At 53.0% G+C, this 139,578-nt stretch overlaps 1 protein-coding gene across 3 annotated transcripts; it reads left to right on the top strand.

Moving 5' to 3' along the window:
* The first annotated feature begins 31,450 nt into the window (after window positions 1–31,450).
* On the top strand, window positions 31,451–131,801 carry CACNA1E (calcium voltage-gated channel subunit alpha1 E). 3 transcript variants are annotated; one of them, XM_062004114.1, is made up of 48 exons: window positions 31,451–31,716; window positions 39,704–39,809; window positions 40,208–40,347; window positions 52,001–52,104; window positions 52,852–53,004; window positions 53,275–53,456; window positions 69,570–69,673; window positions 84,053–84,168; window positions 85,125–85,178; window positions 85,477–85,566; window positions 85,901–86,110; window positions 87,396–87,508; window positions 87,766–87,878; window positions 87,998–88,129; window positions 88,312–88,384; window positions 88,769–88,886; window positions 89,220–89,287; window positions 90,672–90,769; window positions 93,993–94,049; window positions 96,817–97,517; window positions 97,593–97,787; window positions 98,432–98,591; window positions 99,541–99,670; window positions 100,201–100,260; window positions 100,595–100,701; window positions 105,072–105,083; window positions 106,668–106,764; window positions 107,853–108,013; window positions 108,440–108,577; window positions 109,140–109,341; window positions 109,535–109,699; window positions 110,142–110,252; window positions 111,261–111,344; window positions 111,429–111,554; window positions 111,748–111,813; window positions 113,735–113,826; window positions 114,262–114,427; window positions 114,586–114,713; window positions 121,599–121,695; window positions 123,316–123,421; window positions 124,561–124,668; window positions 125,172–125,272; window positions 125,530–125,636; window positions 126,232–126,340; window positions 127,609–127,737; window positions 129,166–129,346; window positions 129,464–129,657; window positions 131,246–131,801. In XM_062004114.1, exons 1-48 carry the CDS (start codon window positions 31,451–31,453, stop codon window positions 131,783–131,785), a joined length of 6,870 nt encoding a protein of 2,289 aa, XP_061860098.1. In that variant the 3' UTR covers window positions 131,786–131,801. The 3 variants fall into 3 exon arrangements, with proteins under 3 accessions (XP_061860098.1, XP_061860099.1, XP_061860101.1); XM_062004115.1 differs by lacking the exon at window positions 127,609–127,737; XM_062004117.1 differs by lacking the exons at window positions 93,993–94,049; window positions 127,609–127,737.
* Window positions 131,802–139,578: the final 7,777 nt, after the last annotated feature.

Genomic DNA, 139,578 nt, shown 5'->3' with positions numbered 1-139,578 from the left:
ACTTCCCAGCTCCATTGCCTGTCTAAAGACACACTCCAGCACCTCAATGTCTTTCTTATAGTGAGAGGCACAAAATTGAACACAGTACTTGAGGTGCAGCCTCAGCAGCACTGAGTACAGGGGGACAATCACTGCCCTTGCTGCTTGGGTAGTGTGGGAGTCCCCCAGCTCTTGGCTGCAGGTTTGAGGTGTTTGGAAAAAGCATAAAAACTCTATAGACTGTTCTTTCCTCTGAAGAATTTTCTCTAGTGGGTGAACTTGGGTGCTGAGGCTGTGCTGAGTCTTGTGTGTATAAGTGCCTGGGTGGCTGCAGGTAACCTACAGCCAGCCTTGCCTCCTCTACGCCACGGGGATGCCGACTGCTAGGGAGGCTCCTCTTAGATGGCTTGACAGCTTCTTTGTGTTCTTGCTGGTATTAAGCTTCACTGCTGAGTTTCTCAGGCCTGATTTTCCATGTGAAATAAAAACAAGCACGATGGAAACCAGGAGTGTGAGTGGGGAGAGGTGTGGGTGTGAGTGGGTGTTCTGGCAGCCTGACTTGGTTGGTGTTGGGTGACATAGAATCATAGAATGGTTGGGACTGGAAGGGATTGTGTCTGAAAACAGGAAAAGAAAGAGGGAACAGCAAAGGGCTGGACACAAAGCCTTCTTCCTCTTGGTCTGCATGCCAGAGTTGTTTCACTTGAAGGCTTTGAGCAAGAAAAAGGACCAGGACAGACCAGATGATCTTACTTGTTTTCTTGGGCTCTGGTGCAGGTTGTGAGCCGAGCATCACTTGCAGAGAGGATTGGTGAGCTGAGCACTGCTTGTGGAGGGTGATAGTGCTGGGTAGCTGTGGGGCAGAGCCTGCAAGCAGCTCTTGGAGCAGAAAGAGGCCAGAAGTTTGGTCTTGGCAGCCATTGCTTTAGGGGAAGCCTTGGTTTTACTGGAGACTCCTGGTCCTGGCTGCAGTGCTGACACCTGTGGAGCCTCTGCTGGGTGCTCTCTGAGACTGATCCTATCTGTGTGCTCATAGGCTTTACAGCTGGGAACTGTAATAAATTGCTGTCCCTGCTTGTAGGGGCTGTCTGTTCCCCTGAAGTCAGAGGGAAGGGTGTAAAATCCAAGGAAGCACAACTGTATACCTGGGTGGTGATTCTGCAGTAGCGTGTAGTGTGATGGGGTTTTAATACAGATTGCAGGCAGTGGAGGAATGCTGGAGCCCTCACGAGCAGTTCTGTTGGTGGCTAACACACAAACAAGGGTTGGAACACAGAAAATGACCTGATTTAAACCCAAAATGTTATATGGGAGTCATGTATCAGCTCTAGCCTGGAAGGGTGGATGTGTCAGTGTGGTACCCTCCTGGGAAAGATGAATTTTGATTGCTGCCACTTGGAGGGATAGAGATAGGGGGCTGGGGACTGTGAAAAATGATTTCTTGGATCTCTCCAGCTTGCTCAAACATCTTGCTGGTGCTCTGAAGCCTGCCAGCAGCCAGTGGATGGCTGGCATGGGGAAATCAATGGCTTTAAACTATTTACGAAGGAGCGAGTGGGCAAGAGAAGGGGTGGGGGGAGTGACGCTGCCAGAAATAGCAGTGCCTGTTTCTGAGGTGCCAGGGCTCTGAAAGCAAATGCTCTCTGGTAGTGTCCAGTGTGAGCATGTACTGGGGGTGGTGGTGAGGTGAGGAGTGGTGGTGAGGTGAGGGGGCAGTGCCGGACAGCCACGTGGGGCTGTGCCGCAGGAGAACCCTCCAGGTGGCTGCGGGCTGAGTGCCATACGCTGGCAGTCTCGCGCTGCTGGGCCTCAGCCATCCTCGAGATGTCTAAAAATTACAGATGGCAGTTTCCGAGTGTAAAAAGAGCTGCCTGTCACCCGTGGAACAGCCTTGTCTGCCTGCCTGGAGATGGAGAAGGGATGGCTGGATGGATGGATGGGGGGAGGGCCACCGATCAGCAGCCGCTTACACGCCGGAATCGCTGGTGTTTGCAAATACAGTGAAGTCCAAGCTCTGAGCACACACAGTGCTGTAAAAGGGCCAATTAAATGATGGAGTTGTGAGCTAATTCAGCTGTTGGGCATCATTTCAGTTAGAGGGACGGGGCTGACATGTGAAGCAATTGGCTTGGATGAGAGCAAAGACGTGCTAGCTCCATGCCTGGTCTGCAGAGGATGCTACGTTAGACTGGTGCACGTCTTAAGAAATAGAAGGAATAGTGTAAGAAATAAGATGTCCATTGCTCTTTTTGCCTGCTGGATCTTTGCAGGCTCTGGCTATTGTCAGTGTAGCTAGGCTGTTATTGCTGGCTGTGCCTGCCCTCTCCTCCATGCATTCATCTCATCCTTATTTTGAGCTTGTTTGCACCGTGCATAAGTGTCCCATGAAGCAGCTATCTGGCAGGAAGTTTGCTTTGGTATAAATTATTCCAAGTAATTGTTCCAAGAGGTGAAACAGCAGAGATGAAATAATGCCACAAATAAAGAGGGAGCAGAAGGGAGGCAACCTTGACAGCTTGATGCCAGCAATTGTGGCAAATTGATAAAAGAAGGGAAAGTGGAGCTGGATGAGCTCATGTTGAAAGAAGAAACATTTTGAGAGAGCCTAATGATGAGTTGGTGGCTTTGATCTGAGAGGAGGGTCCAGGCATTGCGAAGCAAGGCAGAGAGAATGGGCAATAAGTACTGTTGTTGCTGGGGTTTGGAGGGGGAGTTGGTACCCGGAGTGGGGGGCAAAGATGCATTGCAGGAAGGGGGGAGGCCGCTGGTGCAGCCGCACAAGCGGCATCTTAAAAATGCCATGCTCTGTGCGCCTCCTCTTGCCTGGATGGTTCCCAGAAGCTCTAACCTTTCACTTGGCATCTCAGCAAGGTGGCTGGGCTCATGCCCAGGCTGCCTTAGCCCACAGCTCCCTGCCAAGTCCAGGAGTGTAACTGCATCTAGGAGCCATCAGGAAGCACCCAGACTTTCCTGAGGGATTTGGTGGCCTCTCCTGAGGAAGGGAGAGGCCCCTGGCTCTTTCTGGAGGTGTGTGCATTGGGTGGGAGGTGAAGACTGGGTGCTTCCTGAGGCCTAGTGGAAAAAGAAGGTTTGCGGAAATGTTCTTTTTAGCACATACTGTAGGAGACTGGGGAGAAATTACACTCATAGGATGAGCTCCAGGGATTTGTAGCAGCTTGGAGTAGTTGAGGGCAGGGACAGGTGAGAATGAGGAAAGGCAGGGGCTGGTCCAGACTTTCAGGACACTCAGCTTCTTAGAGGTGAGATGTGCTCTCCTACCTAGGATGGAAGCTGGTTGTTTGCTAAAGGGTCCCCAAGGCTAGATTTATGCATCTGTTATGCTGAGAGGCAAGAAGTACTTTTTTTATTGTCCACTTACGCCAACCCAGCTCAAGCCTGGATAAAGGTAAAATGCTCACATCTGTGTGGGCTGTGAGGTAAACAGGAAAGGGTTTTAGAACACCTGAGTGAAGGGAATAAAAGGAAAACCTGCCTTTCCTCCTTTGAGGCTGAATCAGGAAGATCTTGCTCTATTTACTCAGTGATTTGGGCTCTGCCCTGTCCATGTGGCTGGAGCTGCTGGTGAGGACCTTGCAGCGGAGGCTGCACAGCAAGCTTTCTGCTCCTAGTCTCAAGCATGGCAGGACAGGCTTATTCTCTATCCCTTCCCTTCCCCACCGTGCAATTTGTGCAAGAGGCTTATTTTTTTTTTGTCTTGCACAAACAATAAGACCTTTTCAGTGAGTCTTTCTGCATAATGAGAACAAAAGTCAAAGAATAAAGCCTGCCATCGCTCACCTTTAAAGCATCCCTTTGTTTTAACCTCTCAGGGGTGCTGTGACTCCTTGTGCCGGGAATCTGATGTTTGCATGATCCTATAATTGCCTTTGCAAGTCTATTAAGTAATGACACACATTGTGGTTTGTGAGTCACCTCAGCAGAGGCACTGTTGGAAAAGAGAACTTTTTCTCCCTGGCTTTGCCAGGCTCAACAAGAGTTGAGTTATTATTTGGAAGTTTCCTGGCTGGAGGGCAGAAGGACAGTCAAAGAGCTGCTGTGGAGCCTGGGGAGAGGGTTGAGAAGCCAGAAAGCTGCACTGGAAGATGGCTAGGGGATGCCATCCTCCTGTCCAAGCTGTGTGTGTGTCCTTCCTGCCCTATCCCAGCAGGCAGCTCCTGACTGAACCAGATGTTTTTGGAGAAGCTGTAAGCTGTAGCATGAAGCCAGAAGCAGGGCATGTGCTGGCAGTGCCCAGGCCGCCTCAGGTCTTCTTCACACCCATGACCAACCCTCTGGGAAGCCCAGACCGAGTGGGTATCATGCTCCATCTTGAGACCATGTGTGTCCAGCCTGCTTTGGCATGGGAAAGCAAACTTTTCCCAGGGGCACTGCTCAGGAGGTCTGGATGCTCTGTAGCGCCCTCTTATTCCTTCTGTATTTCTGTCAAATGCTCTGCATCCTGGGCTTCAAGCTGACCTGGCTTTCTGAGCTCCTACACCAAAGGCAATGCTCTGTTCTCAGCCCTTACACGTGTGCTGCCTCATGCCAGGTGCTAAAGAGCAAGGGCAGGGCTCCCTTCTGCCAGCAGTGTTTCCCAGAGACCAGTCTATTTATTTTTAAAAGCTTCTTTTCTTTCTCTGTTTGACAGCAACCTCTAACATACTCTGGCTTGTGCTGGCAGCTCTTGCTCCTCTCCATACCTTAGCAATTCTTGTAGCTGCTTTTGAGCTGAGGGTGATGAAGGTTGATACTGAACCCAAATGTTGTTTGGGGTCGTTTGTCCTCTTTGAAATGAGGCAGTGGGGCAGAGTTACTGCACTTGGGCAGCACTGCTTCCCACAGGCCCGGTGCAGAAGCAGCTCTGCTGCTGTGTGCTGATTAAAGCATAACTTCAGGCCATCCTTGGGGATGGGGATGCTCTGTCTGTACTACCTGCATGTGCTGGAACTTGGCTCACCCAATATCCAGGGAATCACAGAATAGTGGGGGTTAGAAGGGACCTCTAGAGATCATCCAGTCCAACCCCCTGCTAAAGCAGTTTCCCCTCCATCAAGGGGCATGGGAACAGAATCACAGAATAGCAGGAGTTGGAAGGGACCTTTAGAGATCATCTAGTCCAACTCCCCTGCTAGATCAGGTCTGATCACCTATATCGGGTCACACAGGAATGTATCCAGGTGGCTCTTGAAAACCTGCAGAGAAGGAGCCTCCACACCCTCCCTGGGCAGCCTGTGCCAGGGCTCCCTCACCTCAACACCAAAGGAGTTTTTCCTTTTTCTGCTCCAGCTTCTTTCCATTACCCCTTGTCCTGTCACTGGGCACTACAGGAAAAAAATGTTGCCCCATCCAGCTGACACCCTTTAGGTGTTTGTAAGTGTTGATGAGATCCCCCTCAGCCTTCTCTTCTCCAGGCCAAACAGTCCCAAGTCTCCCAGCCTTTTCCTCATAAGAAAGATACTCCAGTTCCCTCATGACCTTGGTAGCCCTGAGCTGGACTCTCTGCAGCAGTTCTCTGTTTATCATGAGCCAGGGAACTCAGAACTGGACATAGAACTCCAGATGAGGCCTTACCAGGGCAGAGTAGAAGGGGAGGAGAACCTCCATCTAGCTACTGGAGTGGTGGGCTGGGATATGGGGATGCTGCTCTCCCTGTGCCTGGATGAGGAGACAATATTGAGGCCCATGAACTTGGGCCACTTTCCATACGTGCCCTTTATGTTGGTGTTGGCCATGTGCCCCATGCTGCAGGAATGACAGGCAGCCTGGGAGGATTGTTATTCCTTTCTCAGAAAAACGTGGTGGGAGCCGGAGGGAGGAGGCAACATGGCCAGGAGGGGTGACAGCTCGTACTCTTGTGCAGAAGCAGTTGTATTCCTGGAGGGTGGCCCAGTGATTACAGCTGGAAATTATCTTAAGAAGTCTTGTCTCTGCCCTTCTTTGGAAAGCAAACTCTTAAGGGCACGCTCTCTGGCTGTGTGTACGGATGGCTCCAAGCACTGCTGGTTTCTAGACGCTGCTGTTGCACAAATCTCCGCTTGCTTTCCCGTCCCCCATCATTTCTTTGTCCAGGCTTGGTCCCATGCTCTTTGCAGAGCAGCAGTGCTGTGCCAGGCAAGCCTGAGTCCAGCACTTGCTTGCACACCAGAGCAATCCCTCTGCCCTTGTCCCATCTGGGAGGAAGAGCCTATACAAGGAAGGGAAGCACCGTCCTGCATTCCCCAGCTCCGCCCACAGCTGATGGCACGGACGCTCTCAGGTCTGCCCACCTGTGTTTTCTCTGCCTTCTGGGGTGGGGAACTGGGGTGCTGGTGGGGATGGGTGCTGGTATGGGGCTGCTATCAGGAGTGTGGATGTGATGAGTGTGTGATGAGGGATATCTTACCCTGAGATGCAGAAATCTCTGCCTGTCTGGCACAGAGGGGTGCAGGAAGAGCTGGAGAAGATGTGGTGGCCTCAAAGGTGATGCTGAAATAAACTTTGGCATTGGGTTGTTTGTCAGGATAAGTGTACCCGAACATCAGGACATGTTACTCTCTGTTTATGCCTGGTGCTACCCCATCACTGAAATGCCTTTGATAGGCCAGCCAGAGCCCTGTCTCTCCCTGTCAGCCCAGCAGCATTGTGCCTGTTCCTGGATATGCCCTGAAAGCATGTTGGGGGCTGGGGCTTGCTGCCTGCAGCCTTCACCAAAGCTGAGGGCAGTTTCTGCCTCTCTGTGCTGTAGATGGAGGCCTGATTTCTTTGATGTACTTTGATATAAATAATAGCGGGGTTGTTTAACTTTTGCTCTTAAAGTAGAGATAATTTCATGTTTTGATATTCTTAAAGCTGATTCGTCTGGGAGTGATGCTCTGCAGGAGAGCCTTCATACCCTGGGCTGTGCTACTCCACTGCTGGCATGGGCAGAGCCCTTGCTGGCCTTTGAGATGCCTTTTAGGTGGGATGAGGTCTGAGCAGCAGCCTGACCCCATTCAGGCTTTTCCAGGGAAGCAGAAGTGGTGCTCAGCCCCAGGGAGCAGGCTTTGCTGCTGGAGCATCACACTAGCTGTGAAAATCCTTTCTGCAGAAGCAAAACCCTTTCCCAGACAAAAGGTTGTTGGATGTCTGGTTGCAGAGCATCCCCTGGCCTGAAGCAGCCCCTTGGTATTCGGAGCTGCACTCTTTCCTCCACCTGATCTTTGTAGTTGTTCGAGGGATCTTTTTTTTTTAGTATCTTGGTGCTGTGATGTCCAAGAAAATGGTTTTATGCATGGATGAGTGATGAGAAATGAATGTTTCCTGAGAAACAAGCCAAGCAGCCCTGCTTTGATTGCACCATGTCCCTCTGCCCCAAACACGCTGGTGTGTGTGGTGCTGCCTTCCTCTGGCTCTCTGGTAATGGGACATTTGACTTGGCCCTTTCACCTGCACCTTTTGCTGAGCAAAGGAATAAATCTGTGCAGGGAGTCTTTGCCTGTAAATGTCTCTTCTTTCTTTCTTTTCCCACCTTGCTGAAGTCTCTCTGTTACTGGTGTCATACAAAGCTCCCAGGGATGCTGCACTGGCTGCCAGACACATACCAGGGATGCTTAAGAGCAACTCTTCCCAGTAGAGCCACAGCAAATCTGCCTTGTGGTGGGGGCTATGGGAGGGGAGTTTAATCCAACAAACTTCTTCCTTGGTAACAAATGACTTGACTGAAAATAGCTCACCCTTGCCAGCTGGCTCCCCAGCTACAGTGCCATGCAGCCCCAGCCACCTTGCTGGGTGCAAGACAGAGGGCCGGGGGGGGTCCAGAGCTGTTCTGAAGCAGGTGCTCGCCCACTATGGCATCCATGCTGCTGCGAGGGGAAGTACACGTGGCTGGAGAGATAAAGGCCATGAAGATGAATCAGTTGCTCTCACAGCCCATCTGTCTCTGTTTGGAGGGGCCCCACGCTGAATTTCTTCCCAATGCTGTGAGGTTTAGTGCTCAGCTTATCCGCGCTGCATGAGCTCTCCCTCTCCCCTTGAGCAGGGGAGTAATTGGCAGCTGGGGGTAAGCACAGCTCAGCAGAGAAAGGCTGGTGCCCTTTGATTTTCCTGAAAACCAAGTGGCCTCTATGGCCTAGGCGAGGCAAATTAGTGAGCTAGAGAGAAGGGGTGACAGGAAAATGATCTGGAGCCTCCCTGCTCTTTGGGAAGGATGGAGTGAGGCTTAAATATCTGAGCATGTGAGTTCCCAGGGAGACCAGCCAAGCTCATGGAAGAGAGATCTCCTGTGAATAGGTGAAGCAGAGAAACCCTCTGCCTGGGTTGGGGTGTCCCCAAGATACTTGGAGGCAGCATCCTAGACACTCATATACATTTATGCACACACACACACACACATCTTCTGGAAAAGGTTTGCTCTTGTCCCTTATGTGCGCTCTCCTTGCTCAGTCAGGAGAGAGGAGGGACACTTGCTCACATGGGGAAGCAGCAGCATCAGAACAGCTTCTTGCTCTGACACTGCTGTTGGACCATGATTGGAAGACTCTGGCAGCTTTGCTGCTTGTTTCGTACAACAAAGGTTTGTCTATCCTGGGCTGAGGCCTTGTGTCCTCTCCAGGAAGTTGTCTTTGCCTCCCTGCTTGCCTGAGACTGGTGGCGATGCTGGAGCTCAGCCATGAGTGCCAACCCCTTTGTGCTGCTGGGGAAGATCAGCCCCTGAGGGCCAGTACAGCATTAAGCCTTTCTGCTTTAACTCTGGGGGTGTTGGTGAAGGTTATTCTGATAATGGAAGCAAAAAGCTCACCCAGGGCCTTAAGTGCTGAGTGTAGTTATTATGGTAATACATAGTTACTTGGCTAAAGACTTGATTGCTGCCATTGTAACACAAACACATAACACAGAGAAAACCCCTAAAAGGAATTTCCTCAGCTGTGCTGCTGGGAACCTGCTTCTCACTGCAGCTCTTGATTAGTTAATCAGCTGCTAGAAGGAAAAAAACAGAGTATGATGTGGGAGTCCAGGGTGTCCTGCCTGCAGAGCCTGTGTTCCTTGACTGTGATGTGCAGTTTGGGCTGAAATAATGGGGTTGAGTCACTTGGCAGTGTGTGGCTGACTTCAGGATGCTGTAGAGGACCAGCATGAGTGTCTTTCATTTCATCACTTGTCCTCTGGTGCAGAGGTCTTGAAAAGGCTGTTCTTGGTGGCTTGTGGTGTGGGATGGTGCCCTGGGTCACGTCCCATGCTGATGTACAGGCCAAGGGGCAAGAGATGCTCACTGTGCTGTCCCTGTTTGGCAATGGCAGTCCCAGCATGGGAAGGAAGAGATGGATGATGGATGCTGGGTGTGATCTCTCTAATGAGATAATCATTAATGGGGTGAGCTCTGGCCATGCATCAGCACAGCTGGGTGGTGTGTGTCCTCAGATGTCCCCTGGGTTGTGCCGGGAGAATTGGATGCTCCCAGTGACTGTGCAGGTGAAAGCACAAGTGCCAATGCTTTCACAGCTGAATATCTACTCTGTAAGTCAGTTTTGCTGCTCTCAGTACTCTGTGGCTGTGGTTTCATCTAGATGACTTCTCTGCTACAGGAGCAAATGGTAAATTTCCTGCCTTTTATTACTTTTAGACTAGAATTTTGGAGATAAGAGCCTCTAGAAACTTCATTTTCTGTTATTGAAAGCCTGCTGTGTGTCACAATGGTAGCTATTCCTCATCTCACCTGTGTCACACACAGACAAGAGTGCTGTTGCTGTGCAGCCGTGTCCTCTGCTCCTGTGGCAGTGTGGTGAGTGGGGACTGCCTGGAGCCCTATGGGGGTCTGTGCCAGGCTCCTATGGCATCCCAGGCACACAGCCAGGGATACAGACAGAGAGCAGCAGCCTGAGCCACTCCTGGGAAAGCAGATGTGGTACCACAGAGAGGACAGACGGGTGCATATGCTACTTTCTTTTGTTTATTAATTGTCATTAACGGAGATGCAAAGCTACCTTCTGCCCAGCTGTTAACAGGGAGCTGCCTGGCAATCCTGAGTTTATTCCCATACAAAGGCTGATTTGCAGCTGGTTGGCTTTGAAGGCACTGATACGCACTCCAACCAGATGTTGTATTAACAAACCTGGGTTAGATGGTTGAGTCCAATGAGTTGTGGTCAATAGAGTTAAATCCAGTTGGCGGCCAGTCACGAGTGGTGTCCTGAGGGTTCAGTGCTGGGGCCACTCCTGGTTAACATCTTTATCATTGAGCTGGATGAGAGGATGGAGTGCACCCTTAGTAAATTGGCAGCTGACACCAAGCTGGGTGGAAGTGTTGATCTTCTTGAGGGTAGGGAAGATGTACAGAGAGATCTAGATAGGCTGGATGGCTGAGCCAAGGCCAACACCGTGAGTTTCAATAAGGCCAAGTGCCAGGTCCTGCACTTGGACCACAACAACTCCCAACAGTGCTACAGGCTTGGGGAGGAGTGGCTGGAAAGCTGCCAGGCAGAGAGGGACCTGGCAGTGTTGGTTGACTGTGCCTGAACATGAGCTGTGCCCCAGTGGCCAAGAAGGCCAATGGCATCCTGGCCTGTATCAGGAACAGTGTTGTCAGCAGGAGCAGGGAGGTGATCTTCCCCCTGTGCTTGGCTTTGGTGAGGCTGCACCTCCAATACTGTCTCCAGTTTTGGGCTCCTCTCTACAAGAAGGACACTGAGGTGCTGGAGAGGATCCAGAGGTGGGCTTCCAAGCTAGGGAAGGATTTGGAGCATGTCTCAGATGAGGAATGACTGAGGGATCTGGGGCTGTTTAGCCTGGAGAAAAGAAAGCTCAGGGGAGACCTTATCTCTCTCTACAACTACCTGAAAGGAAGCTGTAGTGAGGTGAAGTTGGTCTGTTCTCCCTATAACAAGCAATAGAACAAGAGGAAATGGCTTCAAGTTGTGCCAGCGGAGGTTCAGGATGGATGTGAGGAGGAATTTCTTTGCTAACAAGATTGTCAGGCATTGGAACAGGCTGCCCAGGGAGGTGCTGGAGTTACCGTCCCTGGAGGGGTTTCAGAGATGGGTGGATGTTGCACTTAGGGAAATGGTCTAGAGGTTGATAGGGCTGGGACAAAGGCTGGACTTGATCTTAAAGGTATCTTCCAGCTGAAACGATTCTATGAAACCTGGCATGGAGGTGGAGCTGCCAGCCAGCTCCATGATCCTGAGTCTGGCCATGGCCTGTGGCAGAGCTGTGGGTTTCCACCACCATGATCAGAGAATATCTCCGTGCCTTCAAACCAGCCATGTTCTTGGTTTGCCAGAGGTTTCCCTTTTGCAGGAGGCAGGGCTGGCGTTTAATTTGGCTTCTGCTGTTTACATGAACAAATGTGGTGTTTTTCCCACTAATTCAGATTTTGTGTAAAAATAAAGTGGGTTTGTTTTCAGTGTGGGGAGCAGGGAGGGGGGAACCAAAGGCTAGGAGGTGGGCAGATGCCCCGATGTCAGGCGCTTCGCACACGGCGTGTGACATCCTGCGAGCACCCTCGTTAGCACGTAACCTCATCAGCTTTCCTTAACAAAATGTTCTGGCATCCTCCCTTCCCTGCTTCTCGCTTCTCCAGAGGGAACGTGGCTCGTTGTGCTGGCAGCGTGAGCCCTGTTTGCTTAGGCGGAGGCAGAGCTAATTATTTCTATTTATTTCCTCAAACTTTCTCATTTGAGGGCTCTGCTTGAGGTTTTTTCACTTGTTTCCAAGCCAGGTGACCCTGGAGTAAGCGAGGTGGGAGATGCCTTGGTAGGCATCAGGAGAGCTGGTGTCTGTGTAGATGCTGGACCTGCCCTCAGGATGTGTCCTCATTTGTTCTTAGCTAATTAGCCCCATGGAAATCAGCCCCAAAGAAAATGTGATGTGGCTGGATGAGGAAATAAGCTTTAGCAGGAGAGGGTTGAAAAGGAGCAAAGAGATATGAGAAGGGAAGGCCTGCATTAGGAAAATGAGAAATTGTAAAGGTACCTGGGACTGGATTGAAAAAGAAGTAATTAATGCCTTTAAGAAAAAACCCCTAAGTCATGTGGGTAAGCAAAGTAGTGAAGTGGAGAATCTGTTTATAGCTTTCAGTGGGAGCCGCCAAACTCTTCTTATCAATGTGCTCATTAATTTCCCGAGGCTTTTACTGGCAGATGCCTTTTTCTTTCTGGGAGCTTGTCAAGGGATGTGAGTCTCCATTGGGCCAGGCAGGTTTAAATTTGAGAGTTACTCTACAAACTTTACCTCTGCAGTGCAGAACCACAGACCCAAAGGGGATGGGATGCTTCCCTGACCCTTCCCCTGTGGTGCAGGCATGTCAGGCTCATTTTGACATGCCTGGGGCCCGTACTCTCTTTTGTTCCCTCTGTTACACTTGTTTTGGTTTGTTTTTTACCCTGTGTTGAATTGCTTTTTGCTTCTGATGTGATGACTTCCCAGCTTTTCTCCTGACTCTCATTCTTGTCTCTGTTTGCTCTGGAGGAGGGGTTCAGGTGTCTCCAAGTAACACCATGGGGAAGGGATAAGATGATGGATGGGCTCAGGTTACAGCATCATTGCCATATTTTGGGAGAGTTAAATCCTCCTTTCCCTTACTGGACTGTTTCCTCCTTTGTCAAGGCTGTGGTTAGGAAGGGGGTGACAGCCCTGGTGTGAAGCACCTGCTGCCTTGCTCTTCTCCCCTCTTTCACCTCCATCATGGGCAAGCACTGTGGGGGGAGGAAATTTCAGGGGCTGCCTGAGCAAAGTGAAGGACTGCCTGCTGGGCTGGATGGAGAGAGCCATGTTGGGGGTTACAGGTTGTGTTCCCAGCTGAACTGTGCCATGCCAGCCCCTTTTATTCCTCTCAAACCACTGCAAAAGCAAAAACACAGAGGAGGGAAAAAATTAAAAGCTGTGCAGGGGTGATTTGATCCAGATCTCATCTCCTTTTCCGATCCTGGAGACGGTATGGAGGCTAATCTCTTTGTGGTCTGGCTGCAGGGAGCTGTGCTGCTCTGGGGAGCCCAGGGAGTGGGTGGCTGTGTGGTCAGAAAGCTGCAGATTGAAGAGGTACAGGGATGCCCAGATTGAGGAGGAAGAGAAAAACAGTAAGGCAGGAGGTGCTACTCCGTCCTTTATGTGTGGGAGTCCAGTCCTGTGAGGCCTTGTGCCTGGTTTGAGAGGGTCTAGCCCAGCATACCCAGGAGAAATGGGACTTTCAGTTGATGTGGGAGAGAGAGAATTGAGGGGCAAAACGAGCAAGGCCCTGAGCCTCCCTTTTCTGTCTTGTGCCCCTCCAGAGTGATGAGCTACAACAGCACCAAAGATGCTGGGATTCGGCACGTGCTCCGTTGGCGCCCCGGGCAGGGGGCCCGAGCTGGACTCTGCTTCCCCCCACTACGTCCTGGCCTTGCCTGAAGAGGAGACGTGGCGCAAGCATCGGCTCGGCCTGATGCAAACCACCCAGTCCTGCAACCTCTTGGAGCCCGAGAGCCTGGCCCAGGCCCTGGTCTCACGGGCCGCCAGCTTCGACGGCCTTTACGATCCCCAGTCCCAGGACGCCGATGCCGTCACGGAGATGGGCAGCACCTTCGACCTGGGGCTCGGCCAGTACGTCCCCGTGAGCCCGGACGTTATCAAGCGCCGGCGGGGTGGGCTGATCGAGCAGAGGGATATTATCAAGGCCCACGAGGCACACAAGATGCAGAGTACGCCGCAGGCACGGAGGAAGGAGTGGGAGTAAGTACCGGAGAGCCCCCAGCCCAGGTGGGCAGCCGAGGGGAGCGTGGGGTTGCTGGAGGGGGCTGGGGGGTTGTTATGGCGGCTTCTCATGTTAGTGTCAGCCCAGTGGAGTGGCCAACACAAGTCACGTTCAACCTCCTGGCACACCTCAGCTGGGCTGCTTTTCCTCATTGCTTTTGTTTTTCCAGGGAGGATTTTTTTCAAGGTAGGGAGTAACTTGAAACACAGGGAATTAGGTATCTTGTGGCTTTCTTTTTGTCCTTGCCCTGTTAAACCTCTTCTGGGTCCTTTCCTCTCCCTATGTGCTTAAAATTAATCGGATGAGCAGTCCTGCCTCCAACAGTTGGGACATTGTGTAGCAGCCAGGGCTCAAGCTGGTCTGGGCTGGCTGGACTGTGGTGGTTTTTGAATGGGGTGAGTTGAGTTTGTGGAATGTGTGCAAGAGATGCGGAAGAGTGGCTGGAAACTGTTTGGCAGAAAAAGACCTGGGGGTGTTGGTCAACAACTGACTGAACATGAGCCAGCAGTGTGTCCAGGTGGCCAAGAAGGCCAATGGCATCCTGGCTCATACCAGTGTGGCCAGCAGGACCAGGGCAATGATTGTGCCCCTGTGTTCAGCACTGGTGAGGCTGCATCTCAAATACTGTGTTCAGTTTTGGGCCTCTCACTCCAAGACGGATATTAAGGTGCTGGAGCATGTCCAGAGATGGGCAAAAAAGCTGGTGAACTACCTGACAGGAGGTTATAGTGAGGCGGGAGTCAGTCTCTTCTCTCCAGTAACAAGTGATAGGACAAGAGAAAATATCCTTAAATTGCCCCAGGGGAGGTTTAGATGGGAGATGAGGAAGAACTTTTTCCCTGAGAGGGTTGTCAGCCGCTGTCCCAGGCTGCCCAGGGAGCTGGCCGAGTCCCCATCCCTGAAGATATTGCAAAGCTGTGTAGCTGAGTTGCTGAGGGCCATGGGTTAGTGGTGGGCTTGGCAGTGTGTGGGGAGGGCTTGGCCTCAATGATCTTAAAGGTCTTTTCTAACCAAAACAAATTCCATGATTCTGTGATAGTGGTGGGCTGTGCGCGAGTGTTGGCAGAATTGGTCAGAGATGCCTCTCATCTCTGAGCTGGAGGATGGCATCTGATGGAAACGTTGCAAATGGGTCTCTGTGCATGAAGGCATTCCCCAAATTCTGGGGTGGTTAGGGGGATGTAGAAGAAACTTGGAAATTCTCTGTCTTGGAAGTCCTCAAGAGTGTGGCTTTTGCATGCATTTGAGGTCATTGCTGTTTGCATTTACTGTGGCTTGAGTCCTGATGCACGTAATCCGAAGAAGTGGCCAAGTGCCCTCTATCTGGAGCAAGCTGGAGATGTCAATGAACTTGGGAAAACACAAGTGCTTGGCAGAAATGGAACGCTCTCGTTTGACTTAGTATTCTCCTTTAACTTCTTCCCATAGTTTGCCTTGGTGCTGTAAGAAAACCCCAGCTCCATGACCTGGATTATTTCTCCCTCGCCCGGCATTCACTGAGCAACCAAGGCCGCAGCCTTCAATCCTGCATTGAAATTACAAGGTTCCCCCCCTGGTATCTACTCTGTAAAACTGCCTGGAATAAGCTGCTGCAGAACATCCTTCTCCAACCTGGCACTGATTTAGGGAATAATCAATGTATTGTGAAACACTTGAAGGAGGTGGGAGCCTCTGTGTTAATTAATGTGACATATTGATTTGGTGAGAACCAGGTCAGCACTCCACTTCTTTGAAGGTGGTGGGATTTCTTTGGGATGCTTTGCGTGCTGAGAAGAGGCTGCTCTTGCCTGTTTCTTTTGGAGAGCAGCCCATCAGTGAGGCAGGCTCTCCCTGGCCCTTTTGGCTCAGCCCTTGGCCCTCTGTGCCCAGGGAACCTCCTGGCCGCTGACTCAGGAAGCTCCACACAGGGGAAATAAATTGACATATGGGCTCGGCAAGAGCTTGGAGCCTTGTTATCTTTTGCGACCCACTGGGGATGCCAGATGAATAAATCATGGCTGGGCAGGAAGCAGAGGGACAGCCTCGTTAATTGTCAGCTGGCGGAGTGAGTTCCTACAAGGGCTGCTCGCTAATTAACTGCCTGGATGAGTACAGCTCTATTTTGTGGCCGGGAGATGAAGCTGGAGCCCTTCCTGCTCGTACCGTGCAGGATGTGCCTCTTTTGCCACCCTCAGCTGCTCCATTTAGCACAAACTCAGACACAAAGCCTAACACTTCTGTCTTTAATGCAGTGGGAATATGCAGACTGTCATCCCAGCCTGTTTAATCGGGTGTTTCCTCAGGCTGAGATGGTCCAACCTTTGTGTTTCCCAGCTCCCAGATGCTTGGTTTTGGCATCTCAGCCCGCTTTGTCATGCCTTTGTGGGTGCACATCCCTGAGCTGCCCCGTCTTTACCAGCCTGGGCTCATCGTTATCAGGGTCTGCCTCATGAGGCTCTCTCCTTGCAGATGGCCAAGCCTGCAGCCTAGTAGCCATGCTTGCAGAAGGTGGAGATGCTGGTGTTTTGCAGAAGCCCCTGGTGTGGAAAGATGTCAGGCTCTGGCACTTCTGGCAGCTCTTGGGCTTTGGAGACCTCATGTCCCATGTTGCCTGTCTCTGCTGGGCCCCTTTCTGGGGAGCCAGCGATCTTAACATGGCAAGCTGAGCCCCAGAGGGCTGCTTCTGTGCACCTCCCAGAGTTAGGTGCCCTGCTACCTCATCAGCCTGCAAAAAAACACATGCCAGAGGCTCCTACTTTAACATCAGACTCCCAAAACAGTGACATTTCTCAAAAACACTACCAAAACCCAGGCTGGTGAGCAGAGGTTACCTGGTATCGTGGATGCTCTCTGGGACTAGGCAGATAGCATGTGGGGGAGAAAAAGCAAATTAATTTCCTTACCTATAATTTTATTAGTAATAATGAGATTTCCCTGTGATTTAATTTTTGGAAGGGCTCATCTTGCAGGTGGGTGTGGGTTGAATCACCCGAGGGGCTTTTGTCTGGTGAGTCTGGTGCTGACTCTGAGGGTGAGCACTGCTGAGCTCAGCTGTTGGTAGGGGTGGGATTCTCCTGTGGCCCCAGTGTGGTCATAAGTGTTAGACAGAGCATGGCAAACCTGGAAAATGGCTTTTCTGCTCAGCTTTGAGCCGTGGCAGACCCAAAATAACTCTGTTTTTATCCCCTCCTTGTTGGCAAAACCTGCTGGGTTTGAGCCAGGGTGGTTCAGAGAGCTCTGCACTGCCTTCATGAGGCTTCGCGGGGGCGGGAGGGGGGTGGGTGTTTGGTTAAACATTGTGCTCTGAGTGCCATCTGTCTTGCACAAATTCATTCCGACACTCATTCCTGACGTGCTGCTGCTGAACATCCGTGATGCTGCTTGGCCAAGGCTCCAGGAGCGACTCGGTAGCTGCTGGAGAAGCCCTCGGGCTCCCGTTCTCCATCTGTGACTCTAGGGTCACGTGCCAGTGTGTTGTGGGGTGGGCATGGGCAGTGAGTGCTGTGTGTACCCCTCACCTGCTGCATGAGAGGCCTTTGCCTCCTTGGAGTAGCTCCGTCTCTGCAGATGCAGTATTCCTGGTGTGCAGTCAGATGTTGTGTGCAGCTGCTCTTTTGGCATGCAAAGAGGGAAGAGAAGACAAGTGAAGGCTTGTTTGTACTCATCAGTGTTAGCATCAGCAAGTCTGACCCCTACCAAGACTCCCTCTTTGTTTCCTTTTGCTGGTGAAATAAACCCCACAAGAGAAATGTGCTTACCCCTTAAAAAGAATAAGAACAGGAGGGAGAAAATGTTCTTTTTCCTGTTTCTTAATGGGGAAACTGAGGCAGGGAGCAAAAAGCACCATCTGCCACGTGCTTTTCAAGCATGCGTGGGGCAGTGGCTCTTTATGGTGAAGCCCACCTTGTTCTTCTGAAGGGATCTTAAGCCCCAGAGAGACACTAAACCCCCTTTTCCAGTGTCCCAGCCTTGTGCCCTGCCCTCCATTGCACTCTTCATGTGTTAGGGTTGGGGACTGAGATATCTGTTGTGCTTCAGCAAGGCTTGGCCTGCTGCTGCGTGGAGTGGTCATGGTTGAAGCACTGGCATCCTTGGTACGTACACATGGCAGCATCATTGGGACTATGTCTGGTTTAAAGAGAGCTCAAAAGAAAAGGTCCATATCAAAATCAGCAAATAGGGAACCTGCTGTGGCTTATGGAGGCTGAGTGGCTGCTCTCTCAGCTAGTGCTAAGGACAGGCAAAGCTGCCTGGGAAACCTCCCAGAAAAGCCTGGAGCTGAGTTTGCAGTAGACAGGACCCCAATCTTCCCTGCATAGCTTAAAACCACATGTGCATGGATTTGTTGAGCTTAGCTGCTGCAATTTGGGGAATGCAAGCTGTGCCCTTCGTATGGAATGCCAGCTGCAGCAAAGATGGATGGAAAAACTCAATTCCTGGATGCTGGGCAGGGAGTGCAAGAGCAGAGGAGACTGGGGGGAAGCAGGTGGGTCTTGGCCCACTGTGGAGGTGACAGTATGGAGATGGGATGCTGTAACTGGGCATTGGAACACCTGGGTGATAGGTGGCAGGTCTGTGTCCTGCAGGAAGTGATGAACTCTGCCCATGGTACAGGACAGTGCTCCTGAAGGATAGGGTCATTAAAAGTGATCTCCTGTCTTAGAGCTGACGGCTTTGATGCTACCTGAAAGGAGGTTGTAGTGAGGTGGGGGTTAGTCTCTTCTCTGAAGCAATGAGTGATAAGACAAAAGGAAATGGCCTCAAGTTGTGCCAGGAGAGGTTTAGATGGGAGATGAGGAAGAACTTTTTCCCTGAGAGGGTTGTTAGCCCCTGTCCCAGGCTGCCCAGGGAGGTGGGGGAGTCCCCGTCCCTGGAGATATTGCAAAGACTCATATCTGAGATGGTGGGGGCTGTGGGTTAGTGATGGGCTTGGCAGTGTGAGGGGAGTGGTCAGACTCAATGATCTTGAAGGTCTTTTCCAACTGAAATGGTTCTGTGATTCTATGATTCTCTTGTATGGAATGATCCATAGTGAGGTCCTTGTAGCCTGTCTGGGAGCCTGTGCTCTGTGGGGCAGTAGGGCTTTTTGCTGCTTGCTCAGGTCCATACCTGCAGCACAAACTGCAGGGAGCCTTTTGGGCTGGAGCATAATGTTACCGCAGCTCTGCCTTTGTGCAGTTTTATTGGAAGAAGCAAGAGAACAGAAGAAAGTGGGCAAAAAGCACAGAGTGTTACTAACGGATCTCAGGGGCTCTGTAGGATTTGGTAGTCTGGCTGGGCCTGTGCACACTCTGCATCCCAGATTACAAATGAAGCTGACTTTTTTTAACCCTTTTGTTTTTTTCCCTTGGTGCTGAATGAGACAAATCCCCCCCTTTGGCATGTGCTGGGCCGCCAGCTCCTTCACTGCTTCCCAGCATATTCCCCAGCGCCTCGCACCATCTGCCTTTAATTTGCTGCAGTGATGGAGAGAGCAGAAGCACAACTAGGGCAGCACTGCTGTTTGCTGCTCTGTGCTTGAGGAGGCTGCCTGGGCAGTGCCCCGGGGCTGGGGCTGCTTTGGCAGCATCATGGCCCTGGCTGGACTAGCACTTGTTGCCTCAGCACTGCTCAGATGTTCAGGGAAGGGCTGAAGCCCAGGATGGCTCTGAGTTGCTGTCACAGATGCTGGTAGCTCTGTGGCATGGTTTTGGGAGAGGTTTTGGATGCAGAGGGTGTTGCTGCTGTGCTGTAAGCAGCAGCCCTGCTCTGTGCAGCAGCTCCTGCCCACCCAGCTTGACTCTGTGGGGCATTGCTTGATGCTGTCCTGCCTTGGTGAGGGACTGGAGGAGTATGCTGGTTTTTGGCTGCAGTGTTGTGAGGGGACCTGTGAAAGAGCAGCCCTTGCTCCCTGCCAGGGAGGGAGAAACTGCCCTGGCATGCCCTCCTAGTCTTGGCTCTGGCACCAGTGTCCAGTGCCCGTCACGCTACCTCAAGCCTCCCTCCCTGACCCTGCCCTGGGAGGTAAGTGACTTTCCTTCTCTGGCAGTGCCAATCGCTGTCAGAGGCAGCTTAGCCATGTCCTTCACCATGGGCTCCTGTTGAGATGTCTGCTCTTGTGTGCCAGGGAACTCAGGGGAGCGGGCAGGAAGGTCAGAACAGGGCAGTCAATTGTCAGGAAGGGGCTCTATGGGTGAAAGCCCTAAGGTGTTGGTGACAGGCAAAGCCAGGCTCCTGTACCTGATAACACCCTTCATAGACATACACTCATGTTTCTTGTGCAAGTCCTCTGCAACCCAGGGCAAAGTAATTAATCTCTCCAAGAGCCTGATGAGTGAAGATGACTCTCCCTGCTTCTGTTTTACCCTGCAGGAGCAGCAATGCAGGTGGTGGAAAGGGCTGTGAATGTGATAAAACTGAGGTCTGTGAAATACGGCTTTTTTTGTGGTAACTTGGCAGTGGAGAAGTGTCTCTCCCAGAGGTATCTGCCTTGGACCTCCCTGTACTCTCTGCACTCCTCTTCAGTGCAGACCAAGGTTTGGATATATGGAGAGGAGATGTTGTTCTGGCCCAGGATGGTGAACTCTAGTCCCTCTGAACGTCCTGGCAACAGCATAGAAATAGCAGCATCTTTGCCTGATCTGCCTTGAAGTCTGGGTTTGTGGCACACCCTGGAGGAAGAATTCCCTTTCTGAGTTAATTCAGGAGACTTTGAAAAGCCTCCCAAGGGCTGCTGGGAGGGTGGGCAGTCACAGTGTATCTGAGGCACTCTTCCAGGGAGCTGGGCTTGTTAGGAGCCGGTTGCTGAATGTGAAGGATGATACGATTCCTGACAGATGTCTCCACTCAGGAGCTACTGCGTCTGGCTTTGTCCCCCCATGCTGTCACATCTCCTTCCTGCTTCCCTTGCTGTAGTCTCAGCTATGGGTGTTGGGAAGCTTCCTTGGTACGTATCAGGGCTGTGTAGCAGACTTGCAGTGTGCTGGCACTGGTTGCTTATCCCAGGAATCAGCCTTTGGAGAGAGAGCTTCCCTCTTGGCCTGGGGCTGGCCAGGTCTCAGAGCACAGAATGAGTGGAAGGCAGAGAGGTGCAAAAGAGCCTCAAGTGGGGTTGCCTAGAGCAGGCTGCCCAAGACTGCGGCCAGGTGGATTTTGAGTATCTTCAAGGATGGAGAGCCCACAACCTCTCTGTGCAGCCTGTCCCAAATCGTTTCCCTCAAAGTCAAAAAGTTTATTCCTATGTATAAACAAAGTTTCTTCTGTTATGGTTTGTACTTGTTGCCCCTTGCTTAGTCACTGGGTGCCACAGAGAAGAGCCTGGCTCTGCCTTTACTCCCCACTGTCCAGTGTTCATAGGCGTTGATAAGGTCTGCTCTGAGCCTTTTTCAACAGGCTGAGCAGCCCCAGCCTGTCTTTGTAGGGCAGATGCTCCACTCCTTAAGTCACTTTGCTGGAGTTGCTTCAGTAAGTCCATGTCTCTCCTGTCCTGGGGTGGGCCTGGGGCCCTGGATGTGTCTCACCAGTGCTGAGCAGAGGGGAAGGGGCAGCTCCTTGATCTGCTGGCAACGCTTTGCCTACTGCAGCCTGGAAGGCTGTCGGCCTCCTTTTGCTGCTGGAGCACGCTGCTGGCTCACAGTCAGCTTGGGGTCCACCAGCTTGGGGCTTCCTCTGCCCCAAGAGTGGGACTTGGCATTTCCAATGGAGCTGAACTTCATGCTGTTCCTTTGCTGCTTTCTCCAGGCTTTCAAAGTCCCTCTGGATGGCAGCACAACCCTCTGCTTTATCAGTTCTGCTTTTGTAGCCTCCCCCTGCACTGAGCTCTGCAAGCATGATTTGGTGCAGCACGCATGCAATGAGACTTCTGGTATTCATACCTTCATCCTTTCCCTCCTCTGGAATAATCTAACCTCTTCCCCTCTCCCAAGCAGCTGCTGACTATCCCTCTATGATTTTGATGGGAGGCTGTCTGCTGGCCAGGAGATGTTTGTGGGGAGAGGTCCTTTCCAGCCTCTCAGATATATATGGTTCAGGTTATTTTCTATTCACATGTTCTAAGATGCATTACTCACCCTGTTACTACTTGTATTTAGGAGATGACAAGGTAATAAGATAATTTAGGGTGGAAGGGACCTCAGGAGGTGTCTAGTAAAATCAAACTGTAACTTACTTTCCATTTATCTTGACACTTTTTAAAGCCTAGTTGATTTCTTGTTTCATGCTCTCAAAATGACACTTTCTTCATTCCAAACCACAATAGCTTTCCAACCGGGAAAAGGTTTTTTGGAGTTTGGTGAAAAGCCAGCTGTGAGGATTAGTGCACAACCTATTCCCAGAGATACTTGCTCCTTGCAGGCTTGCCTGTGCCGTGGAAATGGCACTTCCAGTTAACCAGACAAGAACCAATGCCATTGATGGGGAAGTTTCTAGTCTGTCTGTGTGTGGGGCATGATCTTGTTTCAGTCGTCTCTGAATGGTGATGACCTTTTTTCCTGCACTGACCAGTCAGTCCTGCCTACTTCAGAAAGTACTTGCTATGTTTGTGCATGACAAACATGAAACCCCTGCTCTGGGCTGTTGTTGCTATGCGTCAGCTGAAAAAAAACCCTATGTGAAAAGTTAGGAAGGTTTGTGAAGATGTACTAAAGCAGCTTTCAAATGTGGCTCTTGATTTCCCAAGGTGACCTTTGAAACATCAAGACACCTTGCTTACAAAAGTAGAGGAGAGTTGTGTTTCTTGTCTCTGCTTACCTTTTGCATGCTCAATGGGAAAGTCTGCTCTCATTCATAGGTACGGGGTTAGGGGTGTGTGGGTCACCCAAAACAGTTGCTGTTTCTTGTTGCTTGGCTGGTTTGTGGCCAAAAGACTCTTTAACTGGGGAAAAAAATATGCTGGAGCTTATCCCCAGCCATATCAGCAATAGTGTGACCAGAAGGACCACGGAAGTGATTGGTCCCTGGTACTCGGTGCTGGTGAGGCTGCATCTCAAATATTGTGTTCAGTCCTTCACTACAAGAAAGACATTGAGGTGCCGGAGTGTGTCCAGAGAAGGGCAACTGGGAAAGTGTCTGGAGCATATCTAATGAAGGGAACTGGGGTTATTTAGCCTGGAGAAGAGGAGGCTGAGGGGAGACAATCACTCTCTGCAACTACCTGACAGGAGGTTGTAGTGAGGTGGGAATCAGTCTCTTCTCTGCATTAGAGTGATAGGACAAGAGGAAATGGCCTCAAGTTGCCCCAGGGGAGGTTTAGATGGGAGATGAGGAAGAACTTTTTCCCTGAGAGGATTGTCAGCCCTTGTCCCAGGCTGCCCAGGGAGCTGATGGAGTCCCCATCCCTGGAGATACTGCAAAGCTGTGTAGCTGAGGTGCTAAAGGTCATGAGTTAGTGGTGGGCTTGGCAGGGTGAGGGGAGGGGTTGGCCTCAATGATCTTAAAGGTCTTTTCTAACTGAAATGATTCTGAGGAGTTCCACAGGGGTCACTTTTCTTCTCCTGTGGCTCACGAGACGGTAAAACAGTAGCTAACAGTGCTGTAGCTGTCCTTTCTGTGTGTTTACTCTGTTAGAAATAAAGCTAAACATTCTCAATGAACTTGTTCCCGTTGAGGCATGGTGCTGAGCCGTGCTTTCCTGGGGCTGGGTGAGGCTGTTTGGCTCCGCAGAGGCTGCCGAGCGCCTGGTGCTGCCGTGAGGGGGGTCGATTTTTTTCACACCTCCCAGCACTGAGGAGTTTTCAGAGAGAAGTTTTGCTCTTTGGCCTTTTTTTCTTTCACAGGTTTGGAAGATGGAAGCAGAGTCTCCTTCCTGACTGCGTGCCAGAGATGGAGCTTCTCTGATTGTCTTGAGCATCAGTTGCTCAACGCAAGTTCAGACTTGCCGGAAAAAAAATTGCAACAGCTCTATCTTCACCTGGCTCTTGTCCTGACCATGCAATTTTATTGAAGGCACTTCGTTTGCTAGCAGGTTGTTTTTGAGAAAGCTGAGCCTGTGAGCTTGGCTTCATGAGACTGGGGGTGGAGCTAGTGGGTTTCTGATCTGGCTTTCATTTGATTGTTGGGGTGTTTGTAGCCCAAAGGCAGGATGCTCCTCCATCATCCCACTTGCTGGTACCATGGTTGCTGTGTTGGTCTCACTCAAGCCTTTCAGGGCAGTCAGGGAAGCAGAGGAAGTGCAGGATGGTCCTCAAGCATAGACCTGGTTTTTATGGGAGTGAAGAAGAGATCTAAGGGAGGAGAAAATCTCCTGCTGGCTTTGGCAGGGCTGCTGTGCCAGAGGGGTCACGAGGATGCTGATGGAGGAGAAGGGAGGGATTTCTTCTGCAGAGATTGAAAATGTGCTTTTGAAAAAATCTCTCACCAATTCTTTGTCAGGCTAGAAATAAGCTTTCTCTTGTTGGCTGTCTATGACTGGCCCTAGGGATGTCTTTTCAGAGCTCAGTCTCCTTGTTCCAAAGCGTGTATAAAGCTCGGCAGCTTGGTGTTTGGCTGTGGCAGGGTCTGCCTCCTTGAGCCTGACACTTGCAGGGCTTTGATGCAAGAAGGGGAATATCATAGAATTGTTTTGTCTGGAAGAGACCTTTGAGATCGAGTGCAGCCTTTGTCCCAGCCCTATCAACCACTAGACCACTTCCCTAAGTACAACATCCACCCAGCTCTTAAACATCTCCAAGTCTGTGGTCCTTCCCTCCCTCCCTTTTTGGCAGAGTCATTCTCAAATATCTTTTTTTTTTCCCATTGGATTCTCTCAAGTTGATCTCTCTGGAAGTAGTGATGCTCAAAACTGGACACATCCAAGATGGAGGAGGATGGAGACATGATATCTCACCTCCTTCCAGCTCAGTTAGAACATGCCTGGGATGCTTCGTGGCTCAGCCAGGGAGAGAGGTGGTGCAGAGGGATTTGGGGGTTGGAAGGAGGCATGGAAACTCATTTCAACATGATGGAAAAGCAGAGGCAGCCCTGTTTTCTAGGTGCTGAGCTTGCTGCATGCCTGCCCAGAGCAGCTGGGATGTCTCTGTACATGCTAATTAGAGCCCAACTCACAAGGCTAAATAAAGCAGCAGGGCACTCAGGCAATTTATTAATGGGTGATTAGCTCAGGCCTCTTCAGCTAAGCTGCTGAAGCGTCCCCAGCCTAAGGCAGAGAGAGTTAGCCCAAGGAGCACTGTGATCATGGGAAACACTCAGTGTGGGGTGTTTTGGTGGGAAATAGGAAAGTGGATAGCAGCAGCAGCCTGGGGATGCTCCCCACCTGCATGGCATTGCTGTGGCCAGCACCTGGGAAAAGCCATGCTGTCCCCTGGCTGGGGTGCTTTAGAGGGGATGAGGTCTCACCCATCTCTGCCTGAGCTGTCAGCAGCCCCTTCAGGGTGGCTGTTGGTTTTCAGTTGGGCTTCCTAGAGAGTACAAAGAGCTGAGCAGCGTGTGGGTAGATGGGTAAGTGCAGGCACCAAGGTTTGTGGTGACAGAGTGAGACCAAACACCAAGACCAACTCCTGAGAGTGTTTTGCAGGCCTGGATGCACAGTTGTACTGCATCCCCAGAAATGCACAGCACTGCAGGCTTCTTGGCTGTCCTTTAAACTTCTTCCAGCCCTTTCAGCCTGCAGTCATCTGGGTGCAGAATCTCTCTTTGATTTGAGATGTGGCATCCTTCTATTTCATCAGTAACTCTGAGGGATGAGCTGCTCCAGTCTCACAGTCATGCAGTGTAGGGGAACATCCAACTTCAAGGCTCTGTGGTGCCTTTGGGCACTTTTGGTGTATCCAAGAGGAATGTGAGGAGTTTAGTTTGGGTTGCTTTTGATCCCAGGGCACTGTGGGCAGTGCTGAACCCTAGGGCTCAGGCCACCTGGGCAAGACCCAGTGTCGGCTTGTGGCACCAGCATCTCTGCACATCCACCCTGTGCTGAGGAGTGCTTGGGGGAGCACAAAAGCAGCAGATTATCCACACAATGCCTGAGCCCTGTTTTGACATCTCACCTGACTTATGGAGACACCTTTAGCATGTCTATCCTTTGCTCATATAGATGGATGTCACAACAGATCAGCCACTGGGAAGCATCTGCACACATGCAGGGAGGGGAGGAGGAAAAGGGATGGAGGCTCACGGGTTTTCCTCCAGGCTCTGCTTGGAGCTCCCTGAAAAAAAAGTGGCTAATGTGTGCAATCAGCTCCAGCATCTCACTCCTAGAGAAGCTGGGGACTGCTGGGTCCTACTGGGGTGTAACGGGTTTGAGTGGGACTGCCTGGGTAACGCACTCACATTCGTGTGGCACTTTGATGAGAATTGTCAGGTGTGTTTAAAAAACAATTGGGCTAAAGGTGCTCTGGGCTGGGTTCCCTTAGGCAAACACTTGCAGAGAGTTTAGGGAAAGGGACCTTGGGGTGGGAATGCAAGGTGTCCTGCATCTTGTGTCTTGGGAAAGAACTACAGGGAGGGTAGGCTGGCTGGGAGCAGCTACGGTGCTGCTCCTTCTGCATCTCCATTGCTTGCACTCCCACTTGCAAGAGCTTGTTGAGGGGAGATACAAAATATCTAAACATCTCTATTTGATATATAAAATGTAAATTCCCCACTTCCAGAGGATTATTCCTTCACCTCAGGGGGAAAAAAAAAGGCCTTTACAAAATTGATATCTGGTTGATTTTAAAGATGCCAGGACTGGGTGTTGGACTCGTGGGTCCTGGTAATTAAACCAGCAGCGCTTGTGAATATGGAGATGTTTTATGTCAGTGTGCAGCAAATTACTCTTTCAACTGAATGCAGCTTTTTTTTCCCTACTGCTGCTGTGTGACACCTGGTGTGGCTGCTTCAGCCCAGTGACCGGCAGGAGTTTGGTAGAGTGGTGACAGTTGCTTAAATCTGGATATATAGTTTATAGCTTGGTGTGAAATGTGCTGGCTTGCACTAGTCTCCTTGCTGTCTGATTTCTCCCTGAATAAATTACTGTGCTGACCCTGAGAAGTCAGCCTTTCAGGTCTCTGTTGGGGATGTGTCCAGGCAGTTTTGAAAGGTGATGCTGCTGCTGCTCCTCTCTGCTTTCAGTGCTGGGGAAGGCGTTTCCTGATGAGGCAGGCAGCTTGGGGTGAGCAGGCAGGGGGAGGGCTGAGTTGGGCAAGGCTGCTACCAAAAAAAAAGTGAGCAGATGGCAGAGAGGAAACACTTGCCCCGGAAGGCAGTGCGGAGTCTTTGCAGCATAGCCGAGCCGGTTGAGCCCTGCCCAGGGTTTTGGTGGCAGGAGAGATGCCAACAGGGCTGTCATGGCCTGTGCCACAGCTGCTAATATCTGTGCAGATGAACATCAGGTGTGACACCATCCCCAGGAGACTCCATCCTGGAGCTGTCTGTACCTTCTTCACCTGCATTCTGGGTGTCAGGCATGAGCTACAGCAGCCTTGGGGACTCAGTCTCCCTTGGCTGGGCAGGGCTTCCCCTTTGCAAACAGGGTCAACATCTCTTCCTAACTCAGCAGGTAATGAATTTGTTCCTGGAAAAAAAACACTTCAATTCCTGCATGGTTATAAACATGCTTCTGAGTCACAGCTACCCAGGCCCGGTTTGAAATTTGGCCAGAGCACCAGAGATGATTCTCATTTGATCCTAATTTTTCTTTTCCTCTCAGCACAGCTAAAGCCTTATTTAAAAATAAAATCAGGATGCCAAAAGCCACTTTTGAAGATGAGTGCAGCCCATCAGAACTCCTGGGAACATCAGTCATGGAAGGGAGAGGCTGTCCCCTCTCCCGAGGCTCTGCCTGCCTGGGACCCATCCCCTGCATGATGCTATCCCTGAGATATGCAGCACCTTCTGCCTTTCTGAGCAACCCTGGGGCTTTTAATAATATTGCCTGTACCCAGCAAGGCATAGAGGTGGATTTTTGTTTGCCTGGAGTGAGCTGGATGCAGCTGCAGCGCCAGGGAAGCCGGGTGAAGGGATGCAGTAAGGGCCGTGGGGGTGAGGGGGTGGGGACTTTGTGCATCTGTTTCAAAGCACCCCGAGGGAAGGGCAGGCAAAAAGAGGGGTGGGCAAAGGCGAGCCCCAGAATTGGTGGTGCCGGAGGAGGCTGCAGGGAGGCAGCGGCCGCTAGATGGCAATGGCGGAGCGGCGGCAGCGCGGAGGGCCCGGCCCTGCGGGGATGGGCGGGCGGAGCGGGGCTGGTCCTCTCCTGGTAAGGGGTTGTCCGGTGTTCACCATGGTTCCCGGCTGTGCATGGCTGGGAGAGGAGGGAAGAAAGGGCAAGGGGGAAGCTTGGACGGTGTGATGGTGTGAGGAGAAGGTGATTAGGCTTTCTCTAAAACCCTATGTGTCCCAAGAGCATTACTATCCTGGCACCTGGTGTTGCCTTGTCTTCTTGCATTTCCTTCATTCACAAAAAAACCAATCCAACCTAAACCCAAACAGCCCCATAAAGCTGGCTCTGGATCTCTGTGCCATGTTGAATCAGGTGTGCAGCAGCTTCTCCCTGACTCACCCATCCCAGGGTGAGGGTCAAGAGAGAACGGCAATAAACATCCTTGGAAGCTGAGCCTGCATCTCTTGGCATAGCAGGCAGTTTATTTTTTTTTTCCCCCTGCTTTCAATCTTCTCTTAAGGAGCTGCTTTCTCATAAATATCCCACCCTTTAGTACTGTCTGAGAGAGGCTCCTGGCGGGGTCATCCTGCGCTCTGCTCTGCAGCAGTGGATGTAGAGCAGAGACAACAGCCGAGCCCTGGGGGCAGGGAATGTAGCCTGATGCCTCCACAGACCTGTCCAGGTGAGATGTGCACTCCTTCTGCTTTGAGGGGGTGAGAGGAATGCTGATTTCCTCCTCCTCCTCAGCCGCTTGCACCCAGTGCTGAAGCAGGCACAGTGCTGCTGAGCAGAGGATGCCAGGGGAGAGCTGAGTCCAGCCTTCCTCATCCTCCTTGGCCTCCGGGTACCAGCCAGAGCCTGGGCATTTTGGCTGAGTGGAGCTCAGTGGGCTCAGGGGAGTGGGAGAGGGCTGGGAGGCAGGAGCTATGTGGAGCTGAGGATCTGCTCCTGGCAATCGGCCCAGCTTTGGGCTTAATTAACAGTGGCTTAAAGGGTTGGTAGGTAGGGAAAGTGGCATTGCCTCCAATGCTGCACTGGTGGTGGGGAGGAGGAGGCAAAGGGGATGAGCCACAAATCATAATTGATTTGTTTAGGGCAGTGTCTTGCCTGGAATGAATCGAAGGGACTGTAATTAGTCGGTAGCTGGTGTGGCCTCCTCACTGCTTGTTGTCAGTGAAATGAAAACCCAGGGTCAGCCTGGCTTGCACCAGGGCCAGTCAGTGGCCTGGGAAGGATTTTGGGAGGGACCTGCCTGCCTTTTCTCCACTCTGTGCTGCAGCGTGGTGGTGACACAGCCGGGGGGCTTACCGAAACCCAATTACACCCACCTCTGTCATCAGGCTAATTGGAGGAGCAAAGTCAAGCAGGGCTGCAGCAGATGGACATGATGGTGAGCTGGGAGGCTCTCAGTGTCTGACTGAGGTTGGGGAATGATCCCACAACCCTTTTCTTGTGAACACTCCTCTGTTATCTCGTGAAGAGGGCCTGAACCTTCCTTTTCCTCACCCAGCCAACCTAAAGGCTCCTGGTAATGCACCTGTGAGAGCCAGGACCAAAAAAACCATGAGCCCTGTGGCTGTTTGATGTCAGTAGTGCCTGTGAGGTGAGGAAGTCTGTGATGAGGTGCTGCCAGGCTGCACCAAGGGCCCAGCCCTTGCCCGAATGAGGTAATGGTCTATGTGATTAAGGGCTTGACTTTTAAAAACAAGTCTTTGGGTTTTTTTTTAACTACCCCAAGGGTTCTTGGCTACCCCACAGCAAATGTGGGGTACAGGACAGCAGATGTTGTGTTTGCAGGCCAGGCTTACTGGTGGTGGGGTGCATAAAAAGCAGCATGGGGACACAGTGTGTGTTTTGAAGCTGGCTAGAGCTGTGGGTGGTGGTAGCCCTTTAGTGAGTGCTGATGGCTCTGCGGAGCCCTTGGGATGTGGGGTTGGATGGGTTGGGGTGGGGAATACTGCATGTGAACAGCTTGCAGGGTGTGCGGGTGTGCTGAGTGGTGAGGCTGGTGCCCTGCCTGTTGGGTAGGGAGGACACTGGGGACATCCCTCAGGAGCCTTGAGTCCCTGTGTGTGCCAGGAAGGGCAGGGTGGGTTCCCCAAAGCTGGATGGGTGGGCAGGCACCCCCACACTGGGTCCTGGCCAGCCCAGAGGACCCTTGGCAGATGCAAGGGTGCAGCAATGTCCCCAGCCCTCTGCCCGCCGCGGCCTGTGGGATGGCTGGAGGCAGCAGGGACTGGAGGGAATAGGGTCGGGGCCCCGACTGGCCCCGGGGCCAGCCCCTCTGCCCCGTGGCAGCTGCTGCAGGGACACATCCAGACCCGGTTGTTTACGCCTCTGTGATGAGGAGCTGCTGCTTCTGGCCGATATCAAGTATCAAAAAGAAAATCGCGCGGCGGGGAGGGGATGCGAAGGAGGCTGATCTGTATGCGAGGGAGCGGGAGGGCTCTCCCCGGGCGGGCGCTGCCACCGGGGCAGCTCCGGCGGGCAGCCGCCAGCCCTGAAGTTTCCCAGGGGTGAGGGGTCGGTGTGTGTGGCTGCAGAGATGCTGAATGCGGGCTGAGCCTCTCGCCTCTCTTGCAAGTAGGGGGTCCACAGAGCCCCCCCGCCTTCCCCCCTCTCCCCAGCCCCCCATTTCAGCCACTCACCTAGGAGCACCCATGTGCTGGCCATGTCCCCGCACCGGGACCGGAGGGGTTCTTGAAAGCTGGGGAGGTGGGGGGGCTCCCCTATTGCCTTTGTTCCCTTCAGACCCTCCCCTCGCCTCTGAGTTTTTTTTTCCTTTGCGGCAGCTCCCGTGCTTGCCAAAAGAATGCACTGGATGGAGCGAGGGAGCGAGCCGGGCGTGCGTGCGTGTGTGTGTGCGCGCTCGTGTGCGCGTGTGTTGCCACTGACTTCATTAAAGCAGAGCTGTCCCCGGAGCTGCAGAGGCGCGGCAAGCCTTTAATTTGGTGGCCCCGGCTCCTGCGGGAAGCCGGTCCGCGCCTTGCGCCTCGGCTCCTGCCCTGGCAGCGAGGGGCTGAGCTGAGCGCAGCATCCCTGCGGCCGCAGGTGCCTGCCTGGGGGGGGTCCAGCCCTGCCCGCTGCCCCGGGAAGCCAGCCCACGGCTGGCCGGGCTCCCGCGGGCTGCTGAAGATGGAGTCAGGAGGAGGGAGTTGGACGCTTGGCTCCAACTAGACTGGACCACGCTGCAACCTGTTCCCCCGGCCTCCCCTCAGCCGCTGCGCCGGGTGCTGTACCAAACTGCGTCTTCCTTTGCGACGGGGGGTGGTGGATGGAAGGGCTTGGATGCCAGCCCTGGGCAGTCCCTGGGCTTGCTGTGCTGAGGGGGCGGTGGGGGGGGGTTAAAAGGGGCTGGTTTGGGCTTGCAGGATGTGGCTGGGTTTAACCCCTTGCTTCGTGGCCGCAGGTGCTTAGGGACCGAACCGCTGCGGCCTCTGCCGAGCAGGAAGAACGGCTCCCTGCCCTCCCTCCCTGCTTCCCGGGGGCTGTGCTGGGGGCACTGGGGGCAGCCGGCTGCCCACCATGCCGTGCTGGAGCTGCTGAGCAGCTGCCACGCGTTCTCGCCTCTCCTTCTCCACGCGAGTCCCTGCTTCCCAGGAGGGATGGAGAAACGGAGCTGAGCATCAGCCGGAGAGGAGGAGGGGGCTGTGGTTGGGACTGCGCCCCGCAACCCCCCTCCCTCTTCTCTCCCCCCCCCTTCCCCGCCACCCCACCGCCTCGGTGGTGCTGCTTCGGCTCACCTGTGTGTTTTCTTCCAGGATGGCTCGCTTTGGGGAGGCGGTGGCCGGCAGGCTGGGCTCCACAGACGGGGGCTCCGACCAGAACCGGAGCCGGCAAGGACCTCCTGCCCCTGCGGGAGGGACCCCGGGAGCCTTCAAGCAAACCAAAGCGCAGAGAGCCCGGACTATGGCTCTGTACAACCCCATCCCTGTCCGGCAGAACTGCTTCACCGTCAACAGATCGCTCTTCCTCTTTGGGGAAGAGAACATAGTGAGGAAATACGCCAAGAAGCTCATCGACTGGCCATATCCTTTCTGCATCCCCTGCGAGCCCCCCCTCGTGCTCCCTGGATTTGCCTCAGTGGCCGCCCAGGACACGTGCATGTGGCAGGAGCCCGCAGGTAAGCGCCTGCCTTCTGCTCTCCTTCGGCGTGCAGAGAGGGGTGCCCTGTCCCCCGGGGACACTCTCCTCACCCTGCTGCTGCTTCCCCTCCTGTGCTCTGCTCGGAGCCTGGCAGGGAGCTGAGCCCTTTCTCCCCACAGGGAGCCCCCCAGCCCCTCCTCAGGCTTGGGTTTGGAAGCCCCCTTTACTGGCAGGGATATGCCTTTGATCCAGTTTTAACTATGCATGCTTTAGGATGCTCTGTGCCCATCGAACTGGGAAAGGGGGATTTGGTCTTTCTTCTGTTCCTTGATGTCTTGCTGGAGTTTTACTACCCCACCCCACCCGGAGCCACCCATCCCGTTGGGGATGGATCTCCAAGAGCTGACGAACCTCCTGGGTGGTGGCTTTGTCCCCTCCTGTGCCTGTCTGTGTGTGCTCTCTTTGCTACTGCTCACACATGGCAGAGGCACAGCCTCCCTCGCCCTGCAGCCCCTGGCCCCCCATGGCGGCTCTGGGAACAGGCTGCCCCCTCTCTGCGGCAGAGGGAGGGGAGGATGCTGAAAACCTCTGACTTGTGCCCTGCAGGGGATCTCAGTTTATCCCATTGACTTCCCTCCTAGGGCTGTGCAGAGAGTGCAGAGTCCCCCTCCACTCCTTCCTCTGCTCCTCCGTCCTTTCAAACAGCCACCCGTGCTTCTCTCCCCTCCCACCCTCTCTGCGGGTGCTCTTGAGTGCCCTGGCCACTGCCCAGCACCGCAGCACACAGCTCCCCATCAGCCTGGCCTCAGCACCTTGCTCCCCCTCGACACCCCCTCTTGAGCTTTGCTTCTGCTGAGAAGCTGAGCCTGAAAACTTCAGCGTGGCCACGCTTTGGCTTTCGGACCCTCCCCGTGCTGTTTTCTGCAGTGGTGATTACATGCAGCTCTTGCTGCTGCTGCTTTCTCTCCCTGCAACTTGTTGGTTGAGTTGCTGGCTCTCCCAGCGGGCACAGGAGAGCTGGCCGCAGTGCCAAGCAGCGATGCCTTGGGCGGGTGCAACAGGTACCTGGGGGAAGCCCTCTGGGGAGGTGCAGGACGGGCCAACTGCATCACCAGGGAAATAGTCCCTTTGCAGTTCTGACATGTCAGGTCAAGCCTTTGCCAGGCAGGAGCTGATCGTGGCTGGGGAGAAGCGAAGTCTTCAAGCTTGTTGGAGTGACCTGGGGGTGAAGGGGCAGCTTGGAGGGGCTCAATTCCCTGTGCTATCCCTAAATCTGCTCCAGAGGGTGGGTGGCTGCAGGAGCAAGGATGGGGCCGCAGCAGCTGAGCTGGCAGTCCTGCAGGGCAGCGGCCCAGCCTGCCTGCCTGCCTGCTCTTCCAGAATACACCCAGTTACTCCTGTGTGGGAGGGCCCTCGCCCCTTCAGCTTTAAAGCCAGAAGGAGCTGGGGTTCTGCTGCTGGCCCAGCACTTCCCGTGTGGGCCGGGGTCCCGTGCCGGCGTGATGTCTCATCTCCAGGCAGCTGCTGTTTCCTAGAGACTAGAGCTTCACCACCGCGTGGTTAAAAACTCCCCAGCATTATTCTTCCCTGCAATTTGCAATGCATGAGGGAGATGGGCTCATTCTGTAGGTTTTTTTTTTCCCAGAAGTAAGTGACATATCCCCATGTGAGTGTTGGGAATGGGTGTGCTCCAGGCACGGGAGCTGAGCATCCCCAGCTGTCCCCCGCCTGCCTGCCATCTCTTTCTAAGAAACTCAGCCACCCTGAAGCTCCTCTGCATCACTTGAGCTCTCAAGGGTTTGGGGATGGACAAGACCTTTTTTGGTGATGGGATTGGTGAGGTTGCCCAGGCAAGTTGTTCCCATCCTTGTAGTTGTAGCCTGGCACACGTAGCCAGTGCCTTTTGGTAGGGCCAGGGAAAACACGAGAGCATCTCAGCTGCCTGGCCCACAGCCCTTGGCTCCTGGTGAAGGGTGGCTTGGGGAGGTGACTGTTGAATCCTGGCCACAGGCAATGAGAGCTGCTGGCCTTGGTAAGGTGGTGCCCAGTCCCAGCGCTGTGGTCCATACGGGCACGGCACTGAGGAAAGCCAAGAGGGCTGAGGTGGAGTGCGGGGAGGAGTGGAGGCTCTTCTTCATCCAGCTCCAGTTGACTAGGTAATGGGGCTAAAAATAACTGGTGATTCAGGCCTGTATATCTTCTGGGTAACTGTATAATTATAACCAACAGCCTCTGCAGTTTTGCTTCCCAGTGTAAATAGGGGATGATGCATGGAGGGAAAGAAGGAGAAACACGAGAAACTGGGATTGGGATACAGCTCCTTGAGGAGATGAGTTTTTGCTGAGTTCCTTGCTGAAAGCCCAGTGTGTTGCCTCCAGTGGAGCTGCTCTTTTTACTGGTCCTGCCCAAAATGGGAAGTAGCTGCTGTCTCGCCTGTAGGAACATCTACTTGTCTTCTCCTTCAGAAACACAGCCTCGTCCTGCCTGCTCTCCTCCTAATGATGACCAGGCCTTTAGCCCTGATTTCATTTGTTTGGCTGCCTGGAAAACTACAATTCAGTTAGCACATGAGATGGGCTGCAGCTCATCTATATCTGCTCCCTTCTTCATCTGCTTAATCACATTTGACCGGGATAAGGAGCCTCTCCCGCCTCAGAAAGGCCAGATGACATTGTGTGGCTCTGGCTGTGTCTCCAAGGACAGCCTCCAGCTGCAGGCCCGTGCTGGCCGCTGTACCTGTCCCCCTGGTTTGGCAGGGCAGAGATGTGTCTCAGTCCTCTGGAGACCTTGCTGTTCCCTACAGCAAGGATTGTCTTCTATCTCAGTCCCTTTGAGGACCAAACCTGGTGTTGGACTAGCCAAGAACGTCTGGAGTGTCTGCAAAGCTCCAGGGTGCATCCACGGTCCAGCACACATGTGGATTGTGCTCTATGGGATGCACACCCGTGTGTGCCTGAACCATTTTGCTCACAATGACTCCCACTTTCACTCAGGCATCTTCAATGCTGCATGAGCACTACACTTTGGAAACCCTGACAAAGTTACGTCCCATCTGGCCAAGCATGTTCTGCACCTTCACTTTTGCCCAGCCAAGGTTTCATCAGGCCTCACCTCCCCACAGGAAGAGCTGTGCCACGTCGTGCCATTCTCGGGCAGCTCCCTCCTTGCGCTACCCAACAACATCTCTTCTTTTTTTTCCCCCTCTAAGGCTGTTTTCTGTGCCCTTCATTCATCAGATTTAAAACAGTTTTGTTTTTGGGGAGGGGCAAGTAGGTGTAATGGCAGGTCCATCTTTTTGACAGCCAGGGAGAGCGAGGCTGCCTGTCAGATGGTGAATTTAAACAGAGGCAGCTGTTGTCATGGCGACGCCAAGTTGCATCCTGTTGCTGTGGCAACCAAAGTTAAAAAACTGATGTTAAGGCAGGAAAATCACATGATGTGGTTCTTTTTTGTTTAAAAAAAAAAAAGAAAGAGGAGAAAGATTTGATTTCCAGTTTTTGAAGCATAGAGTGAGGTGGGAGAGAAGGAGATGCTTCTCCACGGAGCTGCTTGCACGTGGCAGGCAGGCACCCTACATTCCCACCAGCAATGGCAGCAGTGTGGGCAACTCTGCCCTGGCACTGCCTTTGGTTTAGCCCCCAGTGGAAAACAGTCCACCACGTTTTGGAGTCATAAGCTGCAACATCTGTGGTTGTAGATAGCGAGTGGACTATCCCTGATGGAGGCATGTCTGTGCGGTGAGATTTGGGCAGGCTGAGCACCATGCCTGGGTGCTCCCTGCGAGCTGTACAGAGACACAAGCACAACCTCAAGCCCACGCTTGCTCTCCTGAGCTTGTTTTGCTGTGTGTAAAAGGCATGCAGGAGCTGGCTCATGTTGAAAGCACGGTGGGAGGGTTTGGGATCTGTTGATAGTTTGTTCCTCTGGACTTAGTTTTCTGTCAACCCCAGCGAAGCATGGCTGTGTTGGGAGTGCTGGGTGGTGGGGCAAAGGGATGGGGACAACTACGAGGGGTCACGGCTCTAGGGCTGCTTGAGGGCAGCCTTATCTGCTGGGGAAGGATCTCCTGTGTCCTTAGGGACAAGATAGGGAGGTGCTGTAGGGCTGGGGAACACCAGGGTTGGATCAAGACCACTCCTGGTCTTAGCTCCAGTTGTTATTTTGGGTTTCTCTTGGACAACAGTGTTGGAGAAGAGGTGCTTGCTTTCCTGCTGGGGTCTGGACCTGAGAGGAGTGGGGTGGGATGTCCTAGGGATGGCGTTGTTGGAGAGGTGAGTCTTTGCTCCCATCACACCATGTCTTTGTGGGAGCTCCCAGCCCTCACCCACATCCAGGGAGGGAATTGTTTTGTGCACAGCTTCTTGGGGAGGTTGCATTAGTGTGCTGTCAGCACCATAAATCCATCTTCAGGGCTTGGAGCTGGGCACACTCCCTGTGTTAGCAACATAGATGTTGCGGGTGAGCTGGTTTTGGCTTCTGCTTGGAGAGGGAGATGTGGAAGAGGTAGGTCTCAGCTGGAAGCAAGGATCTACTCGTGGCTGGACATCTCCTGGTTCTCCCTGCCAGCTCCTGCCAGAGCCACCAAGCAGCATCAGCTCCAAGCATGGGGTTAGCTTGCAGTGCCTGCTCCAGGTGGGCTGGGATTTAGGACTAGGGAGGGGGCCTGGGGGCACCTTCCCCACCTCAAAGCCAGTGGGAGGGAAGTATGGAGCTGCAGGTGTGGCGTGCACTGGGATTGGCCGAGTTGCTAAGGAAACAAGTCAACGGTGCAGGGGAGAGAGCGTTGGGTAAAGGAGATAAATCAATAAGAAAACCTATTTTTATCGGCTCCCTAATGATCCTCCAGGAGAAGCCAGACGAAGGAGGAGGAGAAGGCTGGAGGGAGATGGGCTTTCATTACCAGGCTCGGAGGGAGGCGAGTGCTACTCTGCATTTTGGGGAGCTGGAAGGTTGTGTAATTAGACATCTCATGAGAGGAGAAACAGGGGAGTGATAGATCACTGTCTGGTGGGCTCCAGCCCTGAGCTGGGAGGATGTTTGCTTAGCAGAGGGGTTTTGTGTGGATAGAATTTCCCCAGTTCAGACACATGTTCCTGCTGTCCCTTGGGGAGGGTTTTCTTACCCTTGGCCTCTCAAAATCTGTCCCAGCTGAAGCTACAGGAACTTGTTTCTGCAGAGGTGATGCCTTGCATCTCTCGTCCAATTCCAGGTGTGACAACCCAGGCTTGGGTCCTCAGAAAACCAGGCCAGTGAGGTTTGGAGTGTGCTTAGGTTGCTACTTAGGGCAGTGAATGCCCTATTTCCCTTAGACATGATACCTGCTCACTGGAGGGGGAGCGGGGATGTGGTCCTGTGCTGGGGCAGACATGTGCCCTGTCCTTTTGCTGTTGAGCCAGAAAGGAAATGTAGGGCTAAGCTGAACCAGAGAGAGTCCTGAGCCCCTCAGCCACTGCTGGGCCAGGCTCCCACACTGCTGACTGTGGAAAATGTGGGGTGTTCCCCACCTGGGTGTTTCCCTCATGGGAGATGGGGTCACAGAAGGAAGGAGATGGTGGCAGGTGCCTGCGAGGGAGGAGGGCAGGATGCTTGGTGGGTCAGCCACGCTGTTCCCACAGTTATCTAGGCAAATGTGCCTGGCACCTAGGGAGCTGGCTGCACTGCCCCACTAACATGCTGGTTGCTTCTAAGCCTGTGCTAATATTCTGGCAGACTTTCACGAAAATGAACCAAAAAGACCCCAAAGAGGCTTGGGGCCAAGCACTGTGTATCAGTCCGCAGATGAGCTGAAGTGTGAGGCCAGGGCTGGGAAGCAGGGAAAGTGTGAGGCTTTCACAGGAGCCATGCAGTGAAATCCTCTCTTGTATTAAGCCTTAGGGGAAAACTTTTGGGGTTTGGCCTCCCCCTGAGCCCAGGGAGCTGCTTGTAATTCATGCCTGGCTGGCACCGAGGTCTGAGCGTGCAGCAGTGAGCTCTGCAGCGGTCTCTCTTTTGGTTTGCCTTTAACTTAGCAACTATTAATTACAATGAGTGGCCTTTTAAATGCCTTTGGCTGAATCTTTCCTGGCTCTTCTCCTTAGCAGGGTAAATACCTCCCAGCTCCTGGCCAGCTCTCCAGGGACTCACTCCTGTGTACAGCCCTGCTCCCATCTTGCCCGTGTGTGCTGCAGTGTGCATGGGGTTATGGTTGCTGAGGTTCCTGTCCCTGTGGTCTGAACTTCATGGTTTCCAGTTCCTCATGCTTGTGGCCAGCATTGAGATGTCTGTTCTTGCCTGTGGGCTCAGGGCCACTGGGTTAAAGCATCTTGCTTGTAGTCAATGGCTTTGACAGCCAAGAGGCAAGGATGCAAACAGAAAATCGTCCCTTTTCCCTGGGGATTGTCCCCAGGTGTTTGGCACCTCCCAGCCTGAGAGGTGGGAACCTGAAGCTGCTGGGTGTGGAGTAGCCTGGTGTGCTGGGGAAAGGCTCAGCTGGGATGGCAGGAGCATGGGCAAATTCATCCCAGGTGGAATCACAGACATGAGCTTTGGGGAGGTGGCAGTCCCCTCCGGGGGTGGCCACTGATACCAGTGGTGACAGTGATATAGCTCTCGGTTTGGGCATGGAGACAGAGGAGAGGAGACATGCCGCCTCCTGATGAATCTTACCTGTTATTGAGGACAACAGGACTCTACCACATCTTTACAATAAAGAGGGATGAGAAATTGGAAAGATGTGGCTGTCTTGTCACTTGGAAATGCTTTTTGGGGAGGGGCTTGGCAGGAGACCAGGCAGGAGGAGGGAGCTCCATGTCCCTACCTTGCTCCTGGCAGCCCCTGTGAATCCAAAGGCAGAGAGGAGCTGAGTCTGGGATGCTTTCCTGGATGCCAGCCTGCCCTTTCCTTCACCTCCCCTCCCCACTCTCTTGAGTCCTCAGATGCCAGCAGTTGCTGCCACTTAGCGTGTGGTTGCTCCCAGAGAAGGATGTGTAAGCCCTCGACACAGTTGTGGGATTTAGGGTGCTCATAAAGGTCCAACCAGCTCTTGTTGATAAGATGCTTCTACCTGTTGGGGTCTGGCTGAAGTGTGGCTGAGCTGGAGTGTCTCTCTAGAGAGACATGAAGCTGAGACTCAGGCTCCCTCAGTGTCTTGAGTTGTGAATGCTCAGCCTGGTGCCCTGCAGCTCCCAGCACTGCCTGGGCTCACCACAGGGTGCTTGGCAAGGGACCTTTGGTTCCTGGGCACATCTGCCTTGCCAGCACTGGGCACAGCGTGGGCCAATCCAGATCAGATCCTCAGGACCTGCTACGAATGCCCCGTCCTTGTGCCACACAGATGGCCATTCTCCCATGGGGATGCTTCAGGACCATTGCTGCTGATAGTCTGTGACACCCCCATCAATCCCCATCTGCTGCTGCTTTATGATGGAAGAGAGAAGACAAGCAGCAGGGCCATGGCATGTAGGGATGTGCCAGCTCTGGCTACCAGTGTGCCATGCCAAGGAGGGCTTCTCTGACATGGCCAGGGACCATGCCAAATGCTTTCCCAGACAAAGTCCAGCCTGGTCAGATCCTGACTATCTTCATATTCATGTCTGTCGTATGAGCTCCCAACACAAGCAGCATCTCTCTCCCAAGAGAGTTTACAGCCTGACAAAAGCTGTTGGTTAATGTTCTGTGAGCTTGGGAAGGAGGTGATGAGGCTCAGCGTGTCTCCAGCGAGGAAGGTCTTGAAGGCTCTCAGTTCTCCTGTCACCCCACTCATTTCCAAACACCACCAAGGTGGGCTTCACCCGCCTGCCTGGGGAGCAGCAGGAGGTGAAAGCTGGTCTGTGTGTGTGCAAGTTCCTGTGGGGAAAGTGGTGGTGGCAGATGAAATGAAGGATGGGCAGGGGTGGGCTGGCGGCCTAGGGATGTCACCTACCTCTTCTCTGCTCCTTAACTCCCCTGCACTCCCTTTGAGTACATGATCCTGGCGACCATCATTGCCAACTGTATTGTGCTGGCCCTCGAGCAGCATCTCCCTGAGGATGACAAGACGCCCATGTCACGGAGATTAGTAAGTACCCCGCGTCCATCCCTCTCTGCCCAGTGCTGGGGGCTCTTGGTGGGGAGCAGGGACATCAGGCAAGGGGAGCCACCCCATGCTGCCAGGCAATTTCTTCTGGTTTCAAGGTGGTAGGGCAGGAGGTTTCCTCTGGGACTGGCTCCTCCAGCTTTCCCGGGGCTGCTGCCATGTACTCCTCCTCTGTGGAAAGGATTCAGGAGGGATAGGGATGGGGCACAGGGCAACATGAGTGGGTCATAGTCACCTTCTTTTTATTTCCAGGGTTGATGTTGGCTGAGGATGGGGCTGAGGAAGGCGGGCTGGGATGTGACTTGGGTCAATGTGAAATGATTGGCGCTGTGTTTGCCCAGTCTCCCCCTCTCACCGTGTCACTGCTTCCCCTCTGGCAGGAGAAGACGGAGCCCTATTTCATTGGGATTTTCTGCTTCGAGGCTGGCATTAAGATCGTGGCTCTGGGCTTTGTTTTCCACAAGGGCTCGTACCTGCGCAATGGCTGGAACGTCATGGACTTCATCGTGGTCCTCAGTGGGTGAGTGGGGCTGCGCAGGGCCCTCGGTGGGGTTGGGCACAGGGGCTCGTCCCAGTAGGGACACGAGCTCCAGGGTGTGGGGCAGGACCCTGGCCTCTGTTGTGGGTCGTGTTTCTTCATCCCAATGAGGGAAGTGAGGGTGGTTTCCTGCCCTTGGAGGTTCCTGTATTTGCTTTACTGTGGGCAGCTGATGGTGGGACAAGATTCCTCATTGGGCTGTGAGGGCATCACGTCCAGCTTCCCTCTGCTGCTGGTGGCCTATCATCTGTCACCCATCTGGGTATGGGGTGATGAGGGAGGAGCGTGCCGTGATAAGCAACTGGACATAGTCTGGGAGAGACTTTGGTGAAACCCTATATGAGAAGGGAGGAAATCTCTTGCCTTCCAAGCACTTTCCAGCCTTGGCCTGGTGCTGGGGGTTTGGGAATGAGGTCTGGATGAGGCTGTGTTCCCAGGTGATGCTCGCTCAGTGTCTCAGCGTGCATCAGTGATGCTGGGAGCGGTAACACACAGAACTTCACGGGTGCTGGTTGTGTCACTGGTGGTGTCACCTGCCAGGGACATGGCCTAGATTTGAGTCCTGTTTGTGATGTGACTGGCTGTGCTGGTGACATAAAAATAAGCACGGATATTTGGGGTTATGTTAGCCAGCACTGGCAATTGGCTTGAGCAGAAGCTCCTACAGGATGACACCTCGAGGACCCTTTGCTATGTGGAGGGCAAGTGGGTGGCTGCAGCCACCAAGAGGCCTCGAGGAAGGAGAGTGCCTGAATTGTGGCCTTTTCTTTTTGTATGCTGATGGAAACACCACATTCAGAGGATCTGGTTTGCATACAAACAGATGGTGCCTGTGGATCTCTGAGCACTTCATGAGCTCTGCTGGGTGCAGAGCAGCTGCAGGACTGGCTGGGAAACTGAGGCCCAGGAGTTAGGCAAGATGCCTGGGGTTTCTCCCAAGTTGGTTTTGGCATAGTCTGGTCTCTTGGCTTGTGGGCTGGTGGCAACCCGTAGGACATGACATCCATTTGCATGTTTGCAGGAGGAAGAGGGATGCTGAGCCTGGTGCTACCAGGGATGTGGTGATGAGTGTTGCATGTCTGTGCTGGAGAGGTGCAGGTTAGAACTGTACTTGAGAGAGGCTTGAGGAGAATATGACTGGGAATGTTTTGACTCCCTTGTTCCACTGTGGACCTGGGTGGCCTACCTGGAGATTGCCACTGTGAGCTTCTGAAGGCAGGTGTCTCAATGTGCTGGTGGTGGGATGATGCTTTTCAGTGGGCAGCAAACAGGCTGCCTGTGAGCAGTGCAGCCATCACAGAGGATGCTGCTGCTTCCTCTGCATCTGCAAAGTGACTCTCGGGCAGGGCTCTGTGGTCAGATGGACTCACTGCTGTGGAGAGAGCAGCCAGGTACAGCTCCTGAGTTGGGCAAAGGTGGTCACATCTCTGGGGACAGTGTTGGACACGTTTCACCCCTGGTAGCAATAAGAAGGAGATGTCTTGGCCTCACTGTGTGGCTGTGGGGCTGGGCTGAGTGTGCAGAAGGTGTCTGTGAGGCTGGGAAATGCCCATTGGCTGTCTCCTAGCCTGAGCATCCTTTGGGGCCTGAGCCAAGGGAAGTGCTGGACTGGGAGTGGGTTTCACCATGGACCTCTCCCTGCCCTCCCCACAGCTCTGGGTGAGCTGGCTGTAACGGAGCTGGGGCTGAGTCAGCGCTCAGCAATTACTCATGGGTGAAAGCCTCGGCAGCTCCTTTCGGTGCTGTGCCGTGCCAGGGAATCAATTGTCCATGAAGGACTGGTGATGCTATGCCAGCCACTTTGGCCGGGAGGTGCCCAGGTCTCTCTGACACTGCTGGTTATGGACTTCACCACCATCACCCCCCTGGCATCCTGGTATTTGCACTAGCAGGATGACATCTTCTCCAAGAGTGCTTGGTTACCTGCTGGCTTTGCCCCAGTAGCGCTGGTTACTGCTGTCCTGGGCTCACCAGACTTAAAGAGCAAATTCAGCTCTATGATGAGTGGAGGAATCAACCATAGACTTTGATCCTGGACCAGATTTGGGGAGGATGAAGTCACTGGGGGATCAGCTGGATGAGGTCATGGGCTCCTCTGGGCTGTTCAGCTCTTGGATTTGCTGTGTGGTGCTGACAAAGCTGCTGGTTTTTGGTGCCATGGTTGCACCTCCCTTGCAGTAAACTGTTGCCTCTTTGATCTGCTGAGTTATTGGTGAATTTCTTGGGCAAATAATCCTCGGCTGGCAAATGACTTGCAAACAGCTCGTGGGAGAGGGTTTGCACTCTGTGGTTCGCACCGTGTTGGTTGCGTAAGACGGGTGGTGAAGCCTGCACGGGGGATTGTGTGTGGGCGATGGGCAAGTTTGGGATCATCTCTGCAGCTGAAACTTTAGACTTGATTAATATGCGAGTGTCTGGACAGAGACTATCAGGCTTGGAAGAATTAACGGTTGCTGGGCTCTTGTTGAAGCTTAACAAGAGGGAGTGTCTATGGTGTCAGCAACAGAGGTGTAGACGGTAGTGCTCACCTCAGGATGTGCCAACTGATTTGATGCTGGACCAGATTGTGATCTCCACATGAGTAAGATCCCTCCTGCAGGATCCGTCCCTGATGGATGCAGAGGGACCTAGCATCATGCCTGGTGGCCCTTGTCCCTCCAAAGATGAAGTGGGGTATTGCTTTTCCTTTCTGGATGTACTTTTTGCTGCGTATCTGAAGGGAGAAGTGCTTAATGCAGGTGGCACCATGGCCCCAGACACTGCATTGGGATTTCCATGGGCAGTGGGATTTCCTGGGCACACTCTCCCTGGTGGGAATTACCCTACCGAGGGGCTCCTGCTCTGAGTGGCCTCTTGGGAGCCTGTGCAGGAATGGATACCACAGACTCGGGTTCAACTGATGTTTGGCTCTTGTGTCAATAAATCCAGATTTTCCATCTTGGTGGAAATCAACGCCCACCTAAAACTCCCTGATGCTAAAGCTTCCACTGGGGAACTAGTAGTCACATTTGTAAACCTGCTCTGTTTATAACCTGTAGTTTCCAAATCATCATCACTGCCTGAAAAAACCAGCCTGTTCTCCCCCAGCTAAAAATATTTTTATCTGAAAATGTGCATAAAATACCTTCACTTGTTCCGAGGCAGAGCCAAGGAGGGGAATGGCTGTGTTTCCCCTGGGGCCTGGGGGAGCTTGCCTTGCCTATGCATGAAGCAGAGCTGGCCAGACACTGAAGCTGGGCTTGTGACTTGCTCAATGTAGTGTGTCCTGGACGAAAAGAGGGGAAAATTGCTCAGAAATGGTCAGAAAGGTCAGCAGGAGCTTGATGACCTCTTAATTGGTGGTTCTGAGAGGGAGAGGTTGGAGGACCTTCAGCTGTCAGCAAATTGTGCATCAACTCAGCTCCCTGCTTCCCAGGTGCAGTTAGTGCAATGACTACAGACCAAGGATCCCAATCCTGCCCACCTTGCCCCACACTATATTTGAAGGAGTTTGTGAAACAGAAGGGTTAAATTCCCTCTGCCAATATCCAGGTGGGTGTGTGCTTCACACACTCCAGTGCCTCAGCATCACAGCACCGCGTTGGCTTGTTCTTGTAGCAGTTGCAGCAGTTAATACAATAACATGTTACATGAGAGGTGAAGGGATGTAGGGGGGAAAGCATCTAACAATGGGCAAAGGTAAAAATCAAAAGGTGTTTGTGAAGTTGTGCTGCTCAGGAGCTGGGGAAGCAGCCACGGTAAAACCAAGATAAACACACCCGGGTCACTAAAAGGAAGAGCTGGCATCAGGGGTTTTTGGAGGGCTTGATAACAGCCGCTACACCTGGATGCCTTTTGTGAAGCCCTTGGGCACTGTGGTTTTCATTAAGGGATTTTGTGGGGTGGAGCGTGGCCAAGGGAAGGCAGGAATGAGTGATTGCTGGCGGTGCCTGCTGTGCCCTCAGCAAACCTGGAGCCGACCTGACGGGCAGCAGCCTGTGTCGGCGGAGGAGAGACCGGCTCTCCAAGCCTGGGCAGCTGGCCTGAAAACCAGAGTCCTCTCCCTGCAAAGGCAAGTGGCAGGGGTGAGCACAGCCTCTCCCTCAGACCTTCTCTGTGCCCCGATTTTCAAGCTGTGTCTGGGAGGAAGCAGGACAGCACGGTTCCTAGGAGGCTGCTTGCCTCTTCGCTGGGCAACAGCAGGTTGTTGCTCGTTGTGGTACCACCTGGATTTTGGGATGATTGTCCTGGAAAGTGCCTGGTGCTTGTTTTGCAGTTCCCCTGAGCTCCCTTGTGGCAGAGGTGAGTCTCCTTTGCCCTCTGGTGTTTAGTGCACCTGAGTTCTGTGTGTCTTTTTCATCTTGGAGGTCCAGAGACTGAGGTGGGGTCCTGGCAGCAGCTCTGTGTGAGAATATTCATATGCTGCACCTTCTTGTGATTTAGAGGGCTGACCCCACACACGTACACGTGCACAGGGTCTTCCCCCAGTGCTGACACCTGCCTTTTCCTGACTGAGGGAGTACAGAGCACTTCCAGACAAGGAAGCTTGCAGGAGTGGATATGAGGCTTGGAGAACAAGTAGTAAATTGGAGCACAAGTGCAGCATCCTAATATCCTAACACAATTATTCTGCTGGAGCTTACACCATGGCAAGGAGTGGTGTCATAGGATAAACCAGTAAAGAGACAACCCTGAGTCCAAAAGCAGAGCAATGCTTTGATCACATCAGATAAGACTTTTTTCTCTTCTTTTCCTTCTATGAACCATCTCCAACCTGATGTCTGCCCCATCTCCCACCCCCTTCCCAGCTCTTTCCTTCCAGGACAATTAGTAAAGTTGTTTGGTCTTTTGTGTGGATGAATAATTAATTGCCCATCTTTGTGAATGATTCATGTGCCATATGCCATGGCGATGGGACGTGCCTGACATTGGCACCTCATACAAAGGGCAGCGCCGTTTCCCCAGCCTGGTGAAGCGATGGGGTTGGGCCATGAGAGAAAAGGCTTTGCACCATTGGAAATGACTGGTGGGGGAACTTGGGGTGACCCCTCCCAGGCAGGCAGGTACACCCATGGCTACGGCTTTTGGGCATGATGGGCATCCCACTTTCCCTCGGCGCAGGCTGCAGCCCATGTGCTGCTCAAGCACTTTGCCCCGTCCTTGCTGGTTGGTTTCTCTTCCTTGGGGGTTGGTTTTCCACAGCCACTGTACTGTGGACTGAGTCAGTCCCTCCCATGTGGCTGCTGATCCCTGGGGCCATTGCCTCTCTTCCCGGGCACCCCTTCACCCTGTGCTGTCCCCAGGGGCTCCTTCCACAGCCCTGACAGCCTTGCAGAGCTCCTGGGCTGGGATGAAGCCCTTGTCCTCCCGGGGGCAAAACAAGCTGAAAAGTCCTCATGTGCCATTTCTTATTCTGGGATAGGAGTTGCAAGGTAAAAGCCTGGCTCAAGGGAAGGGGGAAGGGGTTATTTTTCCACCACATCCTCAGAGGGGAAGGTGGTATGACCCAGTCTTGGCTGGGTATCCCTGAGGTCTTGGACTTCTCCTGTGGCATGAGTTCAGATATCTCCTTCTGTGTTACGTGGTGGCCTGTGCCATATTTCTCTTTGCAGGACTAGCTCTCCAGCCTCCTGGCAATGATTTGCCACCAGGTCCCATTTGTGCCAATAGTTTGACCAATATTTCCTTTCCCCTGCCAAATCCTGCACTCGCTGTATTACAGGGGCTTGCAGTAGGAGACAGATATGGGCTTTGGCCAGTTTGTGGAGTGCAGAGGAGATGTTCCTTCCTGCACCAAATCCTAGGGGCTTCTCCAGGAAGAGGTAGTCTTGGGGGATCATTTCATCCCCCAGATTTAAGGCTAGTGAAGGCAGATTTTGTTGTTTACCCTTCTCACACTGTGCAGGGAGTTGTTGGTGCCTAGCTCAGGGCTCTGGAAGCTATTGGGATCAGCAGCTTTGCAGCAGTACAATTCACTTGTGTCGTGGCCCCAAAACCCAGAAAGAGAAAGCAAAGGTGATGGAGGCTTTGAGGTTGCTCTGAACTGTGCTGAGGGCAGGGTTTGGTCCTGGTGTCTCTGTTCCTTGGTGTCCTCAAAGCAGGACCACTGCACTCTGCTTGCTGGGGCATCCTCGGAATGAGTGAACTGATCCTGCTGGCTCTGCCCCGAGTGAGACTTAAGTCCAAGAGCCCCAAATCCCTTCTGCTCCTCGTGATGCTGTGTGCAGAGAGGGAGGGGATCGATTCACCACTGGAAGAGGGTAAGAATGGGGTAAATTCATCAGGTAACTACTTTTTGTGAGCCGTTTGACCAGTGTATTAATTATGAAGTAGTCTCCCTTGTAGAGTCAGGTGGCAGTGCAAGCCTTCAGGGGCCTTTCCACTTAATTATAAATATTAATTTGCACATCAGCCAGCCAGCCAGCACCCTGCCTGCCCCAGATTTGGAGCTGAGATTAGTCTGTCTCAGCCGATCTCTCCTCCCGTCACCCAGCACAGCCTGGAGCTGCCCTTTGCTGGGACGCCCTGTCTGCGTGTGTCTCTGTGAAATAGCTGAGGGCTGCTCAGTTTGGGGCAGGGGCAATGGACTGAGGGGTGATCTGATCATTTGAGGGTTCAGCCTTTGTTTGGGGTCCCTGGTGTGAAGCCCTTTGCAGCATGCCCAGGGCTGTGTGTGCTGTGTCCCCAAGGGCTGAGGCTTCAGGGCTGCTCCCGATGGGATGACTGCGATCCTCATGAGGTTCAACAAGGGCAAGTGCAGAGTCCTGCATCTGGGAAGGAAAATCTCCATGCACCAGTACAGGCTGGGGATGACCTACTGGAGAGCAGCTGCAGGAGAGGGTCCTGGGGATTCTGGTAGGCAGCAAACTAACCATGAGCCAGCAATGTGCCTTCATGAGCAAGAAGGCCATTGGCATCCTGGCGGGCATGAAGAAGAAAGTGGGCAGCAGGTCGAGGGAGCTTCTCCTTCCCCTCTACTCTGCCCTGGTGAGGCCTCATCTGGAGTCCTGTGTCCAGATTTGGGCTCCCCAGCTCAAGAGGGACAGGAAACTGCTGGAGAGAGGCCAGCACAAGGTGATGAAGGGACTGGAACATCTCTCTGATGAGGAAAGGCTGGGGCTGTTGAGCCTGGAGAAGACTGAGAGGGTACCTCATTAACACTTATCAGTACCTACAGGGTGGGTGTCAGGAGGATGGGGTGACACTTTTTTCTGTAGTGTCCAGTGACAGGACAAAGGGTAATGGACATGAGCTGGAACACGAAAAGCTCCACCTAAACACAAGGAAAAACTTCTTTCCTGTGTGGGTGAGGGAGCCCTGGCACAGGCTGCCCAGGGAGGGTGTGGAGGCTCCTTCTCTGGAGGTTTCCAACCCACCTGGATACGTTCTTGTGTGACCTGATCGTGGAGAACCTGCTTTAGCAGGGGGTTGGGCTGGATGATCTCTTGAGGTGTTTTCCAGCCCTCTAACTCTGTGATTCTGTGATGGGCAGCGGAGGCATGGCGGGGGCTGGAGTGTGTGATAGTACCAGCATTTGGTGCTGGCTCTGTGCTAGTCAAAAGGCTTTGTGTGTGGGCAGGGTCATGGAGCTTCACTCACGGTTTATTCTACTAAATCTCAAAAGAGCAGAGAATCATTCAAAATGTGATTATACTTTTAAATTTTTGGTGGATTTTTTTTGCCCCTGCTGGGAAGAGAAATCCATAGGTGCTGGGCTTCAGCTGGAGGCGAGGGCGTGTGCTTTGCTCAGCTGCTGCCAGCTGAAGCCGTGCCCGAGGGCTGAGCATCCCTCCATGGTGCCCAGCCCCAAAGCCTGAAAGTGCTCGCCCTTCGCTCTGCAGCCTGCAAAGGAAGGAAATAAGAGAATTATCCTGCTTGCAAACACAAACCATTGGATAATGGTTGATTTTGAGTGTTTTCCTCCCCCCAAAAAGCATGTTTTTGTCTGCTGGTGATTGCTCACTATTCAATTACACTTTGGGGGATTAGCATGTATTTCCCATCCTGCCTCCTCTCTCATTTGTATTCTTCCAATAGCTCCTCTCTGCTTTTTTTCTCCACCTGAAGTCTCTCTTCCCCCTTTCCTCTGAAGAAGTAAAACTAACCCCTTTGCCTGGGTGACCTATAAAAACGCCTTCACTTTTTTTTTTCCTCTTTTTTTTTTCCCCCTCCAGTACATATGATGAAAAGCATGAGATCATTGGGATTTTTATAGCCCAATCTGGCAGCTTTTTCAAATAACTTGGATGGTGAGATGTAATTTTAGTTTGGGTCCTTGCCTAAAAATAAAGAATAATTATTAGCACATCAGACGTGGATGTTGTAAGCGTTTGAAAAGGGTTTGGATTGTTCTACAGGCACTGGAGCTGCTGCCCTGTGTCAGCGCACAGGTCTGTCCCAGCTCGACTCCCACATCTGTTCTGGCCATCCCGAGGAGCTGTGAGAAACCTTAAGGTGTGGCAATAAAGGAATCAGAAATCGGTGACACAGGTACCTCTCTGCAAAAAAAAAAACCCACAAACCACAAAAAACCAAAGGAAAAAGGTGTGCTTAGAGCAACTGGTAAGCAATTAACAGGTGAGATGCTGAGGTCCAGCACAGTGCAGGAAGGTGTGTTTTAAATGTTTCATGTGTTATTAGTGGTAGCGTGATAGTGATATCTGTGTATACCACAGAATGAGGTTGTGAGAGAGAGGTGGTGTGTGTTACCTAGAGCTTGGGAAAAGCAGACAGAAGCCAGGCTAGTGTTCCTGGAAGCTTGCTTAGCTTTTTTTCCAGCTATCTCAATTGGTCTAGAAATAGCCCAGGGCTACCCAGAGCCTGCTTGGAGGCTCCGTGTTTGCTGGGAGCAGCTCCAGCAGTGTGTGCTCCAGGTGCATCTGTCCTCATCAGGAGCCATGGCTGTGCCCACAGAAGGATGCACAGGCACCTATTTCATAGCAGGTGCTATCATCGGTCAGGAGACAATTCTGGGATGCAACCACCTCACTCTGGTGATCTGTCCAAACCTCCTTCTGAAAGAGCTCATGATGTCCCTTGTCCCCCAGCGAGGATAAGGAGCATGTCACCTTGCCACAGAGGAGTCCCATTCTTAGCAGCTAATTTGGAGCACTGAGAAGCAGTGCCCTGGAATCGCCCGAACCTTGCCTGCAGGCTCGGCACGGCAGCTCTCGAGCCCTTCAAACAAATCTGGGTTAGCAGAGGACTTTGCAGCCATGGGCTGGTGATGGCCCTGCCCCGGGAGGAGGTGTGTCGTGGGACTGGGAGCGGTGGCAGCTCCATCACTCCCTGTAGGATCATGGCTTGTGCTGCTCTGTGGTGGTAGGAGAGAGCTGTCAATCCTGCTCTCCTACCAGGAGCCTTCCAGCTGGGCTCTTCCCAGACACTGAGGTGCTAGAGTGTGTCTAGAGATGGGCAATGGAGCTGGTGAAGTCTGGAGCACAGGTCTGATGAGAAGAGGCTGAGCAAGCTGCGAGTATTCAGCCTGGAGAAAAGGAGGCTGAGGGGAGACAGGATCACTCTCTACAATTACCTGACAGGAGGTTGTGGTGAGGTGGGAGTCAGTCTCTTCTCCCAAGTAACAGGACATGAGGAAATGGCTTCAAGTTGCACCAGGGGAGGTTTAGATGGGAGATGAGGAAGAACTCTTTCCCTGAGAGGGTTGTCAGCCCCTGTCCCAGGCTGCCCAGGGAGCTGGGGGAGTCCCCATCCCTGGAGATACTGCAAAGCCGTGTAGCTGAGGTGCTGGGGGACGTGGGCTAATGGTGGGCTTGGCAGGGTGTGGGCAGGGGTTGGCCTCAATGAACTTAAAGGTCTTTTCCAACTGAAATGATTGTGTGATTCATGATGCTGGACTTGTAAGGATGAGCCCTCGCGTTCTCCTGCATCCAGCCCAGGAGCATCCCTGTTCCCCTGGAGATGCTCAGCTCCAGATGGAGTCAGTCAATGCCTTTCCTGCATCCCTTTGGGAGGCTGATTGGCCACCAGCTGTTGGGACAGGGGGCGGAAGAAAAGCTGAAGGAGGGAGGGTCTTGGGTTTGTGAGCGCAGCTATCGTTGGGCACAGCATGTTCTCTACACTGATGTTTAGAGGAGTGCTGGGTTGCTGTGCTCTCACTGGCAGGTTGCATGAAAGAGATGAAAGTGCCTGTGCTCTTCTCTCTCCCACGTGCTGCTGAGTGGCCAAGCTTTATCATACTTATTGATTTTGATCTTACAACCAATTTAACAACACAGCTTTTCTCAGCCTCTGGGTGCTCCTGATTTAATTAAGTCCCTTTCCTGCTCTCCTGTCAGCCCCATGGGTAGTGGGGACTGGTCACAAGCTGAGGTGTGGGGGAAAGAGCAAGTGCCATTGAGGGTAAAATATCCCTGTATAAACTGGGGACAAGCAGCCTGATGTACAGGGAGCTGTGGGCGATGCTGGGACGATGCTTCCTGGCTGCTGCTGGCACTGAGTTTTGCAGCCAAGCCCTAGTGCTGGGGAAAGGAGGAACAGAAGGCTAGAAAAAGGAGTGGAAACAACCCAGTTTGGTGATGTTGAGAGTGTTTCTGCCACTGGGGTATCCTAGGAAACCCAGCTGCCTTTCTGGAGGGGCAGATTGGTACCTGTGGTACGCTGGGGAGACGGGCAGAGAACGAGCGCTAATTGCTCAGCACGCCAGAGAGCTGCTCTGGCCTGTAATTAGATGAATTAGTGGAACAATGACCCAATTTCTCTCAGTTTTTGGATTACTGCAAACAGCCCCGAGCGTGCTGCCTCCCTCTTTCCCACTCTCCTCCCTGTCCCCTCCTCATCCAGCCACTGCTTCCTCTGCTGCAGCCCTCCCTCCTCCTCCCCCTCCCCCTCCTCCTCTTCCCCTTTGCCCAGTGTCCTAGGGCCTAAGCCTGGATGGGAGAGGAGGCCACGATCTCTGGCACTGCTGTCTCTGCTCCCATGGCTCTGCCAGCATCCCCGAATTGCACCATCCCCACCCCCTCAGCAGGTATTGGGACCCTGACTATTTCCACTGTTGGACTCGGTGTGCATCAGCTCCCTCCTGCCCCAGTTTGCTTTCCAGAGATGGGCTTGAATAAATCTTTATGTTTTAAAAGCAAACCTCTGGAGCCCTCGCTGTGCCTGCCAGTTGCCTTCCAAGGTCATCAAACTTTCATTACTATAGATTTTTGAATGCGTGTGAGGTTTTCGGCTCCTTCCCAGCAATCCCAGAGGTGAGACTCTAAAGAAGCTCTATGTGTGGAAAATGCCAGAGCAGCTGATGGCTGCCAGGGGAACATGGGGTCTGTCAGGGGAATGACCCCCATCTCACATGCCACGTGCCTGGAAGGGAGGTTAAACCCACGTAGCCATCATGAGCGCAGGGTGTGATTGCAGGGCATGGATGATGGCCACCATCATGGTGAGGGGCTATCCCCAGCTATCCTGACATGGGGGGCTGCCAGGGCTGAGTGACCCCTGGGTGGCTTTGGCTGACCATAGTGGCCCATGAGCGTGCTGGCATATGTGGGCTTTGGGAGACACTGAATCCCTGTACCTCCCCAGAGATATGTTCTCCTTTGTGACTTCCCCCAGCCTGGTGTGAGAACATGGCTCTTGGCACGGGAGTGGCTGAGGGCTTTACCCAGGATAACTCTGCTCTCTCCTTGTCTGCCTACAGCATTCTTGCCACTGCTGGGACACACTTCAACACCCACGTGGACCTGCGGACGCTGCGTGCTGTGCGTGTGCTCAGGCCTCTGAAGCTTGTCTCGGGCATTCCCAGTAAGTTGGATGCTCCTGGTCCTTCTCCTGGAGGTCCTACATCCATCCCTCATGTCCTTCAGATGAGAGAGGGGTCCTTGAGCCACCCCACAGACAGAGGATGCAATCGGGGAAGAGAAAGACAGACCTCCCTGTGTAGTGGGAACTGCAGGATGGCAGTGTTTGGTGTCCCCAGGTGGCATTTCCCTCTGCCCAGGCTGCTCTGTGCTGGCACAAGGCTGGGCTGGGTGGCTCACTGGGGCCTGCCGGCAGCACCACTTCCCTGGCCAGAAGGTGGTGGGTGGATCCTTCAGGACTGGGGTTTATTCAGAGGAGATTTTGGGTTTTTTGCAAGATTTCATCTGCTGGCATGAGGATAAATAAAGAAACTAGGCTGTTGCTGGCACTGGTCCTCCTGTCCCTCCTGCCCTTGGCACCCTGGGGGCAGTGAGGGGGACAGAACAGTGTGGGCTGTGTCCCACCAAGTCCAGGTGGGACAAGGACAGGCAGGACCCCAGAGTGAGGACCAGATCCAGAAACCAGCCCTCCTGGAGCCTTGCTCTGTAGCCTGGCTCTCCCTTCTCCCCCTGGGATGGTGCTTTCCTCCATGACCCTCATCTGCCTACAGGGATCCTCCAGGTTGTTCTGGCCTCTTTGCTTCTGATGACTCTCTGTCCTCTCTGCTCACTGTTCTCCTCTTGCCAGAGGTGGGATGGACATGCCCCAGGCATTACTGTGCTGAGCTGTGCTCTTTCTTTCCCCTCCCAGGCCTGCAGATTGTGCTGAAATCCATCATGAAGGCCATGGTGCCTCTCCTCCAGATCGGCTTGCTGCTCTTTTTTGCTATCCTCATGTTTGCCATCATCGGCCTGGAGTTCTACAGTGGGAAGCTGCACCGAGCCTGCTACACAAACAATTCAGGTGGGGAGAAGGACTCCGCACCCACTTTGCACCCCCTTGATGGAAAACAGCTGGGACTAGTGCATGTTGCTCTTGTTGAGTGCGTAGGGCTGAGAAGATCCTTCATTTTGCTTTGTGTATGCCAGGTATCACCTGGTTGCATGCGAGGTGTCCCAGTTTCTCAGGGAAGCACTTTGTGTGTAGCCAGAGATAGTCCCAGCTCTTCCTCTTGCCTGTCCCTTGCCTCTCTCTTATGTCTGCCTCCTTTGGCTCTCTCCTGTGTGCTCGCAGGTGAACTAGAGGAGCTGGACCCCCCCCATCCATGTGGGGTGCAGGGTTGCCCCCCAGGCTATGAGTGCCGGGAGTGGATCGGTCCCAACGACGGGATCACGCAGTTTGACAACATCCTCTTTGCTGTGTTGACCGTTTTCCAGTGCATCACCATGGAAGGGTGGACCACAGTCCTGTACAATGTGAGTAGCTGTGCTCTGGGGTCTTGTTGGGCTACTGGGAATGGCCATAGGGAGCTGGAGAGGGTATTTCCATGTCCTGGAAACCTGTGAGTTGCTGAGTTTACTTTGTGATGGAGATGGGGTCAGTCCATCCCACTTGGGCAGGAGATGGCAGATAAAGAGGTGTGTGTTGCTCAGAGCAAAGGAACCTCTGAGGGCTTTTTTCCCATCTCTGATCTGGCTGTGAAACCTGTTGCAGGGAGCATAACCTTGTGAACACGGGCTGCAGCAAGCAGCAAATCCCTGGACAGTGTCTGAGGGTATCCTTCCTTCCTCCTCCTCCTGTGTTCCTTGGGGCAGCTTTTTAAGAGTGGATATGGTTTCTGGGCACTGCACATCCACTCTCTCTGCGGTGCAGGTGATGGATGTAGCTGTATCCCTGGGAAGCTCCCTTGGGAAGCCCTTGAGCTGGGCTCAGGCCCCCTCCTTGGGGCAGAGGCAGCATTTTGGTGTCTGACAGGACCTGAGATCTTTGGTATTCCTTCTGCAAACGGCCGTCAGTACTGGTGAAGCTGGGTGGGGTTCCTGTGGTTTGCAGCCACTTGAAGTTCCCAATTGGGGTGCACAGGGAGCAACTTGAGGTTTAAGCTGGAAGCAGGAAGAAAAGCCCCAGGCAATCACAAAGTGCAATATTGTTGTGAGTGATATGCCATAGACATACCTTTTAGTTTATGGGCTAGAAGCAGCTGTGCCAGTTCTGTTCCCAGCCTAATTTCAGCATCAATTTTGGTGTCATTGCACCAGGAATGTTTTTATACCCTGGTTTCCATAATGCTTGGAGACTTGCAGAGTGGCATTGCTCTGCAGGAGGCAAATTGGATGGCTTGTGATGAGGAAACGTGCTTCCATAGTTACTTGGTCATAAGCAGAAAGACTGGGACTTAAAAACCCCCACGCAAAGGCACCGTGCTGCCAGAATTGGGGTCCTCCTCCTGCTCAGTCCCTCCTAGGGTCCTTCTTGGGATGCAGGCTGGTGTACATGGGCAGACAGACCACAAAACCCAGACTGGAGGACTGCAGGGCTGGATGTAGACCCATCTCCTGTGGAGCAAGCATGGAGAGCCCCAGCTGGGACATTGTCCATGGTGGGCACAAAGAGCCATCCTGGAGCAGAGCTGGGACCTGCAGGGATGATGCAGAATCACGTTCCCTGGGTACAGAAAAGGGCTATTAACGGGGAGAAAGTGGGGATGGATGGGAGAGCACAATGGCTCTGATTTGTTGACAATTGTGACCTGCAGTTCCTGGCAGCACCTCAAAGCAGCTGAGGAGAACCTCCTTTGACCTACTGCCTGCACTCTTCTTGATGTGCCTCAGGATGCCATTGGCCTTCTTGGCCAGGAGGGCACATTGCTGGCTCATAGTTAGTTTACTTTGGTGAGGACATTGGGCAGAATTGAACTACCTGGATGTTCAGACTACATAAGACCATTTCTGGACTACCTCTGGTGTATCAATGGAATTAGAGATGCAATGATGGTGCCAGGCAAATTGAAGTGGAGCAGGAAAGGTGATTTTTGCTGCCTGGCAGTGTGGTTCCCTAGCACTTAACATGACTGGGCAGTTGCTGCCTGCTCAGACCTCCTAGCACTGCCCTTGTCTGCACCAGCAACCTGCCCTGCACCTTGTTGCTTGTCTTAATGACTATTTCCCTGCAAAAGCCAGAGGCTGCTTCTGTTAGTGCTCTCTATGTCCCTTCCTTCCTGTCCTTCAGCACCCACAGCAATCAGCGGCAGAGCTCCCCGTGGGAGAGCCCCGCTGGTGCTATGTGAGGAGCTGGTGAGCTACACTCACAGGCAGTTTATGGTCTGAGAGACTTCAAGGGTTCGTACCAGTGGTTCCTAAGAAAGTTTGGTCTCCTGCCATGTGGGATGTCCTTACTGAGAAAGCTGGACCTGATCTGTTTGGTGTCTGGGATTTGCTGATGCCCCATCTGGATTTTGCTTCAGGTTGAGGCTGCAGGCCCTGGGGCTGTTTAGCCTAGAAAAGAGAAGAATAAGGAGAGATCTCATCATTATCAGTACCTGAAGGGTGGATGTCAGGAGGATGGGGTGACACATTTTTCTGTAGTGCCAGCGACAGGACTAGGGGTAATGGACATAAGCTGGAACACAAAAAGTTCCACTTGAACACAAAGAAAACGTTGGTGTTGAGGTGAGGGAGCCCTGGCACTGGCTGCCCAGGGAGGATGTGGAGTCTCCTTCTCTGGAGGTTTGTAAACCTGCCTGGATACATTCCTCTGTGACCTGATGGAGGGGAACCTGCCTTAGCAGGGGGTTGGACTGGATAATCTCTGGAGATCCCTTCCAGCCCTGACCAATCTGTGATTCTATGCTGCTAGAAGCACTGAAAATCATGCTCTGCATGACATCCCTGTGGGATCCCCTGTTTACTCCCATAGATGCAAAATCAGGAGCTCTCTGGGACACCTGGGAGGCCACTGCCCCAGTATCTAGGTAATCTTCCCAGGACCAGTGACAGTGCTGGGCAGTTGTGCTCCATCACCATGTCCCTGATGACCGGGACCAAGATGTGCCTCCCTTTCCTGCTCCTCTGCAAAGAAGCATCTGTTACTTAGCTATAATGGAAAAGATTAAGGACCTTCCCTGGCTTTTAATTGAATGAGGATTGTGGCCTTGGCACAGTTAAATGCCACTGATGTGCTTTGGGAGGGGACGAGGGATGGACACTGTTCCCAGCACTGTTGGGCGATGCCTCCTGCCCTCCCCGGGGACAGGGGCTGTCTCAAAGGGTGCATCCTGCCTGCAAAGGCTATGGGTGCTCAGTCCTTTTGCTGCTTGGAGACAGCAAAACTGGCTTCTGTCTCTTTGAATAGGAAAATGAGGTATACATGTGTGGGGATGCAGTCCCTGGGGGATGCTGAAAGAGGGCTGGGCAAGGGTGGAAAGCCACTGAGATGCTTTGCCATCACCTTTGTCACTTGGAGCAGCAAAGCAGAGCAGGTTTCCACTATTAACCAGCACAGACCTTGCTCAGCTTATGTCCCAGTTTTGGGGGGATCAGAGTCCCATGGCTAACCAGCATGGACCTCGCTCAGCTCATGTCCCAGGTTTGGAGGGATGAGAGTGGGGACTCTCTGCTTTCCTACCAAAGCGATGGAGGGCTGTGTCGTTGCAGTTTAATGCTGCAGAGGAGAGGGAGATTGCAGGAAAACCACTTCAGCACTCTCTCAACGAAGTTGCTTACTACAGTATTCCCCTGTGTAACTGCATCGTGATTTTAAGATCCATTTTCCATGGTTTTACTGGGTCTAGGAGCGTGGCTCCTGGAACTTGTAGATGGCATCACAGAAAGCTAATGGGCTTCGTGGTACTCTCCACGTGTGTTATCTCATGGATGTGCTTGCCTTTTGCCTTGTTTTCATCAGCCTTGCCTGCATGATATGCTGTCTTGCTGGGGAGCAATCACAGTATGGGTTAAAAAAACTAAAAACCCTCCAATTGCAGCATATTGTGGCTTTTCCAGCTCCCATCCCTGGGAGCCTGAAGGACTTCAGTTCCTTTTAGAGAGGAGTTTCAGCTTTGTGGTTCCTCTGCAGGACAAAGTAGGGGTTAAGGAGTACTTTGCTTTTCTTCTACTGGAACAGATGCCCCTTTCCTGGGGATGGCTTGAGACGAAATCTGATTTCTGTAGGGACCAGAGAGAAAGATATTGCTGGCAAAGAGGTTTGCTGTCCTACTTCTTGGCCTCTGCCGATGTACTGGCTCGGGTCAGGGACTGGGTTGCAGTTCTGTCATTAAACAGTGATGCAGTTCTGTGATTAAACAGTGATGCTGGGGTCTGGGAGGAGGTGGCTGAGCTCGTGAGGGGCTGCTGGTGTGTGCTATGGGGCTGGCTGGGCACAGCACAGGTGGTGCTGGTGGCTTTAGATGCTCAGCTTGACTCCCTTGGTCTCAGAAGGCAAACAGGAGAGGAGTTTGAAATCGTTGTTTCCCCCAAAACACTGACTGGAGAGGTGTTATTTCTTCACCCAGATTGTTTGTTTGCTTCCCTGTTTGGAAGTGCTCAGCTGCTGTGCTTGCAGGTAGCAAGGGGGAGCCTGGCTTGCCAGGAGCTGCCACTCTCCTCTTCCCCCCACACTGCTGGGAGCTGAGATGGGAAGAAAAACACCCGTGGCAAGCACGTGCTGAGGCCGTGGGCTGTGTTGGTGGGCTCTGCAGTGAGACAGACGAGACGTTACTCTCACAGAGTGTTGCTCTGTGCTCCCTGGAGCCAGTGACACCAGTCCTGCCACACCAGAACCACAGCCCCCAGCTGGGAATTGCTTAGTCCAGGACAAGTGAAAACCCAAGTGCACTGAGGAAGCTGCTGTTCAAAGGTGTGGGAGCGATGCAAATGTGGATGGGTGCAGGGAGGGCTGACTGCCTGCACCTCTCACCAGTGCTGCTCACGGGGACTGAGGCTGCTGGGAGGTGTGGGTGGCTGCTGAGGTTGTGTGTGGTTGCTGAGATTGCATGTTGTTGCGTGGGGTCATTGGTACAAGTGTGGGCACGTGTCCAACCATGGCCCCGGGCACCTTCTGCTCACACCAGAAGAGGCTCCAAGCTCTTCCCACATACAGCACCATCGGTGCAGAGAGCCAGAGCCTGCTGTGTGCAGAAAGCCTATTTCCCTGCATAGATCTGACTGTCAGGTTGAACTCATGATCCTAAACTTGTGGCTTCAGTAAATTCCTGAGAACCAGAGCAACCTGTGGACAAGTGGCAGTGGCAACTGAGCCATAACCAGGTCGTGCGAAGAGCCCACTTTGCACAGGGCTGGGTAGAAATATTTCCCTCATGATACACACATTAAAGCAACTCTGGGAGAGCAGCTGTGCTGCTAATTAAAAATGCATGTCAAGGCCTGACAGGAGCTAGCTGGCCACAGTTACTTACTGTAAACTCAAAAGGCCTCTTGTGGCACAAGGGATTGGAACTGTAAGGAAGCAGGAGGGCAGAAAGCTATACAGGGAGCCTGAGGAGATGCTGGGAGCTGGAGACCTTCTGGTTGCTTTTCACAGGATCGTAGTGTCGTTTTGCTTGGAAAAGACTTTTAAAATTGACTAACTGAACCAACTCTGCCAAGCCCATGACTAACTCATGTCCCTCAGCATCTCATCTATGTGTCTTTTAAATATATCCAGGGGTGGGGACTCCACCACCTTGTGCCATTGTCTAACAACTCTCTCAGGGAAAAAGTTCTTCCTAATCTCCAATCTAAACCTCTCCTGATGCAACTTGAGGCTGTTTTCTCTTGTGCTATCACTTGTCACCTGGGAGAAGAGGCTGATTCCCAGCTCACTACAACCTGTCAGGTAGAAACAGAGAATGATCATGTCTCTCCTCAGTCTCCTCTTCTCCAGGCTGAACATCCCCAGTTCCCTCAGCCCCTCTTCATCACGCTTCTGCTTCAGACCCTTCACCAGCTCCATTGCCTGTCTCTGGACATGCAGAGTATCTCTCTTTTGCAGCAGAGCATTTGTTGGGTAAAGAGAAGTCCTTGACAGCTTCCAAAATACCCATGGAAAGGCAGTGATTTTGGACAGATCTGTGTGTCATAGCCTTGGGGAGATGGGATGTGCAGATCATGTATCCCTGTGTAAAGCTGAGCATCTGCCTGCAAACAGCCAGGCACTTGCAAAGGCACTTGTTAGGTGAGAAGCACAAGATGTGTGTGCAGAGCCTGGCAACGGGGCCTCGGCGAGGGCTGCTATGAGGAAGAGGATTTGCTGCAAGGAAGGGGATTTGCAGTGAGAAAAGAGTTCCTCTGCAAAGAAGGGGGTTTGCAGTGAGTGGGACTAAGCCACCACACACTCCCAGCAAGCCTGAAGTGCGGCGGCCAGGAGGATGCAAGGGGAGAGCATGCTGTGGGAACGCTTGTACTTGGGGTCTTCTCTACATGTAGGATGTAAAAAGGTGGAGATGGTTAGCACCAAGTCTAGAGAGAGTCTAGAGAACAAGTATTGTGCGGAGCAGCTGAAGGAACTGGGATTGTTTAGCCTGGAGAAAAGGAGGCTGAGGTGAGACCTTTGCACTCTCTACAACTACCTGCCATGAAGTTGTAGTGAAGTGGGCATCGGTCTCTTCTCACAAGTAACAGGTCAAGAGGAAATGACCTCAGGTTGTATGGGGGTTACATTGGAGATGAGGAAGAACTGTTTCCTTGAGGGTGTTGTTAGATACTGGTGAAGGCTGCCCAGGGAACTGGTGGAGTCCTCATCCCTGGAGACACTGCAAAGCTGTGTAGCTGAGGTGCTGAGGGCCACAGGTTAGTGATGGGCTTGGTAGTATGATGTGAGTGGTTGGACTGGATGATATTAAAGGTTTTTTCCAGCCAACCAGTTCTATGATTCTATGTGCAAGGTGAATCTTGCCTTGTGCAGAGGTCGGGGTTTCACTTCTGGGTGCTTGGTTTTCAAAAGTTGCAATGGGCTGGTTTTGACTGTGAAGCACCAAACCTGAGATGTTCTGCTGGAGCCTGTTTTTTTAAAATGTGGTGAGACATGCAGCCTGTTTAAAACAGGGACTATTCAGACAGCCCTCATTTGAGGCACCAGGAAGGAGAGGCCTGTTACACCACTGGTTGTGCTGGAGCATATGGATCAGAGGTGGATACAAGGCTTGGCTGTCCTGCTCCCTGCCAGGTCCCCAGTTGCACTCATCGAGTGGTCTTGGAGGAGTTCGGTGGAGGAATCTATTGCAAAGCATTTATGTTTCCTCTGTGTGTGTGTACAAAATGGCTCACTGCTTGTTGGCACGAATTCGTGGGGTGTCACAGTTGTCCCTCAGGATGCTCAGCACTCAGCTTCTCTCTCTGAAACACCTGTGTGTGAACAGAGTGACTAGGACCTGAGCATCTTGTGGATCTGGATGGTTTCTCCTCTTGCCTTTCAGAAAGCAAGGGCAGCACCTGGTTTTATGTGGAATAAACTAGGGTGAATGGAATTAATAATATGGCCAGAGAGGAGTTTGTTGCTGTTGGGGTTTGCTTGGATCTAGAGCTGAACTAGGAAGACTCCCTGAGCCCTGGTGCTTCCAGGAGCTGCTGCAGCTCCTTTGGACATTGGTTCCTGTCCCCTGGGGTACCTGCTCCCACGGTGAGAGCTACATGTTGAGGATCACAGGGACTCTGCAGTGAGTACCAGCAGTGCAAAGACCACCCCACAAAACAGCACCTATCCTGACACCACGGTGATGATCAGAGCATTGGAGAAGCTCAGTACAGCAGTGATCCCATGGCCCAGGGCTTGAACCTTCCCTACTGTTCCTTTGAGCACTGTGAAGGGTGAAGCTGAGGAGTGTGATGGGTAACAGTGGCTCCCAGCAAGGAGCTGCTGCTCTCTAGGGAGAGGAGGAGGGAGTGAGGCTGGAGAGTGGAGGAGGTGGAGGGAAGGCAAAAGAGGGAAACCGCTTGGCTTCTTAGCCCTCTGTGCCCTGGGATGATGCCAGGCTCTCGAGCTGGAATGCTTGCAAAGGGAAAAAGGACTCCCTTCTTATGTGTTTTAAATTAAAATGCAACACACAAAAAATACCCTGTCGGGGAGGTATGAAAATTTAATCAACACCCAGCACTCTCAGCAGCTCAGTAGCAAGCACAGATCTTTATGCCTCTGCAGCTATTCCTGGCAGCTCTTGGCCGTGCGGGTGAAGCTGGGTGTACAGGGTGCTGGGAGGGGACACACAGGGGCTGCCAAAATCTCCCTGGCCCTCGTGACACCTCAGGACAGAGCCCCTTCCTGCTTATCCCTCCAAAACATTAAGCTTCGAGTGATGTTGAAATCAGGAAGGATTTCAGAGAGGAGACTTCAAGTCCCGCCCTGAAGATTTAAAACCTTCTTGACTTTGAAGGGAAAGAACCGTTTTTCCCCAAATGGCTCCTGTTGGTGCAGCTTGTGTGCTGCCAGCCGTGGGTGCTGGAGCCCATCCCCGACGGGCACGTGTGCAGCAGCCAGCCTGCTTTCCCCTCTTCTCCCTTTGGAAGAAACAGCTCTTTCTCTGCACTCAGCAAAGCCAGACCCTCGCCAGCTTGCCAAATGTTCCTGACTATTTTTTTTCTCTCCCCTCTTTTCCCTCTGTGTGTGTGTGTGTGTGTGTGTGTGCGTGCTGAAATGACACAGCAAGAAACAAACTGTGTCTGCTGGATCCCCAGCTTTGCAGGCATGTTCTGTCAAAAGCTGCCTGCCCACACCCTCCTCCCTGCCTGCGCGGGAAAGTCTCACTCCTCGAGAGTGCCCTGGTACCAGAGAGTACCTCACTGGTGCCCTGGCACTAATGGTTGGGCACTGCCCAACAGCTCCAGGCTCAAGGAGAAAAGGGAGAAGAGGATCTCAGTGCTGCTCATCTTCTGTAAGCCCAGGACCTGTCATTTCATTAGCAGGTTTGGTGTTGGGAATGGTACTGGTGAGGCTTTGTGAAGCTGTTTCCAAGCCTTTGTGTTGGTGCATGTGCTGCCATGCCTCAGGGCTGGACTGTAGGGTGCTGGAGCAAGGTCATGTGTGGGTCTTTTGCTCCAGAGCATCTCAGTTAAAGCTGAGGATGTTCCTGCATCTAGGAAACATATCACAGCACCCGAGCTGTCTTTCTGGGTTTGCAATGTACTCAGAACCGAAGCAGGCATCCAACTTGGCAATCACCAAACCCCACTGAGATGCAGCCCCAAAAGGCTGATCCCATGTAGGCTCTGGGTCTGATGGAGAGGCAGTGGTGCTGGCACATGTCTGAGCCCAACACCAAGGGGCTGTGCTGGGAACACTAGCATTCCTGGGGCTGAGGAAGGCTGTGGGGCTTTGCAAATCACAAGATCTTAAGGTTTGGAAGGGACCTTGAAAAATCATCTAGTCCAACAGCAGGAAAAGTTCTCATCCTGCTTGCAGGGGATGCTCTCATCAGGAGGGGAAAATGGGGCTGCAGGAGTAGGGGGTGGGAGCAGCTGGGGAAGAGAGGAGGAGGAGACAAGGTCTGCATATTGGTGCTGGCTGTGATTTCTTGGTGGACTGGAGCACTGGAACAGGCTGTCCAGATGGGCTGTGGAGTCTCCTCTGGGGACACTGAAAACCCACCTGGATGAGTTCCTGTGTGACCTACTCTAGGTGGCCCTGCTCTGGCAGGGGGGTTGGACTGGATGATCTTTCAAGGTCCTATCCAACCCTTAAGATTCTGTGATTCTGTGACTGGAGAACAAAACAAAAATTGGTCTTCACACCTACTTCAAATGTTTTGAAACCACTTTTTGGCCACATTTAGAAAACAGAAAAATGGAATATATTGGGGGGTTCTTTTCCTGCCTTCTCCCTCCTTCCCTGCACAGACACAAGCATGCTCACGTGCACTGGGCTTTGCAGGAACTCCTGCCTGCCTGGCCCCAGCACCTCAGAGCACCCCAGGGCCAGCCAGAGGCCCATGGGGCATTTAGGCAGGAGGTGCCCACCCTGCCTGGAGCCTTGGATCCATGGCTGTGGCAGGATGCGACCCGCCACGGGCCAGCCCCGGCCGTGCAAAGGAAATATACCCATTTCCTTATTAACCTGATTTGGAAAAACAAAACATTTTCATTCAGATCTTGTCCAGCAGCGGGGTCACTGATGGATACCAGGCAGGGCTGGCAGGGAGTGAAGCATGGCCTTGCATGCAGGAGATCAAATTAGCCCTATTAAGGGGAAGAAAGAGATCTATTACTGTGCTGGGGAGAGCAGCAGCGGGTGTCAAGGTCTTGATGGAACTGCTCAGGCCAGGGAATCTGCTCTAAGGCATTTTTTCAATTAATTTTTATCCCCTCCCTTTTTGCTGGGGTGTGGAGATTCTGAGGCTGTTCCTGCCAGCACCTCTGTGTGTGTGTGTTTCAGCTGGATGCAGCCATGGCTTGCAGGGAAGAGTGGGTCAGGGGCTGCGGAGGTGATGCTGAGGGAATGGCATGGGCTGTGGAGGGGGCATGGTGCATGTCACCGCCAGGCAAAGCCCATTGGGAGTTGCTGAGCCAAGGATTTGGCACACAAATTATGGAAGGAGTAGTGCTTTTGGACCCACTGTCCCATCAGGTCTGACCAGGCAGCAAGCCACTGGGCAGTGCTCAGTGAGATCTTGAGATACTGGCTTTCCCCATCATCCCCTCACTAGCTGGGACAGACAGGCAGCACAGCAAGGCCAAGGGTCATAGTGGGGTCTCTCCGTGGGGTGGGAGATCCCTGGCAGAGGACTGTGATGAGAACAGGATGGGGCCACCTGTGCTGCTGGAGGTCCCATGGATTTCCCCCTCACCCCATGGAACAGCGTTGTCTCATCCTCTGAGCACGTCACAGGCAGTTGGTTACAGTAATGAATGTGTATTACCCCAATCTAGTTACGTCGTGTTTTGATCTGAAGTCAAACAGAAACCTCAGAAGCTCTCTCCTAATGCAGACGGGTTCTGAGAGAGGACCTGCCTGCCTACAAGGCATCAGTGTGTACCGTTGATGTTGTCCAACCTGGATGTGGAGGTCTCCAGGACACATCTGCTGGGAAGGGAGCAGGAAGCTTCTTTCCTTTGCAGAGAAAGCCTGAAGCAGCAGCCCAGCCCCTGTTAGTAGATACTGGAGAATCAACAAGAGTGGATAGCTGTGTGAATGAAGTACAGAGGCTTCCCACATCCTGCAGCTCCCCAAATGAGTTGGATGCCCACAGCCTCCATCCTCACTTCCTCTCCCCAGGCTGGTGGGCAATGAGTGGCCTTTAAAAGCACCTTGCACAGGCAGAATATGCTCTCTGGTTATTTTTAAGTAGAAGAGACTAAATTTGTGGGATATTTTTTTGGGTTCCCCCCCTCCTTCCCCTATAGCAAAGAAATCCTGAAGTTTGCCACGCGAGCGCAGCCCGAGGGAGGGTACGTGTGGGCTGCGGGCTTGTGCTTTGCATTCGGCTTGGGTATATATTTAGATTTCTTTAGATTTATGGCCCCCTGAGTGAGACCTGCTTTTGCAGCTCCCTGTGCCTCTTCCCGCCCTTTGGAAGGGAGGGAAAAAAAAGAGAGAGGGAAAAAAAAACCCCAACAAAACCACCACAAGAGCTGCTGAAAGAATAACCCTGTGCTGGGGGCTGAGAGGCAGGAGCTGCTGCGAGCAACTTTGCCAGGGGAGGACCCTGCTGTGCTGGCTCTGTCACCCCATGGAAGTCCTGCCCCCACGCCTTGCTGGGGTCATTTATAGGCTCAGAGGTTTTGCTGGCGGCAGGACAGGTTGTGTTTGAGATGTGTGGTGGCTCAGCTCTGGCTGGAGGTCTCTACCTGAGGGCTTGGTATAAGGAGCAACCTTGGGTGTGTAGTCCTGTGGGGAACCTGTGGCTCTTTAGTCTTCACCAACAAGCCCAGGCTGTGGTTGTGTTGGTGACTCAGAGGCAGTACCAAAGGTGTTTCTTGATCTGGTGGCTGTGGGAGAGTTTGGGAGGTGATGGTTTAGACTGGTGGGGTGCCTAACAAAAATGGTTGCTTTAAAGCAGAAGAAGTAGCAAAGACGAGGCATCAGGCAGCTCCTTTGTTTGAAAAAGGGCTTGGATGAGCAATGGGACCTGGTCTTGTGCATGGGGAGCCAGGAATTTCCTCATTAAAGGAGCTACAGCATTTGTATAATTTGGGGATTAAACTCCTTGTGTCTACCCTGACTTCTGCACATGGTGACCCCTTGGTACCTTCAGCAAAAGGGAAAAACCCTACGGGAAGGCACAGTGAACTATGGAGGGATATTAAGAACAAATGGTGCCTCAGAGGGATGGGAAAAGGGGCTTCTTAGTCATGGCAACTACATCTTGGTGCCAAAGAAGTTGGGAAGTGCTTTGGGAGCCACTAAAAGGCATATTGACACAGCCCTCGTGGAGGATGCTCAAAGGGGCAGTGAGAGCAGTTCCCCACTTCTGCAGATGGATGTAAGGCACGGTGAAGTGATGACTTGGGAGATACGGGCACAGGTGGATATTTCACCCCAACTTTGGTCAAAACAGAGGTAACAAAAGGCTGGAGAGTGGGAATGAGGACATAGCCAGGAGCACAGCTGATGTGGAAGCCAAGCACCAAGATCAATGAGTCCATCAGCCTGGCTCTTGGCATGGCCTTTCCCCCTCCCATGCTCAGAAGGAGCTGGCACATGGAATGGCAGGTCTGGTAACAAGTATTTTTAACAACTCCATCGAGTTGGGGGAGGCACCATCTGACTGGAGAATAGCGAATGTGGTGCCTATATTTAAAAGCAGGGGGAGGAGGGGAAAAAAAGTAAGGCAGGCAGGAATAGGACTGTAAGCCTGACCTCGATCGCATGCCATTTTGGAACAGATTTGGAAGGCAAAAGAGGAAAATGAATCATGGATTTGCCAAAGGTAGGTCACTCCAGGCTAACCTGGCATCACAGACCTCAAAATGTGTAGAGATGCTCTTTGTAGTAAAGCGTTTGCTATGGGAAAGTATTAATGAAGTGGAGAGGAGGGGAAGGAGCAGAGGAGCTCTCTGAGGCTGTCAGGGATGGAGCCTGGGGGGTGGTGAGGAGATGCAGTGGCTGATGGTGACCCTTGGGGAAACTTGGGGATGAGTCATGGGCTTTGCTGCTTCTGGTGTCAGCTGCTTTCCCAGAGCTGGTGGTTCCAAGACCCCTGCCCCGGGTTGGGGGAGCTTGAGGGCTGGAGGAAGAGATGTGGGATTCAGTGAGATATGGAAAGCCATGTGCTTGTTGAGGAACAGCAAAGATACCTCCCAGGAGCCTAGGTCTTGCTGACTGGGAAGTAGCAGGATGGAGGAGGAGGAGGGAATGAGTGGGTGACCACAGGAAAGCGGTGCCATGGAAGAGGGAGGTTTGCAGGCAGAATGGCAAAGTCTGGGTAGTATCATGTAGGGATGGAATGGGATCCATCAGAGTTGTTCCCTCCTGTCTCTTGAGTCCAGGGAAGATGAACTGAGGCTGGATTAGAGCAGGGAAGGAGCTACTAGATAAATCAGGGAGGGAGAGCTAGTCATGCAAGAAAGAACTGGAGGAAGCTTGCTTTGGCTAGCAAAAGAGAGGCTGGAGATGGCCATGACTGCTGCCTGCAAATACGCTAGGGTGGGAAATGGAAGGAGAAGAGCTCTTTCAGCCAAAGGCAAATACTGGCAGAAGAACACAGAGTGGTATATAAAATGACCATAAATAAATTTAGGCTGAAAATTAGAGCAGCCGTTAGAGCATCTGCTGGAGGAGCTTTCCAGTGCAAATAGCAAGTTTTTAAGGTAGAGCTGACAAAATTTTGGGGAGCTTGTGTGACACAAGGGGGTCTGGACTCAGCAATTCTGTGAGGCCCTGGTAGGCCACGTCCTCCTTCCAGGCAAAGCTGTTGGCCTGCAGGTGGGGGGAGTGGGGAGTGTCAGAGCATTGGGGCTGACACAGCATATGGCCAGGCATGGTAGTTCCTTTGGTTTCCTGGGCAGATATGCTTCAGCTTTGGGAATGGAGAGACAGGAATTCATCCACCTCTGTGTGTGTGTGTCTGCACACACATTGTTCTGTGTGGACAGCTCACAGTCCTGCTGTACTGAATGCTTTGTGGCCATGCTCTGTGCCACAGGCTAGAGAAGCAGTGGAAGATGCAGAGCCTGTGAAATGCCAAACCCTTCTTGTTTCCCAAACAAGCCTCTTTGTTCCCCCAGGCTGAGACCTCTGCAGCCTGGGTGCTGCAAAGGTAATGGAGCAACTCTTTTAGCTGCTTGGGGAACAAAAGGGCAAATTTTGGTAGTCAGAGCAGCTGAGTAGGTGCCAAATGACAGGCTGGAGCCAGGGCAGCCTGGTTGGTCATCACCAGCTCCTGGTTTGATAGGAAGCATTGGGATGTGTCCTGTGAAGTTTTATCCTGGGGCTGGGAGAATCTCAGCAGAGCTGACAGCAGCCAAAGGGACAGTGCTGTTCCTGGGGCTGATGGCATCAGCCTGGGTAACTGGGACCATCCCCAAGTTCACTGTGGACAGTGGTGTGCCCATGGGTATGTGGGGTCCATGACCACAGCTCCCCATCCCCAGCAATGTCTTTCATGGGGCTGCTGGTGACTAACTCCCCCAGACCCCCTAAAATCTCCCTAATCCCCTCAGTCTCCACTCCCATAGGAACTGGGTACTTGAGTGTATGTAAAGGTGGGCATCAGCGTGCTCCCAAGCCACTGCCTCAGGTTTCCTAGCTGCGAATCCTCAAGGAAAGGTCATCTGTGTGCTGCTGCTGGCATCACTGGCTGATAGCCCTGGGGAATTTGCATCCTACTCCATTGTCTCGTCCCCATCTCCTGCTGAGCATTGCTAGAGAGGAGATGGGCAAAGGAGGGGTGACGATGGCTCAGCCCTGGGGATGATGTCTTGTTAACCTGTAGGAAGGGAACTCATCTGTTTTGCATCCCCTCTGCCAAAGACCTTGGGGAAAACTATGGTTTTTTTTGGGCAGGAGGCAGTTTCAAAGGTGAGCAATCCTGGTACAGGTGGCAGGTCCCCTGTTGCATCTTGGCAGGAAGCTGAAGCCCAGCCAAGCTTGGGCTGGAGGATGCATAATGCCTTGAAGACTAATGCCATGGAAAATAGTGCTGTTAGAGCAGAGTGCGATGGCCTGGGTGTCTCTGGAGGGTGGTGATGAGTGTTGACCATATGGGATTCCCATGCTCATTCCTACCTCCCTGCTCTTGCTTCTCCTGTGGCCTGTGGAGGAAGGGGACTGATGGTGGACCAGGGTTCTTTAAAGCATAGGACCTTGAGAAATCGTGTGTAGTTTCCCTGGTGCTGGAGGAGGAGGGCAGTGAGCCTTTCCAGATGCTTTCCAAAGCCTCTAAGCCCTTATTGCTGCTGTATGCCAGGCACTTTGTGGTGCTGGGGGTCTTTGCCCATGGCATCTCTTTGCCAGTGCTGTGGTTGGTGTCTGCAGCACGATGTGCTGATGTTACCCTTCCTGCCTTGGACTCAGTGCCAGAGTGGTGGGGATGCACAGCTGAGGTTCCTCCTGATGCCTGGGTTACCAGAGGAAGACTCTATCCCTCCCCGTCAGAGATGTGCTTCTCCCCTGGCAGAGCCTCGTCTCAGCTCCTGTACTGGCCGATCAGGAGACGTGGTGCCAATGACTCAGACGAAGATGAGGGCTTAATTAGCACGGGGAGAGGAGGGAAGAGAGAGAAAAGAGAAAGAGTCTTTCATTGCAACAAGATTGATACCACCTCCCCCAGACAGTCACGTTCTGCCGCATCACCCTCCAGCCTGGCGTCATGCGTGCTGTGCCTGACACCAGAGGACAAATGGGGCCTGGGAAATGGCTGTGAGGTACACAGGGGCACTGCTTTATTAAAAGCCTCGGTGAAGAAGTGTCTGGAGGTATTAAGCAGGGCTTGCCAGCAGCCTGTTCAGCTGTGAGGCTTTGCCCTATGGTTGGAACTCCCCTCTGCTCAAAGATCCTTGGGTTTGGGGTGGGAGAGTGTCTGCAAAGTATTAGTGATGATTCCATCAGCAAAACACCCATTTGAAGGCATGGGGCTCATCCTCACTGGCCCCTTTCCTGCCGTGCACTGAGGGACAAGCATCAGCTACTCCTTCTTCAGCCTCAGACTTCACTGACCCTAAGGCACCTTATAAATCTTTTCCTGCTCAACCTATGCCATACCCACTGTGACTGGACTGCTTTGCCCCATCTTGATGGGGTGTGCAGAGGAGCATAGAATCAAGCTGCTGGGGGGAGCACACTCAGGGTGGCCCCCATGCCCTCAGCACCCCAATTTCGGGCTGCAGGGCTCTGTAGCTTCAGCTGTCTTACAGCCTGTTCATTGCTGTAGGGAGGGTAAGGAAGAGAGGGGTCTTGGAGGACTGTGGAGGATGGCATGGCTGGGGCAGGGTGCTGGGGTGGCATCAGAGCAGAGCTGGTCAGAGGTCCCCTGCAGGCATGCCTGCACAGGCAGTGCCCATCAAGGCTTGGCAGGCCCAACAGGCATGGACACATCACCCTGAGCAGCCTGGGGTGATCAGCCCTGGAGGGACAATTGCCACTGTACTGAAACGACCGCATCCTCCCTCCCCCCAAGCTACTGGCATTGCAGATAATGTCACACATGTTTTTTCTTTCCCCTCTAGACCAACGATGCCTTAGGAGCCACCTGGAACTGGCTGTACTTCATCCCCCTCATCATCATTGGATCCTTCTTTGTCCTCAACCTTGTCCTGGGAGTGCTGTCGGGGTAAGCGAGGTGCCGTCCTTCCCCTCCGGGCCGTGTCCATCGCATGTCTCTGAGCCCCAAAGTTGGCCCCTGTAACTGCTGTGCCCCTTAAGACCCAGTAGCTGATTGCCCCTGTCCCCTTCATGCCTGTTTGCCCTACAGCAAGGGCTTGCTGCCAGCTCTGCTTAGCTCCTTTGCTCCCCAAGGAGCCAGGAGCAGCCTTGAAGATGCTTTCTTCTTGTTTTGCCTTACTAGAGAGCTTGTGGTGTTGGTCACCTGCAAGAAATGGTCAGTGTAAATCTTCTGTGTGCTTGGGACCTGCTGGAGGGGCAGGGACATGGGCAGGACCTTACGGAACTGTGTTTGAATCTGGGATCTGTTTGTAGTGGGGTGTGTGTTTGCTGGCTGATGGAGTGTGATGGGTGTGGGTTGGGTTTGGGATGAGTTTGGGCGCACATGGGAGCTGTATGTGCTGTGACTGGGAGGATGTGCCAGTGCCAGTGGGGAATGCTCACTGGTGAGGGTAGGGATGCCTGGGGGACACATGGATAAACCAGAGGTGTAAGGACAATGTAGCTGTCCTTGTTTTACTCTTCCTGGGGTAAAGGAGTTTTTAATCTAAGCTATTAAGCTGGGCTTGGAAAGAAAACAGCTTCTTGTCTCCTTGACAATGAACTGTGGTTGCATCAGCACATCCTCAACCACTGTCAGGGATTGGTGCATGTGGAGAACATGCCTTCTTCTTCACTGGGAGGGGAACTTGGATTTGTCTGCCCTTGCAACAGGTGGCAGTGGGGACTCTGTGCCAGGCAGAAGGCCATATTTTCCTAATTGCCCTTCATGGCAAAGAAAAAAAACACCATAGCTCTGGGTTTGCTAGCTGGAAAGCCCTTAGATGCAGGGATCAGTGTGGAAACTGGTCCTGGTCATCTCTGTCACTGTCCTGCGTGTCCCTTGTGAGTTCAGGTGTCCTGGTGGCAGTTCCAGGAATGCTTCTGGAGTGGCAGACTGGGCTTCAGGTTCTGTTGATGAGTTCATAGAATCGCAGAATCACAGAATGGAAGGGGCTGGAAGGGACCTTTAGAGATCATCCGATCCAACCCTCCTGCCCAAGCAGGTTCCCCTAGATCAAGTCACACAGGAACGCATCCTGATGGGTTTTGAAGACTTCCAGAGAGGAGACTCCCTACCCTCCCTCAGCAGCCTGTGACAGGGCTCCCTCACCCAAGTTGAATTTCCCCAGCTCTCATTCTGAGGTCAGACTGAGCTCAGGGGTTTGAGGGCAGGCTGCAGGAAGGGCTTCAGGCTGCCTTGCAGGGAGGGAGTATTATGAAGGATGAAGATGTCAAAGCGGTAGTGGATGACTTTTGCATTTCTTTTGCCACATCCAACTTGGGGATTGGACCAAAGTCCAGCTGGGTGTCAGTGTCAAGCAGGAGCCAGAGAAGGAAAGTTCCAAAGCTTGGGGCTAGGCAGCTGGAAAAGCCTCTTACTGCAGTGTTGAATGGTGCCGCCATAGTGTGTTGTGTGGACACTGAGGCTTTTGGTGCTCATGTGAGATGCTGGGAGCAGCCCGGGGACACAGCAAGGTAGCACTGCTCCGGCCTGCAAGCCAGCCACTGGCAGGAAGATGACCATGGGGTGTCTGGTGGGATGCCCAGCCCGTGCCCTGGACCACGCTTGGCGCGTGCCTGTGCCGGGATTGCGCGAGGCAGCGGTTCCTGCGCCCGCCGGGTTGGATGCAGTTGTCTGAGGCTCTTCCCAGGCACTGGCTGGCATTTCGACTGTTTGTTTATTGCTAATAGGGTTTGTATTGGGGAAGGATGCAAGTGGGTGGGTGGCCTAATTGGCAATGGAGATGTTCTCGTGGCGTGCCAGATACCTAGGGAAAAGCGCGACTGCTCATCTCCCCGGAGGGCTGAGCGAGGTGAGCGGAGGCAGCGAGCCGGGCCCGCCCATGCCTGCCCTCCTGCCTGGCCATGGCCACTGCCACAGACATCCTCTGTGGCTCAGGGCATGCAGTACCTTAGTGTTGGTGAAGCATTTTCTTGCCAGAGCTGTGGAGGAGTGTTATGTGAGGCAGGAGTAGGTACTCCAGCACACCAACAATGTATGTCCTTGGGTGCAATGAGAAGGGCTTCGTTCCTCGCTTTGCTTGCTTAGCTTTTATTGTTTTTAACACTTCTTGCCATCCTCTGGTGCTGGAAGAGAGCACTTGACTCTGCTGTAGGAGGGAAAGGGTGACCAGACAGTGGCTGGCCAGGTCCTCCTACACGGCCTGCCACTGAGCTGAGCTGGGAGGAGAAGGTCATGTTGGGGAGCTGCACAGAAACACCTCCACAAAGGCAGCCGGTCCCCAGCATCACAGGCATCAGTGCTTTGGGGGAAGACAGGCAGCTGTGCCCAGCTAGCTGGAGTCACACTCGCTCTGTCGGTTTGGGGCAGGGCAGTGGGCCTTGGTAGCCTGCTTGCAGAAGCCTGGACCCACACTGCTCACAGACTGCACCATCTGTACCCACGAATAACAAGATCTGCTTGGGATTTCCAGCCTTCTCCTTGAAGTTCTCACTCATGAGCTGCTGCAGAGCTGCCTCCCTGCCCTCGCTTCATCTCAGCAGCAGTTTTCTTTGGGGAAGCAATCAAACGCCTGAGGCTGGGCCTGAATGTGAAGAGGCTGCAGGAGGACATTTGTATGTTTAAGTTGCCACCGTCAGAAGTTTGCTGGAGCCTAGATTTAGCAATCTTCTGGTTGCGATGCGCATCTCTCCCAACAGTCAGTTCCCCAACTGTTAAGCTGAGGCATGACCTCCGTGATGTAAACAGCCTGGATCCATCTGCTACTAAGCACAAAGTATGTGGGAGAGGAAAAGAGATTATTTCCATCATACTGAGGCTCCTTGATTTTTCTCTCTCAAATACTAACACGCACACATGCGCTGTGATTGCATGCAACCCTGTGAAGGGGACGTGGAATGGCTCCAAGCAGGGGCTTGGAGAGCCAGATCTTCTGGGCCTTTGGCATTTATTACTGTGTCTATTAACTTTCCCCCTCTATGGGTGCAATTATGGATCAATTAATTCTAACTGAACACAGGAAAAGAGAAAAAAAACCCCCAATGTTGGCCCTGTTCCTCTTTGAGAGCAGGTATGAAGCCCAAGGAAATGTGACTGCTCAGCTTTTAAAGCTACATAAGCTACCAAAATAATTCTGGCAGAAGAGAGTCAGTGGGAGCGAGCAAGGAGAGAACATCAGTTGAAATGCCCTGCTTTCTACCACGTGGCAGCCAGTGGATTTGGGAGCTGGGGAAGATGCTGAGATTCATACCAAGCATTGCCTGCTGCTGCCCTGTGGGCTGAGGTCGGATGTCATCCAGCACCCTGCTTCGCTGGGGCAGAGTCTGTTCTCTCTTCCTTGTGAAAACGTTGTGGGTTTGTTATTTTCTCTTGTTCAGTTGTTTCTCATGTAAAACAATGTGGGTCTGTACATTCATGCTGCAATCCCAGAGCAACAGAGACTGTGTGAGAGCCATGCTGGCCCCCAGTCCCTGCCCCCTGTGGCACTCATGGTGCCAACTCAGCTGTGATGCCATCCCAGTAATGACCACAACTCACCTGTCCTCACCACTGCAGAGATCCTACTTGCTTTGCCCCTCCTGGCAAGAAGATGGCTTGGGTCTGGCTTGTTGCTGGGAGCAAGAAGAAGAAAGAGTAGAGACAAAAAAATAAGCCGTGCTTGGAGGATACCACTGACGGCTTGTATGGCATTTCCAACACCAAGCAGGCTGCACTTTGACTCTTCTAGGTCCTTTTCCTCAGCCCCTGCAGTAAAACCCTCCTCCATTCATTGCAGCATCCTTCTTCTCTTGAGGTAGACCTGTAGCCCTGGTGGACTCCTGTCTCCTGTTTGGTCTCATACTTCCAATCTCTTTCCAAGGTGGTAAAGATGCTGTAATTGCTGGTATTTGTGGTCTGCACCAACAGCTGAGTGGGTGCAGAGTGGAAGGGGATGCTGCCTGACCTGGGAAGGATGGGTCCTCAGGCCTGCCAAGAAGACCTCTGGAAGCTGCTGGCGGTGCAAGAAGTTGAGCACAATGGCGAGAAAAATGAAATCCATCTGCCTTGTACCAAACAAGAGAGTAATTTAAATCCTCCTAATTGCTTCCACTCATCCTGGTGATGTTAAATCTTTTCTTCCTTTAAGTCTTTTCTGCCCCCCACCCCCAGCTCTTGCTCAAAGCCTTTGAAAGAAACGACTAATGTTATAATTAAAGGATCAATTTGGCAAGATTTCTTTGTCTTAAGATCTTCTTTCTTTCAGGTTGGGTTAGCACTGTGTTCCCAGTCTCGGGAGAGTTTTCTTCAGCTCCTTCAGGAGCCTTCTGTACCATCTCCAAAATCTTTTCACTTCACTTCATTTGAATTTTTTTTTCCCATCCAATTTTGAGGCATAACAAATGATGAATAAAATTAAGTTTTATGGCAATTAATAATAAGGGTGTTGAAGGAACAAGTGTACACTTTCAATGGAGGCAGTGGGGATTTTTTTTTTTGCCAGCTCTACTAAAAAACCTGGATGCAATGTGTTTGAGCTGGATCAGGTGGTTGGAAGCCAAAAATGCTGGCGAGAGGATTAATGTCTTGGAGGTAGGCACTTTGTGGAGGGGAAAGCAGGGAAACATGTCACCACAGTGCAGGAAAGCTTGTGGGAAGATCACGATGGGTAGTAAGATGCCAACAGACATGCCCAAGAAATATTGCGCTGGAGTTGTGGAAGCTTGGAAGCATCGTTGGGTTGGTTTTTTGTCATTAATGGTTAGAGCATCTCAGGGAGTGTCTCAGGCGTGCTGTAAAAGAGCTGTGCCCATTGTATGTTTGGAGATTCACTAACTGGAACCAGTTTTCAGTGGAGGTGTGGGTGTTATGGGGAAGATAGGCTGTGGTGCCTCCTGCCAGGTCCCACAGCACCGTCATGGGGTGCTTGTTGGTTAGGCCACGTTTGGTGAGAAATGGCCACGCTCCTTACTTTGTTCTGGGTAAACTCTTGTGTCATCAACGTGGTATTTGAACATGACTGAAGTAAAGAAGCCTTTGAAATCTTCATCTATATTCAGCAGCCAGGTGGGCATCCATATTCAATGAGTGCCTCTCTGCTTTGCTCTGCTGCACCACCTTTCTGAGGAGGGCCTCCAAGCCCTCTGCAAACAAGCTGCCTGACAAGAAACGAGTATGTCTGGTGAGCTGTACCCCCTGGTGTTACAAGGAATAATGACCCCTCTTACAGTCAGATGGATGGGATTAAAAAAAAAACCCCACAACAACGTGGTGACTTTCCCCTTTGATCTGTCCTTGCAAATTATTTGCGAGCATGTCTCAGCTGCTTTGTGTTTGCTCTTACTTGTGCCTCCTTGCAAATCTGCCCTGTTGTCTGAGGATTGAGGGTGAAAAAGCTCATTTGTGATCCTCTTGACAAAGCACTCAGCAGTGCTTTTGCCTACAGATTGCTTTTGGAGTTGCTTGTTTCACATAGTCATAATTCCCATCATCCTGGTTAATGACAGCAATGGTGTGGCCATGGCTGCAGCTCTGTGACTTGACAGATGGCTTTGGAGGTACCCAGTTCCTTCATGACCACCTCCATCTTTACAAGGGGGTGCTGGGTCCTCCTGTTGGGTGAAAGAGACAGGGTGCCCCAAACAAATCACATGGTGTTATCAGTTCTTTGGCCATCATAGGTGGCTGTTTGTTTGTTTGTTTGTTTTGCAGTGGCGGAGTGACATATCTAACAGTTGCATTGTTGGTTTCACATTTGATGGTTGGTTCCTAATTTATTGTATTTGTGTGTTGAAAGTGTCAATTAGAGTGCTTGGAAGTTCCTGAGAAGCTAATGCCACGAAATACTGAAAATTAGGAGGGTTTGGGTGGTATTTTTTCCCGTGCTGTAACTCACCTGCAGCACTGACCGTCCACTTTTCATCTGCAGATCACTGCTGCCTGCAAAGGGGGACTATAAAACTGTTCTCTACCTACAGAGGATAAAAACTGGAGCATTAGAAGGAAGGGGAGGAATGACATTTTCCCAGAGCTGCATGAGCCAGTGGGAGTGATTGTGAACAAAGCCCGGGGCTCTTGAAGCAGTGAAGCTGCGCTGCTCGTACCAGCCCTGCCTGATAAGAGCGAAATAAAATCCAGAGCTTCCATCTCTGCTTCTTGCTGCTGGGGCTACCAGACTCTCCACCATCTTTCTGTAGCTTTCTTGCAGCATGGCTTGCTGTTGCTGCCTTTGGTGCAACGTTGCAAACCCCAGACTTCTCTGGGCAGTGGAGACAGCATTGATACCCTTGGAAAAATGTTGAAGCTGAGACCTCACAGTTGGAATGCTGGTGTCTCCCTTCTCCTGAATATATTTGTTGTCTTTGTGATTTGTTTTTCTCTACTTCAAAACAATGAGCTCTCCGAGCTGCTGACTGCTCTGAGCCCAACCCAAGTGTTGTAGAAAACCTGCCTTTTTTTTTAAAGCTTGCAGCAGGGTTGAGCTGAACACAAAATAAGCATCCATGTGTGCTTGTTTCACCTTGAACACGGAGCACTTCTTATTCTTGGAGAGCATGAAGTGTTTGGAGAGGGACTGATCCCACCCTAAAGTGTAGAGGCTGGACTGGCCACCTGCATCTCTGCTGGGATCCGTTTGTGAGGGACAGGCTTTGCAGCAAGGTAAAGCTGATGGCCAGCCGTGTTCCCAAGCAATGGGTAAACCTAATCTTGGATGAATGAGAGCCTGTTGACTGAAGCTAACTGTAGGCAAGGAATGGGGATTACTGGAGAAGAGAGGGGAGGTATTTAAAATCCTTGCTCTTCAGTGGGCTGTGAGCAGATTGAAAGAATGAATTCTCTTGTGTTTCTCATTGCGGTCCCTCAAGTAACAGTTATTTGAATTCTTGAACTTACTCTTCGAAGATGCCTAAAGCCTGGACTTGAGAGATCCCATAATACAGCTGGCCAGCTGTGACCCTATCCCTGCTGCTTTGGGTCCTACATGGAGCCCTGATGGTTAGTATCTCTTTGAGGACCAGCTTTGGGCTACCTTCTCCCCATGTCTTCATGTTGTCATTGCCTGTCCCTTCTATCTGTATTTTTGTTCACTTCTTCTCTTAGCATGAGGTGTCAATGCAAACTAGCATAATGAGGTCTTTCTGAGTTGTTCATGCTGCTTGGGATCAGTCCTGTTTAATATAAACCCCTTTAGGACCTGGTAGAAGTGACAGACATCATCATTATACCTATAATAAAATCTCATTTAAATCAATCATAAAATACCGGGTTGGAAAGCACCTCAAGGATCATCTGGATCATCGAGGATCAACTTTTCTTGACAAAAGCACAGCCGAGACAAGATGGCCTGGCATCCTGTCCAGCTGAATCTTAAAAGTGTCCAATGTTGAGGAATCCATCAGTTCCCTGGGGAGATGATTCCAACAGCCTTGTGCAAAATTTTCCTCTTGTGTCCAACCAGAATCTTCCTATTACCCATTACCCCTCATCTTTTCCACGTGACTCCTTGTGTAAAGAGAGTTTCCATCTCCTTTGTAATCACCCTTTAAATACTGGAACACGTGGATGAGATCTCCCCTAAGCCTTCTTTTTTCAAGGCTGAAAATAACTCATTCTCTCATCCTTTCCACATATGCCAGGCATCCCATTCCTTGGATCATCTTTGTGGCCCTTCTCTGGACCCTTTCCACATCTTTTTTGCATAGCAGGGCCCAAAACTGAACAGAGTGTTCCAAGTGTGGTCTGACAAGCGCTGAGTAGAGTGGGATAATGACTTGTTTATATCTGCTGCTGATGGCCTTGTTGATGCCAGCATCCTATTGGCTTTCTTTGCTGCAGTGACACACTGCTCACTCCTACTGAGCTGCTTGTCCACCAGGACCCCATGGTCCCTTTCCACAGAGCTGCTCCCCAGCCTGTGCTGCACACCTGGATTATGTTCTTGCAGGTGCAAGACCTTAAACTTGTCCATGTTGAGCTTTGTAACGTTCTTGTTAGATTCTCTTCCAAGCCTATCCAGATCTTCCTGCAGGGTGTCTCTTCCTTCTGAAGTGTCAGCTTCCCCACGCAGTTTGGTATCTTCAGCAAACTTCATCAGGGCAAACTTGATCTCATCACCCAGATCATTATGAAGTTATCAAACAGCGTTGAGCCCAATATTGATCCCTGGGAACCCCACCTGTGAAAAGGAGCTATTTACAGCACCCTCTGGGTGCAGCCTGTCAGCCAGTTCCCCATCCTCCACACAAACCATTTCTCTAGACTAGAACATGTTTCTCTAGGAGGAGAGGCTGTGGGAAACCATATCAAAAGGCTTGGAGAAATCCAGGTAAACTACCTTTCTCCAACACAGAAGGTAACCATCAGCATCTGCCCCTTCTTAAATGGGACAGTGATGTAGAGGGTACTATCAGGATTGGTATCTCCCAGCTCCTTCCCATTTTGCCAACAGCTGATCAGCTTTTCATTCCCCAGCTTGTGTGTGTGCTCGTCCTCTGTGCATGTGCTCTCCTTAGCATCACCGACTGTACACTGTACATCTCGCTGCAGCTTTGTCACAGCACAGTGAACACGTAACTCTTACTGAAGTACACAGGGATGATCAAAAGCTAGCAGCCATCACTAAAAGGGAATACAAGAAATAAAATGTTTCTGTTTACCTTTTTTGACATTCTTTTTTTTCCACCAATTAGTGTTTCATAGGAAGACTTTCTTGAGACAGCCCATCTTTGTAAAGGAATCTTAGAATCAGACAATAGTTTGGGTTGGAAGGGAACATTTAAAGGTCACCTAGTCCGACCCCCTCTTACAAAGAGCAGGGACATCTTCAGTTAGATGAGATTGCTCAGAGCCTTGTCCAACCTGATGTTCCATCCTCTCTGATTTCTTCTGGCAATTCAAGTGAACTTAAATCAAGCAATTACCCTTATCCAAAAAACTTATTGCCTCCTTGAAAGCAGACCTGTGTAACATATTTTCCCTCTGCAGAGGTTTTTGTACCTTTTGGACACCCTACTCTAGCCTTTGCTGTCAGTTCTATGTGACAAACCATCCTGCAATGCCAGTTCTGCTGTGCCTGCTTGCCACCGTCTGTTTAAGTTGAAGCACCAGGTTACAGACTGCACAGTTAGTTCGACAGTCTTACTTGAGTTCCTTTACACCTCTTGGGTAAATACCATCTGATCCCCCCTGGTTTGCAACTGTCTCATCGGTGTTTTCCAAACCGTCTGTTGTCAGTTCTGTCCCATAACCTTCTCTGACACTCTCCTGAAGTTTTTTTATCAAACCTGAAGCTGAGCAATGAGCTGAGACCTCGCAAGCGCTGAGGAGAGCAGCAGTATTACCTGATGTCTTACAGATGGTGTTCCTTGACATACACCCTATTATATATGTTTCTTTCAAACAAGGCACTGCTGCCTCATCCTCAGCATGTAATCCAGTATTTCTCCTCTTACAACCCCATCCTTTCTGCTGCATCATATTGTTTTAAGTCTCGTTTGGTAGCTGGTTTGTTGGGAGTGTCTATTAACAGTGGCAAAAGGCAACAAATGGATGAGCTTGAAGATGGTTGGCTTGTTTCAAAGCATGGAAGCCACAATATTGATGTGATCAGCTCCAAAAAGGAGAAATGTCAGTTGCAGTATCTGTGATACTTGCTTTTTCTTAACTGGTTTTTGGTTCTTGCTTTTTTTGTGGACAGGTTTTGGGGTTTTTTTTCTGTTTGCATGGGGTTGTTTTGTGGAGTTTTTTTGTTTCAAAGAAGGAGGCCTGTTTTCAAGCTGAATGCTTCCATGTGAGCGCTTTTCCCATTGAAACCAGATCTGGGCTCTCCAGTCTTTTGAGCAAAGCACCACAGTGTAGTAAAAGCATTGCAGAGAGGAAGGTGGTCCAGCACAGTGGTGATCCCAAAGGTCTTTTGCTTAGAGCAGGGATGCTGTCAGGCAAAACGAGGGGAATGCCAAGGTGGTAGAGGAGAATTTGCAGGCAGAGGAGTAGGAAACAATGTGTACTCCAATTGCCAGGCAGTCTGGGGATGACATGTGGATGGATGATGCCCTTGCACAGGTTCATCACAGACTCACACACAGAAAGGCAGATGGCATACTGCTCCCCAGCTCCCACTATGACTTCCTGCGCTTGCCTCCCGTGCTCACTGAGTGCCTTCCTCTTTACGAGGCTGAAGGAGGAAGGGGTGCAATGACACAGGGTCTGCATGAGTGGAGCTTGACTGTTGTGGGTGGATGTTTTCATGCTGGAGGCATCAGGATTTATCATAGAATCATTTGGGTCAGAAACGACCTTTAAGATCATCAAGGCCAACCCTTCCCCTCACACTGCCAAGCCCCCCACTAGCCCACGTCCCTCAGCACCTCAGCTAGATGACTTTGCAATATCTCCAGGGATGGGGACTCCACCAGCTCCCTGGGCAGCCTGGGACAGGGGCTGACAACCCTCTCAGGGAAAAAGTTCTTCCTCGTCTCCAACCTCAACCTCCCCTGGGGCAGCTTGAGCCCATTTTCTCTTGTCTTATCATTCATTACTTAGGAGAAGAGACCAATCCCCACATCACTACAACCTCCTGTCAGGTAGTTGTAGAGAGTGATTGTGTCTCTCTTCAATGTCCTTTTGTCCAGACTAAACATCTCCAGTTCCTTCTGCTGTTCTTGTCAGACTTGTGCTCCAGGCCCTTCCCCACCTCCTGCTGGACAAGCTCCAGCACCTTAATGTCCTTCTTGTAGTGAGAGGCCCAAAACTGAACATGGTATTCAAGATGTAGTCTCACCAGTGCTAAGAACAGGGGCACAATCATTGCCCTGGTCCTGAAGGCCACACTGTTTCACATACAAGCCATTTGTGGTCAGGAGACTCAGGTGAACATGTTGTTTGTTGGTGGGGACCACGCTCTCTTCTGGGGTCCTCTTAATCCCCTTGTAGGGACTTCATGAGGCAACACAGCCCTGGGCTCTTTGCAAGACAAAATTGCCATCCCTGGCAACGTAACCCAAACAGGCCAGGGAGCAGAGCCCTTTGACGAGAGGCAGGTGCCTCACTCTCTCGGCAATGCGATGCCATGCTGCCTTCGACTTGGAGCCTTCCCAAGCGGCTGTCAGTCACCATTGCTGGCCCTGTTCTCACTCACATACAGTATTATCTCTACCCGCTGCTGCAAATTGGCTCTGAGCAATCCTTGATCTGTCAGCATCGCCTACCCACTCTCAGATGTCACCAGCCCCCGCTGCTGCCCTGCTCAGTAACGTGTCTCTCTGAAATGTAATAATTCATTAAGTTGAGCTTAACTCTTTTTCTTTTCTTCCCCTCCCCTCTCTGCCACCCCTTCCTCCTTCTAATGGACAAAAGCAATTAAGCTCCATTAGGGATCAAGCGTGTGGGAAGCGTCTCCCTCGGAGACATTGCTGCAACTGCACAGCCCTTGTCCTTGGATGTGTGTGGCACCAGCTTCTTGCAAACTAGGGCTCTGTAAGCAAATGGTTGGGTAGGAGGAAGTGATGCTCAGTGAGTGGGGCACTGGAAAAGATGATCCCATTCACCTCTCTGGGAAAAGGTGATTTGAGGCTCAGCTGGTCCTTCTAGCTAGGTTTCATCATAGATGCATGATGATGGCTTCTCTCACCGTGCAGCAAAAGACACTGACTTCAGCAGAGGAGGAGCTGGAAGACAGAGAATTGGGCAAGCAGGAGGTGGCAGAGAGGGGGTCAGATTCCTAGCTGGTATAAAGCAGAGGAAGCTTTCCAGATGCACATGGTTTCAGGAGCAAAGGAAATCCCTCCTCACATCCAGCCTGAACCTCCCCTGGCACAACTTGAGGCCATTTCTTCTTGTTCTATTGCTTGTTATAGGGAGAACAGACCAACTCCTGCCTCGCTACAACTTTCTTTCAGGTAGTTGTAGAGAGAGATAAGGTCTCCCCTGAGCTTTCTTTTCTCCAGGCTAAACAGCCGCAGATGCCTCAGCCATTCATCATCTGAGACGTGCTTCAAATCCTTCCCTAGCTTGGAAGCCCACCTCTGGATCCTCTCCAGCACCTCAGTGTCCTTCTTGTAGAGAGAGGTCCAAAACTGGAGACAGTATTGGAGGTGCAGCCTCACCAAAGCCAAGCACAGGGGGAAGATCACCTCCCTGCTCCTGCTGACAACACTGTTCCTGATACAGGCCAGGATGCCATTGGCCCTCTTGGCCACTGGGGCACAGCTCATGTTCAGCCACAGTCAACCAACACTGCCAAGTCCCTCTCTGCCTGGCAGCTTTCCAGCCACTCCTCTCCAAGCCTGTAGCACTGTTGGGGGTTGTTGTGGCCCAAGTGCAGGACCTGGCACTTGGCCTTATTGAAACTTATGGCGTTGGCCTTGGCTCAGCCATCCAGCCTATCTAGATCTCAGCACACAGGAGTAGCAATGGATCAAATGAAAGAGAGAGAGGCAAATTCCCTGCTAACTATGGCTGCAAATGGCATCTTCTTGTTTCTTGACATCCTTAATTTGTTAACAAAGGGCAGTGAGGGATGATGGCACAACCAAAATGCTCCTGCCTTTCCTCTAGCTAGGGCAAGGAGGGTTTTTGCATGACATGCCCAAAACTGAGAGTGTGTTTTGCTGTTGGCTGTGGGAGGTCCTTCCTTCTCCCCCTCTCCTTCCACCCTCCTTCCCTTCACTTAGGCTGCTTTTCTCTTCCTTGCCTTTTGTTCTCTCCCCCTTCCCTGCCCTTGGAGGAAAGTCTCATTTCAGTCAGAAAGCCAGCGATGGAGGGGGAGAGTCATTTGATGCTTAATGCCAGAGCGGCAGGAAACTTCACCTTCCTGGGGTGGAATTAAAAACGCTTGAATTGTCTGGGGATCTTAAACAAGAGATGCAGGGAACATTCAGGGCTTTTCACAAAAACACGCGCGCGCACACACACACGCGCAAGCCCACACAGCATTAAGGGTGTAATAGCTCAGCTGGGGTAATGCACTTGAACTCTCTGCAGCAGACAGACCAATTCTTCCAGTTCTTTTGTATATTTATTTTTTTTTAAGGCTGGAGATTGCTGTTAGTCTCCCAGGAGAGAGATGTTCATCCTGCAGAGGGAACGTTGAGATTTGTTCTTTGCAATCACGCTTCCCTGGGAAGAACCTGGCACCAAGAGGGGACCGAGGGCACGGGCTGGCTGCTTCTGGGAAGCTGAGTGTCTGTGGCCATGGGGGCTTGAGGACAGGATGGGGAGCTGCAGCCAGCAGGTTGCATCCCCCTGATGTTGTTACAAGGAAGGAAGGAAGGGTGTGCTGGGGGGATGTCTGTGTGCAAATGTGGTTAGCAACAGAGGTGTAACGTGCTTCCTGACACATATTTCCATTTCTCTGTGTGCAATGACCTTTGCATATGTGCTCTGGGTGCTCCTTTGTACAGGGTGTGTGAAAACCTCTTCCCTCGGGAGGGCAGCCTGAATGGGCCTTCTGTGTATGGTCACAAGTGTATGTATACCAGCAACCAGACTGTGCGGACCAGCATGGTCTTGTGTCTAACTTCATGTGAGAAGGTGTATATAGCTCTAGATGCATGTGGGCGTCTTTGCACGGCTCTGGACTGGGCTCTAGGTGAAATCCTATGTCTTATGTGCTGAGGAACATGCTTAGGAGTGCTTGTGAGCACATGGATGCTAGTACATGTGTGCACCACGTGTGTTGGAGGCTGCATGAGCAGTGGCCAAGAGGTTAGATCTGGGAAGCATGACTCAGTGTTTGACGTGCCCTTGCCTGCACAAAGCCCTTGCCTGTTATGCTGCCAGCCCTGCTGCCCAATGCAGAGCTGTGCCAAGCTGTTGTCCTTCTCTGGACTGGCCATCACATCTGGACGGTCTGGATGAGACACTAAAGTCCAGAGAAGGACAACAGGGATGTCTCAAGTCTTGGGAAAATAACTGTAAGAAGAAGCTGGAAAGAAAAAGGATTCAGAGGAGGTAAAGGTGAGGGACAGAACCTATTTTCCTCCATCCCCTTACTGCCTCTCCTGGGCATCTAGATTTTATTTCCTGAAGGGACACACAGAAGCTGGAGTCAGGTGGTGCTGGGAGCATCCTCCGTGAATGGCAGGTCTGAGCAACTGAGCAGGGAGTTTGCTCACATGCATCTGTGCCTTTTCTCCTGCAAACAAGCCTCTCTTCCTTTCTGTTCACCCATCCCTTGGACACAATTTGCCTGGAGCTGCCTGTGCAACTCCCTAACATGCACCAGCAGCCTTTGGCTTGTGCTCACCTTTGGTCCCTGTCTCCCCTCCCAGCCCTGTGATGCCCCAGCCCCTCTGTGCACCCCACTGTTCTCTGGCCAAGCTCTCACCATCCTTCTGTGTCCTTCCCCAGGGAGTTTGCCAAAGAGCGTGAGCGTGTGGAGAACCGCCGGGCCTTCATGAAGCTGCGACGCCAGCAGCAGATTGAGCGGGAGCTCAACGGCTACCGGGCCTGGATAGACAAAGCAGGTAAAGGCTGGTGGGCAGGGGGGCTCCTAGAGGGTCATGTAGAGTGGTGGCGATAGGCAGGGATTGATGAGCGTTGTCCAGTGCCACCCCAAAGGTGTGCAGGGCCTTATATGGTGGCGTTGGGTGCATGGGTGAGCTTGGCCTCAGATAGAGTGATGGTCCAGCTGGGCTTAAAGCAAGGATATGTGCACCAGCTGATGAAACCTCATGTTTTGTGGCATGAAACTGACATATTTTGAATATGAGGGAAATGAGATCTCCAGGGGAGGCTGTGAGCATCATGGCTGTGAGCTCTGCTCTGTGGTGGTTTCCTTTCTCCTCATGTCTGCTGGAGTCTCCTGCAGTGTTGAACAGTGGGAACGTAGAGTAGTGAGCAGTGATGGTGGTTTTCCAGCTAAACCTGCTCCTGGAGCAGTCTGGAGGAAATGCACTCACTGGTTCTCACCTCAGGGCTCCTGGTCCTTGGCAAGGGCTGGGGGTGGTGGAGGTTTCCAGGCTTCCTGCTGGCACCCAGCCTGTGGGTGCTGGTCCCCAAACTACCACAGTCCCTGTCCTTGCTTGCCCTTCATGGGGATCAAGTCAGTGTGTTCAGCTCTGGAAAGGGAAGATTTACACTTTGTTTAGCACTCCAATTAGATGAAGCATGGGTATCTCAAAATGAGCCCTGACCTCCAGTGCTCAGCTTTGGTCCTGGAGTCAGATATTGAGCCTCAGACCTGTCTTTGGTATTCAACTTCTTTAGTGGAGTTAATTACAACATGGTTGGAAATAATTCTACTTTCTGATGTTATATGTGGTAGCTGCTACTTGACACCTTGCAGAATTTACTTTACCTGACAAGAGTTTGAAACCTAGAGCAACCACTTCTGGGTTGGGCAAAGTACAAGGCAGTGAGGTCTGGTGTGTGCAGGCAACAGTGTCTTGTCTCCTGATGCTGAACTGTGTGTTTTGCGTAGAGGAAGTCATGCTGGCTGAAGAAAACAAAAATGCTGGAACATCAGCCTTAGAAGGTAAGAGAAGCAATGCCCTGCTGAAGGACATCTGGGGATGCCCCAGTGGAGTCTGCAGCCCGAAGAGAGGGGTGTGGGGAGGTGGGTTGACAGGGCAACCCCTGAGAGAAAGTGGAGGCCAGGAGGTGTCTGGTCCCACACAAGAGAGAGCTCTGAACTAGATTCACCTGGGTATCTCCATCTGTTTACCAGCCCTGAATTAGCTAAGTACTGATCACCAGGTGTGTGATCCTAGGACCTTGCTACTGTCAGAGTTGGGCCACTGTGGCTCTTAACACCTTCCCTCTTCCCATCCCAGTGCTCAGGAGAGCCACCATCAAAAGGAACCGGACGGACGCCATGAACCGTGACTCGAGCGACGAGCACTGTGTCGACATCTCCTCTGTGGGCGAGCGGAGGCTGGCGCAGAGAAGACCTCTTCATCCAACTTTGGGTCAGTTCAGTTTGGAACTTGATTATCTCAAACCTCTGGACCTTATCGAGTCACTGGGGTTGCAGCCATTGTGTGGAAGCTGTCACAGATCAGCTATCTCAGCTAGCTTGGTGGCAAAGGGGACACACTGCCCTGTGCCCTATAAAACCTGTCTGTTGTGTCCTGTAAGAGCAGTGTCTGTGAGCTATCTGTCCCATCTCGTGTTGTAAGTAAGGCTGGAGTGCCCAACTCCTTCTCTCACCTCGACTGGAGCACCTAAAGCCTTCTTTCCTCCACTCTTTTCCCTTAGGTAACCCCATGAGTCACTCTGGCCTCAAAGGTGCCAGAGTGGATGGTGCCTCGTACCTACGACACAAGGAGCGGCTCCTGCGCATCTCCGTTCGCCACATGGTGAAATCCCAGGTCTTCTACTGGATTGTCCTGAGCCTGGTGGCTCTCAACACTGCCTGCGTGGCCATTGTCCATCACAACCAGCCAGCCTGGCTCACCCACTTCCTCTGTGAGTCCCTGGGCTTTGTGTAGGTGTGAGAGCACTGCGTGGGCAGGCAAAGTCTCCTGCAACTTTCTAATCTCCAGTGGCTCTAGGTTGCAGGATGCCCTTACTCCTTGGCACAGGGCATGTGGGGATGAATCCCACCAGAGTCATGGTGGTGTGGAGCTGGGTGGGGAATAACTTGAGCTACATTTGCTGTTGCTATCAAAGGACTTTGTAGAGCCATTTAATTCAGCTTTACCCTTAGCCCTGTGGCCACTGATGACTGTCTGAGCCCTGCGAGTAAATCTGGAGAAGGTTTACTGTCTGATCTGTTTGTCAAGAGCCACACAGGCTGTGAGTCTCAGCTGAGTTTATCCTAAAACTGGGAAGAGTGGTGGTAGAAAGCTTGCTGGACATCCATCTTTGAATGCCCACAGGCAATGGCTTGAAAGGCCAGGGATGGGATTGAGTATGGGATAACTCTCTAGTTAAAGTTTTGGTGCAGAGCTTGAAACCAATTACTGGAACATCCCACAGCTCACTGGGGGCCATGGTATGAGGTCAGATCTCAGAGGCAGTACTCTCATGTCTGTCGTAGCATGGTGCTAACTTCAGCGCAGCGTGGCCAGCCCCACAGCAGCCGTGTGTCACTCCTGAGCTGCTGCAGTAGGCACAGTGCTGCTTTCTCAGCTGTGTTGTTCTTACTCACCTTGAAAATGTCCCCATCAAGCACTGAGCATTCCTAAATCTGCTTTAGCTCTCTCGGGCCTGCTGGGATCTCAGCACGTCACGGTGTGGTCGTGGTGAAAAGCATCTTTTGGACAAGGTGAAGAGTCAGACTCTTGCCTGCTAATGTTCGTGAAATAGCTGGAAAAGGTTTTCACTGGCTCTTGGCTGTTCAGCTCAGTTACCCTGGCCAGGTTCCAGCCATGCAATGATTTAAATCTAGGTTGCTAATATTCCCCTACAGTGTCGTGTGGGTAATGCCTTTGCAGATGCCTCAACCAACCACTGTCGTGTAATGCTAAAGAGCTGCTCTGCTCCATGCCTGCCATCTCTGGTCTTCTCAAACCCCTCAGACACTGATGCAGCTACCTTGAAAGATTCACCTGTGGGGTTGGTGTTCCGTTGTACACAATTTGGGCCCTCGCAGACAAGCTTCTCTCACTCCACATCCTGACTGGAGAGAGCTGAGGGAAGCAGTGACTTGTCCCATCTCTGCCATGTGCTGTGTGGGCTACGAGTGGATGGAGGATGCTCTTCACAGCTTGGCACCCTGAGGGTAACACGTCTGGCTTTTCTCATTCAGACTATGCAGAGTTCCTGTTTCTTGGGCTCTTCCTCCTGGAGATGTCCTTGAAGATGTATGGGATGGGGCCACGCCTTTACTTCCATTCTTCCTTCAACTGCTTCGACTGTGGGGTAAGTGGCCCCACAGATGCTGTGGGCAGGTGAGGGGATGTTTGGTAGGTGTTTGCAGAACAAGGCACCGATGGGGAGAAGAATGGAATGGCCATCACAATGGACAGAAGAACCTTTTCTGCCAGGACAGACCGTGCCAGACCGAGACACTAGGTCTTGGGCGAGGTGGCAGATGCTTCGTCTTCAGACATGGGAAGATTTCCTACCACAATCCATCCTGAGCCTGTCTTTGACTCCTGGCTATGTCTGCTTCTCAGGTCACGGTGGGAAGCATCTTTGAAGTGGTTTGGGCTATCTTCAGGCCAGGAACCTCTTTTGGGATCAGTGTCCTACGAGCCCTTCGTCTCCTGCGAATATTTAAAATAACCAAGTATGTACCAGCCATCTGTGCCACCCACCCTGCCACCCTTCATCTCCAGCTGTGCCACAGATCCAGTCACTCCTGCTGTCCTCAAGAGGGACCGTTCCAGCACCATTTCTATTTTCTAGGTACTGGGCATCCCTGAGGAATTTGGTGGTCTCGCTGATGAGCTCCATGAAATCTATTATCAGCCTGCTCTTCCTCCTCTTTCTCTTCATTGTAGTCTTTGCCCTGCTGGGAATGCAGCTGTTTGGAGGCAGGTAGGTTGTTTAAAGTGTGGGGAAATGGACTTTCTTGATGTTAAAGCCCTGTTGGGTGCTTAGGCAGAGTGTAGCCTTGCCCCTTAGCCTGCTGCTAACAGTGAGGAAAGGACCTCCTAAGCATAGGAGAGCTGGTAGCAGGGTACTCCAGCCCATTTGTGTTCTCCTGGTTCCAATTCCAGGTTTAACTTCATTGATGGGACGCCGTCAGCCAATTTTGACACTTTCCCTGCAGCCATCATGACCGTGTTCCAGGTAGGAGCTGAGCTACAGGGGGACACAACCAAAGGGTTTTGGGACTCTCTGCTCTCTTCCCTCTGACTGAAAGGAGCTCTTTAAACCAAATGAGTTTTTCTACATAAACTGTTAGGATACAACTCACTTCACCCCACATAACAAAGCGGATGGCAAGAGATGGAAACTCTTTCAACTCTGTTACACAAAGTGGAAGAGTTTCAAAACTCTTTTGAGAAGATCCAAACCCTTAGCAGCATCAAACATCGTCTCCCTTGAGTGCTGTAGAGCCAAGTTCTCCATGGCACAGAGTATCTGTATTCAGCTCCTGTGCATTGGTGGGGTAGTTGAGGGGGTTGTCTGGGTGATGAGAAGGTGTTGGTGCCAGAGCTTGCTTTCCTGCAGATCCTGACTGGTGAGGACTGGAACGAGGTGATGTACAATGGCATCCGGTCCCAGGGAGGTGTTCGCTCAGGCATGTGGTCCTCCATCTACTTCATCGTCCTCACCTTGTTTGGAAACTGTATCCACCTGGCTGCTGTACTTTAGTGGAGACAAACCTGTCTCACCTCCCTCTCTGGAGGTACAACCCCTCTCACCTCCCCTCTGTACCCACTGCTCCTCCTCTCCCAGCTGAAGGTGTCCCATAACACACACGGCAGCCCTGATATCCCAAACACAAAGAAGGAGCTGTCTGGAGATGTTTTGAGGGCTATATGTATGGGATGGGTGAGGAGTTTGTCCCTTCGGCTACTCCTCACTGGGGTGGTGAGGAACCATCAGGGCCACCTTCCCTCGGTGGCTGCAGACACCCATGTCCTTAATATGTGCCTTGTGCATCCTTAGCTGCTCACAGATACTCTGCTCAACGTGTTCTTGGCCATTGCGGTGGATAACCTGGCCAACGCTCAGGAGCTCACCAAGGTATGTTCTGGTTACTTTCTTCTCTTGCTGGTGTGAAGATAGTGAAGGACTGGGCCAGCAGGAAAGGCACTGCCTGTTACTTTGGAGCTGGTCTCTTACCTCAGCCTGCCTTGAAAAAGAGGTTGGGTCACATGGGAAATGGGGACCCTTCCTCCAGGAGGAGATGCAGGGTGCTGCCCTGAAGCACAAACCTCTAACACCGGGCAAAGCCAGACAGACTTTGATTCAGGAAAGTGCTTAAGCCTCCCAGTCTCGTGTCTCTCCAGAAACACCCACACTTCCCATTAAGTGTGGCTTAACTGCTTCTCTATTTAAGCTCCCCAGATTCGTTTGCCTCTGGTCAGATAGAGATAACCCTCATCTCTCTGATGGGGTCTGCTGCGGGAATGGTTATTTGCCCAAGGATCTGGAGATGGAGAGTGGGAAGTGCTTTCCAGTGGTGGCAGTGTTCATTTTCCGTCTGCCCACAGGGCAGCAGACGTGATTTAGGGTGCAATTTGGGATGGTTCTTGAAAAGGTTATTGGGCTTAGCTTGTTTTTAAGACCACGATGGGAAATGTTTGGGGAATGTTAAAATGTTGGGGCACCATCTGGATAACAGTGAGTGGGTGAGAGCTGCAAGGGTCATTGCTGCTCTTTGGAGGGAACCAGCGATCCTGTGGTGCCTGGGGTTTATTTTTTGCAGAGCCCATGCCTATTACTCAGATCCTTGGGGTTTTCATGCTGGTGTAAATCTGACCCGTGAGCAGCAAAGGAAATGGGGCATGGTGCTCGCTTGCCTGAGGGGTGTGTGTGGGGCCTGTCCTCCTGCAGCGGGTGCAGGTGGCACTTCCAGGGGCTGCAGCTCCTGCTGGGGTGTGAGGGGTGGGAGAGCCCTGCAGCATACCGGCAGCATCAATTAAGAGAGCACTGAGTTTTTGAAAAGACTCAATGCATTCTAATGACTTCTAATGACATTTTTTGCTCTGGAGACACAACCATACTCATTAAAGCAATACAGTCTCTGCTGGGGTCATTCATGGATGCCTTGCCTCCCACTCCATTGTGGGGATGCCTGTCTCGCCCCTGTGGCTGTGAAAAAGGGAGGGCTGAGCTGATCTATGCTGTCTGGGGCTATTCTAGTGTGCACAGCCCGGCTCTTGGCTGGAGTGGGCTGGGAACACTTATTTCAGTAGCACTGGTGCCTTCAGTAAGATGTAATGGGGAAGTTGCATCTCCATAATAAAACAAAGCCTGTCTCTGGAAATACAAATGTCTGCTCCCCTTTCCCCCTGCACACCTTGGCTTCTAAGGTAGCCCTGTGCATCCCTTGCTGCCTCCGATGGCTGCACCTTCCGTCAAAGCCCCGGCGTCCCGCTAAGCAGCTTCCCTCTTTCCTCTGCAGGATGAGCAGGAGGAAGAGGAGGCCTTTAACCAGAAGCATGCCCTTCAGAAAGCCAAAGAAGTCAGCCCCATGTCTGCCCCAAACATGCCTGCTATCGAGTGAGTGACCCCTCACCCTGCTACACCGGTCCCCCTCGAGCCCAGCCAGGCTTCTCAGCAGGGTGGAGAGCTGAAGCAGAGCCTGGCATGGCTAGTTATGCGGCTGCTGCGAGGAAAATGGGTCTCTGTGTGGAGTGATTCCCTCTCTGTGTGTCTTCCTGAGGATGGATGGAGATCTAGGAATGTGCCCCTTGTGAGCAGCAATGCCTTCGGAGAGGTGTTGGAGCAGGAACCAGGTGATCCCTCAGGTTGACCCTCAGGTCTTGGGGTTGCCTACTCCTGCCCCAAGCAACTGTCTTGGTGCTTGGGCACAGCAGAAATCTGCTAAAAGACACTTTATACCCTGAAATGCACAGCTCCAACGCTCAGGGCTGCTGCTAGGGCTGGGGAAGGAGGCTGGGGAGGAGGAAAGTATCTCAAGATTTTCTTGAGGAGGGATGATATTTGTTCCTGGGCAGCGTTTCTTCATGGCAGAGCTGCCAGAGAGCTAGGGCTGGGGGAGAAGGGAGCAGCAGTGTCAAAAATCTCCCCTGGGCTCCTTCCCTGGTAGTGAACACAGTTATGAGAGATTGAGCAGGTTTGGCCGTGTGGAAATTTGATTTGGGCAAGACAAAAAAGCCCCAAACCAGATAAAGGCCTGGTATGGTGTTAAGGAGCCTTATTCTCTGCCTTTCAGCAGAAGAAAATTCTGGGTTTTTTCCTTCCTTGATGCCTTTTTTTCCCCCTTTATTTTGTGGTGTCATATGCTCTAAATCACATAAAACTTTCAAAGTCAACATTGGAACGAGGCGTTTTGATTTGTTTCCCAAAACAGTACATTTCAGTACTGCTGAAAGGAATTTAGGGGTGGGCTTTTTCCCTTTTTTTTTTTTTTCATAGAATCTCTTCCCAGGGATTTTTTAGGTCTCGTTGTGCTTTGAAACCCAGCCAAGCCTGTACACAGCAGAATCTCTTGCAGATTCACTGTGAGAAACCGCTGTCTTCAGGCGAGGGCTGACCTGGAGGGGATCAGAGGCAGTGTTGGGAATGGCCCCCTCTCTGCTTTGGCAGCGGTGGGATGTGATGCTTCCCTATCCCGTGTGCATCAGCCATGATTTTAGGGGCAGCAGGAGCTGGGGGTACTTGTAAGCCTTGCCTGGTCTCCCAGCCTGCTGCAGATATCATCCTGCTTTGGGGGTGATGGGATCAAAACCTGCCTGGCCAAATACTAGAGGGGTTTACAGGACAGATGACAGTCTGATGTGTCATGACCATGTCTGTCTACTCGTGGGAACATGTTGGACAAAGTGGATTTAGAGTGTGGAAGGGGTTGGAGAAAGGGCAGACTGGGGAAAGGAAAAGGGAAAGGGAATGTGTTAGGGCAGTGAAGGATTTGCCCACTCTGCCCATCCCTGCTAGAGTTTTCTAGCCATTGTCAGTTATAGCTGTTAAGGTAAATAGATTACTCTGTTTTGTGTTGTTCTAGTGACATGGAAATGGGAGATATTGATATTCACAGATCATCTTTTCAGCTCCTCCTGCAGATAGTATCAGGGGCAGGGAAGGGAAGGCGGTGCTGTGGAGCTCCACTGATGTGTGACAGCGGGACATCAGAGCAAGGGACGAGGCAAAGCAGAGTTGGTCCTGAAGGGCTGTTGGCAACTCAGAGCTGAGCTAGGCTGTGTGTTTAGGTGTGCACAGACACAGATGGCTTCGTTCCTCTGTGGGTACCCAGCGCGGGCAGCTTTGATGCAGGCATTGCTGCCTGCAGAGAGGTCCGGCGGCACGGCGAGAAGGGATGAGTATTCCCACTTGGCGAGCGTGGCGTGGGCAGCTGCAGGGCTGGGCGGGCTATTGTGTGCGTACACGGGCGCCCGTGGGTGCAGATGGCTCGGGGCCGTTTGCAGAGTGGGTGGGCAGATGGACGCGTGCGGATGCTGTCATGCGACGGTGCGTCTGAAGGCTCGGCCGCTTGCTGCCTTGGAGCCACGGAGCGTGGCACCGGGCTGCTCCCACACAGGTGGCCGTGGGGAGGCTGTCGCCAGTGGGACTGAGGGTGTGGGGGGAGGTGGCAGCGAGATGTGCCCCATCTCCCCCACTTGAGCTCAGCATGCGCGCAGACGCTTGCTCCTGTGGGACTGGAGTAGATGTGCTTGATGTCCTGCACACACACACACGCACTCAGTGCTGGCAAAAAGCAAAACCTATACATCTTCGCACACACCCTTCCATATGCTCATGGCTCTGTTTGCTTGGAGCTGTGCCTGTCTGAATCTTGTCTGTGCTGTTACAAAGGATAAAGCCTTGAATCTCCCCAGCTGCCTGAAGCCGGTGGGGGTGAAGGGCACTGACAGCCCTGTTAAGCTCCGCTGTTTCAAGGCTGCTCAGGTAACAGGGGCTCTGTGCCGTCTCATCCCAGGGCTTCTGCCTTGCTTTTTCTGGGAAGCTTCATGCTCCCCTCTGTGGTCTCAGGGCAGCATAAACCTATCCACAGTGATCACTCTGAGCACCTTGGGGCTTCCTCTTCTGAATCACTGTGTGTTACTTGGGAGAAGTGAATCTGGAGCGGTTTGAAAGAGCTGTTAGAGATCCAAGGACATACCCAAGCTGCAGCCTGAACCACTCTCTCAGCACCACTGCCTCACAGCTGGCTGACAGGTGAAATGCCCACCTGGAATGGATTGCAGTGTGTGAGTGTGAGCACAGGTTGGTGTGCAAGCGTGTACGTGCCAAGTGTTCACTGCTGGCTGCTGCACTCTGGCATTCGTTTGACTTCATCAACACTTATAAGTACCTAAAGGGTGTGTGTCAAAAGAATGGGGCAACACTTTTTTCTGCAGTGTCTAGTGATAGGAGTAAAAGTAACAGACATAAGCTGGAACACATAAAGTTCTACTTGAATGCAGGGAAGAACATCTTTGCTGTGTGTGTGAGGGAGCCCTGGCACTGGCTGCCCAGGGAGAGTGTGGAGGCTCCTTCTCTGGGGGTTTCCAACCCCCCCTGGACATGTTCCTGTGTGACCTGATCAAGGGGAACCTGCTTTAGCAAGGGGTTGGGCTGGATGAGCTCCCTTCCAGCCCCCACCGTTCTGTGATTACATGATCCCAGCGATCAGTGGCTGATAGACAAAGAGATGCTGGCTGCCTGGGGCAGGGAGGGCCGGGGGGACACCTCTCTGTGTCACCCACACCAATGGAAGAAGGGGTGAAGGGGGGAATTGAACCCGTTTGTTTTTCCTTCCCAGAAGAGACAGGCGAAGGAGACACCACATGTCGATGTGGGAGCCGCGCAGCAGCCACCTGTATGTGGGCCGCGGGGGCGCGTGTCGTCTGTGGCTCCTGTGCTTTCTGTGCGTCCACGAGACCGGGGCCTAGGCCCGCACCCTCCCCTCCGGCCTCCCCAGCGGGCTGGGGGGTCGTGTGCTGGTGCCTGTACTCAGTGTGACCCTTGGCACTCCTCTGTGTGTGTATGGGGTGGGTTTGTGCGTGCCCTCGTGCTGTTGTGTGTGCCTTAACCCCCTCCGTGAGTGCCTGTGCGCTGTGTGTGTGTATCACTGGGTGCCCAGAGCTGGGCCCTGTGTGTACACGTGTGTGCCCAGGGCTGAGCCCTGTGTGTACACATGTGTGCCCAGGGCTGAGCCCTGTGTGTACACGTGTGTGCCCAGGGCTGAGCCCTGTGTGTACACGTGTGTGTCCATGGGCTGAGCACTGTGTGTACACGTGTGTGCCCAGGGCTGGGCCCTGTGTGTACATGTGTGCGCCCATGGGCTGAGCACTGTGTGTACATGTGTGTGCCCATGGGCTGGGCCCTGTGTGTACACGTGTGTGCCCAGGGCTGAGCACTGTGTGTACATGTGTGTGCCCATGGGCTGGGCCCTGTGTGTACACGTGTGTGGCCAGGGCTGAGCCCTGTGTGTACACGTGTGTGCCCAGGGCTGAGCCCTGTGTGTACACGTGTGTGCCCAGGGCTGAACCCTGTGTGTACACGTGTGTGCCCATGGGCTGAGCACTGTGTGTACACGTGTGTGCCCAGGGCTGGGCCCTGTGTGTACATGTGTGCGCCCATGGGCTGAGCACTGTGTGTACACGTGTGTGCCCAGGGCTGAGCCCTGTGTGTACACGTGTGTGCTCATGGGGTGAGCACTGTGTGTACACATGTGTCCCCATGGGCTGAGCCCTGTGTGTACACGTGTGTGCCCAGGGCTGAGCACTGTGTGTACACGTGTGTGCCCATGGGGTGAGCACTGTGTGTACACCTGTGTGCCCAGGGCTGAACCCTGTGTGTACATGTGTGCGCCCATGGGCTGAGCACTGTGTGTACATGTGTGTGCCCATGGGGTGAGCACTGTGTGTACACCTGTGTGCCCATGGGGTGAGCCCTGTGTGTACACGTGTGTGCCCAGGGCTGAGCACTGTGTGTACACGTGTGTGCCCATGGGCTGAGCCCTGTGTGTACACGTGTGTGCCCAGGGCTGAGCACTGTGTGTACACGTGTGTGCCCATGGGGTGAGCCCTGTGTGTACACGTGTGTGCCCAGGGCTGAGCACTGTGTGTACATGTGTGTGCCCAGGGCTGAGCCCTGTGTGTACACGTGTGTGCCCAGGGCTGAGCACTGTGTGTACACGTGTGTGCCCATGGGGTGAGCCCTGTGTGTACACGTGTGTGCCCAGGGCTGAGCACTGTGTGTACATGTGTGTGCCCATGGGGTGAGCCCTGTGTGTACATGTGTGTGCCCATGGGCTGAGCCCTGTGCGTACACGTGTGTGCCCAGGGCTGAGCCCTGTGCGTACACGTGTGTGCCCATGGGCTGAGCCCTGTGTGTACACGTGTGTGCCCAGGGCTGAGCACTGTGTGTACACGTGTGTGCCCATGGGCTGAGCCCTGTGTGTACACGTGTGTGCCCAGGGCTGAGCACTGTGTGTACACGTGTGTGCCCATGGGGTGAGCCCTGTGTGTACACGTGTGTGCCCAGGGCTGAGCACTGTGTGTACACGTGTATGCCCAGGGCTGAGCCCTGTGTGTGCATGTGTGTGCCCAGAGCTGAGCCCTGTACGTACATGTGTGTGCTTGGCGGTGTGTCTGTTTGTTGGGAAGGGCACGTCGGTCTTCTCCAGGGTGGTTGTGTTGTGGGTTTACAGTACCACAAAGGTTTCAGTCCTCCCCAGGGTACACCTGTAGAAAGAGAGAGAAGCCCAACAGGGCTCCTTCCCCTGCTGCTCCCCAAGTGTTGGGGCAGATGTCCTACCCAGAGTGGGCAGGGGGAGAGGCTGTCCCAGCTGAGTGCAGCCGAGCACAGGGAGGGGAAGGACCTCCTGTGCCCAGTGACAATCTCTGTTGCAAACATTTTTGAGGGCTGTCTCTTACTGAGAAAGACAGGTCTTGTACCTGTTATCTCTTCCCAATCAGGGAATCACTGTCCTCATCACATTGGGAGACCATCAGGTTGGTACCCACAGAGGGCATCTTACAGTTCCTACAGCTTCTTGTCCTCTCCCTTTACCTTCTTGCACCTCTTTTTGTCCCACATCCCTCCCTCAGCAAGCTGGCTCTTGTGTCAGAGTCCCCTGCGCTATCATTTGTACTGTTAGAGCAGCACTACCCCAACAATGAGCCTGGCTGCAAGGAGCTGGTGATGCAGGGACTCCCCCAGTGCAAGGAGGGATCCTTGGCTGCAGAAAGAGGGCATTGCCCAGATTTAGGAAGGTGTCCCCAGGCAATCACACAAGAGGAAGGTGGTCATCCCCTGGCTAGGACAGGACAAGCCAAAGTGCTGGCTGCTCCCAACATGCTTGGCATGCTGCCTGGAAGCTTCAGTTGTGAGGATGCAGGGGCTGGTTCTGCATCAGCCTGATGCCTTTCTGAAGGATTAATACAGTCTCAGACCCTTTTCCAGCCTCTGCTGGCACCAGAAGGATGCTGGAGGACTGGGGTTGAAGCAGGAGCCCAGCCCTTAGCCCTAGGGATGGTATATCCTTCTCCCTGGGATTCCTACATTAAATCCAGGGAACAGTTTGTTCACCGGGATGGGGGGCAGGTGGGATGCTGACTTGTCCCTGTCCCCCGCTGCAGGCGGGAGCGTCGTCGTCGACACCACATGTCAGTATGGGAGCAGCGCACCAGCCAGCTGCGCCGGCACATGCAGATGTCCAGCCAGGAGGCCATCAACAAGGACGAGCCTCCCCTCATCAACCCCCATGCCAGCATCTTCCGCAGGAAGAAACCAGGCGATGGTGTCACCCTGGATAAATGTGCCGAGGAGCAGGGCGGCAAAGGTGAGCGGCCGCCGGCCGAGGGCCCCGAGCAGCCAGCCCCAGGAGCCAACTCCAGCGCTGCTGAGGACAAGAGGAGCCCGTCACCACGGGCCAAGCAGGACAAGGAGCTGTGGCACCAGAAAGTGTGTTATGGGAACTGTGAGCCAGGCGAACAGGATGGGACGGGAGGTGGCGTTGAGGATAGGGCCAGGATGAGGCAAAGCCAGCGGCGCAGCCGGCACCGCAGAGCCCGCATGGAGGGGAAGGAGCCGGGCAGCACCCTGGGGAGCCGCTCGGCCAGCCAGGAGATGGGTCTGGAGGAGGCCAGCCCCATGGAGGGTGCACAGGATGGTGAACGCCAAGGGGACATGGCTGCAGCGGAGGCGCTGATCCAGGGCGAGCCAGAGGCGGGCGGAGAGCCTATCAGGTTGGTACCCAGGGAGAACGTCTTGCAGTTCCCGCAGCTCGTTGCCCTCTCCCCTTATCATCTTGCACCTCTTTTTCTCCCACATCCCTCATGCAGGACAAATGGGGTCCCTCTCGGTGATGCTGAGCTGGTGGGGACCAATGAAGAGGGGACCCACTCACAAGCAGCACCTGAGCCAACTCGGGGCAGCCTGACAGAGCAGGACTGCAGCAGCCTGGACACCAGCGAGCAGGCGCTGCTGGAGAGCAGCCACACGGTCAGCCGGAGCGAGCCCGACCTCTCCTCCGTCACCCCTAACACTGAGAAGGCCACGGAGAGCACCGCCATCATGATCGATGTCCACGACTCCACTGTGGTACAGAGTGAGGACCCATCTCTCTTTCCTGAGCCCCTGTCCCAGCCCTTGGGGACTCTGCAGGGATCAAAAACCACTTGCATGACTTTTCCTATTGGTAACTGTCAACTGCAGGGGGCTTTCCTTGCTGCTCCTTGCAGCACCTCACTCCAGCACCCTGGTTTTGCAGGGGAGCCCAAATGCAACACCAATATGCCACTGTTCCCTGGGGAGCATCTCCCTTCCTCACCTCCTTCTGACCTACCTGTTCACATGATTCCTCCTTCCCCCTTCCTCTCTTCCTGAGCCAAATACTCACATCCCCTCTTTTTCCTAACACAACACTCGCATCCCCTGTTTTTCCTAACCCACCCATAGCCTCTGCCCAGCTTGCTGCTGCTCCAACCCGTTAACAGCATCCTTGCTGTCAAGGTGAGCTGTTTTAAATGCTGTCATTAATTAAACAGCACCGAGTAAGCTGGTTTTGTTAAAACCCCTTTCATCTGCTTCATTCTGGCAGCTCGTCTCTTTTCTTCCCTTCCAATTCGTATCCCCATAACGACACAGGGATGCAAAGCAGAAAGCAGGGGAATTGCATGTGCCCTGGGGTAACAGGGATGGCCCAGGGTGATGTGGGGGCAAGGCTGGGCAAAGGCTCTCACTTTCCTGCAGTTAGCAACAAGACAGATGGTGAAGCCAGCCCCTTAAAGGAGGCCGAGACCAAAGAGGATGAAGAGGAGCTGGAGAAGAAGAAGCGGAAGAAGGAGAAAAGTGAGACGGGCAAAGCGATGGTGCCACACAGCTCTATGTTCATCTTCAGCACCACCAACCCGTGAGACATTTTTTGGGCTGTAGAAGTGTAGGGCTGGGGAGGGCTGCAAGGGGAAGGACCTCTTAATGTTGCTGAAAACAGGGGATCTCCTTGGAAAAGGGGCTGAGTAGGTCCCAAAGAGGCTGCATAGCCAGCTATGGTGTTTCCCAGGCATTGTCCCTCTGTGCCAGCCATGCTCATGGCTTTCTCTCCTGACGGCTGATTGTTAGCTCCGACTTTTATTCTGTAGTTATTTTTCTGCAGTTTTCTGCTTCCCTGTAGCTCTTGCCCAGCTCCAGCAGCCTGGAACAAAAACACCCGTTTCTCAGGGTCTCTCTCAGGCTGGCTGTGGGATGTCTGGGGGACAGATACCCCATTCTAGCCCTGACTATTTGCTGGAAGAGCTGAGGAAATCATAGAATCATTTCCATTGGAAAAGACCTCTAAGATCATCAAGTCCAACACCTCACTTCACCCTGCCAAGCCCACCGATAACCCATGGCTCTAAGCACCTCAGCTACACGGCTTTGCAATGTCTCCAAGGATTGGGGCTCCTCCACCTCCCTGAGCAGCCTGGGACAGGGGCTGACAACCCTCTTGGGGAAGAAGTTCTTCCTAATCTCCAGTCTAAACCTCTCCTTGTAAAACTTGAGGCTATTTCTTCTCCTATCATTCATTACTGGGGAGAAAAGACTGACGCTCACCTCACTACCTCACCTGACCTCATGTCGTGTAGTTGTAGAGAGTGATGATGTTTCCTCTCAGCCTCCTCTTCTCCAGGCTGAACACCTCCAGCTCCCTCAGCTGCTAAAACAGGTCAGCAAGCCCAACTCACTCTTTGGCTCCCTTGTTTTGCTCTTCAGATATCACTGCCCATTTTTCAGCCCTGGAAGCAGAGGATGTTGGCTGGGTTTGACAGGGGGGCCGTGTGTGTGGCATGCCAGGGACTGAATGGGCTATCTCCTCTCAGGGTGCGGAGGGCTTGTCACTACATTGTCAACCTGCGCTACTTTGAGATGTGCATCCTCCTGGTGATCGCCGCCAGCAGCATCGCCCTCGCCGCCGAGGATCCCGTCCTCACCAACTCCGACCGCAACAAAGTGATTGCAAACCTCCCCCGCTCTCCCCATCCCCCAGGCAGAGATCCTGTGGGATTTTAGCTTCTGTGGTGGGGCACATCTGGGGGACAGATAAGAGCACTCGGGGGCAGTGCCATGGGCTCTGACTTCTTCCCTATCACCTTCCTTTAGGATACCCTGGAAATCTCTCTCAGGCTCCCACACACAGTGTTTAGAGCCTGGGGAGCAGACCAGGGCACCTCATTGATAGGAAAGTAGCTTAAAATGGGGAGATGTTGATGTGCATGGGGACTGGTATGGGGGAGCATGGTTCTGGCTCTCAGACTGATTTCAGAGTTGTTTGCACCATGCATGGGAAATGTTTCCTGCCTACACAGGCTGAGTTTATGGCTGTCCTGAACTCTTAGGCAACAGGCTGGGTTTGGGGAAAGGAAGCCAACCCTTTGGTCAGGCGATCCTCAATGTGGGGTGGTATCAGGGTCTGGGTGGGTGCTGGTGTGCCTGTTTGTTTGGCAGTGGCTGCAGAGCACCCGTGTCCTCTCTCTCTGCAGGTCCTGAGGTATTTTGACTACGTCTTCACCGGGGTCTTTACCTTCGAGATGGTTATCAAGGTAAGGGCCCTTGCACACTGGTGGTGCTGATGGAACCATGTCCTGCAGCATCCTTGGAGCAAGTGGGAAATCACTCATTTTTTCAGTTGTGAGCCTAAACTTGGATGATGGAGACTTTAAAACCACTGGTTCTTAGTGGTGGGAGTTGAAAATGCTCAATGCTGCTTTTGACAGTCTGTGGGCTGCTAAAATGCGATGCTGCTTGATATATACCTGGGGTGCAGGGACAGGTCTGCTACAGCCAGTCCCCAGCATATCCTACCTGCAGCTTCCTTCACTTGGTGGCCAAACTGTTCACTCCCTGCCTGTTTTCCTTACCTTTTCTCCAATCCAGATGATTGATCAAGGCTTGATCCTGCAGGATGGCTCCTACTTCCGAGACCTCTGGAACATCCTGGATTTCATTGTGGTGGTGGGAGCGCTGGTGGCTTTCGCCTTGGCGTAAGTGGCTGTTGTCAGCTCTTTGCCTTCCCTTGGCCAGGGTGGGAGGTGGATGCAACTCTGTGTTATGGCTACTAGACCCTGATTATGTGGGTTTGGTTTTTTTCTTTCTCTGCACCCTTCTGCTCTGTTTTTGGGATGGCTTCTGGGAGCAGTGTGTGGCTGCTCCGGAGATGTAGTTGTTCTTGTTTATCAAATAAGCAAGCAGGCAGAAGGCAAGGCAAGGCAAGCTGGAGATGTTAGGAAGAGGCTGACATTGAAGGTAGACTTGAAGGAGGGCAGAAGAGGCTGTTAGAGAGGGCAAAAGACCTCAGGATAGCAGAGCTGTAGTTATACACCTGCTATACATTCCAGGGCTCACAGACACAGCAAAAGAAGCAGACTGCCAAGTGGAGCTGCCCTCTGAACAAGTTTGTGCTGGAAATGGTACCCCCAGCTGGTGGCTCTTCCCCTGCTCCAAGGGTGACTGTTGCCCTGGAGCCCTGCTGGGATGGGGATGCAGCCAGTGGGGCTTGTGCCCACATGCTCTGCAGCATCACGTCGAGGGCAGGGTGCTGCATGCCTACTCTGTGGCGTGTTCTTGCTGAGCATTGCTTTGCAGTTGGGCTCTGGTACCAAGGCTGTGGCATATGCGTGTGAGTCCTCTTCCACAGAGTGGCTTGGTGTCAGTGATGCCCATGCCACATTGGGAAGAAGCATCCAGGGATGTCTTTTGTGCTGCTCTGCCCTCCTCTGTGCTACCGGCTGAGGCAGGTGTTGCAGTGCGAGCCTGGGGAGGGATGTACTGACATCCAGGAAGCAGAGGAGGGGCACCCGCTGGTCCCTGGGGCCATGGTGCCCTGTCGGTGCCTCAGGAGGGAGAAGAGAGGAGATGCTGTGGGTTTGTCACGCTGTTGTTCTCTCTTTGTGCCTTTGACACTGGCGGCCATGGCGTTAGTGCTGGTGAGAGACTGGAGCCCTGTCCTTGTCCACAGCTCAGGTACTGTGCGAGGCTCTCGGGGTGCCTGGCGCCGAGCCCTGAGGTCGCTCGATGGATTACAGCCCGTAATCCATCCCTCTCATCTCACCCCCCCTCTCAGCTGGGTGCCAGCTCTTTCCCTTTGCTCTCACACCCTCCTCAGCTTGTTGCTTTTGCCTTCCTCACCCTCCTCACCCCTTTCCTCGCCTGGTGCTTTCAGCCGCTGCTCTCTCCTGGGGAAGAGCACGGGAGAATTCAGCTGGCTCAGCACAGGGGTGAACAGCCCCTCGGCATGGGGGTGGGGCTAGCCGCAGACCCTGGCATGGGCAAAGGGTGCAAGGCAGATCCACTGCCTGAGGACCTTGCTCTGAGCCCCTGGGAGGCCACCCAGGCCACCACAAGGAATGGATCAAGCATCTCTGGGGTCTGGCTGATCCCTGCCTCCTCTGCCAGAGCAGGTCCTCAGAGCATGTCTGGGGGGACTCAAGGGCATCAGCATCCTGAAGATGCGCTGGGCATTTTGAGGAGCTTTAGGAGGTCAAGGAAGCCTTTTTCTTCCAATGCATCTCACATCAAGACTTTTTGATGGCAGAAGCAGCATAAGTTGATGGCTCAGCCTACTCCTGGGTGGAGATTCCCTACGTTCCAGTCGAGAAGCCCCTATGCCCCTTCCAGCCCCACTTGCCACCTGCCCACCTCCATCCAGCCTCCCAAGGGAAAGACAGATCCTTTTGGGCATGGGGCAGCTGAATTCTCAAGGGTGGGCATCCCCCTCGGCTGCAGCACTGACCCCTCTCCCACAGAGAAGGCCTTTGCATCTCTCCCTCCGTTTGCAGCAAGCATCTGTTTCTCCTGCTCACTCTTGTAGCCGTAGCTGGGGAGATACTGAGTTGCTTGTGTTGTGGATGAGGGCTCTTTATAATGTAAACCTGCAGGATTGTCCCTCTCCCCCACGTCTGACAGTGGCTCCTGCTGATGGAGATGATCTCATGGCTTCGAGGGTGAGGGGAACAAAGGCACTGCAGTGATTTCCAATAGGTTTATACATTATAAAGCATTTATAAGAACACCTGCCTCTCCCCTTGGCAGCCCATCACCACTGCGGCCCAGGGAGCTGCAGGATGTTCATCAGCTATAAATGTCCCAACCCACTTCCCTTCCCCACTCCTGGTCTTGAGAGAAAAACTCTGGTAGTGATGTTTGAATCCATCTCCTTTTCTTCTCCTTCTGTGAGGTCTTTGATGTGGTGGCTGGGGTGGGGTGGAGGCGATTGTCCTTTCTCTACCCTTCCTCACCTCTGAAGCGCTGGATGGGCAAAAAGCGATTATGTGTCTGAGAGCAGCTGGTGACCGGGTCCAGCACTTGCTGATTGAAGAACTGCTGGATCATGCTGTGCCACTTGGGTTTTCTGCCCCTTTTTCCTCCCCTTTGCAGTTTGATTTTCCTGTGAGGGTCCTGAGTAGCCATGGATGCAGCAGGAGGTCTCTGTCACCAGTGGTGCCACCATCATCTGCTGTCTGTCAGTGCCACAGGAGAATCATCAATAAGCAAGTGGCCACCCATGTAGCTGTTTTCACAGAATCACAGAATGTTGGGGGTTGGAGGGGACCTCTAGAGATCATCCAGTCCAACCCCCCTGTTAAAGCAGGTTCCCCTCGATCAGATCACACAGGAACGTGTCCAGGTGGGTTTGAAAACCTCCAGAGAAGGAGACTCCACACCCTCCCTGGGCAGCCTGTGCCAGGGCTCCCTCACCCACACAAGTGGAATTGGCTTCAAGTGGAACTTCCTGTGTTCCAACTTGTGTCCGTTACCCCTCGTCCTGTCACTGGGCAGTACAGAAAAAGACTGTCCCCATCCTCTCAGCACCCATCCTTTAGGTATTTTATAAGCATTGATAAAGTCCCTCCTCAGCCTTCTCTTCTCAAGGCTAAACGGCCCCAGTTCCTGCAGCCTTTCCTCATAAAGAAGATGCTCCAGTCCCCTCAGCATCCTGGTAGCCCTGCACTGGACTCTCTCCAGCAGTTCTCCATCTCTCTTGGGCTGGAGAGCCCAGAACTGGACACAGGACTCCAGATGAGGCCTCACCAGGGCAGAGTAGAGCGGGAGGAGAACCTCCCTTAAAGGATAAGCCTCCAGTTGTGGCTTGTTCACTGCCTCCTCAGAGCCTGTATATCCCAAGCAAGAGATTGCCTCAGCTCATCTATGGCTCTCCACATGCAGAGCAAATCCATCAGTCCAGGCACAGCCTAAATAAAAAGCCTGATATAAACTCATAGGCCTCCAAAGGGTGCAAAGTAAATTAGCTGAAATAACCAGATACGTAACTAAAGACCCTGCTTGCTTTGGCCTCCCGTGGCATCCTGAGGAGGCGTTGTGCAAAGGAGCCGCTCTGCAGAGCTGCCAAGGAGGAAAGGTTGGTGGGAAGGTTTGAGTAGTCAGTGTGTAGCCTTTGTCATCTTACCTAGTGAGTAAGGGCAGGAGTTTCTCCACCCAGAGGTACCCAGCGAATATGCCTCTTTGCCAAGCAGCTTCTCCTTGCGCCTGTTGTCCCCTGTGTCTGGAAGCAAGAGGAATCCCTATATACTAGAAAACAACTTGGTGTGAGGCTGGGTAGGACAGAGGTCTGATTTCCCACCCCAGAAGCACTGCAGAGTTAAACCTTCACCTTTCCACACACCTTCCGCTTTGCTAAGGTGCAGCCAGGGCCTGGGGTTATTTTTAGGGTTTCTATGAGATGTTTTTTTTCAATGGCTTTGCCTTCAGTGCTGAGCCCTCTGCGTGCACATGGCAAGGACTCAGCTCAAGCAGGGGCAGAAGTTTGGTTACAACCAACCAGGGACTTTGTAGACCATCTTGGCTTGTCTGAGCATGGGGCCTGCTGAGTTGCAGGAGATCCCATGCTACAGCTTGGGCTCTTAAACAGTGGATTTCTTGATGGAAGTGGTTTAGTGGAGTTAGCCTGTTTGGATAGGAGTTATTGTGGCCTTGCAGGTAGGTTCTCTCGGAGGCACCTGCCTTTGGCTGATTGGGACCAAGCCTCAAGGTCCCTCCCCAACTCCTGGCCACGGATGACCTGCCCACTGTCACTCACTGACCTGCCCACTGTCACTCACTGTCCTGCTCTCTGTGGGTTTCTCTTGCAGCAGAGGTTGCACTATGTATCCCCCTCCCAAAACCTCCAGCAGGGAGGGCAAAGGCTCTCTTTGAGGCTCTCCTTAGAGACAAGTCCCATCCTGGAGGACACAACGTGGTCTACTCATTGTGCCTTTCAACCCAGGCATGGGCCTGAGAGGCTGCAGCCATTCCCATGCGGTTCCCCTGATGCTATTCTCACTTTTTTCCTCTCTCCTCTCTTTTTCCCTCTCTCTGCTGGGGCTGTGTGGTGGCTGCCGGGATGAATCGCCGACAGGAATGCGTTGGGGTAACTATGCTGTTTGGGGAGCACTGGGGGGATGGGTGCAGGTGGGTGTCAGTCTGTCCAACAGCTCTGCTGACCCTCAGCAGCGTTCCTGGAGAGCAGCACACGCTGCTTAGCATACCCCTGCATTGTCTTTGGGTGCAATCAAGGTGCTGTGCTCCAGGGGAAAAAAAGTGCAGGGGGAATTATCTTTGCCAGTGTTGCAATCCTTTGCCTTCGGAGCAGGGTGGATCTCAGTGTCTGTGCAGTACCCTGAGATGGTGTGAAGCATGCCCAGGGAAGCAGGGGTGGCCACTGCAGAGCTGAAGGCTCTACCCCAGCCAGGGGCTTTGCCTGTGCTGGAGCTCCGCAGAGCCTGCAGCTCAGACATCTTCCAAGACCATGAGAGGTGGCTTGTGTCAAGCTCAGGAGGCTGGGGAGAGCTCAGCCTTGGCCACAGATACAGCAAGGCTGGGCTTTCCTCCAGGCATTATCCAGTCCTATATCCCAGATCTGTGTTAAATTCCAAGCAAATCCACAGGAGATTTCCTGAGTTTTGAAGAGGTCCCTCCTCAGCAGATATAAGCCGCCAAAACTGAGTTGTTCTTGGTGGCAGCTTACACCAGCTGAGTGCTGCTTTCAAATCCTCACCTCAGCCCCGAGTCAGATGCCCCAGATGTTTATCCAGGTCCTGACACTGAGCAGAGCCAGAGACAGGGGGTTCAAAGTGAGTCCCGGGACTGTTTGTACAGTTGCTTCCCATGTATTTATTGGACTGTGCTCCTGGGGAGGACTATCAGTGGTTTTGTTTACATTTCTGAAGGATTAAGTCCATTGTTGTGCTCCCTGATGCATTAACCCTCACAAAGGAGCTGTGTCATCTGGAGTATCTTGTTCTAAGTATTTTCCTTGATGGTTTTGAGTGGATACAAACTGTGCCACCTTCACTATGGCCTCTCTGCTCCAGTCTAAGATTCAATTAATGGGCTTTAGTTAAAAGACAAGAAAAAAAATCCCTTGTATTGTGATTGGGATTAGTCACCATATTCAAGAAATGAGGCTCATGAGGAGTCTTAGTGCTGCTTTTCTAAATAATCCTAATAGTAAACTCTGCCTCTCTCAGCTGACATGTGGCAAGTGCAGTCCCAATCGGGAAAGGGAAGAAAGGGCTGAGTGGTTGTGAGATGGAAGACTAAGCTGACCAAGTTGGGTAGCAGTGATGGAACATGGCAGCAAGCCCTAAGAGACAGCATCTGTGCAAAGAGACCAAGCCCAGAGCAGGTGCTTCCCTTGGTGAACATAAGGACCATGAATCCCAAGTTTAAACCAGGAAGGACATAGCCCTCGTTGAATGCATCTCCCTTGTTCTGTTAGGAATTTCTTGCAACCAGTAGTCAAGGTATAAAACAATTTGCAATGGTGGAGGCCTTTTGCAAGCCCCATCTGCAAATGGCAGGTGTCTGCAGTAGGGAAGCACTTGTCGAGTGTCTCCCTTGGCTTGGGGACAGGGGAGAGGGCAGCTGCTGAAAACCCCCTGAGCATCCAGCCCCAAAGTTATTGTGTCTCTGTTTCATTTTTGGGTACGTGTGCCTCTCTCCAACATGGTAGGACTAACAAGGGCCGGGATATCAAGACTATCAAGTCTCTCCGTGTACTACGGGTCTTGAGGCCCCTGAAAACCATCAAGCGGCTGCCCAAGCTGAAGGTAATGATGCCCATCTGCTGCCTCACCTCTGTGTTCTCCAGCATGGACTGGTGGGTGCAGGGACCACGTGCATTCTGAGCAATGATCAAGTAGTTTTCAAAGCATTTGCTGTGCTTTAGGAGCCCCGTTTCCAAACACGACACCCTTCAGGCTGCTTCATATCTGGAAGTGCCATGAGTTATTGAAAGCAAACCTGGATCTCTGCAAGGTGTCAGAGTTTGTTCCTCTGTTGGGGAAAATGGGGCTGGAGGGAAGACAGCAAAGCCCAGATGCAATCCTGATAAAACAGGCTGCCCTGGCTTTGGGAAAGCTCAAATCTCTTTCCAAAGTTCGTTATCTTTCCCACCAGAGCAGCTTGCAAATGACTCGGGGTTTTGTGTGCTGTGCCATCACTGGAGGGGGGATTCCCCATCTCTATAGAGGGATTATTTAAGAAGCACAGATAGGATTATGGATTTCACTGCTTTAGCCAATGGAGTATGGAGCCAGAATGGAGTAAGAGACTGAGAAAGCTCTGAGTTTTATTTGACTGATGGATGGCACCCCAGACACATGACTTTTGACCTCAGCTGTTCTTCCCAGTCAGTGAATGGATTCAGACCATGTCAGGGCTTTACCAGGAAGCGTGGATAAGGACATTTGTTTCTTTCTTAAGGTGCTACGAGAACCAAGGCTAAGAGCACAGCTTGGGAGGTGCTGCTATTGCAAGCAGAGGGATTCACTCTGCCTTGTTATTGGGATGATGGAAAACAAAGGACTGTTTACTTGTTGGTCCTGAGTGATACTAATCGCATCCTGGGCAGTCCCTTATCTGCTGCCCTGGTTGCAGAGAACACTGGAGAACATAAATATCTATCCCTGCTTCTGTCTCAGGGACTGCTCCATGTCCATGTGTGTACAGAGGGGCACTCCAGGTGTTAAACCTGCTGATAAAATAGCCCTTTGCCTAGGTGAAGGCCCATTTCTTTTCTCCTTTTCACCCCAGGAGTGGGAAACGTCTTCCCACATGATAGTCTTGAGGAAGGTTTTGGTCCTGGCCTTTGCCAAGACTGTGGGTTGCCCAAAGTGAGCTATGCCTTCTCCTGCAGGCCGTCTTTGACTGCGTGGTGACTTCCCTCAAGAATGTTTTCAACATCCTCATTGTCTACAAGCTCTTCATGTTCATCTTTGCTGTCATTGCCGTCCAGCTCTTCAAGGGGAAGTTTTTCTACTGCACGGACAGCTCTAAGGACACGGAGAAGGACTGCATGTAGGTGCCCCATTCAGTAGGTTGGATGCTGCTGACACCTTTCTGACAAAGGCAGGGTTGCTGGGTAATGTCATCTTTGGGTTCCCAGTTAAGTCCTTGGTCGTGACTCACTTTTGGCCATAGTCTCTTGGAGTAGATGGTGTGGACTGTCTCTATTGTTGTCAGGGCTGTGCATCCTTGCATGGGGTAGGGGATGCAGAGCTCTGTATTTTCCTCCAGGTTTCTTTCTTCCTTCTCTCTTCCCTTTTGCTTTCCCCTTCTCTCCTGCCCCCCGATTGTTATCTAGCCTTCCCCTGTTTCTCCTTCCACCTTGCAGGAAGAGGATTCCCTCAAACCCCTCCTGCTGCCCTCCTCAGGGTTTAAAAACACTGTCTCATAGTCTGGCAGCATAAAATACCAGGTCACCATTCTCTCCCAACCTTGCAGAGGGAACTATGTCGACCACGAGAAAAACAAGATGGAAGTGAAGTGCCGGGAATGGAAGCGCCATGAGTTTCACTATGACAACATCATCTGGGCTTTGCTCACCCTCTTCACAGTCTCCACTGGCGAGGGTTGGCCCCAGTGAGTATTCTGCTCCATCCACTCCCCTTGAAGCAGAATGGGCATGTCCCCACTGGGGTTCTTGGGTTAGTAACTGGCTACATCCAGGTGAGGCTGAGAGAAATTGTTTGGCAGTGAGGCAGAGAGGAAGGACAAGAAATTATATCAGGGCAAAAGAGTTTTAGCCCACATATGAGACTGGGACTATGGCTAGGGTTAGTTTCTTCCTCAGGGGTTGAGTGATGGATAATCCCTTCTCCTGTATGACCCTGAGGTATATCTTAGCTCAAGTTCGGAGATGACTATAGGACTAGCTCTTCATGCTCATGTGAGCTTGTGCAGTTTCCTTCTATATGAAGCACTGGAAAATACTTTTTCTGTCAGGGGTACAGGTAAAACACTTTAAAACAAGCTGCAACCACTTAGAAGGGTTGTCCTTGTAAAGCAGATTAAGGCAGAGGATTGTCTTATCATTGATACAACTGTGTACAGCTGGCCAAAGTGAGCCCCATGACAAGTGCCATGTGGTGGCAGCCCTGATGGGCATATCTCTGGTTGCTTTCCTTCACTCCTCTGCCCACAGGGTGCTGCAGCATTCGGTGGACGTGACGGAGGAGGACCGTGGGCCCAGCCGCAGCAACCGCATGGAGATGTCCATCTTTTATGTTGTCTATTTTGTGGTCTTCCCTTTCTTCTTTGTCAACATTTTTGTGGCTCTCATCATCATTACGTTCCAAGAGCAAGGAGACAAAATGATGGAGGAGTGCAGTCTGGAGAAGAACGAGGTATGGTCTGAGGAGGGAGAAAGAGGTTGTTTTTATGAGTTTTCTGCAGAATGGGAGCCTAGGGGTCTCTAGATGTTGAAAACGTGTTAGAAACCTGTGAGCCACCTCCCTGTCCAGCCTATGTAAAAGTGTGGCAGCCTCTATCCCTCATGTTATCATCAGCCAGGGCCTGATGCATGTTGTTTTGTTGCAGAGGGCCTGTATTGACTTTGCCATCAGTGCCAAGCCCCTGACACGTTACATGCCCCAGAACCGACACACCTTCCAGTACCGGGTCTGGCACTTTGTGGTCTCCCCATCCTTCGAGTATACCATCATGGCAATGATAGCCTTGAACACCGTGGTGCTGATGATGAAGGTGAGCCCTTCAGAGTGAGCCTGTCCTGCTTGGAGCAGCAGGGACAAGGAGGGTTGGTCAGGATGTGACTGGAGAGTGTCGTGGTTGTTTCTAGGAGGTGCTTTGAGACAGAGTCTGAGCATATATATATTCACTTAGGATAGTCACTTGAAACACCAACATGCCCCAAAATAGAGGCAAGAACTTCCCTAAATGAGATGACCCAAATCATTTGGATCTCTTAACTACTGGAAAAAAAGAAGGATCTGGATTTACTCTGTGCTTCCTTCTTAGAAGGAGTGGCAGCTCCTCTGGGAGAAGGGGGGAGAAGGGAAGGAAGAGATGGTCTTGAGGCACCCAGGGCAAAGAACGTGGACCACTGCAGGTCTTCCATAGCGCAGTCATCAGCTGGGAGGCTGTCAGGCCCTTCTCCTGGCTAGCAGTGTCTCTCTCTTTCCGTCAGTACTACTCTGCTCCATACACCTATGAGCTGGCCCTGAAGTACCTGAACATCGCGTTCACTATGGTGTTCTCCTTGGAGTGCGTCCTCAAGATCATCGCTTTTGGCTTCCTGGTGAGTGGCTGCTCCTGTTCTTGACAAGGGTGTTAATTTGGATGCTGGCAACACACAGATCACAGAGGGAAGGTGTTAATAATGCGAGGTTGTTGCTATTTCTTTTGGGTCCCAGCCTAAGAGCTGCTTTTAAGTTGGAACCACTCCTGTGGGTCTCGTTAAACACTGTTGGATGTCAGTGAGGGAGGTAAAGCCATATCGTTGCTTTACTTTTTGAGTTTCTTTTGTGGCACTTTGGTGCCTGGACCATGTACACCCTGTGCAGCTGCTCTGCTAAAGCCACGTGCTACTGGAACCACGCTAGTGGCTATGGTCCCTTGCCTCTGACAGCCACAGGATGCTGGTGCATTGCTGGTCCTTGTGCTGTATCAGCTGCACCAGACCAGACCAGTAGTGAGACCTCCTTGCCTAATTTACAGTCCTCAGGTCCTCTGCTGCTCCCTTAAGTACTGAAGGCACAGATTGCTTTTCCTTCAGCTCCTCTTTGCCATTTATGAGCAACTCTCTGATTTGCTCTTTTGTAGTTTCTTTCCTGTTTTGAACTCATACTGGGGGATGGAGTCCAGTAGCAGGAGGGTTTCTAGCCAAGTTCCCTGCTTGCAGTGGTGTCAGCCAAGACCATGTCCAGACTTGCACCAGCTGCTGCACAAACAGTGGGTGCAGAGGTGGGTCTGGGTGCCCACAAGGAGGAAAAAGCAGCCTCCTGGCTTTTAGGGTTGATGTGATGAGCTTGACCAGTGGCTGTGGCTACTTTTCCTGCTCCCATTCACTAGTGTGGCTTGTTGGATGCGTGAGTTGTCTCCCAGGATAAGATGCTCACTGCAGACACACTCAGGTCTGTCACTGCCTCAGATGCAGGGCAGTGCTGCAGACTGTGGCTGCGTACAAATGGGTGGCAAGACCTCTGCTGCTGTTGTCCATGAGCAGCCTTGGCCCGTGCCCCAGTGTCCTTCAGCCCTGCCATCCCCCAGCTCAAATCTATGCTCTCTTTTATCCTTCCTTTTGCAGAATTATTTCCGGGACACCTGGAACATCTTTGACTTCATCACAGTAATCGGTAGCATTACAGAGATCATCCTCACAGACACCAAGGTAAAGCAGGGGCTGGGAGCAGTGGGATGTCCCATGTGGGGTGGGGGCTTCCTGCCTCCCTCTGACCCTCTCATCTCCTCCCAGCTGGTCAACACCAGCAGCTTCAACATGAGCTTCCTGAAGCTGTTCCGGGCTGCTCGACTCATCAAGCTGCTGCGCCAGGGCTACACCATCCGCATCCTGCTCTGGACATTCGTGCAGTCCTTCAAGGTATGTCACGTGTGCCTTGTGCTCCTGCCAGGCCACGGTGCTGGGGTGCTGCTCCCAACTGCAGGCTGTTGCTGAAGGCTCCTTGGCTTCTAGGAGAGATGGATCGGCACAGCTTACCTGCTTCCTGTGCTTTTTGTACTCCTCTGGAGCTGGACCTGTGCTAAATGAGATGACTCATTTGCTTCTCTTGCAGGCCCTTCCTTACGTCTGCCTCTTGATCGCCATGCTCTTCTTCATCTATGCCATCATTGGGATGCAGGTGAGTGCAGACATCTTGGTGCACATCCATCCCTCTGACACGCTGCTCCAGCGTCTCCTCAGCATTATGCACAGCAGCCAGCTTTGTGCCTGCCTGTTGTTGCTTTTCCCAGTCACCCTGTCTGGGAAGATCCCGAGGGTGGAACAGCTTATTTGAGAGCTGCGTACCCCAGGGGAGCTGCCACAAGCTTGTTCAGTCAAGCTCCACAGCAGCCTTCCCTACTTGTACCCATGGAGATGTGGCCTTGGGGACTCAGCTGGGCATCCTGTGTGGCAGCTACTTGCAAATCGCCACCTCTCCATTTCACAGGCACTTTAATTTTATAAATGACACCCTGCCTCCAACTCCTTAGCAGGCCCCAGACATTGATTCCATGCCTGAGGGACCTGGTGAGCAGCCTTCTGCCTTTCCCATCCTGTGGGCTGGATCACAGCTGTGATTCCCGCAGCCTGCCATCCACCTTGTCCCTCTCTGAAGGGATGATCTGCTTGGATTCTTGTGCTTAGGGACCTGTGATGACCTCCCAGATGGTGGGAGCTCTGCAGGGCATGGGAAGATGGGAGCTTTCCAGGCTCCAGCTGGTAAATAAGAAGCACGTGAGCTAAACCCCTGAGCTCGACACGTGCCGCGGGGCTGGCTCGGTTCTGCAATGACTAAATCCCACGCTGAAGATGTGACAAGGCGTCTTTGACGCCGAACGCTCAGGATGTGGTGCTGCCCAATGAGCGAGCTGCCACAGCACCCAACACCTTTGCCAGGCAGATATGGGGGAGGCAGTGGGCCCCCCTGCTCAGGCTGCTTGGCAATGCTGCTGTTTAGTCCCTTCCACCCCCTCTTTCCCACCCCAAGAGTCCCGGGGCTGGTTTGCGCCTCTCTGCCCTCAGCGCCGGCTCCAGGTGTTCTCCGTGCTCAACAGCCAGCCTCTGACTCAACCCTCTTTCCCTGCTGTGTGGTAGTATTTGATTTATTTTATTTTTTTTAACACCATTGTGAACAAATCCCCAAGCAGTAAAGTCTGTGGGTGTTATTTGAGCAAAATAGCTGGAGGCAGAAAATATTCTACAATTACACATTCCAAAAAACCTGCACAGGGAAAAAAATACTCTGCAGTGAGGGTATTTTTAGGCTCACAGAAAGTGAAATAAATATTGAACAGTAATGACAGCACATTTTTCCTATTTGAGGCACTTTATGAACTTTCATTATATCCTACCCTGGTCTTGACTGTGGGTCGGTATTAGGATATAGTCCATGTTTGGGGCTTCATTGTCTCTTTAGGCCCATCCTGTTTGGGGCTTCATTTCCTCTTTTGTCCCTGGGGATGATAATCCCCAGGTGTCTGGCTGGCTGTGGTAGGTCAGTAGTTGGTCTGTCACACCCTCACTGAGCCCTTCCTCACCCTGTTTGCCCCATTGTGCCCAAACCCTACATCACAGACCATTTCCCCACTAAAGCTCATGGGAGTTTCCAGAACTGTGACCCAGCACCCACTCGGGTGATGCAGCTCAGCCCTGCACCTCAGGACCTTGGGGGCAGAGTGCTGTGCAGTGTCTGAGGCGCAGCAGAGGGATGGATGTGGACTCGGTTGATCCCGGGTCTTCTGTGCTCCTGTTTCCATGGCAGCTTGGCCTCTTGCAGCCTTTGCCAGGAACTGCAAATCTCTGATGAGGAGAGGGGAGTCTCCTTCCTGTATGGCTGCTCAGCACCAGCTCCTTGGCACGTTGGCTGTGACCTGGTGTGCGTTTCTGTGGGGAGATTGCACTGAGAGGGTTAATGTCGGCTGCTTTGGGAGCCGAGTGTGCTGAGAGTGATGGGCTTGGGGCAGGATTGGTCCCTGCATGAGTGAATGTGAAAGAGCAACTGTTTCCCGAGCCACTGAGCTCTTGCTTGAAAAGCTGAGCCCTTTTTCTCCCTCCTGTAGGTTTTTGGCAATATCAAACTAGATGAGGAAAGCCACATTAACCGGCACAACAACTTCCGCAGCTTCCTGGGCTCCCTTATGCTTCTTTTCAGGTAAGTAACCCCAGAAAGCTCCTTTGGCTGTGTTTTTGGGTGCAGATAGGCCAGGAGCCGGGCTGGGCAGATTCTCACCACAGGCTGTTTAGTGGAGGTCAGGTTTTGGTGTTAGAGACCAGCTGGGCAAGCACACGGCCACAGGAGCTCAGGAACCCTCTTTTATTTCCCCCACCCTGCTCCAAAAGGGCCGTCTGTCTCCCAGCTCTTTGGACTGACTGTCTGGGAGGAGGTGGCCCTTGCATGGCTGCACTTGTGTGAGTCCAGCTTGGTTGCTGCTGACCCAGTTCCTTGCTCCTCTATACACTTGTAGATACGTTTAATTTGAGCAGGGGGTTGCACTGCTTCCTGGTGAGGTTTCTCCTGGGGCCATCCTTGCCCTGGCTCCATCCCTGTGCCACCACGAGCTACTGAACAGGGCTGTGTTGGGTGCAGGAGTGCCACAGGAGAGGCATGGCAGGAGATCATGCTGTCCTGCCTGGAGGGCAAAGGCTGTGAGCCAGACACGACAGCGACATCTGGGCAGAATGAGAACGAGCACTGCGGCACCGACCTGGCCTATGTTTACTTCGTCTCCTTCATCTTCTTCTGCTCTTTCCTGGTGAGTTCCTCCTGCCAGGAGCCCTAGGAGTCCACCTTCATCAGCTCCCCAACCTGCACCCCAGCCATAGGATCATCCTCCATCATCTTCCCATGATTACTCTTCTTTCTCTCTCCCTCTCCCTGCACTTTCCTTTCTTTCTTTTCCCTTTCACTTAGATGCTCAACTTGTTTGTGGCGGTCATCATGGACAATTTTGAATACCTGACTCGAGATTCCTCCATCCTGGGACCTCACCATCTAGATGAGTTTGTCCGGATCTGGGCAGAGTATGACAGAGCAGCATGGTATGTAGTCAGCTCCTTCTCTCCTCACCAGCCTCTCAGAGCTGGTTTTAAGTCAGTGTCTCTGTGTTCTACTCTTGGAAACCAGCTGTGATGCTGGGATGGTCAGGGAAGGGCTGCTCTCACCTGCCATCGTTACAAAGGTGGCAACTGGTTCTATGATTCCTGGTGGCATGGGCGTCTTGGGGGATATTCCTGGTTTGCCATGGTGTTTATCCTGAGTGTTGGAGGATCCTGCTCTTCCTGTCCTCCCCAGCCAGTGGACAGATCCCTCTCAACCTCCTTCTCTGTCCCCATGCACCAGCTGGGTGCCTCTGTCCTGAGACTGGCTCCATTGCCTGGTTCCCAGCACCCACATCTCCCTGGCAGGGAAGGGCTGGGTGTGCCATGCTACCAGCCATGGGGAGATGCTGAGTGTCTGCTGGTCTCCTGCCAAGTCATCCAGGGAGCATCTTGTCTGGGTGGGTTCACAGCAGCCATATGTGCCATGGATGCCTGGGCTTCGTCTCTGCTCCCGCAGAGGATTTGCTCTCTGCCTTTCCTCCCAGGATGGTCTGGAGCATCCCTAGGGCGGTGTGGAGCCCTTGGCAGCTCTGGGAGCAGGTTTGCCCTCCACTCCATCCCAGCACCATGAGAGAGCCTTGTGTGGCCTCTCCCTCCCTCCCTGCCCAGGGACAGCTTTTAGGAGCCACGGCCCAGTACTGCTGTGCCAGGCAACGTGGGCAATGTTAGCTCGAGAGCCCTTGGCAGCCACACACTAGCCCCTTGGAGACTCTTTGCCTCCACTCCTAATGTCCTGCCCTTTGAGAGATCAGCTCCAGACAAGGTATGTTTTTTATGCCTAATGTCATCAGCTCCTGGCACAGTTTCCTGCACAGTTTCTCTCCAGCCCTGCACAGCTCAGTGCTGGCCAGGTTCCTCCCTGCATGGCCTCCTCCAGCACCCTTGCTGCTGTGCAAGGCCTGTGTGGGCAGGTGAGTTTGCTTGTCAGCAGGTGATGATGCCTCGGTCAGCATGGCTGAGTAGATGTCCTAATAGACAACTAGAGAAGGGAGAGGAAGTGAGAGCAGTTCTCACCCACCTGCTTGGTGTGGGGGGGGTCTCACCCATGGCTTTTGGGGAAGGATTTTTCCACACCAGGCACTTCATTCACTCTCACCTCACCATGTTGGTGGCCTAGATCTCCAGGACAGTCACTGTAAAAGCATGCCTGACCTGTCCTATTGATGTTGTGCACCTCTCTGATTTCTGAGCAAGTTATGCTCTTTCATCATATGTAGCCAGTGGTTAGGGGAGGTGCACAGGAACTGGTGGTGCCAGGCGCGGGGGCAGCCCTGGCCCCTGTTGCTGGGTGAGGAATGGGTGAGTATATCTGAACGGCTCCCACCACCCACGTGGGACGGCAGTTCTGGATCCTGACACTGGGACCACCACATGAAGATCTTCATGGGGAGATCGCTCAGCACCAGGGGGGCTCAGGGATGGGTTAGCTCTGGCCAGTGATGGAGATGGGGATGGGAGAAGAGCAAGGAGAAACCAGAGGCAAAGGTGCTAGGTAGGAAGGTAATGCTGTTCTTTGCCTCCTCACGTGGTTTCCTTCCAAGCTTGTCTGAGGATGCCCAGGAGGCTGCAGCACGCTGCACCTCAGCACTTCCACCCCACATGGTCCCGCTTCCCAAAGGGCTGTGATCTGGAGCGGGGTGGGGAGCTCAGCATCCAGCAGCCCCTGCACCTTCTCCTGGCAGCTCTTCACCTGAACTGCTTCGTTACCTCAGCCAGTGCAGGAGGGATACAGGCCGTATCCTGCTGTGACTGCACCTGGGCCTGGGGAGATGCGCTTCTGTGGGAGAGCAGGGATGTACGTGTGGGAGTGTTTGCTTCTAATAATGTGTACCCTTGGCAGAGCATGGTCTGGTGGCTGGAGCACAGGACTGGACCACAAGAGACCTTGGTGCTAGTGCCACCACCACCGATCACCAGCTGGTCACATTATCTCTCCCCACCTCAGGCTCCCCAGATATTGGAGACAAAAGTGACTCAGCTGCCAACCTCTCCAGGACCTTGTGAGGACCAGAGAGTTGGCTGTGCGAGGGCAGACTCACTGGTGATGTGATGGGACACAACTCTCCATCAAAAGGGCTCGTGGTGGCTAGAACCCAACCAAGCTGCAGGTTCACCCCCTTGAAATCCCAGCTCTCTCCCATCAGGTATAGGCAGCCAGAGACACGGTGAGGAAGGATGATGAGGTGGTGCACACCACCAAGACTGTCCTGTGGGCTTGAGATGGGTCAGCGTGAGGAAGGTATGACCTGACCCGTGCTAGAGAAGGCAGTAGTTGATGCGCACGTCTTTTCCCCTCTCTGGGTCTGACAGAGCCAGAAGGAGAAGAGCCGTGCAGCCCTGGAAGTCATGCTCCACAGATAGCCCCTGCATCCCCCGCTTTCACCCCGGATTAAGCTCTTCCACCCTCTCAGTGTCCTATTAACCCACCTGTGCTTCCTTTGCAGCGGCAGGATCTCGTATAAGGATATGTACAAATTAGTACGGGTGATCTCGCCTCCTCTGGGCCTAGGAGAGAACTGCCCCTACAGGGTGGCGTGCAAGGTTTGCCTCCCAGTCCTCCGCCACAACCTTGGCCACGGGACGCACCATCCACCCCTCTCCTCCCCCCCTGCTCCACTGCCACCGCGCCTCCCGAGGGAACCCCCACGTTGCTTTCCTTCGAGTTTAAAGAGGTCCGCGGCCTCCCAGAGCCAGCAGCTGTCCTCCCCTCGAGGGGAGGCACCCGTGGGGTCGGGGGCAGGGCTCAGAACCTCCAAGGGGTGGGTTTTGAGAAGTTGCGTGTGTGTGTCCCCAACCAGCCCCCTGCCCCAGGAGAGCCCCTGAAGGATGCCAGCCAAATGCCACTGGCCCTGCTTGGCTTATCAAAGTGCCCTCATGTGGGAGCAAAAGGGGTTTTTTAGGGGGTGGAGAGGCTTAGATGTGGTTTGCTCCTGCGAAGGGAAGTGGGGAGCAAAGGCAGGAGGGGTGCTGGGGACTTTGATGTTTTGGAGCATGAGGACTGGGGGGAGGTCAGAGAGGCCAGAGTGACCTTTCTCAAGTGTGGCACTTGTAGGACACATGGCCATGTCTCTTGGGATCAGGATTCTTGCTAATCTTGCCTTTAGCTTGCTGGACCTGCGTGGAAGGTGATGGCACCTAGACACATCTGTGGAGCTCAACAGCTTCTCTCCTTCTGCATAAGCCAAACTCCTAGCTGCTGGCTGTGAGTCCACAGCAGTGTCTTTGCCTCCTTGTGTCTCTCCGACTTGCACAGTTGTCTGAAATTTTATTCAGGGGTGACAGTTGAGCAAAATCCTGCACCTGACACCTTCTGTGAAGTGTCACGGTGCCTATGGCATGGAAGGATGAACCTCAGGGCATGCTCTTCTTTCTGCATCCCTCACAGCATCTGAGATGTACGAGGGAATCTCAGACATCTCCAGCCCTTGATCATGACTTTGCAGAGGAAGAGAGTTCCTTGGTGTGCCATGGTGTAGCCACCATATCCTTCTCAAAACATCAGAAATATGCTTCTTCCAGCCAGCATCCCTGGACGTGTCTGTCACCCTCCACAGCTGGTCATGGGGATGATGCATGCATTTCAAATCTCAAAGTAAAGCACCAGAAGTAAAGCAGAACAAGCAAGACAAGGCCTGGATGCTCAGACATCTCATTTATGAAGAGGTATTTAGGGTTAGAGTTCTTGGAAGAAATCTTGGATGGCTCATCTATTGATGGAGGGGCTCCCTGCAGTCTTTCCAGTCTTCTTAGTTGCTGATTGGTGGATAAGGGGAGGTGGAGGTAGAGACAAGCTTCTGCTGTCACATGAGGGACACCATCCCCATCTCTTTTTTGTGTTGTCTCAGTGTCCTCCTTGTACGTGGGGTGTTTCAAGGACAGGAGAGTTTTTCATGGATTCCTACTGCCCTGGAACAATTCCCAAAAGGCAACTGATAAGGAAAGAAACCCGATATGGTTGCTGCATCTTGCCACTGTGGGCCAGATCCCAAAATGCCAACCCAGTTTGCTCACCTTTCAGTTTGGTGAGCCTGCCCTGCACCTCACAGTGCACAATTCACCTTCCTGGAGCCCACACCTCTATTCTACCAGGCAGTGCGACAACGATGACTTACAGGAACAAACACCAATGTGTTTATAGGGTGGTGGACAACTTGTTCTAGAACAGATGGTGCTTGGGCAAGCTCAGGATGCTGCAAAGTAAAAGGGGCATTGATGCAGAAAGACTTCTCATGGAAGTCCCACAAACTTTGCCCTTGTGCTGGGGAGAGCAGGTCTTGTAATCACATCTTGCTGAGACCGTATCCTCGCAGCCAGCTCCACCTCTTGGGCCTATCCCTGCCTTTCTTCAACCCACCTGCTTCTAGCGTTGTGCAAAAGGGAGCTGAGGTGGTGGACATCACCATTGCTTCCTAAAAGTAGCCCTCAATATGGTCAAGGGTCAGGTGAATGCTCTGCAGACATCCACGTCCCTGCAGGCATCTCCTATCCCTGAATCTACTCTCACATCACCTGTTGTTCTGGTGTCCTGTTCCTAACAGCCTCCTATGGCTCAGTACTTATTTCCTAACCACAGGAGGACAAACGTCCTCCAGATTTCCCCCTCTATCACTCACAGGGTTTTCTTCAGAGCACCAGGACTGAGCCATCCATGCCTGGTGGTTTTACAACCCCCTCCATGCCATAGCCACAGGCCACATCTCCTACCAGACACGGGACAGACAGATCCTATCAAGGGTGGGATAGGAAAGGTCCCATGCTGGGATTAGCTCTCAGGAGCCATCCTCTTCAGATGGATGACGTCGCACATGCCTTCCTGTGCTTCTCTCCACTGAGGATGTGGTTTCTGGCCACCGCCTGTACTGCTCAGAATGCTCTAAGATCTCTGCTCTGAGAAGCAGCAAAATGTGCAGCCTGTCTGTAAGAACAACACAGGTCTCACATAGTCCTTGCTGGTGACTGATGCAAACTCTTCATTTCGTGAGAATCCGTTGCTCCTTCATTGTGCAGAGAATCTCAGTACAAAAGACTGTCCGGTGTGTGCAGGGTACACTGCGATCCCCCCTGCCAGGAAGGGTGGGTGGAAGATCACTGTGTTGCTTCCTTTTTGCACGGAGTTCTTTAACATGAGAATTTTGAAGTCATCTCCCCCTGTTTGCACACTTCAAGTTGGTGCACATCCATCTCTGCCAAAATGCTGCTTACAAGACTCCTGGACTTGGATATTTCCTCTTGATCTTCCCACTTAATAGCCTGCAGTGTTGTTATCAATCCTCTTTCCAACCCATTTAGATCTGTTGGGTCTCAAAGGGGATGGTTTGCCCAGCCTGTTCTATGCCTGCACCCCAAACAGCTCCCAGTGCAGGTCATCACCCTCTCTGCTTCGCATCCGAAATGTCAGAGCTTATCTTCCGGGAGGCCTCTTTGTCCAGGGGTCTGCTTCCAAACCAGTAGTACTCCCAGAGAAGAGGAGATGTCTTCTTCTCCCCTTTCCACGCTGTTCTGAGTGCATGGGGTGGGGAAGGGGCCAGAATTCCATAGGAAGTGCTTAATTTTTTGTCAGTGCCCTACTTTGCAGGCCCTCCCCAGCTGAGACGGGTTCCTCGCCCGCAGTGTCCTCCCAGCCCAGCTGTAAGGTCCAATCCTTTGCTGTTGTGAGGGTTGCCCTTGTCTGTTCAGCATCCTGAACGTTACAGAGCAGGACATGAGCCTGGCACGAGGGGAGGAAGAGGTGGCCGAGCCCAGGATCCCTGGGAGACGTACTTGAGCGGCCTCCTGGATGTGCAGAGAGAGGGAACCACAGCCCAAACCCCTCATCCCGGCAGAGGGCTCGAGGTGTCATTGGGTGTCCCGTTTTTGGTAGCAGTGGTTGCTCACTGCAGCGATCCCAGGCAGATCCTTCCAGAGCAGAGGAGCGCGAGGCGGGGGCCCGGCCTAGCTGCCCTCCTTGGGAAACCCAAACAAACCCCCAATGTTGGAAGGCCCAAACAGCTGCCTCTGCTGAGACTCTTTAAACTCCAACCTGGTGGACCTTGCAGCCGCATGTGGGAGAGAGCCAGGGCGGGAGCATGGCATGTACAACGTTTCCTCCCGGTTTTTGCTTTTTTTTCAGCCACTCCAGCATGCCTTTTGCACTGGTGCATGGTGGGAAAGCGGCCCATCCGCAGAGCCAGACGGAAGCAACTGGGCATCTTCCTTTGACAAGTGACCCTGGCCCACTGCCTTCTATGCAAGATGCTGCCTCCCAATTGCATAGACCTTAAGAGCTGGGGATACACAGCCTTCCGGCTATGGGTTAGGTGGCGATGCAAAGTGATACCCAGGTTCCCCCCCGGCCCCGGGAGGGAAGACGCTACGGAGGCCGCAGAGGCCGCAGGGCACTCTGCTGCAAACCACCGTTGTCTCAAATAACCCATGGCTCGAGTGCCGTGTATCTGATTTATACCACTCGCACACAGCCCTGGAACCCGTGGGACAAGTTTGGGGGCTGCTGGAGGGCTTTTAGGGAAGGGTTGAGGCCAGAGAAGGACTCCCAGACTGCTAGCGAGACAGGCGCTTGAGGCCAGCAGCAGAGAGGAGAGGGGTGAGTCGCCTTCTGCCAGCATTCCTGGGTCTGTGTGAGCAGTGCTATAAATCCACATCAGGACAGTCTCTCGCGTATGATTTGCCTTGATTAACGGGTTTCCTGTTCTTTTCCTGTTTGTCCGTTTGTTTTTTCTCTCCTGTTTTCCTGTACTATTTTTGTTTGTACGTTTTTTTTCTGCTCCCTGGGAATGCCTCCTCTCTCTCTCTGCATCTCCCTCCCTCCCCTTCCCCCTCCATGAGCAGTGGCCGAATCCATTACACTGAGATGTATGAAATGCTGACTCTTATGTCACCACCGCTAGGCCTCGGCAAGAGATGTCCTTCCAAAGTGGCCTATAAGGTAGATCAACCCTTCCTTCTATGGGGGCTAGAGCCGAGCAGGAGCCGGGGCTCGAGGGATGTGGACCTGGGGGGAGCCGGGAAGGCATTGGGGGTACCCAACATGTGATTAGCTCACTCCTGGGGAGCCTGGTGTGCTCAGAAGAGTCCTGGCCACACTGGCTGGTCGTTGGCACAGCGTGCTGACGCACCCGCACGGGGAGCTCTGGGGTGGAAAACCCTGATGGAAGAGGAGAGACAGTGTGGAAGTGTGAGGGTGGGAGAAGATGAGGTGAGGAGTGGCCATGTAGCACAGTTAGGAGAGTGCGATATCCTTAGGAGCTCACCGCCCCAAGCTTGTCCCGTGGGCTTGGAACCATCCTTGTCCCAGCCAGAGCAGCAAAAGGGCTAAAGCCCAGGGGGATGCAAAGCAGGTGGACAGCAAGGACAGATCCCTTGGGAGCAGCTCTGCAGTGTGTGAGGAGCGTCGGCACGAGCTTATCCCCAGAATGGTTTGTGCAAGGCAAAGCCAGGTGCCTTCCAGGACGTGGAGCAGGAGCACGGGAAGTTCCAAGCCAGGGGCTGTGCAGTGGGAGCTGTTGGGCTTTGCTGAGGGCAGCAGCTGCTAGGACAAGCCTTGGAGCTACAGAGCAACGTGTTGCCCGGCAAACTGAAGTTTTTTTAGGCCACGGGCTGCTTCCAGCAGCATCCAGGGATAGCAAAGGAGAGATTTCTGCACACACGTGCTGCCACCCTCTCCAGCTCTCACCTGTTTATTCACAAGTGCATACATCCACCCTCACACTTTTCCAGGAGAAAAAGAGGAGGCCCAAAGGCAGCGAAAGGACATGAGAAGCCAGGTGAAAAGGAGTGGGCAGGGAAGGGATGACCCAAGGTATTCACAAAGCAAAATATACTCTCGGGAAAGTGGATCTGGTCACTTCGGTTTGCACCCCGCCTGCCCAGGGTGGGGAAGGAGCATGGCGTGTCTAACCTGCCTTGGTTGCCCTTTTCTCTTTCCTTCTGCATTTTTTCTACCCTTCCTTCCCTTCCCCACCCTTGGATAATTTGGACCCTGTGCATGTGCTGGCAAACTTCATCTCTGAAAGACGCAAAAAGGGAGCGCCAGGATGTAGCATGCTAGAGGAATCCAGCCGATCTGAAGTCCCTGAAGGTTAGGGACCCTCCTCTCCCCTGCCCCAGCTGGGAAGGGTTGAGAGCTGGAAAGCCAAACCACCTGGGAACGGAAACCTGAGCCCCCTCTCCCCTTCCTGAGCAGCCCCCACGCCAGGTCCCTGGCAGATCGGGGCACATCTTCCTGAAAGCGCCGGGAGGTGCCGCAGCGGCCCCGGTGTCGCGGGGAGGGGGCTCAGGGGCCGTTCCTGGGGTGCAGGAGGAGCCCTGGAAGGCAGTGAGCCGGTGTCCTGGGGTGGAAGGAGCCAGGGGAGGCGGGGGGTGGCGGGGTGATCCTTGCCCTTCTTTTTTGGCTGTGCTGTTTTGACACTCTCTGTTGCTTTTTATTTTTCTTTGATTTCTATTTTTTTTCCCTTTTGTTTAATGTTTAATTTCTTTTCCTCCAGCCTGGTCGATGTGTTTTTCGATATTGTTTTCCGTCCGCTGTTTTCTTCTCTCTCTTGCGCAGAGACTGGTGCTGATGAACATGCCCGTGGCCGAGGACATGACGGTCCATTTCACCTCCACCCTGATGGCCCTGATACGCACAGCCTTGGACATCAAAATTGCCAAAGGTAAGGTCGGCAGAGTAGAGAGGGGACAGAGCCAGGAGGGTTTCAGAGTGACCAGTACTCATCCTTTGGGCAGGCTGAGGATGCCACAACCAAACTGGAGTTGGCTGCCCAGAATCTGGTGTGTGGATAGAAGTTTTTACCTTGAACAGACAAATCTCTGCTGCTCTCTAAAACAAACCCACTGATCCTGTTTCTTCAGAGAAGAGGTGGCCAGTTTTCCACTAGAAGCTGCTTCTAGGAAGTGGAAGCACCTCGATGTCCACTGTAAAGAAAGAGAGAATTCCCTTTCCTCCCCACATACAAAACCTAACCAAGGAGGGAAAAGGTCACATGTGCTTGGCTTCCTAAGGCTGGGGAACAGAAATATCTCTCTCTTGGGGAAGATAGAACGTTCAGAGCAGGAAAACCTGCTTTGTTGTTGCTGCTGGAAACGCTCTGATTCATCAGATCAAAAGCTTTCTGCGGAAACACGCTGTTTTCAATAAAACATCCCCTGAGACCAGCTCGGCTGGTGGAAGAAAACACAACCCAGGGCCAAATATCAGCATAAGCCCAGTGCTGAGACAGCACCATGGGTTCAGGTCCCTCTAGATAAAGCAGAGGTTTGAACCCGGGTCTCCCACAGCTCAACAGAGTTGCCCTGGGCCCAAATATCTGCAGTTGGCACATGTTGATAACTCCTTTTGAGCCTGGGTCTCCCTGAACTCAGCAGACCCTTTTGCTACTGGCCAGAGGGCTCTGGTCTCATTGCACAGCATCGCTGAGTATTCAAGGAGCTGCTCTTTCACCAGCACATGATCCACTCACCAGAAAAAAGAAAGTGGGGCAGCAGCAGGTGTGTGTGGGCTGGAGTAGGATTGGAGTTGCAGAGATGGACCCAAGGCAAGCTTGAGGATGGCAGCTTTGAGTGGGAGGGCAGGGGATGGGGAGATGGAGGCACAGATGGAAGGAATGGTAGGAAAGTTTCCCTGTGAGAGCAAGAGACCAGGCTCACTGATGTAGGATGGCCCTCCCAGCCCAGAAAGAACCAGTTGCTGCCTGTGAACCTCACTTCAGGATGGGAAAGGGGTGTTTTTAGTTGGACTCTGATGCTGGGTCTTGACGTACGTGGGCTATTTTGTTTCCTCCTGCTGCTCAAGGTGGTGCAGATTGGCAGCAGTTAGACTCAGAGCTTCAAAAGGAGATCCTGACCATTTGGCCTCACCTGTCCCAGAAGATGCTTGACCTGTTGGTACCCATGCCAAAAAGTGAGTCTCTGTGGGGGCTGCCATCATTGTCAAGTTTCCATCATACCTTCAGCAGCTTCTTCCCAAAGGGAAGTGGGGACTGATCTGACTCATCCTCAGCTGGAGAAGTGGCAAAAGGGTCTGTGTTGCTACAGGCTGGCTTCTGCCTTGCTCTGCCTGGCTGCTTGGAAACCCTCTTGAAAAATGCTCAGTCTGTACTGATATACTCCTGCCAAACCCAGAGTCTCCTGTAAATCAGCTCTAGAGCATATAAAGGCAGGAGGCTGAGCATCACTTGCTCCATTACCTATGATGATGTGATGAAAGTGATGTGGCTTGGTGGTTTATGATGATGCTCTCAGGCCATCTCCATCTACCTTATCTCCACGTGGAGTGTCTGGGTGTTCATCCCTCTCTCTTTCAGAGCAGTGAACAGTCTTTGAGGTTCACCAGTTATCTCACAGCAAGATCCATGCTGGCTAACAACACAAATGTCCCCACTTTGTTCCCTCTTCTGCTCTCAGACTCTGACCTGACTGTTGGCAAAATATATGCAGCCATGATGATCATGGATTACTACAAGCAGAGCAAAGCAAAGAAGCAGCGGCAGCAGCTGGAGGAGCAGGTGAGGCTCAGCGAGGGCCCCCTTGCTGCGTCCTGCCATGTCCTGACCAAATGTGCAGCCAGCTGCAGGGGATGCAGCCGAGGGAGGAGGATGGGGCTACGGGGTGGGGGTTGGTGACTATGAGGCACGTGGATGTGCATCCTCGATCCCTGACTGCCAGCCTGAGTACACCAAGCCTTCTGGGGGCTTGGTTAGTGAAGCACTGGCTCTTCATCTGTATTTCCTACAGCCTTGGTTTCTTCCTTTCATTAATACAGAAAAATGCCCCCATGTTCCAGCGCATGGAGCCGTCCTCCTTGCCGCAGGAAATCATCTCGAACGCAAAGGCTTTGCCTTACCTCCAGCAAGACACCCTCTCGGGCCTGTGAGTATCACCCTGGGAAGAAGGAAGGTAGTCCTGTTGCTTTTCTGTTCCTTGGAGCTGGCATTTGGGATGCACAGAGGATTAAAGAGCTGCAGAGAGCGGGGGAAACCCAGTCTGGGGCAGAAAGCTCCCAGCACAAAGCTTCTGGCAGGGTTCCAGGTAGCTGTTGTGTCTCAGCATCAAGACAAGTGGAGGGGGCCAAGGGGAGATGGCCAAGTGTCTGCATGGATGCTTTTCTTGCAGGACCATCCCAGCCCTAAGTGCAAGCTCTTACCTGGGAGTGCCTGGGATGGACCTGAACCTTGACAGCAGTTAAGCAGTGGATTCCAGCAGTGGCTAGTGGGAATGAAATGGTGGGAGCTGCTGGCACTGTGCTTGGCACGTCCCTGCTGCTGCCATGTGACTTGGGGCACTGCTGTCCTCTCCTGCCTGGGCACCACTTCAGATCTCCAAGGAGCGTGATGTTTGTCCTGAGGGTCTCAACAACCTAGGGGACAAGCACAGAGGCTCCCCAGCTCTGAGCTGCTGGGGAGGTGATGCCCAGCGACGGCAGCACCCAGCGTGTGGCCTCCCTGAAGCTGGGCTGTCTTTGCAGGAGCAGCCGAAGTGGGTTCCCCTCGCTGAGCCCGCTCTCACCACAGGAGATCTTCCAGCTGGCATGCATGGACCCATCCCACGGGCAGTTCCAGGAGCACCAGTCTCTGGTAAAGTCATGCACTGCCTGGCAGGCCCAGTGAGGATGCTGGTGGGCACGGGGAGGAGTGGGGCTGCCAGCACAGCAATGAAACGCTGCTCGCTGCCCCTGTGGCAGCAAGCACAGCGCAGGCAGAGCAGGGTGCTGGGTCAGGCACGATTCTGAAGGAGGGGACAAATGTCTCCAGGTGTCCCCAGCTGGGGCTCTAGCCCTTTGGCTCTGTCTGGGGATGCAGCCATCCCTCAACCAGCCCTAGCTGGTGAGGCCAGGCAACAGCAAGTGTTTTTGGGGTGAAAGCTGTGACTGAGGTCCAATGTCCTGCAGTAAAATATCCTTCTCTTCACAGGCTGCTCTTTTTTTCCACTGAGCGCTCATTTCAGTGGGTTGCCCCGTGCTGAGTCGTGGTATCTGATGTTTTCGGGTTCATGTCCATTTTGTTGTCAGTAGTGGTGTCCCCAGTCCCAAACCAAGCTGCCAGACTGTCTCTGCTGGGAGCAGACCCCGCTGGCCTCCCACGCAGGCCGCCCGGCAGCAGCAGTGTCTGTCTGTCTATCTGTATCTATACATACATACACATGCCTCGATCTCTCTCTCCGTGTCTGTGTGTGTGTTCACACACCACCCCGATGCCTGTCGGATACAGTGTTGTGCCACTGTGCATCTCCAGGTCCATGTCCTGGGGTTTGTAGCACTGTCTGAGCTCTGTTCCCTGCAGGCCACCCCCAGTCACCCCAGCCTGCCAGTGGGGAGGGGGCAGATTACGCTCCCCCCTCCCCATAAAGTCACTTCCCACCAGATCTGGGTTGCTCCTTGACATCATGTCCTGTGCAAAGAAGTCCCCTAAATTGGGAATCATTCGAAGTGCAAAGGTGCCATGGGCAGCCTGTTTTCTTTTAATCGAGATGTGACCTGAAAGCCTTTAAAGCAGTGGCAGAGAGAAAATCCCCTGTGTTTGTCCCATTCTGGCAAAGGGAGGAGTTAAATTTGGTTGTCGAGGTGTTGCCAGGTCCAGGCGGGGTTTTGCTGCCACTGAAGAGATATGAGATGAATTGGGCATCAGGCAAGCCTGAAGCACCACATCTGGGCTCCCAGGCCATGGACTGGGAACCATTTTTCAGTGGTGACATGGCAGATGATGTGTCTCAGACTCCTTTTTTGGCCCACATCAGCTCTGCTGCCGGTCAAGTGAGCGGGGCTGGCCCCTGCCAATGGGGCTGAAGCAGTGTGCTGCCCTGTTCCAACCCCATCCCAAGAGCTTGGCTGTGTGTTTATTTCCAGGAGCCAGAGGTTAGGGAGTTTCAAAGAGTGCAGCCCTCTAACCGTGGCAGCTACCTTCCCGTGGACACTCAGGACCACACTGTCTCTGGGAGGGCCTCCTCCATGCCTCGTCTGTCTGTGGATCCCCAGGTAAAACCAAGCAAAGCCCCCCTGGGTGCCGGGTCCAAGTAAAGCCCACCAGGTAACACTGGGGCTTCTCTCTGCACTGAGCAAGTCCTGTAAGCCTCATGGCTTCCCCAGCACCCCGAAAGCAAAGCAACTCCCCATCTTTGGGGTGCTGCTATTCCCCTACATGCGTGACAGACACCGACAGCAGCCAGAGATGTTGATCCCAGGGCCGTGCTGGGAGGTTGCAGGTTCCCCCACCACAGTGGGACACCCACTCTTTGGAGGAGTCCCAGCCTGGCTGTCAGATGATGTCCCAGGTGATGAAACACCTTACCTTTCCTTTCCCATTGTCCCAATGCACATGCTTCTCCGTCTGTCCAGGGGAACCCAGGCCACATCTCACCTCCTTGTCTGTCTGCCTGGTTTCTTTGTTGTTCTGTCTCGTGCTCAGCCTCTGCTGAGACACAGATGCTTCTGTGGGGTTCAGTTTTGTTGTGGAGTCTCTGGGTCTGTTTTCTCACAGAGGTCCTGGTGTCAGTGCTGGTGTGACATGTTGTGGCACTTTGGTGGGGCATGAAGAGGAAAGGAAGCTTTGCCCTCTGGGCTTTTATTGACCATGCAGCAGTGGGGGAGATGATCAGAAGGAGGGAATGGGAACAAAAAAGGATGTGATGTGAGGAGACAAGGAGGATGGTCCAAAGCTTCAGAGGCAAGAAGCTGTGAGATTAAAGCAAGGGAAAATATAGAAGGAGGTAACATTTGCCACAAAAGATGTGAGAACGTGAGCTAGAAGGAAGGGAGAAGGTAGAAAGGAGTGCATGGAAGGGAGAAAGGAAAGGAGAAGGACAATAAACCAACAGCATGAGTGGTCAGAGAGGGAACGAGTGCAGAGGAAGGGAATGGGAATAAATGAGGACCAGTGCTGCCACTGGGAAACCACTAGAGAAGTAGCAGCAGCAGCCAGGAACATAATCACCAAGTGAGGGGCATCTGAGGATCTCCCCCCTCTCTCAATGATTTCTTCTTCGATGTCTCTGTTTGCTGTGTTTGGTCTTGTTTTCAAGGCAGGGAGGGATGCTGAGGCAGCCTGGGGAGCACTGGCCCTGGTCCCGGGGCAGAGCGCTGCTGCTCATCCCCTGACACACAGCAGCTCAGCTTCAGTCACCGTCACTGCCTTTCTTTGTGGAGCACAGCTCCCAGCCCGCTGGGGCACAGGAGCTCACAAGCACAAAAGCTAACATAGCCCCACTCTCCTCCTGCCCCCAATTAGTGCAGAGATTATCTAGGGGAGCCTGTTCTTGTGCTTGGTGGTCCCTCAACCCCAAAACTCCCCATGCCAGAGGCTGGCATGCCAGTGACGGCCAGTGAACTGCTCGACTGCCTTCCCCCATGCTCCCCCAGCCCTGCCTGGCACTAACCCCCTCCCTGGCGGGCCGGGGTCACTTGCAGGTGGTGACAGACACCAGCTCGATGCGGCGATCGTTTTCCACCATCCGGGACAAGCGGCCCAACAGCTCCTGGCTGGATGAGTTCTCCATGGAGCGCAGCAGCGACAACACCTACAAATCCCGCCGGCGCAGCTACCACTCCTCACTCCAGCTCTCGGCCCGGCGCCTCAACGCCGACTCGGGTGAGCGAGGGCCGCTGGCCTCATCCTACACCAATGCCAAAACACGGGTTACCCCCCCACCTCCCAGGCAAGCATCCTGGGGAGGGGACGGTGGGGACTGACGGGAGTGTCCTGCAGGCCACCGGTCCGATGGGCACCGCTCGGGCGGCAGGGAGCGGGGCCGATCCAAAGAGCGCAAGCACTTGCTGTCCCCCGACATCTCCCGCTGCAACTCAGAGGAGAGGAGTCCCCAGGCGCATGACGAGTCGCCGGAGCGGCGGCGTGAGTCCCGGTCACCCAGCGAGGGCAGGTCACAGACACCCAACAGGCAGGTGAGTGACAAAAGCCCTTCCCAAGCACAAAGGCAGGGGTAAGAAAAGCTCCTTGACAAAAGCTCCTTGACATTGTGGGATGTATTAAGAGGAGAGTGAGCAGCAGGTGGACAGAGGTTCTCCTTCTCCCTTAACTCTGTCCTGGTGAGGCCTCATCTGGAGTCCTGTGTCTAGTTCTGGGCTCCCCAGCTCAAGAGGGACAGGGAAGTGCTGGAGAGAGTCCAGCGCAGGGCCACCAAGATGATCAGGGGACTGGAACCTCTCTCTTATGAGGAAAGGCTGAAAGACATGGGGCTTTTTAGTCTGGAGAAGGCTGAGGGGAAACCTCATCAGCACTTATAAGTACCTAAAGGGTGGGTGTCAGGAGGATGGGGTGACACTTTTCTGTAGTGTCCAAGATCAGGACAAGGGGTAATGGATATAAGCTGGAACACAAAAAGTTCCACTTAAACACAAGGAGAAACTTCTTTGCTATGAGGTGAGGGAGCCCTGGCGCAGTGGAGTCTCCTTCTCTGGGGGTTTCCAAACCCACCTGGACATGTTCCTGTGTGATCTGATCTAGGTGAACCTGCTTTAGCAGGGGGTTGGGCTGGATGATCTCTAGACGTCCTTTCCAACCCCCATCACTCTATGAAACATAAAATAAGCCCCAACTCTCAGAGCTCTGCACTGTCTCTCCTCACTACAGTGGCATCTCCATGTCCCCTGTGAGCTGAGCGTGTTGAGGCTGCTAGGGGGCTGCAGAACATTTGGGGAGAGGGATGGATCCCCATGCTGATCCTCTCACCACTGTGGCATCCCCTCCCTGGCAAGGTTGATATGTCCCAAGCCTGGAGATGCCAGTGCTTGACTGTGCTTGAAACCCACAGAGATGCTGCCTGTAGAGAGCAGCTGGTGAGCTATCAGCTCTTCCTGCAGCAGATTTGCCAGTGCTTTTGACCACTCAGAGCAGACACTGTCCTCATCCTTGGAGCCGCTCCTGAGGCAGTGATGGGGCAGGTGAGGGTGCAGCGGGACTATATTCAGGTGAGAGGACTGTAGAATCATAGAATCGTTTTGATTGGAAAAGACCTTTAAGATCATTGAGTCCAACCCCTCCCTTCACCCTGCCAAGCCCACCACTAACAGGCCTTTAGCACCTCAGCTACACAGCTTTGCAATATCTCCAGGGACGGGGACTCCCCCAGCTCCCTGGGCAGCCTGGGACAGGGGCTGACAACCCTCTCAGGGAAAAAGTTCTTCCTCATCTCCAACCTCAACCTCCCCTAGTGCAACTTGGGGCCATTTCCTCTTGTCCTGTCACTTGTTACTTGAGAGAAGAGATGGACTCCTCACTACAGCCTCCTGTCAGGTAGTTGCAAAGAGTGCTCGTGTCTCCCCTCAGCCTCCTCTTCTCCAGGCTGAACACCCCAGCTCCCTCAGCTGCTCCTCATCAGACTAGTGCTCCAGACCCTTCCCCAGCTCTGTTGCCCATCTCGGGGCTTGCTCCAGGGCGCTTTGGGGAGCCGAGGCTGAGGGTTGGGGGGAGCAGGGGCATGGCTGAGCCCGTCAGCCCCTGTATTGCCCAGCGTGTCTCGGTGCGTTTCAGGGCACGGGCTCCCTGAGTGAAAGCTCCATCCCCTCCATCTCGGACACCAGCACCCCGCGGCGAGGCCGCCGACAGCTCCCGCCGGTGCCCCCCAAGCCGCGTCCCCTCCTGTCCTACGCCTCCATGCTGCGGCACGCCGGGGACGCCTCGCCGCCCGCCGAGGAGAGCGAGGGGGGTTCCCCGCTGCTCTCCTCCGGCCTGGAGCCCAACGCCGCCGGCCCGACCGAGTCTTCCAGCTCCCCGGCGGGGAAGCAGAGCCGACAGTCCACCCCGCAGCGCTACATCTCGGAGCCGTACCTGGCCCTGCACGACGACTCGCACGCCTCAGACTGCGGTGAGGAAGAGACGCTCACCTTCGAGGCGGCCGTCGCCACCAGCCTCGGCCGCTCCAACACCATCGGCTCGGCCCCGCCGCTGCGGCACGGCTGGCAGATGCCCAACGGGCACTACCGGCGGCGGCGGCGAGGGGCAGGCCAGGGCGTGATGTGCGGGGCCAGCATCGACGTGCTCAGCGACACCGAGGAAGACGACAAGTGCTAGAAGCTGCCCCCCTAAACCCCCCCCAACACACACACACACCCCGTGCCCCCCCGCCTCGGCCCCCCGCCCCGCCGTGCCCCCTCTCGCCAATGCATGCTCTTCGCCACGCCTAGGAATGAAACAGAACCAAATGCAAGGGGGAAGAGAGGAGAAAACCAAACAGAGCGGAACGGAGGGGAAAGGAAAGAGAAGAAGGGGAAAAAAAACCAAACCAAGAAAAAAACCCAGGAACAAGGAAAGAGAAACAAAGGAAAAAAAAGTCTTTGTGCAAAAAAAAAGATTAAAATCTGTCGACTTTCATTTATTACTATCACTTTTTTTTTCTGCACAGAGAAGCATTTGATGGGCAGTGGAGTGGCAAGTGAGAGCCCCCCGGCCATGGCGCTGCTCCCTGCCCTGAGCAGGACCCCCAGGACGGGACGGCTCATCCCGATGGTTCTCCGCTCCCCGAGGCTGGAGAGCCCCAGCAAGGGGGTAACAGGGGCCCCCACTTTGGTCTGTCACTCGGGCTTGTGCTGCTGTGTGGCTTTGAATTTCCCTCCCCGTGGGTGGCGAGGTGGGGATTGTGGAGGTCGGGGTGCACTGGGCAGCAGCTCTGCCTGCTGGGATGGGGGGAAACTGAAGCCAACTGGTTTGTACTGGGGCAGGCGGGAGCAGGGTGTATCCGAATGTATCCTGTCTGCCACTGACATTATTTATATACAGAGAACTCTAGGTGTGCCTGTGTGTGTATATACAGTATGTGTGTGTATATATATTTATATGCTGTATATATAAAGATATACACATACATGGTTATGTTACAGTCATCTGACAATGCTGGGGAGCACTTTGGAGGTTCTACTGCCCTCGTCTGCTTTGGCCAGGGCAGGACCAACTGTCCCTGGGAAGCTGCATTGAGAAGGTCAACCCCTCCCCTCACCCCAGCCTGGATGTTTCCAGTGGTGGGAACTGCATTTTCTCCATTAGAGGTGGCTGTGGTGAAGGGGTCTTTGGGCAGCTCTGCTGCTGGCTTGGCCGTGAGATGCCCAAGGGATGAGGAATGAGGGCTGTCTTGGCACCGGCGGTGTCAAGGGGGGTGTTAGCAAACCTCTCAGAGGCCTCTCTGCTGTGTTTTCCCAGGAGAAGAAGATTCCCACATCCTCAGGGGAGAGAGATGTGTGTGTGTGATGGTACCCTAAGGCCTGTCCTCCCGGCTTCCCCCCTCCCCTGCCTCAGCTTCCTCCTTGGAGGAGGGCTGCTGTGGGGAAGGGCGGTGGGTTTGCAGACCCCATGGCCCCAGCGTGGGACAGGTGGGTGTTGGAGACCTGGCAGGGCTCTAGGAGAGGAGCGTGGTCTGGTGGGTGAGCGGAGTGGCTCACGCCTCCAGCCAGGGCTGAAGGTGAGGTATGAGGCCTCCTTCCAGTGCCAGTCATTAATTAACCTGGTAATTCCGTGCTGTCAGCTCTAAGGATGGGTGCAGTCACAGGCTGGGGAGGTGCTGGTGGCCCTGTGGTGATGGGTGACCACCAGCACGGTTCTGCTATGAGTTGTGTCTGTTGTCATCCCGAGAGTGATGCTGGAGAGCCGGGGGGTGCTGGGTCCTTGGAGCTTCAGGGGAAGCTTCCCTGGGCTGGGCTCTGGTTGGTGTGGTTGGACCAGATGTGGCCACATGTGTGGAGCTGAGCCGTGGCCTTCAGCCCACTGCCCGTCCTGCTGCCCATGGCTTTGCTCTGCTGCGGGTTGTTGTGGTCTGGGTCCTTGAGGCTGTTCTGCAGTCCTTCTGGCTGGCTGGCTGAGCAGCAGCTCTGGCCAGGCTTTGCTTTGGTCCTAGATGACCCCTATCTTCTCCTGACTCAAAGATGCTCTGGGCACGAGCCGCCCCGCTCCCGCATGTGCAAGTCAGCCCCTGCCCGAATGGCTTTGTGAGCTCTGCTTTGCGAGAAGCAAATCCCACCAGCTCTGCAGACTGCCCACTTCCTGGGCTCAGGCAGGGACCAAAGCCTTTCTTTCCAACGACCAAGCTCCCCTCTGTGCACACAAGGAGCAGATTTCCCTTTTGGGGCCAAAACCTCCTCCTGCCTTCATCGGTCCCTGCCGGTGTGTGGCACCTCTGTAGTCCCTGCTCTCCCCATGCTTCCTGAACAGATGCTTCGAGCTGCCAAAGGAGCCAAAAATTCCCCTTCCTGCCTTCTCTGTTGCTCTGGCTGTGTTATTGCATCCCCATCTTGGTGCTTGCAGGCAAGCTGTGCCCCATGCAACCCTGGGGGAAGGTCCCTGGTGCTGACTGGTGGCAAGGGCATCTCCTCTCCATTTCTGGGCATTGCCTGTCCCCTTCCAACCATCTGTCAGCAGTTTGTGGCTTCAACCTGAAGCTGCTGGAGCATTACTCCCTGTGCTGGAGTTTTGGGAAGCCAGGCCCGATGGGCAATGTGGGGGCTGGGGCCAGGGATGTGGTGGTGCTGGGGGAGGCGATGCTCTATGTGCTCTAAATATAGGTGCTGGCAGTGTCTGCTTCTAAATGCAGAAAGGTGTCTGACAATACACTGAGCTCTGAGTAACAGTGTGGGGGGAGAGGAGAGGAGAGGAGAGGAGAGGAGAGGAGAGGAGAGGAGAGGAGAGGAGAGGAGAGGAGAGGAGAGGAGAGGAGAGGAGAGGAGAGGAATTTTTTGTGTCTGTGCCTCTTGAGTGGGAAGGAGCGATGCTCTCAAAAAGGGGAGCACGTTTCACACGGATTTCAAGCTTTGGTTGGTCTTTCTTTCCTCATCCCTGCTCCAGGGCTGGCAATGCTCTGCAGTAAGTTTTGAGCTGGGGCAGAGCCCTCGGGGTGCATCTGTGCCTGGCGGTGGGCTTCAGCATCTGAACCTGAGCTTTTTGGTGTGTTAAGACCTGTGTTTCACTAATGTGCAGAAACTGTATGAAGCAAACCAGAGCCCCTATTTTTTTCCTGGGAGGGCCCAAAACTGACTTGCTTTTGTCTCTCCTGCATCTGGGGACAAGGTGGCACCTCCAAAGCACATCTCTGAAACCAAAAACAACCTCCAGGAGACCCATGGAAAAGACTTATGCTGAAGGAGGGGAAGGAAAAACAACCCTGAGGTGCTGTTGCAGCTTGTGTCTTGCTTTTCAAGGCGCTGGACTCATTTTGCTGCTGTACAATCTCTTGTTTGTGGCTTTTTGGACATCTCCTTCACCTCTCGGACACCAGGGATCTGCCACTGCACTCGCCATTGGTGGCTGCTGGCCCCGCTTGACCATGGGAGGGAAGATAAGGAAGGAAGGGAATGTGTTTCAACCTCTGTCTGCACAGGACAAGTCTCTGCCCAGGCAGGAATTTACCAGTAGCATGCAAGTGGTTCCCAGTTTGGTGCTGGGATGGGGCTTGAAGCCCTGCAAAGCTCCCGGGGGGATTGCGGAGGGTGTGCAGGGAGATGAGGCGGCCCTGGAGCGCAACCCCTGCTGTCCCCTCCAGGATGGCTGTCCCAGCCCCATCCTCCTGTCCCCTCAGAGAGCCCCTGGCATGGGGCTGGCAGCTCCTGGGGCTGGGGGGAGAGAGAGTGGGTGTGAGATGCTCTGCCTTCACTCCCCAGGCGCCGGGGCGGGGTGTTGTACCATAACCTGCTCGTTGGGCTCGTGGGGCACTGAGCCGGCTGACGGCCGTGTACAACTTCAATGGGGGGTTTTTAGTCAAAAGGAAAGAAAAATAAAACCTTGTTGTAAAGAACTGCTGCAGACCCTGTCTCATCATCAACCCCCCACACTGGCGGGGCCACAGGGACCCCGGGTAAGATGCTGGACCCCCACAGAAGGTGCCCATGGCAGGGAGGGGGTGGGTGGCACATGGCGGGTGCTGGGCAGCGGGGTGGGCTGTTCCCCAGCATGGGCACAGGGGCCATTCCCTGCAGGGTGGGGGCTGCAAAGGAGGGAGGCAGGGAGCACATCTGGGAAGGCTTGTCACCCTAGGGGAGCTGTGGCTCATGCCTGGCTGCTTCCAGACATGCTGGATGGGGGCACCAGGGGTCTGGAGGCACCAGGAGGTTCTGGGGCCAGGAGCCTGAGGTGCTGTTAACAGCATGACCACAATAAAGTGTCCAGGTGAAGCTGAGAGCATCACAGTGACACTGGATCAGTGGAGTAATGCAAGGGAGCAGCAGGCTGGAAGGGCTTGGAAAACCTGCTGGGCTCTGGGGCTTTGGGGGATGTGAAGGGCTTGGCCACCCGCCTGTGCCAGGGAGATGTCGAGTGCATTCAGATGCTGTTGCCTGGTCCAAAGCTAATGGGTGAATTGTCAAGCAAAGATGCTGAAGTCAGGTCCTATATTTCTTCCTTTTCTTTTTCTTGCAGAGCTGTTTGAAGTACAAAAAGTCTCGAGCAGGCAGAGGCGAGTCAGCAGCCTGCAGCAGGCTGCACACTCAGCTGGGGGACAGGGACCTTCTGTGGCTTTGCAATTGCTCTGCCCATGTGGACCCCTCTGAGCCAAACGTGTGTGTCTCGCCCCAAGGTGCCACCGACGACCAGAAGCCGTGGTCTACAGGACCTGGCTTTGTGTTACACTTCACTCTGTGCATCTTTCCCTGTATTTCCCAAATGCTGCCAGGTTTGGTTTTCAATCCTTTGGCACATGGAATGATAAAAAGGATCTTTTATGGGAAAATGTACAGTTCCATGGGGACAATGCCCAGTATATGGCCCAGCTGTGAGGGCACTTGCTTGGGTGGTGGGTGCAGCCACAGCCAGAGGCTGGAAGCAAAGCCCAGCAGTTTCTCAGGGTGGGAAGGATGTTCCCATTTTCTAGCTCAAAAAGTGATCTGCATCCCTGGCTGCGGGGAAGACTCTGCAACTGTCTTCTTCATCACTGAAGGCTTTACACTGGCAGTGAAAATAGCTTAAGGAAAGAACCTCCTCCTGTGTGGGCCAGAAGTCCTGGAGTAATGTTTTTTGAAGTGAATACCTTAAGTATGAACTGCCCCAAAGGCTCTGAAAGCAGGACTGAATGTGCAGGTCTCTGATAGACATCTGATGGAGCCCTGCCTGGGAGAATAGTGCCAGGATGGGAGATGGATATAGCTAGCTGAGTGCTTTTTACTTTCCCCAAGCCCCCTAACAAATCTAGGGCCATAAAAAACACAGAGCAATGGAGGGAAGGCAGAGGTTCACCCTAACAAGGGAAACTGGTGCTATAGGAGGGGGAGAGCCAGCACTCTGCCTGGCAGGCACAGAGGCTAAAAAAAGCCCCTTGACAAATGGAACAGAAAGGTTAAAATTATCTGTACATCATCTGAATAACAATGGCAATGCAGATTGTACCTGCTTATAATAGCTCCAGGAGACAGGGGATAAATTGGGAACAAAAGTACCCCAGAAACAGCTGGTGCTGGCGTGCGGCTGGCAGCTGCGCTGGGGCTTTGGGGATGCACCAGCACTCAAACCTGGCCTGTGGGTGCTCCCCATGGGGGCTCTGGGGCCCTTCCAGCCCCAGGTCCCAGTGGAGCTACCAAGAGGAGCTGCAGGTCCCCAAGGGGTGGATGCAGCCCCTGCCCAGAGTCTCTCCAGATGATTTTTAAGGCAGGATAGCAGCAATTGTGCAATTCTGGTGAGGCACCTCCTCTCCTTGGACACTCAACCCCCCCCTTGTTACAACACCTGCTGCTGACCACCCTCACTCATCAGGGAAACAAGGGAAACTTGGATATGAGTATGTTGGAGTCAAACCTGAGCTCCTTGGGGATGGAAGGGACAAAGAGGAAGAGCATGAAACTTGAAAGAATGAACCCTCTTGTCTTTGTTTTTCCAGTCCCAGCAAGATGGGTGTGCACAAAGCAGGGCAGGCAGGGCTTTGCTCTCTCTGGAGACACAGCTGATAGCATGGAGGGCAGACACTGGGGGTGGCTCTTATCCTCCCCCTGCTTCCTTTTCATTCCTCCGGTGGTACTTAGAAGCACACTGTCCCAGAGCCAAGGATATGTGTGGGCTCTGAAGTGGAGCTGCTGCTTACTCATGCCAGGAGCCACACGGTGTTGCTGGCTCATAGGCTCATGGGCTGGCAGTGCTGATGGTTCCTGGGGTGAGCAGCATCCTCCCCACGGGAGACCATCCTCCCCAAAGGGTGAACGCCCCCCCATGAGCAGTCATGTGCAACTGCTGCTCCTTTCCAGCACCCGCTGGTGCAGCCCCCAGCAGTGCTCTTGTAGGAAGAGCTTTTTCCCTGAGAGGGTTGTCAGCCCCTGTCCCAGGCTGCCCAGGGAGCTGGTGGAATCCCCAGCCCTGGAGATATTGGAGCTGAGGTGCTGAGGGATGTGGGTTAGTGGTGGGCTTGGCAGGGTGAGGGGAGGGCTTGGACTCGATGATTCTAACTGGAATGATTCTGTGATTCTATGAATGCACTCGAGAGGCTTGTCTTCCTGAAAGGGCTCAGATAGCCTGACCTGGTTCAGCACCTCTACTTTTCTGTTGTTACCTATTTACATCTCTTGACAGTGATCTTCCACGCTTGGTGATGTGGTGCTGCACATCTGTGCTGGCTGCATTTGTCGGACCCCATAGAGCAGGTGAAATACCACAGGCTGCCCTGGGAGCTGGCCCCTATCAGCATAGGGAAGAGCAAGCTGGCAAATATCATCGTCCAAGCAATTTTGAGGAACTGCTCTGTGTCATCTCTGGCTTTACAGGCAGCAGGGAGCAAGAGGATGAGCAGAACTGGTCTCACGCCTGCCTCTCCCGTGGGCTTGTCTCGGTCCCCACTGCCCCATCTCCTGTTTGGATGCTGCAGAGTAGGAAGGACCCCACTGTGCACCTGCCTTTGCTCTTTCTGTGTAGATAATTAAAGAAAAAAACCCCAACCCAACACACTTCTGCCTCCAAGATGAATGCAAAAAGCATTAATTGCTCTCCTTGCCCAGCTGCTATCTCCCTCTCACTAAAGCAAGGCTCTCCAGGGGCTGGGCAACCCTGGCAATGGGCAGTCAGGTGAAAACCCAGCAGCGATGATCTGCAGCCAGAATCCCTCAGTGCCCTGGGCTCAGAGATATTGCAGGGGTGAGACATGGGTGTCTCTGCAGCGAGCTGCCACAGAGACCAGGATGCACACAGCAGCCTGCTCCAGGCCTCAGCAGAGGTACCAGTGCCCCTTGGAGTACCAAGCAGAGGGAACAGGGATAACAGCACAGTGATTTGCTAAAGCCAGGCCTAGGCTAGACTCTCTCTTCCTCCCACACACGCTCCCCTGGGACCCAGTCAGTCAATTTATGGAGCAATCTGCCATAGATGATGTGATTTTCAGATTGATTTTCACAGATCTGCATCACAGACATCGTGAATGATGTTGGGTTTTTCCCTTTCCAAGAGGGGAGGAGCAGAGGAAGGGAATAAATATGAAGGTTATACCTTCCCATGGACTTTTTAATGCTATGGCAGCCAGGCAAGCACACGGGCTTCAGGCCATGGCATCACACCTCTGGGTGAAGCATGGAGTGTGCAGGACCATCAGCCAGAGCCAGAGCTCCCAGCTGCCCCCTTCCATGGCCTCTGAAGTGCTGACAGGGACTTGCAGGTGGCCTTATTTCACTGCTCACTTACTTTAGCAGGGAGAGAAAAAAAGTGCAATCAAGTCTTTGGTTTTTTTAGGTTTTTCTCACTGATGAAAGGGTGGGCTTCATTTACACTGCCATCATTTCTTCAGGACCCGTCCCAGCTTTAGCCCCCCCTTCCTCTGGCATGTGATAATGTGCTGTATCAGCAAGTCTCACCTCCTTTAGCAGTGAGGAGCACATTAGGAAACCAGTGTGAGCTGTGAGAAGGAGCTGTGAGTTAGCACA

This window comes from Colius striatus, chromosome 10 (assembly GCF_028858725.1).
Source record: "Colius striatus isolate bColStr4 chromosome 10, bColStr4.1.hap1, whole genome shotgun sequence".
Taxonomy (NCBI): domain Eukaryota; kingdom Metazoa; phylum Chordata; class Aves; order Coliiformes; family Coliidae; genus Colius; species Colius striatus.
Note: the sequence above shows the minus strand (reverse complement) of the source record. Positions and strands in the feature narration are given on the sequence as shown.

What these genes read in the sequence shown, in the direction of transcription:
- CACNA1E (XM_062004114.1), top strand. Translation starts at nt 31,451, where the DNA reads ATGGCTCGCTTTGGGGAGGCGGTGGCCGGCAGGCTGGGCTCCACAGAC. An exon ending in AAGAAGCTCATCGACTGGCC is followed by an intron (nt 31,717 to 39,703) that starts ATATCCTTTCTG and finishes ACTCCCCTGCAC; the next exon opens with TCCCTTTGAGTACATGATCC. An exon ending in CACAGACACCCAACAGGCAG is followed by an intron (nt 129,658 to 131,245) that starts GTGAGTGACAAA and finishes GGTGCGTTTCAG; the next exon opens with GGCACGGGCTCCCTGAGTGA.